The 144,179-nt window shown below is 45.6% G+C and overlaps 1 protein-coding gene across 1 annotated transcript; it reads right to left on the bottom strand.

Annotated features, from left to right (window-relative positions):
• Positions 1-41,654: 41,654 nt before the first annotated feature.
• On the bottom strand, positions 41,655-143,110 carry LOC122924308 (vomeronasal type-2 receptor 26-like). The gene is made up of 7 exons (XM_044275266.1): positions 143,100-143,110; positions 141,707-141,998; positions 101,076-101,386; positions 100,346-100,448; positions 82,551-82,556; positions 68,417-68,540; positions 41,655-42,562 (listed from the first exon to the last, which is right to left on the bottom strand). The coding sequence occupies exons 1-7, from the start codon at positions 143,108-143,110 to the stop codon at positions 41,655-41,657; spliced, it is 1,755 nt and encodes a 584-aa protein (XP_044131201.1).
• Positions 143,111-144,179: the final 1,069 nt, after the last annotated feature.

Below are 144,179 nucleotides of genomic sequence, written 5' to 3'. Positions count from 1 at the left end.
TAGCACTGTGGCAGAACCGCTTCCTATACAGCTCTGCTATATATGTCTTCGCCAGTACGCTCTAGCACTGTGGCAGAACTGCTTCCTATACAGCTCCGCTATATCTGTCTTCACCAGTACGCTCTAGCACTGTGGCAGAACCGCTTCCTATACAGCTCTGCTACATTTGTCTTTGCCAGTTCCCTCTAGCACTGTGGCAGAACCGCTTCCTATTCAGCTCTGCTATATCTGTCTTCTCCAGTTCCCTCTAGCACTGTGGCAGAACCGCTTCCTATTCAGCTCTGCTATATCTGTCTTCTCCAGTTCCCTCTAGCACTGTGGCAGAACCGCTTCCTATTCAGCTCTGCTATATCTGTCTTCTCCAGTTCCCTCTAGCACTGTGGCAGAACCGCTTCCTATTCAGCTCTGCTATATCTGTCTTCTCCAGTTCCCTCTAGCACTGTGGCAGAACCGCTTCCTATACAGCTCTGCTACATCTGTCTTCTCCAGTTCCCTCTAGCACTGTTCAGTCTACTCAAAACTTCTTTACATTTACGATAAGAGATGGATGATCTAACATGCGATTCAACGGATGCAATGTATCTGCTTGAATGCCCCCGCTGGAGGCAGAACAAAGAGATCCCTGAAAACAAGAGTATCCGAGCATATAGCCAAAATTAAAAAGGGATTTGATGCTCCTACAGTATCATCACATTTTAAGAACTTCCATAATAGTGATCCGTCCTTGTTAAAGTTTGTGGTCCTTGAGAAGGTTAAGAAACCATGGAGAGGTGGTCATCATATCGCCAAAATGTCACAAACTGCACCAAGGAGGATCTTTGAATTTAATACTATTATGTCACATGGTTTAAACGCTGAATTTGAACTGTTCGGCTTTCTATAATCACAAAGGGGTATGTGTCGGGCAGTAATGAGGCATCGAGTGTCAGGCTGTTTACCAGCACCTCGACCCCCCCCCCCTTTCTGTCCGACAACTACCTCCCACCACTACTACACGCATTTTCTCGGTATGTGATATATGGTAATCATTGCGCCATTTTCATCTGTAGCATCCATTATACTCTACAAGGATAGAATCCCCGTCTGTAGATCGTTGCTGACACTATTATCTTTATCTATTTACATACAGATTTTACTGTGTGGAACCATATACAGGTCTATATTAACTGTACCTTCATCATTTTTTTATCATTTTTTTATGATCCAGTTTATGACTAGAGATGTCGCGAACATAAAATTTTCCGTTTGCGAATTTTCGCAAATGTTAGCGAATGGGTGAACTGGGCGAACCGCCAAAGACTTCAATAGGCAGGCAAATTTTAAAACCCACAGGGACTCTTTCTGGCCACAATAGTGATGGAAAAGTTGTTTCAAGGGGACTAACACCTGGACTGTGGCATGCCGGAGGGGGACCCATGGCAAAACTCCCATGGAAAATTACAGAGTTGACGCAGAGTCAGGTTTTAATCCATAAAGGGCATAAATCACCTAACATTCCTAAATTGTTTGGAATAACGCGCTTTAAAACATCCAGTGTGTGTATACGATCAGGTATGATGTTGTATCGATCAGGTAGTGTAAGGGTTACGCCCGCTTCACAGTGACAGACCAAACTCCCCGTTTAACGCACCGCAAACAGTCCATTTGCACAAGGTTGGATACCAAGCTAGCCATGTCCCGTTCCTTGTCCTCACTGACGTCATTGAAGGTCTCTTCCTCCATCCAGTCACGTACAACACCAAGGGTCCCCGAAAGGTGACAACAAGCCCCCTGGGACGCCTGCTGTGGTTGGTCTTCCACCTCCTCAAAGTCACCTTCCTCCTCTGACTCCTCTTCTTCAGACTCCTCTCTCTGCTTTGCCGCAGGTCCAGCAATCGAAGACGACAAGGCTGCTTCTGGTGGTGATGGTGACCACAGCTTTTCCTCTTCATGCTCATCTACGGCCTGATCCAGCACTCTTCACAGGGAACACTCCAGAAAAAACGCATATGGGATGAGGTCGATGATGTTGCCTTGGGTTTGACTGACCAGGTTTGTCCCCTCCGCAAAAGGACGCATGAGCCTACAGCCAATGCGCATGAGCGTCCAGTAACGCGGCCAAAAAATACCCAGGTCTGTGGAGGCTGTCCTCTTTTTTTTATTAAAAAAAATCTGTTCTTAGCAGTTTAACCTCTGTTTTGTCCCCTATCAGGGGCCGGTGTGTGGAATAGATTTTAGGAACCGGGAGATGGAAAAAGATGCTTGGTCGGTCCTCTTACTTCCAATTTAGGGCACTGCGCGTACGCCTTTGCAATGTACTGTGCTACCAGATAAGAGTGGTATGTTAAGTAGTACTATTCCTATCAGTTTAATCCCTGTTACGTCCCCTATCAGGGGACGTGTATGGAATAGATTTTAGACAACCGCAAAGAGTTGTCAATAGTTGACACACTCATGACATACATTTTATTCCTCTCTGCGTCAATCTTGGTGTAGTGATGACTGTGCTCGTGCGCACGTTTGGGATATTGCAGGCGACGGTGGTTTTTCAAAGCCTATGGTCGTGCTGAGGTAGTTCAGTGACAGTTAAGTGACCCAGAAAACAATGATTCTGCAGTGTGGGCCCATTGTTGGCCTAGTAGGCTTTAATGATCACCTTAGATGATCACAAAGAAAATTAATGTTTTTTCTATGAAAAATTATCCAGCCGATCGCTTTTGGTCTGTTCACAATGAAGCAACGACCTTATCTGGGGTGTGCCAACATTGCTATTGCCAACACACTCTGTAAAGGGGGAATATTAATCACCAATATTTATGTAAATATCGATAATTAATATACATAAATAGGAGGAGCCGTCTATTGATGACTCCGCCTATTTATACCTTTATAATATAATACAATACCTTCACTATACTTTACACTAATCACTACGCTAGCTGCATGCGCCTAACTAACTCACTACTGCTAACAAGTACACGCTACACAAAGGGTACAAATATAACGGTGTTTATTAACACCTGACGCACACGATATACAGTAAATACACAGCACTACAAATATACAATCCTAAACTACACTACACGTTCCCAAATTCCACCCATAAACTATCTATACAGTTCACACATACAAGTATAGAAACAGTAACCCACCCGTCTGACTGATCACTGTCCCTACGGGGTACAAGGGGTTAACAGTGGCGCTGCAGGGGTGAGTGCAGGCCACAGACTCTATAGATTCAGCACTGAAAGGGTTACTTGCAAGTGAGTGCTGAGGTTAATCAAGGGTGGGTAAACCAGGGGGGGCTAACTGCAAGGAAAAACCAGGGGATGCAGGGGTTAGGAGATGCAGGGGTTAACCAGGGGATGCAGGGGTTTACCAAGGCAGGGACTGGGGTAACCACCAGGGGTTAATCAGGGCCACCAGGGTAAATCAGGGGTGGTATCAGGGTGCAGTAGGGAGTGGGATAGTGGTAGTGATCGTTGGTGGGATAGGGGATCAGGGGTTATAGTAGGGGGTCAGGGAATAAGGGGGTGATACTTATAGTATATTGCCCGTTTGCCCAGGGGCGGGGGGCCGCTCCGTCTTGAGCGCCGATCGCGCTCTCCTCCTTCTGGCGGGGCGACAGGGCTCCTATTCCTGAGCACAGGATGCGCTCTCCTAGGGGGGGTCCGGTCAGGCTCCTCTGAGCACCGGTTGCGCTCTCCTTCAGGAGGGGGGGTCCGGTAGGGGGTCTTTTTGCCGGAGCGCAGGACACGCTCTCCTACAAGGTGGGGGTCCCGATCCTCTCTCCCTGAGTGCCGCCGCCGCCGGATATTTATCCCCGGCGGCCCGCACTCCCGCGCCGCCCACCAGGGGGCACGCGCACGCGCCCATCATCCACGTGGGCCGGCGCAGTGATATGACGTCACTGCGCCGGCCCGCACATCGGGGACGCGCTGAAGGCCAACAGGCGGGAGAAGCCTTTGATCTCCCGCCTGTGGCACTCTGCATTCCGGCCAGCGAGATGTTAATTTCGCTGCCGGAATGCGCATAATAGAAGGAGGGGAGGCTTCTCCCCTTCTTCTATCATGCGTAATTATCTCCATTCTATTGAACCTGAGTCCTTTGTATTCATCAGGATGACCGGACCCTTGTCCGGTCATTCTAATACAATTAGCCAGATTGCATCGGTGTGAATGCTTGGGGCACATTCACACTGATGCACCTGGTTTCAGGTATGGGGAGGGGGGAGATACATAGCATATATATATCTATCAGGAGGATACCCATCATATATTATTATAGGACATATAAGGGGCATATTTATTCTAAGGGGGATTATAGATAGATGTACAAATCGGATTCCAAAAAAGTTGGGACACTAAACAAATTGTGAATAAAAACTGAATGCAATGATGTGGAGACGGCAAATGTCAGTATTTTATTTGTAATAGAACGTAGATGACAGATCAAACGTTTAATCCGAGTAAATGTATCATTTTAAAGGAAAATACGTTGATTTAAATTTTCACGGTGTCAACAAATCCCCAAAAAGTTGGGACAAGTAGCAATAAGAGGCTGGAAAAAGTCAAGTTGAGCATAACGAAGAGCTGGAAGACCAATTAACACTAATTAGGTCAATTGGCAACATGATTGGGTATAAAAAGAGCTTCTCAGAGCGGCAGTGTCTCTCAGAAGCCAAGATGGGTAGAGGATCACCAATTCCCACAATGTTGCGCAGAAAGATAGTGGAGCAATATCAGAAAGGTGTTACCCAGCGAAACATTGCAAAGACTTTGCATCTATCATCATCAACTGTGCATAACATCATCCGAAGATTCAGAGAATCTGGAACAATCTCTGTGCGTAAGGGTCAAGGCCGTAAAACCATACTGGATGCCCGTGATCTCCGGGCCCTTAAACGACACTGCACCACAAACAGGAATGCTACTGTAAAGGAAATCACAGAATGGGCTCAGGAATACTTCCAGAAACCATTGTCAGTGAACACAATCCACCGTGCCATCCGCCGTTGCCAGCTGAAACTCTACAGTGCAAAGAAGAAGCCATTTCTAAGCAAGATCCACAAGCTCAGGCGTTTTCACTGGGCCAGGGATCATTTAAAATGGAGTATGGCAAAATGGAAGACTGTTCTGTGGTCAGACGAGTAACGATTTAAAGTTCTTTTTGGAAATCTGGGACGCCATGTCATCCGGACCAAAGAGGACAAGGACAACCCAAGTTGTTATCAACGCTCAGTTCAGAAGCCTACATCTCTGATGGTATGGGGTTGCATGAGTGCGTGTGGCATGGGCAGCTTGCATGTCTGGAAAGGCACCATCAATGCAGAAAAATATATTCAGGTTCTAGCACAACATCTGCTCCCATCCAGACGTCATCTCTTTCAGGGAAGACCCTGCATTTTTCAACAAGATAATGCCAGACCACATTCTGCATCAATCACAACATCATGGCTGCGTAGGAGAAGGATCCGGGTACTGAAATGGCCAGTCTGCAGTCCAGATCTTTCACCTATAGAGAACATTTGGCGCATCACGAAGAGGAAGGTGCAACAAAGAAGGCCCAAGACGATGGAACAGTAAGAGGCCTGTATTAGACAAGAATGGGAGAGCATTCCTATTTCTAAACTTGAGAAACTGGTCTCCTCGGTCCCCAGACGTCTGTTGAGTGTTGTAAGAAGAAGGGAAGATGCCACACAGCGGTGAAAATGGCCTTGTCCCAACTTTTTGGGGATTTGTTGACACCATGAAATTCTGATTCAACATATTTTTCCCTTAAAATTGAAAATTTTCTCAGTTTAAATTTTTGTTCCGTGATTTATGTTCTATTCTGAATAAAATATTAGAAGTTGGCGCCTCCACATCATTGCATTCAGTTTTTATTCACGATTTGTATAGTATCCCAACTTTTTTGGAATCCGGTTTGTATATAAATCTATCTATATACAGGGAGTGCAGAATTATTAGGCATTATTGACCACATCATCCTCTTTATGCATGTTGTCTTACTCTAAGCTGTATAGGCTCGAAAGCCTACTACCAATTAAGCATATTAGGTGATGTGCATCTCTGTAATGAGAAGGGGTGTGGTCTAATGACATCAACACCCTATATCAGGTGTGCATAATTATTAGGCAACTTCCTTTCCTTTGGCAAAATGGGTCAAAAGAAGGACTTGACAGGCTCAGAAAAGTCAAAAATAGTGAGATATCTTGCAGAGGGATGCAGCACTCTTAAAATTGAAAAGCTTCTGAAGCGTGATCATCGAACAATCAAGCGTTTCATTCAAAATAGTCAACAGGGTTGCAAGAAGCGTTTGGAAAAACCAAGGCGCAAAATAACTGCCCATGAACTGAGAAAAGTCAAGCGTGCAGCTGCCAAGATGCCACTTGCCACCAGTTTGGCCATATTTCAGAGCTGCAACATCACTGGAGTGCCCAAAAGCACAAGGTGTGCAATACTCAGAGACATGGCCAAGGTAAGAAAGGCTGAAAGACGACCACCACTGAACAAGACACACAAGCTGAAACGTCAAGACTGGGCCAAGAAATATCTCAAGACTGATTTTTCTAAGGTTTTATGGACTGATGAAATGAGAGTGAGTCTTGATGGGCCAGATGGATGGGCCCGCGGCTGGATTGGTAAAGGGCAGAGAGCTCCAGTCCGACTCAGACGCCAGCAAGGTGGAGGTGGAGTACTGGTTTGGGCTGGTATCATCAAAGATGAGCTTGTGGGGCCTTTTCGGGTTGAGGATGGAGTCAAGCTCAACTCCCAGTCCTACTGCCAGTTTCTGGAAGACACCTTCTTCAAGCAGTGGTACAGGAAGAAGTCTGCATCCTTCAAGAAAAACATGATTTTCATGCAGGACAATGCTCCATCACACGCGTCCAAGTACTCCACAGCGTGGCTGGCAAGAAAGGGTATAAAAGAAGAAAATCTAATGACATGGCCTCCTTGTTCACCTGATCTGAACCCCATTGAGAACCTGTGGTCCATCATCAAATGTGAGATTTACAAGGAGGGAAAACAGTACACCTCTCTGAACAGTGTCTGGGAGGCTGTGGTTGCTGCTGCACGCAATGTTGATGGTGAACAGATCAAAACACTGACAGAATCCATGGATGGCAGGCTTTTGAGTGTCCTTGCAAAGAAAGGTGGCTATATTGGTCACTGATTTGTTTTTGTTTTGTTTTTGAATGTCAGAAATGTATATTTGTGAATGTTGAGATGTTATATTGGTTTCACTGGTAAAAATAAATAATTGAAATGGGTATATATTTGTTTTTTGTTAAGTTGCCTAATAATTATGCACAGTAATAGTCACCTGCACACACAGATATCCCCCTAAAATAGCTAAAACTAAAAACAACTTCCAAAAATATTCAGCTTTGATATTAATGAGTTTTGTGGGTTCATTGAGAACATGGTTGTTGTTCAATAATAAAATTAATCCTCAAAAATACAACTTGCCTAATAATTCTGCACTCCCTGTATAGAACAAGGGGCCACAGTCATATATAAATATATATATATATATATATATATATATACACACTAAGGGGGCACATATTTCCCACAGGGGCCACCATGAGCCCCTGGGGATCACCATGGGCAGATGTGCGCACATCATCCCATGATGCGGTGGTTAATGTATGCATATGTACCATACATGCCCGCACGTGTTTGCAGGCCTGCATGGATATATATGCATACGTCTCAACCCTTCCTCAACACACTCATAGAGGTGGTCGCTTCATTGTGATACGCAAGCCCCTTCACCACAACAAGGTAACGATCACAAAGGGGAATTGACACATATATTTGCCTTTCTTTTTGTTTTGTTTTTGCAGCCACAGTGCAGCACCAGAGGCCAGAAAAATTAGGCCTGTACACATGCCTGAAAAAATTGGTATTGTTGCAGCCGCTGCTGTAGCAGCGGCCAGAAAAATGTATCTTTTCCAGGCAGAAAGTGCACTAAAACATTGCGGCTTGAACCCTAGTTGGTGGCGGATAAGTCACGCAAGTCATCCGGCATTCAGAGATAAAATACAGCAGCGTGTGGACCATTTTTAGCCCAAGGCAGCTCATCTCATCACGCCTTTTCTAGTCAAATGTATCGCCCACTGTCAGTCCCTTCGGGATCCATGCCTCATTCATCTTAATAAAGGTAAGGTAATATAACCCTTTTTGACCTAGGTGACTTCTCTTCTCAGTGACAATACCTCCTGCTGCACTGAAGGTCCTTTCTGACAGGACACTTGAAGCTTGGCAGGCCAGAAGTTCTATTGCAAATTGTGATAGCTCAGGCCACAGGTCAAGCCTGCACACCCAGTAGTCAAGGGGTTCATCGCTCCTCATAGTGTCGATATCTGCAGTTAAGGCGAGGTAGTCTACCTGTCGGTCGAGTCGTTCTCTGAGGGTGGACCCCGAAGGGCTGTGGCGATGCGTAGGACTTAAAAAGCTGCCCATGTCCTCCATCAACAACACGTCTGTAAAGCGGAGGGGGATTACTTTCACCTCTTCCCCTGTTAGATTTCCGTTGTGCTGTGACATTACCCTTATATGCTGTGTAAAGCATACTTTTTAATTTATTTTGGAAATGCTGCATCCTTTCTGACTTCCGGTAATTCGGTAACATTTCAGGCACTTTCTGCTTATACCGGGGGTCTAGTAGCGTGGCCACCCAGTACAGGTCGTTCTCCTTCAGCCTTTTTATAGGAGGGTCCCTCAACAGGCACGACAGCATGAAAGACCCCATTTGCACAAGGTTGGATGCCGAGCTACTCATGTCCCGTTCCTCGTCCTCACTGATCTCACTGAAGGTATGTTCTTCCCCCCCAGCCACATGCAACACCACGGGTACCAGATAGGTGACAACAAGCACCCTGGGATGCCTGCTGTGGTTGGTCTTCCTCCTCATCCTTAAAGCCACATTCCTCTTCTGACTCCTCTTCCTCAGACTCCTTTTCCAGCGTTGCCGCAGGTCCAGCAAGCGATGCTGATAAGGCTGTTTCTGGTGGTGATGGTGACCACAACTCTTCCTCTTCACGCTCATCTACGGCCTGATCCAGCACTCTTCGCAGGGCATGCACCAGGAAGAAAACAAATGGGATGATGTCGCTGATGGTGCCTGCAGTGCGACTGACTAGGTTTGTCACCTCCTCAAAAGGACGCATGAGCCTACAGGCATTGCGCCTGAGCGTCCAGTAACGTGGCAAAAAAATTCCCAGCTCCGCAGAGGCTGTCCTAGCACCCCGGTCATACAAATACTCGTTGATGGCTTTTTCTTGTTGGAGCAGGCGGTCGAACATTAGGAGTGTTGAATTCCAACATGTCGGGCTGTCGCAAATCAAGTGCCTCACTGGCATGTTGTTTCGGCGCTGAATGTCTGAAAAGTGCGCCATGGCCGTGTAGGAACGCCTGAAATGGCCACACACCTTCCTGGCCTGCTTGAGGACGTCCTGTAAGCCTGGGTACTTATGCACAAAGCGTTGTACAATCAGATTCAACACATGTGCCATGCACGGCACATGTGTCAACTTGCCCAAATTTAATGCCGCCAACAAATTGCTTCCGTTGTCACACACCACTTTGCCGATCTCCAGTTGGTGCGGAGTCAGCCAGTGATCCACCTGTGTGTTCAGGGCAGACAGGAGTGCTGGTCCGGTGTGACTCTCTGCTTTCAGGCAAGTCAACGCCAAGATGGCGTGACACTGTCGTATCCGGGATGTGCAATAGCGCCTGGGGAGCTGGGGGGGTGCAGTTGATGTGGAGCAAGACGCAGCAGAAGAGGACTCAGCCGAGGAGGTTAGCGAAGAGAATGGAGTAGGAGGAGTAGAGGAGGTGGCAGCAGGCCTGCCTGCAAGTCGTGGCGGTGTCACCAACTCCTCTGCAGAGCCACGCATTCCATGCTTGGCAGCCGTCAGCAGGTTTACCCAATGCGCAGTGTAGGTGATATACCTGCCCTGACAGTGCTTTGCAGACCAGGTATCAGTGGTCAGATGGACCCTTGCCCCAACACTGTGTGCCAGACATGCCATGACTTCCTTTTGCACAATAGAGTACAGGTTGTGGATTGCCTTTTGTGAAAAGAAATTTCGGCCGGGTACCTTCCACTGCGGTGTCCCAATATCTACAATTTTTTTGAAGGCCTCAGACTCCACCAGCTTGTATGGTAAAAGTTGGCGGGCTAAGAGTTCCGACAAGCCAGCTGTCAGACGCCGGGCAAGGGGGTGACTCTGTGACATTGGCTTCTTACGCTCAAACATGTCCTTGACAGACACCTGACTGTGGGCAGATGAGATGGAACTGCTCAAGGTGAGAGGCGGAGTGGCGGGTGGTTGAGAGGGGGCAAGGAGGACAGCAGTGGTTGACGTGGCTGAAGATGCTGGACCAGAAGGAGGATGGTGGCTTTGAGCTTGTGTGCTGCTTCTACTCGTCATCATGTGTTGATCCCATAGGCGTTTGTGATGTGAGATCATGTGCCTTCGCAAAGCAGTTGTACCTAGGTGGGTGTTGGATTTCCCACGACTCAGTTTCTTTTGGCACAGGTTGCAAATGGCATCACTGTTGTCAGAGGCAGACACACAAAAAAAATGCCACACTGCTGAGCTTTGCAATGACGGCATTCTGGTGGTGGCAACAGCATGCGTTGATTGGCGTGCTGTCTGGCTGACCCCGGGTGCCGATACATGCTGTCTGACTGTGCCACTACCTCCTTGCGACGACCTCCCCCTGATTCCAACTCGTCTCCTCCTCCTTCTCTCTGTCTCCCCATCTGAACTTTCCCCCTCTTCTTCTTCTCTTCGAGCAGGCACCCACGTGACATCCACGGACACATCGTCATCATCAACCGCTTCACTTGTATCTGACACCTCAGCAAAGGAAGCAGCAGCGGGTACAACATCATCATCATCATCACACTGTACGTCCATGTGTGTAATGCTGCCTGACTGAGACATATCCCTGTTATCTACATCCCCTGGCAATAATGGTTGTGCTTCACTCATTTCTTCCAACTGATGTGTAAATAACTCCTCTGACAGATCAAGCAAAGCGGCTGTGGTGCTAGTGTTGGTGGTGGCGGCAGGTGGGCGAGTGGTAACTTTAGAGGTGCCCGAAGCTGAGCTGGAGGAGGATGGTGCGTCAAGGTTCTGAGCGGAAGCTGTAGAAGATTGGGTGTCCTGTGTTAGCCAGTCAACTATGTCCTCAGAACTTTTCGAGTTCAGGGTACGTGGCCTCTGAACACTGGGCATTAGTCTAGGGCCAAAGGGAATCACAGCACCACGACCATGACGGACTCTGCGGGGTGGCCTGCCTCTGCCTGTAATTTTTTTTAGATTAGTTTAGTTGTACTATGCGTGCAAGCTACTGTGACACCAGATATGAATGGCGCTGTGCACTGGCAGAAGTTGGCAGAGTAGACGCTGTAGGCCTGACACACACGCTTGCAGACAACTAACTGCTATTATATTACAGTCAAAATTGTTTTTGTTTTTTTATGTAATCTACTGTGACACCAGATATGAGTTGCACTGGTGACAGTATGCACTTGCAGGGCCTGAAACACACACGCTTGCAGGCAACTGACTGCTATTCTATTACAGTCAAAAAAGTTTTTGTTTTTTTATGTAATATTCTGTGACACCAGATATGAGTTGCACTGGTGACACTGTGCACTTGCAGGGCCTGAAACACACACGCTTGCAGGCAACTGACTGCTATTCTATTACAGTCAAAAAAGGTTTTGTTTTTTTAATGCAAGCTACTGTGACACCAGATATGAGTGGTGGCACTGGGCAAGTGGGCACAGTATACGCTGTGAGCCTGACACACACGCTGGCAGGCAACTGCAATTAGATTACTCAGGAAAAAAACAAAAGCAGACTGATGTTCTTACGTTTATTAAAATGAACCAGGCATGGATCCCACAGTACTTGTCTGTACCTTGTGCAGAATAGACATTTATACCGGCCTCAACCATCCATTCTTGTAATCAAGTGCACTTATTCTTAGTTTTATTTTGTTATATGTCCCAATATTTTGGGGGATACTCCAATTTTAAAATATAAAATAACTCAAATCAGTGTTGGCTACCTATTCCTCCTTCACCGCTTCTTCCACTTAAACCGCCACTTCAACCTACACCACCACATCCACCCATCCACCGCCTCCTCAACCTCCTACTCCTAGATCTAGATTTTTATTTATTTTTTATATTTTATGTTATTTTAAGTCATTAACCTATCCACATTTGTTTGCACAACAGTTGTCATGCTCTTAAGCACATTTTGATGCCTTTTGCAGCTCTCTAGCCCTTTCCAGGACTATTTTAGAGCCATTTTAGTGCCCAAAAGTTTGGGTCCCCAATGACTTCAATGGGGTTTGGGTTCAGGGTCAAGTTCGGGTCCCAAACTTTTTTTTACAAGTTCGGCCGAACCCGAACATCCAGATGTCCGCTAAACTCATTCTTCAGATACATAAATGAAAAAAGGAAACTAAAACAAGGAATTACCAAATTAAAAACAAAAGAAGGAAGGTATATGGAAGAAGATAAAGAACTAGCTGACTGCCTCAATGATTACTTCTGTTCAGTTTTTACAAAGGAAAATGAAGGAAAAGGACCTCAGTTAGGAAAGAAGACTAATGAATCTTTTGATGCATGTGTCTTTACAGAGGAAGAGGTTCTAAGTCAACTGTCTAAAATGAATACAAATAAGTCCCAGGGGCCTGATGGGATACACCCAAAGCTATTAAAGAGCTCAGCGGTGAACTAGCAAAACCATTAACAGATTTATTTAACCAATCACTGGCACCAGGCGTCGTCCCAGAAGATTGGAAATTAGAAAATGTTGTGCCCATTCACAAGAAAGGTAGTAGGGAGGAATCGGGCAACTATAGGCCAGTAAGCCTGACATCAATAGTGGGGAAATTACTGGAAACCATACTTAAGGAGAGGATTGTGGAACCACTAAAATCCCATGGATTGAAAGATGAAAAACAGCATGGGTTTACTACAGGGAGATCATGTCAAACTAATCTTATTGATTTTTTTTGATTGGGTGACTAAAATAATAGATGGCGGAGGTGCAGTAGACATCGCTTATCTGGACTTTAGTAAGGCTTTTGATACTGTCCCACATAGAAGGCTTATCAATAAATTGCAGTCTTTGGGCTTGGACTCCCATATTGTTGAATGGATTAGGCAGTGGCTGAGGGACAGACAACAGAGGTTGTAGTCAATGGAGTATATTCAGACCAAGGTCTTGTTACCAGTGGGGTACCTCAGGGATCTGTTCTGGGACCCAGATTGTTTAATATCTTTATCAGCGACATTGCAGAAGTCCTCGATGGTAAGGTGGGTCTTTTTGCTGATGACACAAAGATTAGTAACAGGGTTGATGTTCCTGGAGGGATACACCAAATGGAAAAGGACCTCGGAAAACTAGAGGAATGGTCAAAAATCTGACAACTAAAATGTAATGTTGATAAGTACAAGATAATGCACCTGGGACGTAAAAACCCAAGAGCAGAATATACAATCAGTGATACAGTCCTAACCTCAGTATCTGAGGAAAGAGATTTAGGGGTCATTATTTCAGAAGACTTAAAGGTAGGCAGACCATGTCCTAGAGCAGCAGGAGATGCCAGCAGAATGCTGGGGTGTATAGGGAGAGGAATTACCAGTAGACAGAGGGGGGCGCTCATGCCGCTCTACAGAGCACTAGTGAGACCTCATTTGGAGTATTCTGCTCAGTACTGGAGACCATATCTCCAGAAGGATATTGATACCTTGGAGAGAGTTCAGAGAAGAGCTACTAAACTGGTCCATGGATTGCAGGATAAAACTTACCAGGAAAAGTTAAAGGACCTTAACATGTAGAGCTTGGAAGAAAGACGAGACAGAGGGAAGATGAGAGAAACTGCTAAATACATAAAGGGAATCAACAAGGTAAAAGAGGAGAGAAGATTTACAAGAAGAAAAACTGCTACAAGAGGACATAGTATTAAATTAGAGGGGCAAAGGTTTACAAGTAATATCAGGAAGTATTACTTTACTGAGATAGTAGTGGATGCATGGAATAGCCTTCCTGCAGAAGTGGCAGCTGCAAATACAGTGGAGGAGTTTAAGCATGCATGGGATAGGCATAAGGCCATCCTTCATATAAGATAGGGCCGGGGCTATCCATAGTATTCAGTATACTGGGCAGACTAGATGGGCCACATGGGTCTTATCTGCCGACACATTCTATGTTTCTATGTTTCTATAAATGGTTTCTGCCGCAGACAAGAAAACTGGGTGCAGATTAAGTGAAATTTGGATATATATTGATTTTCACTTTTTCCCAATATATGGGATTGAACACTCAGACGGTATAGAAATGCAATGCGCTGCGATAAACGGTTTCTGCCGCAGACAAAAAACCTGGTGCTGTTTTCACTGATTCTTCCTATCTCTGCCCCTGATACACAGACGAATTGCACAGATGTCTGAAGTCACTGCAGACACCTTCTATTAGGATAGCCAATGAAGGGATTTCTTTTTTTGTAAATTAAAACAAAAATAAGCAAAGTCCTTGAAAGGACTTTTGGGTCTTTGAAACGTCTTGAGAAAGAAAGTAATTTGCGATCCCAATCTCCCTACACTGTGCGTCCCTTCCTAACAGCAGCTCTCCCTGACTCGCAATGAGCCGACCCCGCGTGACCGGTGCTATATACACTCACCTAAAGAATTATTAGGAACATCTGTTCTATTTCTCATTAATGCGATTATCTAGTCAACCAATCACATGGCAGTTGATTCAATGCATGTAGGGTTGTGGTCCTGGTCAAGACAATCTCCTGAACTCCAAACTGAATGTCAGAATGGGAAAGAAAGGTGATTTAAGCAATTTTGAGCGTGGCATGGTTGTTGGTGCCAGACGGGCCGGTCTGAGTATTTCACAATCTGCTCAGTTACTGGGATTACAACCATTTCTAGGGTTTACAAAGAATGGTGTGAAAAGGGAAAAACATCCAGTATGCGGCAGTCCTGTGGGCGAAAATGCCTTGTTGATGCTAGAGGTCAGAGGAGAATGGGCCGACTGATTCAAGCTGATAGAAGAGCAACGTTGACTGAAATAACCACTCGTTACAACCGAGGTATGCAGCAAAGCATTTGTGAAGCCACAACACGCACAACCTTGAGGTGGATGGGCTACAACAGCAGAAGACCCCACCAGGTACCACTCATATCAACTACAAATAGGAAAAAGAGGCCGAATTTGGCGTAAACAGAATGAGAACATGTATCCATCATGCCTTGTTACCACTGTGCAGGCTGGTGGTGGTGGTGTAATGGTGTGGGGGATGTTTTCTGGGCACACTTTAGGCCCCTTAGTGCCAATTGGCCATCGTTTAAATGCCACGGGCTACCTGAGCATTGTTTCTGACCATGTCCATCCCTTCATGACCACCATGTACCCATCCTCTGATGGCTACTTCCAGCAGGATAATGCACCATGTCACAAAGCTCCAATCATTTCAAATTGGTTTCTTGAACATGAAAAGGAGTTCACTGTACTAAAATGGCCCCCACAGTCACCAGATCTAAACCCAATAGAGCATCTTTGGGATGTGGTGGAATGGGAGCTTCGTGCCCTGGATGTGCATCCCTCAAATCTCTATCAACTGCAAGATGCTATCCTATCAATATGGGCCAACATTTCTAAAGAATGCTATCAGCACCTTGTTGAATCAATGCCACGTAGAATTAAGGCAGTTCTGAAGGCAAAAGGGGGTCCAACACCGTATTAGTATGGTGTTCCTAATAATTCTTTAGGTGAGTGTATGTTCCGGCCAATCCCTGTAATGCCAGGAGTAAACATGGCCGATGGCATTACAGTGATGGCGATACTTACCAGCATGTTTATTGGCTGCTTAGAAGGTGCCAAACGTGCGGGGAGGAGACTCGAGCATGGCGCTCAAGCACATGTGGTACTCGGCCGAGCATGCTCGCTCATCACTAGCGCTAACATCGACCTGTAAGGCTGATTTCATACTTGAGTTATTTGGTCAGTTTTGGCCCCGTGATTCTAAGAGAGACGCCTGTCATCTGCGTGTCATACTGACTCTCAGTATTATTTCACTACCACAGCAGACTCCCTATGTGTGTTACTGCAAGGCACAGTGTTCTACACCGCTATACAGGCACAGTGTTCTACACCGCTATACAGGCACAGTGTTCTACACCACTATACAGGCACAGTGTTCTACACCGCTATACAGGCACAGTGTTCTACACCGCTATACAGGCACAGTGTTCTACACCGCTATACAGGCACAGTGCTCTACACCGCTATACAGGCACAGTGCTCTACACCGCTATACAGGCGCAGTGTTCTACACCGCTATACAGGCACAGTGCTCTACACCGCTATACAGGCACAGTGTTCTACACCGCTATACAGGCACAGTGTTCTACACCACTATACAGGCACAGTGTTCTACACCGCTATACAGGCACAGTGCTCTACACCACTATACAGGCACAGTGCACTACACCGTTATACAGGCACAGTGTTCTACACCACTATACAGGCACAGTGTTCTACACCGCTATACAGGCACAGTGCTCTACACCGCTATACAGGCACAGTGTTCTACACCGCTATACAGGCACAGTGTTCTACACCGTTATACAGGCACAGTGTTCTACACCACTATACAGGCACAGTGTTCTACACCGCTATACAGGCACAGTGTTCTACACCACTATACAGGCACAGTGTTCTACACCACTATACAGGCACAGTGTTCTACACCGCTATACAGGCACAGTGCTCTACACCACTATACAGGCACAGTGCTCTACAATGCTATACAGGCACAGTGTTCTACACCGCTATACAGGCACAGTGTTCTACACCGCTATACAGGCACAGTGTTCTACACCGCTATACAGGCACAGTGTTCTACACCGCTATACAGGCACAGTGTTCTACACCGCTATACAGGCACAGTGTTCTACACCGCTATACAGGCACAGTGTTCTACACCGCTATACAGGCACAGTGTTCTACACCGCTATACAGGCACAGTGTTCTACACCGCTATACAGGCACAGTGTTCTACACCGCTATACAGGCACAGTGTTCTACACCGCTATACAGGCACAGTGTTCTACACCGCTATACAGGCACAGTGTTCTACACCGCTATACAGGCACAGTGTTCTACACCGCTATACAGGCACAGTGTTCTACACCGCTATACAGGCACAGTGTTCTACACCGCTATACAGGCACAGTGTTCTACACCGCTATACAGGCACAGTGCACTACACCGTTATACAGGCACAGTGCTCTACACCACTATACAGGCACAGTGTTCTACACCGCTATACAGGCACAGTGCTCTACACCGCTATACAGGCACAGTGTTCTACACCGCTATACAGGCACAGTGTTCTACACCGTTATACAGGCACAGTGTTCTACACCGCTATACAGGCACAGTGTTCTACACCGCTATACAGGCACAGTGTTCTACACCACTATACAGGCACAGTGTTCTACACCACTATACAGGCACAGTGTTCTACACCGCTATACAGGCACAGTGCTCTACACCACTATACAGGCACAGTGCTCTACAATGCTATACAGGCACAGTGTTCTACACCGCTATACAGGCACAGTGTTCTACACCGCTATACAGGCACAGTGTTCTACACCGCTATACAGGCACAGTGTTCTACACCGCTATACAGGCACAGTGTTCTACACCGCTATACAGGCACAGTGTTCTACACCGCTATACAGGCACAGTGTTCTACACCGCTATACAGGCACAGTGTTCTACACCGCTATACAGGCACAGTGTTCTACACCGCTATACAGGCACAGTGTTCTACACCGCTATACAGGCACAGTGTTCTACACCGCTATACAGGCACAGTGTTCTACACCGCTATACAGGCACAGTGTTCTACACCGCTATACAGGCACAGTGTTCTACACCGCTATACAGGCACAGTGTTCTACACCGCTATACAGGCACAGTGTTCTACACCGCTATACAGGCACAGTGTTCTACACCGCTATACAGGCACAGTGTTCTACACCGCTATACAGGCACAGTGTTCTACACCGCTATACAGGCACAGTGTTCTACACCGCTATACAGGCACAGTGTTCTACACCGCTATACAGGCACAGTGTTCTACACCGCTATACAGGCACAGTGTTCTACACCGCTATACAGGCACAGTGTTCTACACAGCTATACAGGCACAGTGTTCTACACCGCTATACAGGCACAGTGTTCTACACCGCTATACAGGCACAGTGTTCTACACCGCTATACAGGCACAGTGTTCTACACCGCTATACAGGCACAGTGTTCTACACCGCTATACAGGCACAGTTTTGCAATTTGCAGCAAAGATTGAACCAAATTTTTTTGTCAAATTTGCCAAACTGGCCGAACTGAATTTTTAAAACATTCGCTCATCTCTACTTATTACAATCACTGTATATTGTAGTATTACATAGTCTGGTGCACACGGCAGGATGAACAGATTTCTTCTCAATTCTCTCAGGGATTTTTGACATTTTCATAATTTAATAAAATAAGATCCTGAAATAAGGAGAAAAAGTGAATTATTAGAGAAGAGAATCTGGAATTATCCTGGTGACGTTCCTCTGCACCTGGAGCTCTGTGCTGATGGTCTCTATATAGTGCGGCCTGGAGAGCTGAGGATCTGCCGAGCTGTCACTGAAAGCATGAAATCCCATCTGTCTGTGTGCAAGGATCTATCTCTGGTGGATGCAGCAGCTTCTGTCTGTACCGTTATATTCTGGATCCTGTGTGCATCATGCTGTGGAGACAGAAGAGCGGAGCCATCATCATCATCATCACAATGTCACCTTACATACATTGACGCTGACCTCTCTTATTATAATAGTGGAGACATCATCATCATCGGAGGACTGTTCTCTGTCCTGTGGGTCGATCCTAGAAAACTAAGTTTTAAAAACTGTGAAGAAGGAATTTCCAGTCGTGTGTAAGTCTTTACTCTTCTTAATTCAGTCATCGCTATAAAGTCATCTACTTCTACGTAGTTGTAGATCTCCCAGGAGTGGTGAAGGCTGTGGTGTCTTCAGAAGGTATTTATGTATTTCTGATTCTTGTACATTTTTGCTGCTGGAACAGCCATATGTCTGACCAGGGCAGAGGGGAAGTATGTTAGAGCTCCTGGATGTTGGGGGTTCTGGTTCTGCCGGTCCGGCTCCCGATCCCTACAGAGGAAGCTGCGGCCAGCTGGACATTTCTTTGCAGTGGCTGCATGTAGTGAATGCAATACATTAGATTGTCTGATAGTGACCACAGTATAGATGAGAAGGGACCTGGACCGTGTGTGTGCTGCTGTCACAGGCCTCTTATCAGGAGCTATGCTGCATCACTGGCTTTTACTAGAGACGAGCCAATCGAAGCTGACGAAATGGAATTCAGTAAGAAGTTCAGGAAAAATGTGATTCAAACTGAATGTGAATTTCCTCGCACTTCGTGGTAATGAATCGCATTTTTCCTAAAATGTCTGCTGCACGTGTGAGGACATGGAGACAGGAACTGTGGTAAGGCGGGATCCCCCATAATGCCATGCATGCAGCCAATCAGCAGCCAGTCAGCCTGTGATGTCACAGCCCTATAAATAACGCCAGCCATCTTGGATTCTGCCATTTTCCAGCGCACTTAGTGCAGGGAGAGACGTCAGTAGGCGCTAGGGACAGTGCGAGGAAAAATATCATTGTGCTAAGAAAAAATTATTTACAAGTTCAGGGAAAGATCATTCAAGGTGCATGGAAAGGACAGGGAGGAATCATCCACAGCATTTATGTAGAACAGGGTTCAGTCGGGGAGGTGACAGCCTGGGGAACAGGAACAATCCTATTACACCTCGCTGCACTGACTGCGGAGCCACATTGCCAGTCATACAGCTCTGTAATTCCAGCAAACCGGTCTTGTTATTGGGGTACAAGTGCTGAGTGATACCGCCATTAACAGGGTTATTACAGGGACATATTTCTACGTCTTATTTGCCCTTGTGCGGTGCAGTTATATGTTCTAAAGCAATTTTTTGCCTTGTATTAGTGGAAAAAAAGGGCTTATTAGCCGTTGTGTGGTGAAGTGCGAAAATTACAGCCCTTTTTGTCGTGTATTTCTGGCGAAACACAAATATATTCGATATTCATTGTTACGTTTATCTTTTGAAAACCCGATCGTGTAAAAATAGAAAAAAAATTAGGGCCTAATTACCGTTCAGCGGTGCAGTTATATGTGGTGAAGTACTTTTCGTGGGCTGGACCGAATTACTCAGTGGTGACATTTTTTATGGTAAACAGGCTTTTTGGGGAAAATTGATGGGTGATAGTAGACTTTCTTCTGTATGAACCGAATCCATTATCCTTTCTTTGCTGAATTTTTTTTTTTATTTCAACCATGTTTTCTTTGGAAAATTGATGGGTGGCTGTGCACCTCCTTTGCGGTATGGGCTGAATTACGCGGTGCTGAAATTAAAAATTTTTAAGTAAACTCATCAGCTCTGTATCTCTTGTGAGGTCAATGTCTCCGACTATGCTCCTCTCGTGATTTACACCAAGTACATTATTTTCATGCAGAGATCCAAGAATTATGTTGGAGGCCTGTAGTGCACACAAGCCATGTGCGACCCCTCTCATCACTCGCATGCTGCTCTGCACCTGGTTTGCCTGGGCGAACGGAGTCACACAGGGGAGGAACTGCTCCGTGTCCTTCAGCGAGAAATCGATTCCTGGCTTTCTCTGCGACAACTGATAATCGGAACCATGGTGACCGACAACGGGAAGAACACGGTGTCGGCGCTGCGTCAAGGAGGGCTGAGCCATGTGTCCTGCATGGCACACGTGTTCCATCTGGTTGTCAAGCGGTTCCTGAAGTCTTCCACCCATCTGCAAGACATCCTAACAATGGCCAGGAAACTTTGCCTGCACTAAAGCCACTCGTACACCACGAAGCACAGCCTCCTCGAGCCGCAGCGGCAGAACGTCCTGGACAAGGAAACTTGCTCAACTGGAATGTAAGTGGAATTGGAAACTCAACACATTGCGTCCAAATGGACTCAATGAATCTTCTGGCTTTTCGTCTTCCCTATAGGCTTTCCCTGGTCAATTGCACGCTCCGTGTTTTTAATGGTTTTTATGAATTGTTGAATTATTATCTATTATTATGTAGTGTCGTCATTGCATGTCATTAACCCTCCTCCATGCTAGGTGTGCGCATTACTATAGTCCTGGACCTTTGTATCATTTATGGCGCAAAGAAAAAGTTCCGTTTTTTTATTCACAATCATGCGTATGACATTTTTCATCACTTTAGTAGGTTTTTAATTTATAATCATGCTTTCTATCATTTTATTAGGTTTTCAGTACACAATTATGTTTTTTTTTTTTTTTTTTTTAAATATGTAGTGATAATTCTATATATAATTATATTCATAATCATGTTCTTTATTAGGCTTTTAATACATAATCAGGGTCAGTAGATCTTTTTAATCTCACTAATATGTGTTTATCACTTATCATTATATTTAATGTGTGATTAATTCCTTATGATGACATCATCATTTCATCACATCACACATTTTATGTCATCATCACGATATTGCACAATAATTCTCCATTACTTTATTATTTCACCTCATCATCGTGGTGCTTTATGCTTCTCTTTTTTTATCATCCTCACTTGCACACACAATTGTTTTTTAGAGTTTAAGTGATTCACTCTGTTCACATAAGGTACATGCACACGGCCGTATGCGTTTTGGATGACGTTCCGTATGGCATCCTTTTTCTTGTGGATCCATTGTAATAATGCCTATAGGTGGGCCGAGGTAAATACAGTTCTGGTTACTCACGGTTACGTCGTCCCTGGGCGGCTCGCACAAGTGAAGAGGAGAATGGCACAAAGATTCTCTGGGGCACACTGTGGTGTAAGGGACACTGACCGGACGGTGGTTCGAGGTGCCCTTGGTGGTCTGTATTAACGTGCCAGTGGCAAGGTCCTTTGTAGTTGTGACGCCAGAACCTTTTGTATGAAGGTACAACCATTTACTGTAATGTTAATGGAGGAATTGGAGACTAAGACAAGAAGGATGAAATCCAGGGTAGAACTTTACTAAAGATAACTCCTGGTAAGAGTACATCCAAAGTATTAAACAGTCTCTAGATACAGCCCGGCATTAGGCACAATCTCCCAGACACATGGGGAAAGGGAAATGCAAGTCCTCAGTGAAGTACCGGCTCTTGTAATACATAAGAAGCTGCTGCTCAGACTGGGCTGGTGATAATGAAAGTCTTACACTGGTCACAACTCCGGCCTGATTCTTACCTTGGTTGAAGGGGCTTTTCTAAATCCTGGAACTTCTATCCGAGTGTTGTTCTGACAGTTGGCCTGACTGTCCTCAGAGTTTGAACTGGCGGTGTGGATGCCTGACGCAGTCTCCTACACCTGGTACAAAGGTGCCTAGTAAGCCTTCAGATAATGGCCGTCTTGCTAATCCTTTGTCTTGAATAAAACGTGATAATTCGGCTGAATGCAGTTTGGACATTGGTCACGTTGGAAGAGCGATCTATAGGAGTGTATTGCTGACCTCTAGGTAGAATACTTGCAGGTCTTAACCCTGGACTGTGGAGCCGACAGGTATTCAGCTACATCGCTGCTGCTTTCTGATTATGTACTGTCCCACTAGGTAAAGGTGGGTATCAGGCCTGTTAGGGTGTAGTTCAGCCTCCTAGACACTAGAGGGAGCTAGAGGGTCCTTAGTATATATAGCTTGGCCCAGACAGGGAAAGACAGTTCAGTCCAGGTGGCTAGTAGTGTAGTCTAGCCAGCCTGAAGTTCCTGGGTCTATGTTAGCTCAGAAGAGTCACCCCATGAGAAGAGTTTTCCTCCTGGGAGAAACCTGCAGTTCCCACAAGCCAAGCAGAGCCAGAGTTCCAGCTAAACAAGTAAGCTGAAGGGCAGAAGAGTCATAAGTATAGAGCAAGGATAAATACGGGAGGAAGATTATTTGCCAAGGATAAAAGCCAGCATTTGGGCGTCTGGGCCTTGGAATATAGCCAGCCAGAATAACTGAGAAGTAGTGCAGCCTGGTCTGGGAAGTGTTGATTGTCACCCTCTGAGCATCTTGCAAAGGACTATTGCCTGCCATCTATAAAGTGCCTGCTGATTGTTATGACTTCAATGTGGAACTGAAAACCCAACTGTACAAAGTTGAACTATTGTTCCAGTAAAGCAAAGTTTGGTTTACCATACAACCGGGTTCCTCAATTACTGCAGCTATAGGGGGGCGGAGCTAGCTGCAGAGCTAACCAGTAGCAGCTAGTGAGAGCTCTGCAGAAAGTGTTGGTTTTAAACCGTTTTCCGTGGCTAATCTGGGCTCAACTTTGCCTAAAGCACCTTTTTCCAGCTCTGGACACCGCCTGGAACAAAGCGGTATAAATATCTCGTGGATGCGAGGCGGCGAGGAGTTGCGGCCTAGTCAGCCCTGGTGAGCACCGGACTTTATTTGCACGCCCCTCCGGGCCTAAATCGCTGTGCCCCGCAGCCTTTGTGCCACCCATCGCCGGATTCAACATAGCCCCCCGGCCCACAGGCACTCAGCCTACCACAGGGAATACTTACAAGCAACGCAGTAGTCAGTGAGCATCGCTGGAAGAAGCGGACCTGACTCAGCCTGAGACCGGCGAAAGTAGTTCCGGCCGCACATAGTGTCTGGTCTGTGTTAGCAGACTCCTCTAGTTCTACCTGGACCATTCGGCCACAGGAGCGGTAAGTGCCCTGTGCACCCCCTGTACTAGCGACTACTAAATAGAAGATTGCTGGGGCTCCCTTACCTGCTCCATATTCACTATTGACGCCATGCAGACAGGACCTGGCAGCCGCATCACAAGACATATCGCTCCGCCGATCCTGTACTTCAACTGCCTGCACTACTCCTATCCAGGCTCTGCCAGGGCCTTCAATAGAATCCTCATTTACGGCCATTGTCTTTTGCAGCACTGCAAGGAACTCTCTTTATTATTGGCATAGATATTAAAGTGGTACTGCAGATAATTGATGTGAGACTGCCTGAAGGGGGAAGTGAAGAAATAATAGGAAAAAAAAAAAAAAAGCTATTTCCAGGAGCCCCTCTCGCTTAGATTCATCTCCCCTGGGGAACCTGCACTGGTGCTAAATGAATATGTGAAGAGCTAGTAGTTCCCTCGCAGCTCCTTATTATTAGCAAACCGGACCTGAAGATGGTCAAGATCGGAGGTCAAAAACCCACTGACCAAGCTAGTTCCAACAGATCGCAGAGTGGAAGTACTGGAAGACACCCAGGCCACAGTTTTGCAACACCAGAGTGAAATGGTCTCTAGTTTGTCTCTTGCCCAGAACCACATCAATGCCCTATACACTGCAATTGAAGATCAAGAGAACAGGGGCAGGAGAAACAATCTCCGCTTTAGAGGCATCCCGGAATCTGTTTCTGCATTGGAAGTTCCTGAAACGGTTGTCCAGATCTGTTTTAAACTCCTGGGCCCTGACTCTGCGCACGAGGTCCTAATTGAAAGAGCTCATAGAGCGCTGCGCCCCAAACCACAAGCCGGGGAACCCCCAAGAGATGTGATCTGCAAGTTTTTGCATTTTCCGGTGAAAGAAGCAATTCTGGCTGGATCTAGGAACTCTGACTCTGTGGACTGGGGGGGCAATCCCATTTCTATTTATCAAGACCTGGCTCAGACCACCCTGAAGAAACGAAAGCTGTTGAAACCACTTACTGACCTGCTGCGTCAGCGTAGGATCTTATACAGATGGACATTTCCATTTGGACTCTCCTTTCTTCATGATGGGCGTCGTGTCCACATCGCCTCCTATAGTGATCTGAGTAGAGCCTACGACCTTCTCCAGATACCACCGTTGCCTATAGAAAATTGGGACATGGCCCAAAACCTGTCAACCTTGCCAAACCTTCCTGCGGTGACTCAGTGGGAGCCTCTCCGCACCCCTAAATCCCAGAGATCTAGACAGGGAAATGTCGCTACTACCCCTAAACGCCTGTCGTTAACAGATAATTGATGCCCTTCTGATCCCTCTTCTTCTTCCTCTACTTCCCTTTACCTCTTCTTTCCCTTTAAATGAGATCTTTTAGGCCTCAGTCCTTGATATTATGGTATTTGTGTAACTTTAATTTTGCTCCCCAACGTATTTTGCTCTAACCCCTGAGTGGTGTACTAGGAGTTTGTTATTTTACTGCCCTTGTTGATACCTTTTCCCCACTCAGGGTACAAGGAAGATACAGTGGGGACTTACGTCCCATCTGTCTGAAGGCTATTATAGCCTTATCTCTGATTAATAGTTTGTGCCATATAAGATAACATATATACCATGTCCCTTTCCTCCCTTCCACTTCATCTTTCTTATCTATTCTCCCCCCCTGCATATGTCCACGAAGTTGATGACTTTATAATACTGACTGTCTTCTGGCTTGACACAATTCTTAAGACACTCCAATTTAACTCTCCGGTTCTATTAATTCCTTAGAGGGAACTACCTCCCTATGATATTCTTCCATATTTCCCTCCCCCCCTACGTCACATCATCCATACAGGGAACTATGGTTGTCATGTTCCCCCTTTCCAACTATCTAACTAACCATTTAAGATTGCTTTTTCTTGTTTTGTTCTTTATGTTTGATCTATGTTGTTATGACAGGTGCTCAAGGTTTTCTTTGATTGCTCTTTCCACGAGCGATCTTGACATGGTGTTGGTTGAGAGAACAGGCCCTTGGAACGACTTGAGATGGTGGTGCCGAATGCGCTTCTCTTGTGGTGGCACCCCCCTTCTCCTCCTATGGGCGGCTGGTACCCCCCTGGCTGGTATGTCATTTGAGTTGTGCTCCTCTCTTTTCTCCATATTCAAAAATGTCCGAACTTAAATTGGTATCCTACAATGTTAAAGGCTTAAGGTCTCCCGCTAAGAGAAGCCAAATCTTCTCCATGCTGCATAAAGAGAAATGTTCCGTGGTCTTCCTTCAGGAAACTCACTTTAAGCACGATAAATACCCTGACCTCTCTTTCTCCAAATTTCCTAGCTGGTACCATTGTGGAGCTGGGGGTGCCGCCTCAAGAGGAGTCAGCATTGGTTTCCGTAGAGGGCTCCCTTTCCAGTATATGTCCCATATGCAGGACCCAGATGGTCGATACCTTATCCTCAAGGGCAAAATAGGGCAGGCCCTATACACGTTTGTTAATATATATGCCCCCAATTCAGACCAGGTGAGTTGGCTCTCTAGTATCCTGTCCCTTGCAGATTCACAAAGGGAAGGATTCATGATCATTGCAGGAGATTTTAATCTGGCCTTTAACCCCCTTATTGATACTTCGTCAAAGAAGTCATCAACTTCTACAAAAGCCCTCAGACTACTGCATACTAAATTATTCAACATGGGTATGGTTGACGTGTGGCGATGTCTTAACCCTGACTCAGTAGATTTCTCTTTTTACTCCTCAGCCAACTCCTCGTACAGCAGGATTGATTATATTTTAGCCCCGAAAGAGAAACTCCAGCTCTGCTCCTCGGCCCGAATCGGTGATATTACACTGTCCGATCATTCTCCTGTCTATTGTTTTATACACCCTGAAGTTAAGAGCAGTAGGCACACAAACTGGAGATTGAATGAGTCACTGTTGGGTAACTCCAAACATAAGACACAAATATCATCCTTCCTTGAGGAATATTTTAGATTGAACAATACCCCTGATATATCCCCCCAGATCCTCTGGGATGCCCACAAGCCCTACATTAGAGGCAGGTTGATCAGCCTTTGTTCTTTTCTGAAGAGGGAGTCTGAGAAGCAGCTTAATGCATTACTGGCCAAAATCCATATATTGGAAAAAGCTCATAAGAGGTCCTTGCTTGACCACCAATTAGCAGAACTCTCTTCTCTTAGGACGCAACTAAAGAATTTGCTGAACGAGCGCTCTGCCAAGTTTTTCTTGTCGGCCCAGCAAAAAACTTTTGCTCATGGAAATAAAGCGTCAAAATTCATGATGCGTAGAATAAAACAGAGAAGAGACTCCCGTTATGTGCAAAGCATTAAATCTCCCCAAGGTACTCAGCTTTTCAAAGCTGAAGAAATTGCGGATCAGTTTAAACTGTTCTACGAGTCATTATACAACCTCCCTCCTACTGCTCTCCCGAACCCCTCTTTAGATAGAGAAGCCAATATCAAGTCCTTTCTGGACACCCTCAATCTCCCGTCACTAAATATTACACAGCAAGAATCCCTTTCCAAGCCATTTACCCCTCTTGAATTAACATTGGCCATCAAATCTACCCCTAAAGGGAAAAGCCCCGGTCCCGATGGTCTCCCTATATCATACTACTCGGCCTTTGGGGAATTGTTACTCCCTTTTATGCTTCCCATTTGCAATCGTACACTACTGGGTCATCCTCTCTCTTCAGACATGACGAAAGCCACAATCACAATCATCCCTAAAGAGGGCAAAGACCTCACATCATGTTCCAACTACCGTCCCATATCCTTACTCAACGTAGACCTCAAACTCATTGCAAAAATGCTTGCCACAAGACTGCAAAATTTGCTTCCCCAACTGATCCATCCTGATCAAGTGGGATTTGTCAAAGGCCGCGAAGGGAAGGATAATACCACAAAAATCCTCAATGCCCTGTTTTATGCCTCCCATAAAGCCATCCCTCTGGTCATGATTGGCACGGATGCCGAAAAGGCATTTGATAGAATAGACTGGACATACATCAGGATGATCCTCTCAAAATTCCATCTGCCTATACAATATATAAATGCGGTGTTTTCCATGTATGTGCATTCTTCGGCATCCGTGTCAGTCAATGGGCTTATGTCTTCTCAGTTCCCAATAAGAAATGGCACGAGGCAAGGCTGCCCTCTATCCCCTCTTATATTCGTCCTAGTAATGGAATCCCTCCTACAAGTTCTCCGGCAAGACAAGGAAATCAAGGGTCTGTTGGTCGGGCGTCATGAGTTTAAATTAGCAGCCTTTGCAGATGACCTACTGATTCTAACTACCAACCCCCATATTTCCATGCCCAGAATCTTATCAAAACTCTCCTTATTCGGCTCACTATCCAACTTCAAGGTCAACCCTTCGAAGTCCCAAATTCTCCACACGGGTTTATCTCCCCTAACTCTTGCATCCCTCCGGATAAACTCCCCATTTAATTGGCAAACCCAGCTATTAACGTACCTAGGAGTCAGGATCTCCCCTCACCTGTCTGACCTATTCAGCTTGAACTTTAAACCTCTTCTAGCTTCTATACAAACCCAAATAGACTCACTAGATTTTCCATACCTTTCTTGGTTTGGAAGGAAAAATATTTTAATGTCCCTAATCATCCCCAGGCTCACCTACTTAATGCAAGTACTCCCCATAGAAATCCCCAAGTCTTTCTTTGCTTCTCTAAATAAGCTTATAAGAAAATTTATTTGGAGTGGTAAACACCCACGCATTTCATTCCTTACATTAACCAAGCCCAAAGCTAGGGGCGGCATTGGTCTTCCCGACCCAGAGACATACATGAAAGCTATACAGCTTTCTAGGGTTGTCGACTGGATTAGATTTCCCTCTCATAAATCCTGGCTCACAATAGAAAATGCCTTCCTACCCTCCCCTATTAGGGCTCTTATACTAGCCGACAAACTAACCCCCTCTCTTGGTTCTATTTCAAATCCTCTTATCCGAAGCACATTAAAGGTTTGGAGAAGTTTCTCGTCTTCGTCGAAGGTTTTAAGTTTGCCCTCTCCCCTCCTCCGGATAGGAGATCTTGTGAATTTAGCTCCTAAGGACTTGAGGGATAGCAGCCCTTTAGCTTTACGTTCCCTCGATATTCCTATATCTCGGCTCCTGGATCCAAATGGGTGTTTACTCTCAGACTTAGAAATTGGTAATGTCTTAGGCACACAGATCCACAACCCTGTCCTTATGAGCTTCATTAAAACCGAATCTCTCCTCCTCGCAAAAAAGACCTCCTCCCCTGACACTATCTGTTGGTTCGAAGAATTGGTCAGTAATAAGAAATACCCTCCTAAAATCATTTCCACAATTTATAAGAACCTGTTGTCACCCCCCTCTGTTCCCAAACCTGCGATAATTGGTCTGTGGGAAAAAGACCTCCAAAGAACCCTGACACCCCTTGAGATAACCAAAGCTCTAATTGCCCCGCATAAGATTTCCAGGTGTGTACGTATACAGGAAAACAGTTATAAGGTCCTTATGAGGTGGTATAAGACTCCAGATAAGACTTGCTTATATAGCCCTACTGCCTCAGATAGGTGCTAGCGGTGCTGCAAAACTAAGGGTTCATTCCTACACATTTGGTGGTCTTGCGAGCTGATCAACCCGTGGTGGCTTACCTTGATCGGATTGTGTAATCGGATTTGTCAGACTTCCTTCCCTTGCTCACCGGACATGGCTCTATTGTCTTTGGGATTGGGGGGGGTCAACTCACGTAAGCACACCCTCTTTTCGCTTTTGATGGCTGCGGCCAGATTAATTTTACCAACTTTTTGGCTGTCTTCTGATGTTCCTAGTGTAGAACATTGGTCTAATAGAGTCGACCAGATTTACAGAATGGAGGAGATCTCCCATTGGGAATCCCGTACCAGACACACCTTCCTCCAGATCTGGTCCCCCTGGAAAGCATACAGGAACTTCCCTTAAATCCCCCTCCTCTGCCCCCTAGTCCCTGGCCCAATGGCTCAGTTCAATGTATTGGTGCACTGTCTCAATGCCGTATCTCTATACTAATAGCTCTCGTTCCTACACCGTGTCAATACTACTGTCAATACCACTGTCAATATTACTGTCAATAGCACTGTCAATGTTGCTGTCAATACTATTACCTCACCACCCTGTCACAAAGTTTGATCAACTTAATGTTTTGTTTACCTTTGTTTGTTACCTGCTTTTATGCGGCCTCCCAGGCCTTTCTCCATTTGTGCAAATGCATAATTTATTTTTTGCCTTTCAAATGTCAGTACCACATGTGTACAACTTTTTGTATTGTATACTAGTCAATGCGCTCTGTTACAATACTTGGCTATGAAAATATAAAAACAATAAAAATTGTTAATTAAAAAAAAAAAAAATTACTGCAGCTATAAATTGGTGTGCCACCGTTACAGGCACTAGCGTTACGATTCTTAAAGAGACCTTGCCCCAGGCACATTAAACACCTGCAACATCCAGGGCACCTCATCCACCATCAGGCCTGGTCCCTATATACAGAGTGTGCCCCAGAGGACTCCTGTGCCAGCCTCTCCTTCACTGCCCCATGCCTGCCCAGGGTTCTTCTACCAAACTGTGAGTAACCCTCGCTTGCCCATAAACCGTGACCTCACAATCGCAATACCCTGCAGGTCTGGCGTGCTGCAATTAAGCTTTATGAGTGAACTGATCTGTTCTAGAATCAACTCTGAACTGGACTGAACCAGACTGAACTGCCTAACTTGGGCCTGAGCTAAGCTATATATACACTGACACTGCCCCATCTTGTGGAGAAACTAGTGTAGTGCACCCTGACTAGGCCTGTGTAAAGGATCTTGCATGTAGAATCACATTGTGACAGGGGAGAATATGAAAGGAGATGAAGTACAAAATGTAGGCATATAACATGAAATTAAAACATAATAAAAACAAGTTTGCGGTGCCCACGGTCACGTAGTGGGACACTGCAGTAGGTTATATATATATCATTCACATGAAACAGACAGATGAAAACTGGACAGCCATGCTCTTATACCCTCACTATCCAAGCAAAATGGGGGAATGTTTTCCTCCTACAGAACGGGAGGCCAAATGACCTTATTACCAGAAAATAACAGATGCCAGCTGCCAGCGGGTCTGAAATGGAGGCCCCTATTGTGGCAGGTTCAGCACTATGAAGTGCCTTTTGCGCTGTGGCATTAGAAGAATTTTGATATCTCGACTTTTTAGTCTAACCAGACTGTCTATTAGGGCTGATTAACACAACCGTGTGAAACCCGGTGCCGTATTGCGAACCACATTTGAGGATCCGCAATACACCAGCACCGTTCCGTGGCCATTCTACATCACGGATGCGGACCCATTAATTTCAACATAAACTGGTAGATATATTTCTCTCCTCAGTATCTGTACTTTCACTTTAAGTTATTTAAGCACTTTATGATCTCTCTGAGTGGTATATCTGAGGTCTAACGAATAGTTCACTTGCTGAATTTGGTCACAATTTGCAGTAACTATCTGTAGATTGGTTGAGTATGATCTGGCATGGTTGTATGCAATTTGGATTGCAATATGGAATTTGACTTTAGACTGTGAACTTTGTAGTTTGCAATTGTATGATATTTGGAATTTGTTTTCAATTGGTGGAACACACATATAACTGGTTCAGTATACAGTTCTAATCACTATATTAACAGTAGGAACATATCATAACTGTTCTAAATACCTATTTTGGCCTCTCTGCTTCCATAAAACACAGCTCTTAGTGAAGTGAATGTCTGTTCAGCTCCACTCCTCTGGTGTAATGATTCTAGCAGCTCCCGCTAGGGGGATTTCCCACACAGGCTGTGTGTGAGGCTGGCTGTGATTGGTCAAGACTCCTGCCCAGCAACAACAGTTTAACTCTATGCTTTCTGTTGTTTCTGCTGTGTCATTGAGCTTACCTTACATTATATAATGAATCTTAAAGGCATATTATTTTTTCTGCTTCTGTGAACACAATATACATAACAGTTATATGACATCCAAAAACATGTCACAGTAAATAACTCTGCTTTTGTCTTTAACATATAAACATAGGAACGGTATTAAGGTTATTGGCAGGTCTAGCTGTATACACATATAAACTATACTAGCAACCTAGGACAGGTCTTAGATGGCCAGCTACACCCTCTCTGCTAACACAACAGCCAATTCATTCATCTCAATCTGATGGGGCAGTTTTTTCACCTGTCTGAGGGAAATCATGTGATGTCACAACACTGGGAGCTTCAGGTCCTGCAGTGCAGAGCGACTGTTCCCTCATGTTCAAGTGGATGAGGTGAGTATTTTTTTTGGGGAGGGCACTATTGGGAGCATTATAGACACTAAGGGGGGGAGTATAGTGGCTATTATTTATATTTGGGGCACTGCAGGGGTTGGTATGCGCCAAAAAACTCAGACATTCATGCATATTTTATGGCCGTTAACGTACGTGAAAAACTATTGCATAACAGCCAAAAATGGACAAGCAGCATGAATGCAGAATGGCCATGAAAAGCTCAAAGTGTGTTGTGTTTTACAGCCCTTTTTCACTGCTGTGTGAATGTAGCCTCATCTGGAGGCAACAAGTATTCCTCATCCAAACACTGGAGCTCTGGATGCACAGAAGGAACTAGTGGAGCTAAGGCAGCAATTGAATATCAAATGTGCTAGAACATATCAATACGCTAAATTTAAACAATATGCACATGGGGACAAGGGGAAACAAACTGATGTCCCACCTTTTGAAATAGCAAAGGGACACAATGTTTATTAAAAGTGTCAAGACCAGGGAGGGCCAATTGGTGTCAACCACAGCAGAAATTGCTCAGGCATTCCGTTCCTACTATAGAGAACTGTATAACTTACTACCCCAATCCTCCCCCCATAGACATGAAATCAGTACAAAAGCAGACCAATTTCTCAAGGCACTTACTATTATGCCTGGGCGCCGCTCCGTTCTCCCGCTGTGTCCCCCTGTATTTTCGCTGACTTGGTTATACTAGGAGGAGCCTGCAGGCTGTGAGCTTTGCGCTGCGATTGGACAGCGCCACAATACCTTTATTTTGGTGTGATAACTGTAACGCCCCGAAAGGAGGCATTACCACTCTTTTTGCCCCATCACTATCTTCTATGATTGATCTCATGTCATCTTATATATTTATTCCAAATCCTGCAAAATATGTATTTATTTAATTCCTATGCAACTGTTGTATTTGTGTACTGTGCCTGGTTCCCCAGCAGATGGCAGCAGCATGGCAGAGCTAGTTATCATAGAGTGGAACTTGTTCTGTTCTAGCTCTCTTTAGTCAGAGGGAGGAGCTTAGTTTAGTTAGTGAGAGTTAGTTGAAGTCCACCCCCTGCAGAGGGAGGTTGTGTGACAGGGAGCTTGTCCCCTGGACGAGGCCTCCTTGGGCCGGCAGAGTATCTCCAGCTCTGTCTGGACCCAGAGACTTAAGTGCAAGCTCCACAAGCCAGGAAGAAAGTTCCCTGAATAAAGAGACAGATAAAGAGACAGAAAAAGTTCAAGACAGATTCAGACTACAGAGAACTAAGCAAAGAGAGAAATTACAGTTTACAGAAACAAAACAAGAGAAAAGTTCCTGTTTAATCCAGTTAAGTGCAGCAGTGCTGAGAAAGTACAGATGTAGCCGAGCTGAACATTAAAGGGACACTGACAGGCCGAATAAGCATATTTAGCTATATACAGTATATAACTGCACAGGTCTTAATATTATATAATTAATATAATCTGACCCCTGTCCACCTTATGAAGACTGTAAAATGATGTTTTATAACCTGATAGAATTGCTCGTCTTTCTGCCCAAGGGGCGGCGTTTCAGCTTTACTTCTGCCCAGGCAGCCGCCCCCCAACCGCCGTTCTGAAGCGCCGCCCAGCTCATCAATATTCACTTCGCTGGGCGGCTTCTGCGCTGCTCAGAAAAGTGTCCGGCGCAGTTGAGAAAGAGCTCTGGATTAAACTACAGAGCAGAGCCATTGGAGAACTGTTGGATTATTTTTACAGCGGGCGCATACCGGAGAGAATCCGACGGCGGAGAGCTGACTCAGAACTAGTTCGCCTCTGGCGACAATGGAAACTACTCTTCCTACAAAGAGACCTACTCCTCAGGAGAACGCTTGATCCAGTCACCTGTGAACGCCTCCACCAGATAGTGCTGCCTCGAAAAGATGCCAAGATGTTGATGGACATGTACCATAACCGGTCTGGCCTCAAAGAAGCAGAGGGGACGCAGGCGCGATGTGATCCCGGCCAGTGAGGGTGCCGGGTACATGCGCTGAAGCTCAAATGGAGTCCGATACCCATAGCTTTGTATTGACCATGCGCCGGATCTCGGAACGTCGGGGACAGCAGAAGCCGCCCAGCGAAGTGAATATTGATGAGCTGGGCGGCGCTTCAGAACGGCGGTTGGGGGGCGGCTGCCTGGGCAGAAGTGAAGCTGAAACGCCGCCCCTTGGGCAGAAAGACGAGCAATTCTATCAGGTTATAAAACATCATTTTACAGTCTTCATAAGGTGGACTGGGGTTAGACTTATATGGTTTTAATACACAATAGAAGACATGTGCAGTCATACACAGCTGATTGTGCTTATTCGGCCGGTCAGTGTCCCTTTAAGCTAAAATCTGCTGAAGACCAAGATAAAGCCAGAAGACTGTTTTCTAAAGCAAGTTTATTCAAGTAAAGCTGATGTTCAACGTTACTATTAGAGATGAGCGAATTTCCGCTTATGAAAATCATTCACACTTCATTTGGTGGTAAAAGGTGAATTGCGCTATGGATTCTGTTACCACGGACAATAACGGAATCCTATGATGGAATGCATAATGGAATGCCTTTACAGGCTTTCTGTTATTCATTCCATCATAGTTTCTGCGGACCGGCCAATTGCAGCTCCGGATCATTCATGCAGCTGCAGGGGGGTGGAACTAGTCAGCACCAGTCTTCCCCGAGGTCAGGCAGGGGACACCGGTGTTTGGTGTCCCCTGCCAGCGCTGCGGTTAACTGGAGCAACGCTCCAACCAATGGCAGCACTACAGCTAAGGGCTGAACTTTCCTGCATGCAGCCATTCTAGCTGGTGACTGCATGCAGAGAGGTTCTGTGCCTTTTTGTGCTGATGTTGGCTTGCTGGGACTTGTGGTGCACCACCACTGTGATTTAACCCTTTCCTGAAAGAAGAAGAAAAGAAGAACATCTGGATATTTTTTTTTCATTTCCAGCAGTTCCAGATCCCTAAACCACCCTCCATCCCTGTCCCTTCCTGCGCCCCCGTCTTTTTTTACGGACGTCATTTGGTCCGTGAGCTTTTTTTGGTCTTTTTATTTTTTGAAATTTTCCAGCTCTGCACCACTTTTTCTGCGTGCGAGCTGTGACCGCCAAGTGTTGTTCAGTGCGTACCTGCCTGATCAGCACCTGGGGATTATTATTTGCGCTATTCTTTTTTTTCTGTTCAAAAAAAGGAAATTGTAGTTAGGGTTTTATATAAATATACAATCATGAAATTTGGCACACAGGTACATAAGGTGTCCGGGAAGGTTTTAGAACAGGTCTCAGCTCTCTAGGACGTACCGTTGCTGAGATATTCCCAAAAATTCATTAGCCAATAGAAGCTTGGTCACATGACCCTCATCAGCCAATAGAAGCTCACAGGTCCTCCAGCCTCCACATACAATTTTACTTTCCAGTTTCCATAACAACCCAGCCATTTATCTTCACTGCTGTAGGAGAGCTTTAAAGGAAATCTGTCACCAGGATAATCGCTATTGAAGTAAAGCCATAGCCTAACATCACTTAGTAACTAGTGATGAGCGGAAGGGGTCATATTCGATTTTGCGACATTTCGCAAATATTTTTTAGAATATTTGTCGAATATTCGAAAATTTGTGATTTTTTTTACTCGAAAAATCTGCAAAGTAATGATTGTGTAATATGCGAATTTTCGTAATTTGAATTCAAATTTTTATTGCAAATTTTTCAACTTTTTACAACTATTAGACAAAGAAGATTATAGCACTATATTATCTAAATTGCTCTATATTCGATTTTTTTTCGAATATTCGCTATATTGCTATAACTTTGTTTTTTCGAATATTTGTAATATTCTAAAACAAGAATATATAGCAATATAGCGAATATTCGAAAAAATGAATATAGAGCAAAATTCGCAAACACTACTACTCCTAAAGTCAAGTATATTGCAGCCTTCTTATTGGCCCACAAGCTGGAAGCAGGGAGGGATCATGTGTACTGATTAAAAAAATAAAAAAAAAAATAGAATATTCGAAATTATGAATATATATAACTATATTCAAAATATTCGCGAATTTTCAAAGTACCTATATTCGTGATAAAAATTCAAAATTCGAATATTTGTGATCACCACTATTAGTAACATAGTAACATAGTACATAAGGCCGAAAAAAGACATCTGTCCATCCAGTTCGGCCTGTCATCCTGCAAGTTGATCCAGAGGAAGGCAAAAAAAAACTGAGGTAGAAGCCAATTTTACCCACTTTAGGGGAATAAAAAATTCCTTCCCGACTCCAATCAGGCATCAGAATAACTCCCTGGATCAACGACCCCTCTCTAGTAGCTATAGCCTGTAATATTATTACGCTCCAGAAATATATCCAGGCCCTTTCCTTAACACTGATGAGATCCACCTGTTTAAATGCGTTGCGAGCCCTGTATTCACTGCTTGACAAAGGCTCCACTGAGAGAGCTGAAATGCTGCATTGCTGTTGGGCGCAATAAAATCCACCTTTTCATCACAAGACCGGAGTGCTGCCCTCATTTCATCCTTCTTATTCTACCGTTCCTGGTCCAGGGACTAATTGTGGGACTTGCACCTGGCATACCTATAGAGTGCTGCTGCCCTTATTGAAGAACACGGCAGCACTTCCAATTGGTGAAAAAATGTGATGTCCTTTCTTCACCCACGCAACGTTTCAGTCCGCTTACTGGGACCGTTCTCAAGCTACATATACAAAAACTCAGTGCATATATATATACCATATTTTTCTCTTTATAAGACGCACGGGGGAAATGGCCGTGCGTCTTATAAAGCAGATACTAGTTAGCACTAGTATGCATTAGGTGTTGGGAGCGAAGTGCCGCAAGCGCTTGTAGTACATAACCTCCCCTGTCTTCCTTGCTGGGGCCGGCGCTTCACTGTCCTGACCGCGTACAGCATCAGGACGTAATGCGCACTCTATGACCTGACGCTGCACGAAGTCAAGTGACAGAGCAGTGCAGGCAGGGAAGACAGGGGAGGGCAACTTCTGCCGGAGGGGAAGAGGAGCCGCGGTGCAGGAGAGGTAAGAGGAGGTTTTAATTTTAATCTGATCTGAGGACTGATGGGGTCTAACATTGAGGCTAATCTGAGGTCTGATGGGGGTCTGACACTGTGGGCTGATCTGAGGTGTGATGGGGTCTAACATTATAGGCTGATCTAAAGTCTGATGGGGTCTAACATTGAAGGCTGATCTGAGGTCTCATGGGGGTCTGACAATGTGGGCTGATCTAAAGTCTGATTTGGGTCTGACACTGTGGGCTGATCTCAGGACTGATGGGGTCTGACATTATAGGCTGATCTAAAGTCTGATTTGGGTCTGACAATGTGGGCTGATCTGAGGTCTGATGGAGGTCTAACATTGTAGGCTGATCTGAGGTCTGATGGGGTTATAACAAGGAGGGCTGATTTGATGTCCTGATATAGGGGCCTGACCTGATGTTGTGATATTTATGGGGGTCTGATCTGAGGATCGGACATGAGGTCTGATGAAAAAAAAAGTTTTTCTTATTTTCCTCCTCTAAAACCTGGGGTGCATCCCCACCAGAGAAAAAAAAGTAATTGAGAGAAAAAAAAAAAAAACACCCAAACTGTAACTTCAAGTGCCGTTTCTACAATTTAGGCGCCATGTTTCCCTAACCCTCACCACTAGAGCTAAAGTTTCCTAAACTTACAGGTCTTCAGGAGCAGGCATAAGAATTCTCTCATAAAGACATCCTTCGCTTCTACGCTTCTTATACTATCAAGTATATCTTCAAGGAGCAGGGAGATTCCTCAGCTATATTTAATGTCTTCCCTCTGAAGAGCCAAGGCAAACATTGTAAATGCTGACTTTGTCTGACCAATGTCCAAAAAGAAATAAAATAAAAACCGCACATTGGAAAAATGGTCAGACAGCGTTCTTTTCTCCCTTGCTGAGTAATGAAGTTTAGCCACCACGTCCGTTACTTGATTTATAATCTTAGCTCTTGACATAACTTATGGATCTGATCCACCCTTAATTCCATGGGGGCATTTTGGGGTAACAACAATAAACACATATCGGTGAATGTATTTTTTAAATAACTTTCACACAAGCCTTTTATTATGATGTTGCTTTGTAACACCCCAGAGGTGCATTACCACCTTTTACACCCCCTCGCTATCTCACATGGTTAACTCCAGGTCAACACATGCACTTATTTCCAGATCCTGCAAAATGTATATATTTATTTCTATGTAACTGTTGTGTTCATGTAATGTGCCTGGTTCACCAGCAGATGGCAGCGAGCTTGGCGGAGCTAGTTTACCTGAAATGGAGCCTTTCTTTCCATTCTAGACCGCTTTAGAGAGGGAGGAGTTTTAGTTAGTGAAAGTCAGATGAGAGTATCCCCTCTAAGGGGAAGGAATCAGGCCCTTGTCCCTGCTGGATGGGCCCTGCTAAAGCCATGAGAGCACCATCAGCTCTGCTGTACCTGGAGGCACATGCTACAAGTTTTAAGAGCCAGGGAGAGACAGTTCCTTTGGATAATGAAAGTTAGAGACAGACAGGAAGACAAAGTTAAGTTGCAGCATACGGCAAAGGAAGAGTTCAGCAGAGCCAGAGAGTTCAGCAGAGCGCTGCACATCGATCTGAAGAGATCATCAGCCAGCACCCCCATCTGTGCCCCAGAACCACGATCTGCACCCAGCACTTCCATCTGTGCCCAGCACCCCAATCTGTGCACCACCTGCAAGGTATTTAAGGAAAGGTTAGGGACAGGTTAGGTTAGGCAGGGATATTCAGGGAAGGTTAGTGGAAGTTTTTGATTGCATCACCTGCATATTGGGTGTCTGGGGTCCACAGCAGAGCAACTTTTTTGGGGGGCGCAAGCTGACTGTGGCCAGCTCTCTTAGCGTCCGGCCACTGTTAGCGCATCGCACACCCCACCGCTGATCAGCTTTGGCCGGCTGATGAGAGAGTTAGAATTTTTATTTGCATTTTTTTTAATTTTTTGCCCTTTTTTTTTGTCTGTTAGGTTTAGGGTAAGTTCGTGTACACCCGTGCCCCCACACACATGCACACCAAAAATAGTTTAACACGCACACACACACACACACACCCCTATGGCCCGCCGGATGTTCTCGGCCGAGGAAGCATACGCCCAGCTTGCCTCCGAGTCCGAGAGCCCCATGTTGCTTTCATTTATACACTGAGCAGACGGCAGATCTCCCTTCCCTGGTCTGCGCTGGTTCAACTCTACTTCTCCAGCTCTGCTGAGTGAGGGAGCGTCTGCCAAGTGCAGGGACAGGGAGAAGTGCACACAGCCCAGGCACTGTTATCAGCTGCTGGGGAGGACCTGGCTCTAATCATTTACTTACAGTCCCTGGCTGTCAGTAATGTGACCTTGCAGGCTGCCTGCTTCTGCGTCCTCCGTCCTTCAACACATAGACGGACCATGCCTAGCAACCCTATTTTAAGCAGAGGTAAAAGTAGGCAGTACAGGGAACAAAACTGTGGAATTAAGGGGAAATTGAATACACAGTGAAAAGTTGAAATAGGGCCACCAAGGAGATATTAATCACCACAATCCAATACTCCAAAAAAATAATAATATGACAGTTATACTTTATGTTTATTACCCTGATTCTGCAGTTTACAGAAACACCACATATGTGGTCGTAAACTGCTGTATGACCAAACAGCAGGGCACAGAAGGAAAGGAACGCCGTATGGTGTCTGGAAGGCAGATTTTGATGCCCTTTCTTTTTTGACACCAGGTCCCATTTAAAGACCCCCTGATGCACCCTTAGAGTAAAAACTCCATAAAAGTTACCACATCTAAGAACCTACACCCGTCAAGGAATTCATAACTGATTTTACAAACTTTATTAAGCCTTTAGGTGTTCCTCAACAGTTTATGGCAAATGGAGATGTAATTTCAGAATTTCTATTTTTGGTAATCTTGCCCCAAAAAAATGTAATATAGATAAACCAAAAATCATATGTACCCTAAAAATAGTCCCAACAAAACTGCCACCTTATCCCATAGTTTCCAAAATGCTGTCACTTTTATGGAGTTTCTACTCTAGGGGTGCATCAGGGGGGCTTCAAATGGGACATTGTGTAAATAAACTAGTCCAGCAAAATCTGCCTTCCAAAAACCACACGGCGCACCTTTCCCTCTATGCCCTGCCGTGTGCCTGTACAGTAGTTTATGGCCACATATGGGGTGTTTCTGCAAACTACAGAATCGGGGCAATAAATATAGCATTTTGTTTGGCTGTTAACCTTTGCTTTGTAACTGGAAAAAATTGATTAAAAGGGAAAATTTGCCCAAAAATCTAAATTCAGAAATTGTATCTCCATTTGTTATTAACTTTTGTGGAACACCTAAATGGTTAACGATGTTTGTAAAATCAGTCTTGAATACCTTGAGGGATGTAGTTTCTAGAATGGGGTCATTTTTGGGTGGTTTCTATTATGTAAGCCTCACAAAGTGACTTCAGACCTGAACTGGTCCCTAAAAATTAGTTTTTTTGAAAATTTCTGAAAAATTTCAAGATTTGCTTCTAAACTTCTAAGCTTTGTAACGTCCCCAAAAACTAAAATGGCATTCCCAAAATGATCCAAACATGAAGTAGACATATGGGGAATGTAAAGTAATAACTATTTTTGAGGTATTACTATGTATTATAGAAGTAGAGAAATGAAACTTGGAAATTTTGATAAATTTGGTATGATATTTTTTTTACTTCATTTTACCAGTATCATGAAGTACAATATGTGGCGAAAAAATAATCTCAGAATGGCCTGGATAAGTCAAATCATTTTAAAGTTATCACCACATAAAGTGACATTGGTCAGATTTGCAAAAAATGGCCTGGTCCTTAAGGTGAAAATGAGCCCGGTCCTGAAGGGGTTAAAGGACATTATTAGGCCACCCTACACCACTCTGACATTCCTACACATGGGTACCACCATATCACTAAAAGGGGGCCCTGTGCCCTCGTTGCTGCAATGCATCTGGTGTCACAACAAACACTTATACCATCTTAAAGGGACCCCTTGTGGACCGCGGTTGCCGCAGCTTCTCCTAGATCTGTTCTCAAGGTCTGCTGTTTTTATCCTGAATGACCTTATGACATCGCTCTGCCCTGCACGTTATACACTGTATATGTATGTAGAGTCTTGTGATAAAATAATTAATCTTTTTTATATTTATTTGTATATTTAAAAATTCCTTACCGAGACAAAGAAAGACAATTACAAAGCCCCCGTAACCTCAAGGGACTGATATTTTTGGTCCGATGTCTTTGACACCATGTCAGATGTATGAATTCATCAGCTATAGCCAGGAGCAGTAATGCCTGTGTATCTCCTACATATCAGCAGGTAGACATGGGGAGGTCCTCTCCTACTCCTCCTAATAAATGCACTGCTGAGACAATGTAATGATTGGAATCTAATTATATGTTATCATTTCTTTCTAGTATAAGATGATATCTACAAGTTGTTATTTCAGAGTTAATCACTATTATCGGGGTTACCATTTTGCCGTTAGTTCATTCTTTTCCCCAGCAGGTCAGCTTTTCTGTTCATTTCAGATTTAAACAAAATAATAAAACATTTTGGGAAAAACACACAACCTAAAAGTCCAGCACTGGAAGCCATTACTGCAAATATCTCCACAGCCACCATGTTCTTTCCTCTGGTGCTCAGATAAGCCGGGATCATGGAGATCCAGACGCTGCAGAACACCAGCATGCTGAAGGTGATGTACTTGGCCTCATTAAAACTGTCCGGTAATGTCCTCACCATGAAAGCCAGAACAAGGCTCACAGCTGCCAGGAGCCCCAGATAACCCAACATGGAGTAGAACCAGATATCTGAGCCTTCATTACACTGAATGATGATTTTTCCAGGATAAGAGTCAGTGTCCAGGTCCTGGAATGGAGGAGAAATAGACAACCAGATAACACAGATTACAGCTTGAAAGGATGAACACAATGACACTATGGTATATGGTAGTTTCACACTGAGCCATTTTCTCCAAGGGCTTCCAGGCTTGGTGGACTTAAAAGCAACACAAACCATCACAGTCTTGGCGAGAAGTGAAGAGACGGCTACTGAGAAGAAGATTCCAAAACTGGTTTCACGTAATCTACAAGTCACATCATTGGGACGACCCAGAAACAAGAAGACAGAGAGGAAGCTGAGGATGATGGAGACCAGGAGGAGGTAACTCAGGTTCCGGTTATTGGCTTTAACAATAGGAGTGTCTCGATAGAAAATAAATATTCCAAATATGAAGCCGGTCACAAGACATCCGAAGACCGAGACACAGGAGAAGACAGAAGCAATGGTGTCGTTCTGGTAAGAGATGAATTCCACTACTTTGGGCCGGCATCGGTCTCTCTTCTCATTAGGCCATTCATCACTTTGGCATTTAATGCAGCTGTCAGAATCTGTAGGAAAATGTCATAACATCTTATATCTATCTCCCCATCTCATACACAGTAGTAGCGATGGTAAACAGCACGGTTTATTACATCATCCACATAATATGCCTGCGATGGTTGTTTAGTGACTCTTATTAACGTTATATTAGAAAACCAAAATTACTCAAATAGCAAATACAACTAGAAGGTGTCGTTTCTGAAGAAACCACAGGATGTTGGATTAAAAACGCTAGAGATATAAGCAAAGTCTGTTTAACCTGGTTTATAAAAAGTTGAACCCAAGTCACCCAATGACTGACTGTGCCAAATTTGAGGACCCTGCCATTAACAGTCGGCAGTAATTTACATTTTCCCATATAAAATAAATGGCTGAAATGTGATTGGCCTCTGGCTTTAAAACTGTGAGAATGGAAGCATTTGAAAGTCTTAGATTGAAGTCAATAGGTGAAATCTGATTGGCTGTTTTAGGCTCCGCCCACCGCAGTCACCCAGTGAGTAATTGTGCTAAATTTGGGACACTTGCCATTTAAACTGTGATAATAGCAGCAGTTTACCTTGTTTTCATGTCTCATAAGCAAATACTTATCTATGGTACAACTCACATAATAAGTAAATTAGAAAGGCAGGGGGCACACCAAATAATACACGGAGTGGTGAAAAGAGCATGAGACAATAACACCAGACCCAAGAGAGAGTCACAAGAACCACCCCATAAAGGCACATCCGACAATGAATCAGTATAAAAAATATATATATAAAGTTTATTGGACACACCAACAGACACACATTTTAAAAATTGTATACAATTAGAACAAAGTGCGGTATGCAATAAAATATATGTAACCGACACACACAGGTCCACTGGATTGCCACAAAATGGGCATATACACTATAAACCAGCATATGAAAATCCAATACAAAACATGAAGCAAATATGAAGTAAGGTAAGACCACTAGAAATGCAAACAGACCATGATGAGGTCTAATTTAGAGAGCCAAAACCTACGTAAGCCGCTGGTGCAGTGGACCTGGAAGAGTGAGTAACGCCCAACGCATATCGACGGAGGGATCCGGCTTCCTCAGGGGTAATGAGCTGTATGTTGGGGTATCACATTATAAAGGGTGGTAAATAAAAGAAAGTGAATTCACCTGTGCAGCCTGTTTTTCAAATTCTTTTTTATTTATTATGGGGTGGTTCTTGTGACTCTCTCTTGGGTCAGGTGTTATTGTCACATCTCACATATTAATTATTGTAATCATTCCATTCTGTATAATGTGGGCATCGTAGGGAGTCCAGACATCCCACCCCTGACAGCCAACATTCCCACATAACAAGTATCTCACCTTCTGCGACACCTAGACCGGTCATATGTGGTATCAAAACCATCAGCCTGATCATATATGCATTATTAAAATATGTCGGGGCCCGAATATCCATTAGTGTGGACGGGAAGACATGTTTTTATTAATATTTCATGTCTGCCAGCTGAGTAAGAGAGGTGGAGCGTGCACAGGTAATGAGGACCTTCCCAGAAGGCACTTTTATTACATTGAAGCTACAACTTTTATTTGTTTTGCCTTGTGCCCTGAATGAGTCCAGTTACCTCCATTCTTAAGTGCGGTTTGTGTTACCGCGTATCTGCTGAAAGTGTGGCCTGTGCTACACGTGTTACAAAGTAAAAGTAAGAATCCCGTGAAAGCGTTATGACCAATAATGCTGTGCAGCCAGCCAATCAGCAGATAGCCATCCCCTGTAATGTCATAGCCCTATAAAAGCCTCAACCAGCACGGTCACCGCCATCTCACTGTGCGTAGCATAGCGAGAGAAGTGGCAGGCACTAGGGACTAGTGTTGATCACGAATATTCGAATTGCAAATTTTTATCGTGAATATCGGCACTTCAAGAATTTGCAAATATTTTGAATATAGTGATACATATTCGTAATTTCAAATATTCCAGATTTTTTTTAATCAGTACACATGATCCCTCCCTGCTTCTAGCTTGTGGGCCAATGAGAAAGCTGCAATATCTTTGAATTTAGAAGTAGTGTTGATTGCAAATTTTCGTAATGCAAATTTTCATATTGCAAATTTTTCAATTGCTGATTTCTGCAATCAAGAAAATAATGACTGGAGATAACAAATTCTCGAATATGTGAATATATGCCGAATATTTGCCCAAATATTTGCAAAATATCACAAATTCGAATATTGCCCCTGCCGCTGATCACTACTAGGGACGGTGTTTTAGAAAGCTTTCAATTGTAAATTATTGGATAGGGACAGTGTAGGGAGATCGTAGGGAGTGTTTGTAGACAATGTAGGCAATGAATAGGGAGAGCATAATAAGACTGCAGGGACAGAGCCGGCTCAGAGTAATCGCCCTGTGCGTCTTGTTCATCTGCTGTGCCATCCATTCTTAATCTGTTCTGTTACACGTAGACTGACTTTGCATCACACTCATTGTCAACAAGCAGTCTAATATATAGGCACATTTATCTAGTTCACCTGCTGCGCCATTCATACTTAGCTACATAGTTACATTACTGATTCAGTTACTGTGCACTGTAGATAACAGACAGTTGCCTAGGCCCTCAAAAGGAGCGGGCAGTGGCAAAAATCTTGCTGAAGCTGGCACAAGCAGCAGCAGAAGAAGGGTTGGTGGTAGCAGCTGCTGCAGCAACTAGCCACAGCTGCCACTGTCATCGAGCGGTTGTGTATTGAGCAACAATCTAGATGTACTGGAATGGTTGACTCGCTCTTCAACATCTTCTCAGATGACAACAGATACACACAGCAAGGAATCTGTGGGTTCCTCTGAAACCACACTTAGTTGGCATGGCCCAGAAACTGACTCTGTGTCCTCACCTGTCCTGCAACTGCCTCTTTTTTTTTGCTGCTCCTTCTGCTCGGGAAGTAAGACATGCTGCCGGCTCATCTCTGCTATTCAGCGAGGCTGAGCTTAGTGAAGACAATCAGCAGCTACAGGCCAGCACAGACTTGGAGAAGAGATCCCCTGTGTCCTTCCTTAGGTGTACAACTACCGATAATGACAGTCAGGTGGGAGCATGTGTTGTGAGAGATCAAGGGAATGGCCATGAGACTGGTGAGGGGAACATGAGTGACAAATAGACAAGTTTGGATGATGATGTAGCCACACATAGAACCCAGATGAACAGGAGGTATCATCATCATCAGGAAGTGAGGGTGACAGGGTGCCGTGAGACAGCAGCATGGTGGCAGTGTTGATGAGCTAGCAGGGTGGAAGCAGTGGGAGATCTGGAGCCAAACGCGCCTGGGGTAGACCACCTCAACCTTTAGAAGAAGTGAGCTGTCATTTCTTTCCTTTGTCTATTGCTTCTGATGCTCCTTCCCCTCTTCCTACTCCTTATCACGTGTTTCACCAGCAATTGATCACTGAGGCTATCGCACAGAGACAAGAGTATGTATGCACTCATCCAATGGCACAGAATCTGAATGTGCACCTGGCTAAGATACTGATACTACAGTCCCTCCCTTTCCATATTGTGGACTCTTAACATTTCAGAGAACTAATAGTTTGTGCCCACCCAAGGTGGAGAGTCCCAAGCCATCATTACTTCTCTTTAAAAGCTGTACTAGCCCTGTACAGTTATGTTGAGCAGAAGATGAGCAAGGCCTTGAGCCTGTTGAATTCTGATACAGTCCATGCCAGCACTGACATGTAGAGCTGTAGCAATGGTCAAGGACACTATATAAGTCCTTTACAGCCCACTGGGTAGATGAGCTAGAGGGTGACGGCAAAGACAACACAGATAACCCGACAGACCGTCGCAGTATGCAGTGGAGATGGAGGAAAGGATTCCCTCCGATTTCCTTGTGCAAAAGGCCAGATGCATTCTGAGTTGTTTGTTTAGTGACAACCATATTGCCACCATTCGGCAGAGGGATGACTACTGGCATGCCGCAATGTTAGACCCATGCTACCAGTCGAAATGGGGACATTTTTTACACTTTCTGAAAGAGATGAAAAACTCAACTACTATCGAGACATCCTTTTGTTGTCAGTTGGCCGCTGCCTATGTGCGTCATCACCAATGATAAAGAAGGCCTAACTAGGGGAACCCTCTGAGCTCCCGTCCACAGCCATGACTGTTGGAGGGGGTGGAGGTGCAGGAGCAGTACCAGCTCCATCAGTAGCAACTTAACTCTTGATCTCAAACTGACTATGTGATAGAAGCCATTAAAGTCCTGCATGCAGGATTTATTTTTCATCTGAATAAAACGTTTTTATGGGGCAAAGGGTCCAAATTCATGCAAATTGAGCATGAGGCCTCTATCACACGGTCAGTATTTTGCATCAGGATTTGATCATGATTTGGAGGCCAAAAGCAGGAGTGGGTACAAAACACAGAAGACATTCAAATATTGCCATCACATGTCATCTGTTTTGGACCCATTCCAGATTTTGCCAATTGATCAAATGCTCACCAAATACTGATGGTTTAAAGGCAGATGCTCAAAATAAAGAGTGGTGTGAACACAGCCTTACTGCTGACATCCTCCTCATTGCCATGTGGCCACTACTTGAATCTTGGGCAAGTGCACGGTTAAGTGCACTTCGAGTTCACACTTCAGTTATTTGTTCAGTTATTTCCATGAGTTCAGGTGCTGAGCCTACTCTCTGATTAGGTATCATGAATAGATCTGCACCTGCTCTGTGAGTTTGACCCCCACCTGCTTTGGGTTTACAATAACTGACCAAATAACTGAAGTGTGAACCAGGCCTAATAGTGATGCACAGTTATTCTACAGCTAACAGAAGGGATTCAAAAGCATGCATCTGCACAGCCACAACATGTTTTTTGTTGTTGTTTGTTTGTTTAGCTGGGGGTCAGCTTGGAATGTTGGTGGCTTGCACAATGATGTATACGTCTATATATGTGACCTTTCTGTCATTCAGATGCACAGTAACTATTTTGCTTCCAGAAAGGACTAGCTATGCATGTTGCTGCACTGCACAATGATGTACACCGAGATATACTCTTCCTATAGTTTAACTGCAGGCCAGGATAGACCTGATTTAATGCACTTCATGATGAACTAATTCACAACTATTCTAATTTTTGAAAACTTTGCTCATCACTAATTAGCACCCTGGCTGCACATCACCTTCTGGCCACATATCCTGTATAGTGCCACGCTAACATCCACCAGCCATATGCTGAAAAATTCTCACACTGCCAAGTATAGCATTTACCTACACCCCTACGTGATGCCTGTATGCTGCTGCTTTTATGAACCTATATCCTGCTAGTAAGTTCCTCACAGGTAGTCTCCTGACTAGCAGATGGTGTACCCCTCCTGTGTTTGGCTGTACATCTCCTTATGCTTCCATCCTGCTGTCTAACGGGCACGGGCGGACTGACCGGTCGGGCACTTCGAACATGGTCCGAGGGCTAGGCCGGGATTGGGGCCCACCGCAGAATAACATAATGTGTTATGCCCAGCGCCCCGACTCCGAATGTTATGCTGGCCTGGTAATGGCAGCGGGGCCCGGTGCACTCACTGTATTCTATTACACCGGGCCCCTCTCACTGTAATACTAATATTCATATGCGAACAAGAGAAATCCTCTGCGATCCTCTCCGTACTCACAAACTCAGTAGCAGGCAGGGCGGACGGCAGCGTAACTCACTGACGTCACGTGCTTGCTCCGCCTGCTTCATTCATAAAGTGGGAGAAGCAGGCGCGTGACGTCAGTGAGTTGCGCTGCCGCCCGGCCTGCCTGCTACGGGAGTTTGTGAGTACAGAGAGAGAGAGGATCGCAGAGGATTTCTCTTGTTTAATGCCTATGGCCTACATTAATGCCTCAATATTACAGTGAGCGGGGACCGGTGTAATAGAATACAGTGACTGCACCGGGCCCCGTTGCCATTGCAACACCAGATGCTGGCGCCCAGACCCTGTATTGGGGATCATTCACTCACAGGGACACTGTTATGGGGGGATCTGTGGATGACACATATATAGCATAAGGTGCTATATATGTTTCACCAACAGATCCCCTCCCCACAACAGTGTCATCCACAGATCCCCCATAACAGTGCCATCCACAGAGCCCCCATAACAGTGCCATCCACAGAGCCCCCATAACAGTGCCATCCACAGAGCCCCCATAACAGTGCCATCCACAGAGCCCCCATAACAGTGCCATCCACAGAGCCCCCATAACAGTGCCATCCACAGAGCCCTCATAACAGTGCCATCCACAGAGCCCCTATAACAGTGCCATCCACAGAGCCCCCATAACAGTTCCATCCACAGAGCCCCCATAACAGTGCCATCCACAGAGCCCCCATAACAGTGCCATCCACAGAGCCCCCATAACAGTGCCATCCACAGAGCCCTCATAACAGTGCCATCCACAGAGCCCCCATAACAGTGCCATCCACAGAGCCCCCATAACAGTGCCATCCACAGAGCCCCCATAACAGTGCCATCCACAGAGCCCACATAACAGTGCCATCCACAGAGCCCACATAACAGTGCCATCCACAGACCACCATTAGTTCAAAACCCACCAAAAGCACAACTTTTGGTTCAAAATATTTTTTAATTTGGCTATTCCCCACCCCTCTTGTAATTGTTCCGCTACTTGTGGGCAAGCGGGAATGAGTTGAGTCACTTCGGTGGGCAATGCCGTCCTGCAGCACGTGATCCCTCAAGACCTGCCGCTGTAGGTCACGGGTCTCGCGGGATCACGCGCCACAGGATGGGATTGCGCACCGAAGTGACTGAACTCATGCCCACGTAGCCCGCAAGTAGCGGATCAGTGGAACAAGTACAAGGTTGGTGGGGGGTTGATCTGTGGGGTTGCCCAGACGGCTAGGCCCTTCACAGTAGTTATTAACCCCTTTCAGCAGTCCCCCAACACTCAACTAAGGATGACCACTTTAAGAAGGCATCTGGCCTCCCATCACCAAGCCCAGTGGGAGCAACACTGTCAGAACCCACAAAGCCACACTCCCGGTGCTCCACGTCCTGCCTCTTCTCCTTCTCCTCCCATTTGTCCTCCACTCCACCTTCCAACATGCCGTCGTCGCGTTCATCTGGCAGAAGGCAGGCTTCCGTGGCCCAAATGTTCAAGCGTAAAAAGTTGATGATGCCGGATAACCCTCTTGCTCAACGGCTGACCTCTGGCTTGTCGGAACTGCTAGCCCGCCAACTACTGCCATATAAACTGGTGGACACGGAGGCTGTTAAAAAATGTGTGGCTATTGGCCCACCGTAATGAAAGGTCCACGGAAGGAAATATTTCTCCCAGAAGGGCATCCCTGAAATATATGGCCATGTTCAACGGCAAGTGAATATATCTCTGGCACACAGTGTTGGTACCAAGATACATCTGACCATAGACACAAGGTCTAGCAAACATGGACAGGGAAGGTACATAACTTTTACTGCTCACTGGGTGAACCTTCTGACGGCTGTCAAGCATGTAACCTGTGGCTCCCGTGTGGATTTGGTGTTACCGCCACGGATTGCATGCAGGCCTGCCTTTTCTTCTCCTCCGCCTACTCCAGCCTCCCTCTCCTCCTCGGCTGACTCCTCCGTTTCCATTGCTACCGCCTCTTCCGCTGCGCCCCCAAGCTCCCCAGAAGCTATTCAAAGTTCCAGGTGAGATGTTGCCATGTTGTGCTGCGGCTGGAAGCCAAGAGCCACACAGGTTCTGTACTCCTTTCAGCTCTGCGGTCACAGGCCGATCAGTGGCTAACCCCGCTCAATTTGACAGTTGGTAAAGTGGTGTGCGACAACAGTGGCAATCTGCTGAGCACCCTGAAACAGGGCAAAATGACACACATGCCATGCATGGCACACATCCTGAACGTAGTCATGCAGCGATTCGTTGCCAAATACCCCGGGGTCCAGGAAGTCTTGAGCCAGACCAGGAAAATCTCTGGCCATTTTAGAAGATCTTACACGGCCATGGCTCGCCTTGCTGACGTTCAGTGGCGACACCACTTGTCCGTCAGACGTCTGATTTGTGAGAGCCCGACGTGCTGGAACTTCACCTTGTATATGCTTGATAGGCTGCTCCGGCAGCAATGTGCCATTAACGACTACCTGTACGAACTCTGCAGCAGGACAGGTTCTGGCAAGCTTCTTTTCACCGCACCAGTGGTTGCTCATGCGCGATGCATGCAGACTTCTGCGGCCATTTGATGAGATCACCTAACTGGTCAGTCACAGCCAGAAGCATAAAAGCCTTTTCTGTCAGGTGAATGCCTCATTTTTGGGGCCTGTACTGGCAGACAGTAAAATTTGTATCCAGTGACTACCTAATGTACCTCCAGCCACATCATCACCAGTTCCTTTCTGTCAGGTGAATGCCAAATTTTTGGGGCCTGTACTGGCTGACAGTAAAATTTGTATCCAGTGACTACCTAATATACCTCCAGCCACATCATCACCAGTTCCTTTCTGTCAGGTGAATGCCACATTTTTGGGGCCTGTACTGGCCTACAGTAAAATTTGCATCCAGTAACCGCCTAATGTACCTCCAGCCACATCATCACAAGTTATTTTCTGTCATCTCAATCCCTAATTTTTGGGGCCTGTACTGGCTGACAGTAAAGTTTGTATCCAGCGACTGCCCAATGTACCTCCGCCGCGAATGCACAGTTCGCAAACATTTGATCGTGAACGCGCATTCACGAAACGTCCCGCTGATGTTCGTCCATCACTATTCATCTCTATTTCACCTACAGAGTGCAGTTCACACAAGGGAAATAAGGCTTCAACAGTTGGCAAGTCCACCAGCTTCCTAGGCTGTAACCATGTAGGTTAGGTTTCCAGGCATAACTCCCTCAGACTGACAGTCTGGGATCTCTTTTATTTCCCCCAGTGATGATGTCAGCAAGCCTCACCTGGGATCATCTCTGGCTAGCGAAAAAACGTGTACTGGAGGGGTTGTGGACTGGGAGGTCCTAGTACAAAACCTACCTACCAGTCCAAAAAAAATCCAGCCCAGAACAGAACCTAAACAAACCTGTCTCGGCAAACTACACTTTGCTGAAACCACTGCAGCTTTCTGGATTTCAGTTATCTCACTCAGCTGAGATATCTGGGTGAGATACAAACGTTGTCCTGCACTTTACCGTACACATTACCACAATATACAGTACAGACCAAAAGTTTGGACACACCTTCTCATTCAAAGAGTTTTCTTTTTTTTCATGACTATGAAAATTGTAGATTCACACTGAAGCCATCAAAACTATGAATTATCACATGTGGAATGGTGGCCACCCGACGGTTTAGGGAGGGTGGGCAGGGACTGGTGGTCCCCCCCCTTGTTATTCCCACCTTTTTCATTAGTTCCCCCCTGGCCCCGTTTTCAGAGTTAGTAAAGGGTTAATGCAGGGATCCGGTTCTGTGGGAGGAGGCGGGCGTCAAGCAGGGCATATAAGCCACTGTCCCGCCTCTTCTCTCCCTCTTTGAGCGGAAGCGCTTTGTCCTCCCTCCCTCCCTTGTAAGTTAGCAGTTTGGTTCTTTGTTTCAAATGGTGAGTTTGTATGTGGTTGCCGTTGCGCTCTTTAAGTAGGCAAGGTGCATTGCTGAATTTGTAAGTCACAGCTGGCGGCGAGTTATTACATCAGAAAGGTGTTGGAGGAAAATGGGCGGATCTGCCCGCTGGGAGACCAGCGGCTGGCAGAGCGCACGGTGCAAGGTTTATGGTTTTGCCGTTTGAATAATTAAGCTGTGGCCGATTACCACCCAACAACAATAAAAGGGTTAAAAGATGAACAGTGTCAGTGTCTTTATTAAGGATGTTTTATGGGTTTGGTATGTGGGGCCAGAAGAAGGATAGAGTTAACCCCCTTTCCCATTCCTAATGGTACCAACAGTCTTATACACATAACAAAAAAGTGTGAAACAACAGAAAATATGTCATATTCTAGGTTCTTCAAAGTAGCCACCTTTTGCTTTGATTACTGCTTTGCACACTCTTGGCATTCTCTTGATGAGCTTCAAGAGGTAGTCACCTGAAATGGTCTTCCAACAGTCTTCAAGGAGTTCCCAGAGATGCTTAGCACTTGTTGGCCCTTTTGCCTTCACTCTGCGGTCCAGCTCACCCCAAACCATCTCGATTGGGTTCAGGTCCGGTGATTGTGGAGGCCAGGTCATCTGGCGCAGCACCCCATCACTCTCCTTCATGGTCAAATAGCCCTTACACAGCCTGGAGGTGTGTTTGGGGTCATTGTCCTGTTGAAAAATAAATGATGGTCCAACTAAATGCAAACCGGATGGAATAGCATGCCTCTGCAAGATGCTGTGGTAGCCATGCTGGTTCAGTATGCCTTCAATTTTGAATAAACCCCCAACAGTGTCACCAGCAAAGCACCCGCACACCATCACACCTCCTCCTCCATGCTTCACAGTGGGAACCAGGCATGTAGAGTCCATCCGTTCACCTTTTCTGCGTCGCACAAAGACACGGTGGTTGGAACCAAAGATCTCAAATTTGGACTCATCAGACCAAAGCACAGATTTCCACTGGTCTAATGTCCATTCCTTGTGTTCTTTAGCCCAAACAAGTCTCTTCTGCTTGTTGCCTGTCCTTAGCAGTGGTTTCCTAGCAGATATTCTACCATGAAGGCCTGATTCACACAGTCTTCTCTTAACAGTTGTTCTAGAGATGTGTCTGCTGCTAGAACTCTGTGTGGCATTGACCTGGTCTCTAATATGAGCTGCTGTTAACCTGTGATTTCTGAGGCTGGTGACTCGGATGAACTTATCTTCCGCAGTAGAGGTGACTCTTGGTCTTCCTTTCCTGGGGTGGTCCGCATGTGAGACAGTTTCTTTGTAGCGCTTGATGGTTTTTGTAACTGCACTTGGGGACACTTTCAAAGTTTTCCCAATTTTTCAGACTGACTGATCGTCATTTCTTAAAGTAATGATGGCCACTTGTTTTACTTTACTTAGCTGCTTTTTTCTTGCCATAATACAAATTCTAACAGTCTTATCAGTAGGACTATCAGCTGTGTATCCACCTGACTTCTCCACAACGCAACTGATGGTCCCAACCCCATTTATGAGACAAGAAATTCCACTTATTAAACCTGACAGGGCACACCTGTGAAGTGAAGACCATTTCAGGTGACTACCTCTTGAAGCTCATCAAGAGAATGCCAAGAGTGTGCAAAGCAGTAATCAAAGCAAAAGGTGGCTACTTTAAAGAACCTAGAATATGACATATTTTCAGATGTTTCACACTTTTTTGTTATGTATATAATTCCACATGTGATAATTCATAGTTTTGATGCCTTCAGTGTGAATCTACAATTGTCATAGTCATGAAAATAAAGAAAACTCTTTGAATGAGAAGGTGTGTCCAAACTTTTGGTCTGTACTGTATATATACATATATATATATATATATATATATATATATATATGGATTCATGTTAATGCTGCAGCAGGTGAGTCTGACACACAGTAATTATTTGTATATTAGAACAGATTAGGTATGAATGCTGCAGCAAATGAACAAGATAAAGGCAGAGATACATTAGACTGCCTGGTGACAATGAGTCTGATGCACAGTAAGTCTATGTATAACACAACAGATAAAGTATGAATGGCGCAGCAGGTGAACAAGATGCACAAGTCCAATAAATTCAGCCTGCACTGTCCCTGCACTCTCCCTGTCCAATATTCTTTTTTATACGACTCTCGCTATGCTCATCTCACAGTGAAATGACGAATATCCCATTGATTGAGGCTTTTTTTAGGGCTGTGACATCACAGGCAATGGCTATCTGCTGATTGGCTAGCTGCACGGCATTATGGGTAATATTGCATTCCAAAGCTTCTTACGTTCACTATGTAACACGTATAGCAGCCATTTTAGAAAAAATCTGATTTGTTACCACAAAGTGCGAGACAATTCAGCTTTGTGGCGAATCAAAGTTTTCCTAAACTACTGCGACTCATACTACCATATGCTGGTTATATTGTATATCTCTCCTTCTGAACATAGGATGAAGTCATGAATAATGAATGCAGTCATAGTGGTTTATAAGTTGTATCTGTGGTATGTAGAACCTCTAGAACATCATCAATAGAGATAAGCGAATAAAAAAAAAATTTGATTTGGCTGGTTTGTCAAATTTTTTGAAAAATTTTGCTTTAATCCGAATGTATTTGCGGCAAATCACATAAAAAAACTGTTATTTCCTGGCTGCAGAGAGCCTGTATAGTGATGTAGAACACTGTGCCTGTATAGCGGTGTAGAACACTGTGCCTGTATAGCGGTGTAGAACACTGTGCCTGTATAGTGATGTAGAGCACTGTGCCTGTATAGCGGTGTAGAACACTGTGCCTGTATAGCGGTGTAGAACACTGTGCCTGTATAGTGATGTAGAACACTGTGCCTGTATAGCGGTGTAGAGCACTGTGCCTGTATAGCGGTGTAGAACACTGTGCCTGTATAGTGGTGTAGAACACTGAGCCTGTATAGTGATGTAGAACACTGTGCCTGTATAGTGGTGTAGAACACTGTGCCTGTATAGTGGTGTAGAACACTGTGCCTGTATAGTGGTGTAGAACACTGTGCCTGTATAGTGGTGTAGAACACTGTGCCTGTATAGCGGTGTAGAACACTGTGCCTGTATAGCTGGTGTAGAACACTGTGCCTGTATAGTGGTGTAGAACACTGTAGCCTGTATAGTGGTGTAGAACACTGTGCCTGTATAGTGGTGTAGAACACTGTGCCTTGTATAGAGGTGTAGAACACTGTGCCTGTATAGTGGTGTAGAACACTGTGCCTGTATAGTGGTGTAGAAACACTGTGCCTGTATAGTGGTGTAGAACACTGTGCCTGTATAGTGTGTAGAACACTGTGCCTGTATAGTGGTGTAGAACACTGTGCTGTATAGAGGTGTAGAACACTGTGCCTGTATAGTGGTGTAGAGCACTGTGCCTGTATAGTGGTGTAGAACACTGTGCCTGTATAGTGGTGTAGAACACTGTGCCTGTATAGTGGTGTAGAACACTGTGCCTGTATAGCGGTGTAGAACACTGTGCCTGTATAGCGGTGTAGAACACTGTGCCTGTAGTAGTGGTGTAGAACACTGTGCCTGTATAGCGGTGTAGAACACTGTGCCTGTATAGCGGTGTAGAACACTGTGCCTGTATAGTGGTGTAGAACACTGTGCCTGTATAGCGGTGTAGAACACTGTGCCTGTATAGGCGGTGTAGAACACTGTGCCTGTATAGCGGTGTAGAACACTGTGCCTGTATAGCGGTGTAGAACACTGTGCCTGTATAGCGGTGTAGAACACTGTGCCTGTATAGCGGTGTAGAACACTGTGCCTGTATAGCGGTGTAGAACACTGTGCCTGTATAGCGGTGTAGAACACTGTGCCTGTATAGCGGTGTAGAAACACTGTGCCTGTATAGCGGTGTAGAACACTGTGCCTGTATAGCGGTGTAGAACACTGTGCCTGTATAGCGGTGTAGAACACTGTGCCTGTATAGCGGTGTAGAACACTGTGCCTGTATAGCGGTGTAGAACACTGTGCCTGTATAGCAGGGTGTACACTGTGCTGTAGCGGGTGTAGAACCACTGTGCCTGTATAGCGGTGTAGAACACTGTGCCTGTATAGCGGTGTAGAACACTGTGCCTGTATAGGCGGTGTAGAACACTGTGCCTGTATAGCGGTGTAGAACACTGTGCCTGTATAGCGGTGTAGAACACTGTGCCTGTATAGCGGGTGTAGAACACTGTGCCTGTATAGCGGTGTAGAACACTGTGCCTGTATAGCGGTGTAGAACACTGTGCCTGTATAGCGGTGTAGAACACTGTGCCTGTATAGCAGGTGTAGAACACTGTGCCTGTATAGCTGGTGTAGAACACTGTGCCTGTATAGCGGTGTAGAACACTGTGCCTGTATAGCGGTGTAGAACACTGTGCCTGTATAGCTGATGTAGAACACTGTGCCTGTATAGCGGTGTAGAACACTGTGCCTGTATAGCGGTGTAGAACACTGTGCCTGTATAGTGGTGTAGAACACTGTGCCTGTATAGCAGGTGTAGAACACTGTGCCTGTATAGCGGTGTAGAACACTGTGCCTGTAGAGCGGTGTAGAACACTGTGCCTGTATAGCGGTGTAGAACACTGTGCCTGTATAGCGGTGTAGAACACTGTGCCTGTATAGCGGTGTAGAACACTGTGCCTGTATAGCGGTGTAGAACACTGTGCCTGTATAGCGAGTGTAGAACCTGTGCCTGTATAGCGGTGTAGAACACTGTGCCTGTATGGGTGTAGAACACTGTGCTGTATAGTGGTGTAGAACACTGTGCCTGTATAGCGGTGTAGAACACTGTGCCTGTATAGCGGTGTAGAACACTGTGCCTGTATAGCGGTGTAGAACACTGTGCCTGTATAGCGGTGTAGAACACTGTGCCTGTATAGCGGTGTAGAACACTGTGCCTGTATAGCGGTGTAGAACACTGTGCCTGTATAGCGGTGTAGAACACTGTGCCTGTATAGCGGTGTAGAACACTGTGCCTGTATAGCGGTGTAGAACACTGTGCCTGTATAGCGGTGTAGAACACTGTGCCTGTATAGCGGTGTAGAACACTGTGCCTGTATAGCGGTGTAGAACACTGTGCCTGTATAGCGGTGTAGAACACTGTGCCTGTATAGCGGTGTAGAACACTGTGCCTGTATAGCGGTGTAGAACACTGTGCCTGTATAGCGGTGTAGAACACTGTGCCTGTATAGCGGTGTAGAACACTGTGCCTGTATAGCTGTAGAACACTGTGCCTGTATAGCGGTGTAGAACACTGTGCCTGTATAGCGGTGTAGAAACTGTGCCTGTATAGCGGTGTAGAACACTGTGCCTGTATAGCGGTGTAGAACACTGTGCCTGTATAGCGGTGTAGAACACTGTGCCTGTATAGCGGTGTAGAACACTGTGCCTGTATAGCGGTGTAGAACACTGTGCCTGTATAGCGGTGTAGAACACTGTGCCTGTATAGCGGTGTAGAACACTGTGCCTGTATAGTGTAGAACACTGTGCCTGTATAGCGGTGTAGAACACTGTGCCTGTATAGCGGTGTAGAACACTGTGCCTGTATAGGGTGTAGAACACTGTGCCTGTATAGCGGTGTAGAACACTGTGCCTGTATAGCGGTGTAGAACACTGTGCCTGTATAGCGGTGTAGAACACTGTGCCTGTATAGCGGTGTAGAACACTGTGCCTGTATAGCGGTGTAGAACACTGTGCCTGTATAGCGGTGTAGAACACTGTGCCTGTATAGCGGTGTAGAACACTGTGCCTGTATAGCGTGTAGAACACTGTGCCTGTATAGCGGTGTAGAACACTGTGCCTGTATAGCGGTGTAGAACACTGTGCCTGTATAGCGGTGTAGAACACTGTGCCTGTATAGCGGTGTAGAACACTGTGCCTGTATAGCGGTGTAGAACACTGTGCCTGTATAGCGGTGTAGAACACTGTGCCTGTATAGCGGTGTAGAACACTGTGCCTGTATAGCGGTGTAGAACACTGTGCCTGTATAGCGGTGTAGAACACTGTGCCTGTATCGTGTAGAACACTGTGCCTGTATAGCGGTGTAGAACACTGTGCCTGTATAGCGGTGTAGAACACTGTGCCTGTATAGCGGTGTAGAACACTGTGCCTGTATAGCGGTGTAGAACACTGTGCCTGTATAGCGGTGTAGAACACTGTGCCTGTATAGCGGTAGAACACTGTGCCTGTATAGCGGTGTAGAACACTGTGCCTGTATAGCGGTGTAGAACACTGTGCCTGTATAGTGGTAGAACACTGTGCCTGTATAGCGGTGTAGAACACTGTGCCTGTATAGTGTAGAACACTGTGCCTGTATAGCGGTGTAGAACACTGTGCCTGTATAGCGGTGTAGAACACTGTGCCTGTATAGCGGTGTAGAACACTGTGCCTGTATAGCGGTGTAGAACACTGTGCCTGTATAGCGGTGTAGAACACTGTGCCTGTATAGCGGTGTAGAACACTGTGCCTGTATAGTGGTGTAGAACACTGTGCCTGTATAGCGGTGTAGAACACTGTGCCTGTATGGTGTAGAACTGTGCCTGTATAGCGGTGTAGAACACTGTGCCTGTATAGCGGTGTAGAACTGTGCCTGTATCGTGTAGAACACTGTGCCTGTATAGCGGTGTAGAACACTGTGCCTGTATAGCGGTGTAGAACACTGTGCCTGTATAGCGGTGTAGAACACTGTGCCTGTATAGCGGTGTAGAACACTGTGCCTGTATAGCGGTGTAGAACACTGTGCCTGTATAGCGGTGTAGAACACTGTGCCTGTATAGCGGTGTAGAACACTGTGCCTGTCTAGCGGTGTAGAACACTGTGCCTGTATAGTGGTGTAGAACACTGTGCCTGTATAGCGGTGTAGAACACTGTGCCTGTATAGCGGTGTAGAAACTGTGCCCTGTATAGCGGTGTAGAACACTGTGCCTGTATAGGGTGGTAGAACACTGTGCCTGTATAGGGTGTAGAACACTGTGCCTGTATAGGGTGTAGAACACTGTGCCTGTATAGAGGTGTAGAACACTGTGCCTGTATAGGGTGTAGAACACTGTGCCTGTATAGTGGTGTAGAACACTGTGCCTGTATAGTGGTGTAGAACACTGTGCCTGTATAGTGGTGTAGAACACTGTGCCCTGTATAGCGGTGTAGAACACTGTGCCTGTATAGCGGTGTAGAACACTGTGCCTGTATAGCGGTGTAGAACACTGTGCCTGTATAGTGGTGTAGAACACTGTGCCTGTATAGCGGTGTAGAACACTGTGCCTGTATAGGGTGTAGAAACACTGTGCCTGTATAGGGTGTAGAACACTGTGCCTGTATAGTGGTAGTAGAACACTGTGCCTGTATAGGTGTAGAACCACTGTGCCTGTATAGTGTGTAGAACACTGTGCCTGTATAGTGGTGTAGAACACTGTGCCTGTATAGCTGTGTAGAAACACTGTGCCTGTATAGCGGTGTAGAACACTGTGCCTGTATAGCGGTGTAGAACCACTGTGCCTGTATAGCGGTGTAGAACACTGCTGCCTGTATAGTGGTAGTAGAACACTGTTGCCTGTATAGTGGTAGTAGAAAACTTGGTCCCTAGTATAGATGGGTAGAAACACTGTCCCTGTATAGCGGGTTAGAAACACTGGTGCCGTATAGCGGTGGAGAACACTGTGTGCCTGTATAGTGGTGTAGAACACTGTGCCTGTATAGCGGGTGTAGAACACTGTGCCTGTATAGTGTGTACTCCCTGTATAGGGTTGTAGAACACTGTGCCTGTCATAGAGGTTAGAGAACACTGTGCCTGTATCGTGTGTAGAACACTGTGCCTGTATAGGGGTAGTAGAACACTGTGCCTGTATAGCTGGTGTAGTAACACTGTCCCTGGTATAGTGGTGTGAACACTGATGCCCTGTATAGAGAGTGGAGAACACTGTGCCTGTATAGCTGGTGTAGAACACACTTGTGCACTGTATAGCGGGTGTAGAACACTGTGCCTGTTAGTGGTGTAGAACACTGTGCCTGTATAGCGGTGTAGAAACACTGTGCCTGTATACGTGGGTGTGAGAACACTTTGCCCTGTATAGCTGGTGTAGAGCACTGTGCCGTATTATAGTGGTGGGAGAACACTGTGCCTGTATAGTGGTGTAGAACACTGTGCCTGTATAGGTGTAGAACACTGTGCCTGTATAGCGGTGTAGAACACTGTGCCTGTATACGGTGTAGAACACTGTGCCTGTATAGGGTGTAGAACACTGTGCCTGTATAGCGGTGTAGAACACTGTGCCTGTATAGCGGTGTAGCACTGTGCCTGTATAGCGGTGTAGAACACTGTGCCTGTATAGCGGTGTAGAACACTGTGCCTGTATAGCGGTGTAGAACACTGTGCCTGTATAGCGGTGTAGAACACTGTGCCTGTATAGTGGTGTAGAACACTGTGCCTGTATAGCGGTGTAGAACACTGTGCCTGTATAGCGGTGTAGAACACTGTGCCTGTATAGCGGTGTAGAACACTGTGCCTGTATAGCGGTGTAGAACACTGTGCCTGTATAGCGGTGTAGAACACTGTGCCTGTATAGCGGTGTAGAACACTGTGCCTGTATAGGGTGTAGACACTGTGCCTGTATAGCGGTGTAGAACACTGTGTGATAGGTGTAGAACACTGTATAGCGTCGTTGCTGAACATGTGCCGTTAGCGGTGTAGAACACTGTGCCTGTATAGCGGTGTAGACACTGTCCGTATAGCGTGTAGAACACTGTGCCTGTATAGGTGCCTGTATAGTTGAACCTGTGCCTGTATAGCGGTGTAGAACACTGTGCCTGTATAGTGGTTAGAACACTGTGCCTGTATAGCGGTGTTAGAACACTGTGCCTGTATAGCAGTGTAGAACACTGTGCCTGTATAGTGGTGTAGAACACTGTGCCAGTATAGCTGTGTAGAACACTGTGCCTGTATAAGGGTGTTAGACCACACCTGTGCCTGTTATAGCAGGTGTAGAACACTGTGCCAGTATAGCGGTGTGAACACTGTGCCTGTATAGACGGTGTAGAACCCTGTGCATGTATATTGTTGTAGAACACTGTGCCTGTATATTGGGAGAACACTTACCTGGATAGAGGTGTAGAACACGTGCCTGTAGTGATGTAGAACATGTGCCTGTTATAGTTGTGTAGAACACTGTGCCTGTTAGGGTGTAGAACACTGTGCCTGTATAGGGTGTAGAACACTGTGCCTGTCATCGCTAGTGTAGAACACTGTGCCTGTAATAGCTAGGTGTAGTACACTGTGCCTGTATCGCTGGTGTAGAACACTGTGCCTGTATAGCGGTGTAGAACACTGTGCCTGTATAGGGTGTAGAACACTGTGCCTGTATAGCGGTGTAGAACACTGTGCCTGTATAGTGGTGTAGAACACTGTGCCTGTATAGAGGTGTAGAACACTGTGCCTGTATAGCGGTGTAGAACACTGTGCCTGTATAGCGGTGTAGAACACTGTGCCTGTATAGCGGTGTAGAACACTGTGCCTGTATAGCGGTGTAGAACACTGTGCCTGTATAGTGGTGTAGAACACTGTCCTGTATAGCGGTGTAGAACACTGTGCCTGTATAGTGGTGTAGAACACTGTGCCTGTATAGCGGTGTAGAACACTGTGCCTGTATAGGTGTGTAGAACACTGTGCCTGTATAGCGGTGTAGAACACTGTGCCTGTAGCGGTGTAGAACACTGTGCCTGTATAGTGGTGTAGAACACTGTGCCTGTATAGCGGTGTAGAACACTGTGCCTGTATAGTGGTGTAGAACACTGTGCCTGTATAGCGGTGTAGAACACTGTGCCTGTATAGTGGTGAGAACACTGTGCCTGTATAGGGTGTTAGAACACTGTGCCTGTATAGGGGTGTAGAACACTGTGCCTGTATAGCGGTGTAGAACACTGTGCCTGTATAGCGGTGTAGAACACTGTGCCTGTATAGTGGTGTAGAACACTGTGCCTGTATAGCGGTGTAGAACACTGTGCCTGTATAGTGGTGTAGAACACTGTGCCTGTATAGTGGTGTAGAACACTGTGCCTGTATAGTGGTGTAGAACACTGTGCCTGTATAGTGGTGTAGAACACTGTGCCTGTATAGCGGTGTAGAACACTGTGCCTGTATAGTGGTGTAGAACACTGTGCCTGTATAGTCGGTGTAGAACACTGTGCCTGTATAGTGGTGTAGAACACTGTGCCTGTATAGTGGTGTAGAACACTGTGCCTGTATAGTGGTGTAGAACACTGTGCCTGTATAGTGGTGTAGAACACTGTGCCTGTATAGTGGTGTAGAACACTGTGCCTGTATAGTGGTGTAGAACACTGTGCCTGTATAGTGGTGTAGAACACTGTGCCTGTATAGCGGTGTAGAACACTGTGCCTGTATAGTGGTGTAGAACACTGTGCCTGTATAGGGTGTAGAACACTGTGCCTGTATAGCGGTGTAGAACACTGTGCCTGTATAGTGGTGTAGAACACTGTGCCTGTATAGTGGTGTAGAACACTGTGCCTGTATAGCGGTGTAGAACACTGTGCCTGTATAGTGGTGTAGAACACTGTGCCTGTATAGCGGTGTAGAACACTGTGCCTGTATAGCGGTGTAGAACACTGTGCCTGTATAGCGGTGTAGAACACTGTGCCTGTATAGCGGTGTAGAGCACTGTGCCTGTATAGCGGTGTAGAACACTGTGCCTGTATAGTGGTGTAGAACACTGTGCCTGTATAGCGGTGTAGAACACTGTGCCTGTATAGCGGTGTAGAACACTGTGCCTGTATAGCGGTGTAGAACACTGTCCCTGTATAGTGGTGTAGAACACTGTGCCTGTATAGCGGTGTAGAACACTGTGCCTGTATAGCGGTGTAGAACACTGTGCCTGTATAGCGGTGTAGAACACTGTGCCTGTATAGCGGTGTAGAACACTGTGCCTGTATAGCGGTGCAGAACACTGTGCCTGTATAGCGGTGTAGAACACTGTGCCTGTATAGTGGTGTAGAACACTGTGCCTGTATAGCAGTGTAGTACACTGTGCCTGTAGAGCGGTGTAGAACACTGTGCCTGTATAGCGGTGTAGAACACTGTGCCTGTATAGCGGTGTAGAACACTGTGCCTGTATAGCGGTGTAGAACACTGTGCCTGTATAGCGGTGTAGAACACTGTGCCTGTATAGCGGTGTAGAACACGGTGCCTGTATAGCGGTGTAGAACACTGTGCCTTGCAGTAACACACATAGGGAGTCTGCTGTGGTAGTGAAATAATACTGTGAGTCCGTATGACAGGCAGATGACAGGCGTCGCTCTTAGAATCACTGCACACTGCACTTATTGGGGCAGTCACGGGGCCAAAACTGACCAAATAACTCAAGTATGACCTCAGCCTTACAGGTCGATGTTAGCGCCAAGAAGAAGCGCACTCCTCTTACACCGTCGGCAGCTGATTCCACATAGATGTCTACAGAACCTGTTCTATTAACCCCTTATACAAGTAGAGCCCCCAACAGAGTGGAGAGGGGGTCAGCAGTAAGGTTGTGTTGACGTCACTGATTATTTTGCCCCTGTCTGTTGACAATCCGCCTTCACTCGGTCACATTTATTTTTTACGTTTTTTTCATAGTTCTACACCCCAAAAACAGAAATATAACAATCAAAATTCACTGCAGGACGACTAATAGGACGTACTGTACGTATGTACCCTATTAATACACCCTGTAAGTGGCTGTAGTACAGATAACTGCACCGCTGAATGGCAAATATGTTTTTCTTTTGCCACTAATTCACAAAAAAATGGGCTGTAGTTTTCGCACTTCACCACACGACGGCAAATAAGCCTCTTTTTTCCCACTAATACAAGCCAAAAAATGCTTTAGAACATATAACTGCACCGCACAAGGGCAAATAAGACGTAGAAATATGTCCCTGTAATAACCCTGTTAATGGCGGTATCACACAGCACTTGTACCCCAATAACAAGACCGGTTTGCTGGAATTACAGAGCTGTATGATGGCAATGTGGCTCCGCCGTCAGTGCAGCAAGGTGTAATAGGATTGTTCCTGTTCCCCGGGCTGTAACCTCCCCGACTGAACCCTGTTCTACAGAAATGCTGTGGATGATTCCTCCCTGTCCTTTCCCTACACCTTGAATGATCTTTCCCTGAACTTGTAAATCATTGTTTAACGCACAATGAAGTCTTTCCTCGCACTGTCCCTAGCGCCTGCTGATGTTTCTCCCTGCACTAAGTACACTGGAAAATGGCTGAATGCAAGATGACTAAGGCTATTTATAGGGCTGTGACATCACAGGGCTGGCTGGGTGCTGATTGGCTGCATGCATGGCATTATGGGTGATGCCGCCTTCCCAGAGTTCCTTGCTCCATGTCCTAACATGCGCAGCAGCCATTTTAGGAAAAAATGCAATTTGTTACCATGAAGCGTGAGGAAATTTGGATTCAGTGCGGATCAAATTTTTCCAGAAATTCGGATTAAACTCCACTTTGTCAACTTCAATTCGCTCATCTCTAGTCACCATGGTTCTGATTTGGAGTTGTCACGAAGAAAGCCAGGATTGGATTCCTTGATGAAGGAAGTGGAGCAGTTCCTCCTCTGTGTGACTCTGTTCTCCCAGGAAAACTCTGTGCAGAACAACGTGACACCTCCGTGCCCTGCACCTGTGGTATGCTGGAGTGGTACTGTGAATTGTCCCTGCAGTGGAGGCTGAGGACAAGGTCGAGGATAAGGAGGAAGAGGCGGACATTGTCACAGGACCAACAGCGTGAGAACGTGGAGGCGGAAGTGTCGTCACCTGGCCAAGTTGCTGGTGTGGCTGTGCAGGAAACGCATTCACCCAGTTGGCCCTAAAGGACATGTACTGTCCCTGACCGTAGTTACAGCTCCACACGTCAGCGCTTCCGTGCACTTTGGCAGACACCAACAGGCTCAAGGACCTGCCCACCTTCAGTTTTACATGTGTGTGCAGGGCTGGTACTGCCTTTTTGGCAAATAAATGAAGGCTTGGGACTCTCCACCTCAGCTCGGCACAAGCCATCAGTTCTCTGAAAGTTGCAGAGTCCAACACTTGGAAAGAGAGGGACTGCAGTACCAGCAACTTGGCCAGGAGCACGTTCAGCTTCTGCGCCATTGTATGACTGCACGCATACTGCTGTCTCTTGGCAATCGCTTCGGTGATCAATTGCTTAAGAAATGACTGACAAGGAGTAGGAGGAGGAGAATGATCATCTGAACCAGCAGATGATGGGAAGGACAGACAGCTTCCTTCGGCTGAGGTGGTGGAGCCTTGACTGCCTGAAATAGGTTGTGTGCCACTTGTTGATGCTGCGTTTTCTGCGGCAGGCTGGATTACCACATTGGAGCCATAATCTCTCAGGCCAGTTTATGGTGATGCTGCATATATACATATATCCTGAGCCATGAGTCTGACCGCTCACAACACCAGCTCTCACGCCACTCTCCTCATCACTACTTGCCCGCCTACCAGAGGAAGCAGTGGATGTCTCCTTCGAATCTTGGCTGGGCAGTAGCTGATGACTGTCCTCTAGTAGCTCTTCCTCATTGTATAGTGGAGCTGAGCCCACAGCATATAGTACTTCTCTGGCTGAGGAAACAGAAAAGGACAGAGGCAGGTTGAGGACAGTTGAGGGCACAGGGCCTGCTCCCCGGTCATGACAACTAAGGGTTGTGTCTGACGAACCCACCGACTCTCGCTCGGGGTCTCTGATGTCACTTGCAACGAAGCTAAAGATCAATTCAACCATTCAAGAACCGCTGGGCTGGTGTCACGACACGACCCTAGCTGACACTGATAGCTAAGGCCTCTCGAAGTGACCCCTGCTGCCACGCCCCATTACTGTGCTGCGAACTGTGCCTGCACCAGAAACATTTAGGCCTCTGCCACTCCTCTGTGCAGGGTCTGGCACTTCTCTGTCTGACATACTGTTAGATCTAATAAGTCAATAAAAAGGAAATAAAAACACCTCTAATTTTCTCACTTCACCACACAACGGCTAATAAGCCCTTTTTCTTTTTTCCCACTTGTAACGGATCTCCTGGCACCCCCCGACTGGGTACCTCAATTGATGGATGCTCCTAGTGCTTCCTGAGGGCTCCAAGCACAGCACTCTACACCATAACCACCACAGGAACAAGGAACAGGAGCAGCTCTTACAAGAGCTAGGGGTTATAGCCAGGAGAGTATACAGCGTATAGCAATCCCCATACACATGAGACGAGGCTCTATGGTGAATGTAAAACAGGAACTCTTTAATGGGTTATTTTTCAGCCTTTTATGCAGGTCTCCTAGCAAGGGACACTCCCCCTGAGGACCTTGTAGAAGACTGTGACAGTTTATATATTAGCCAATCACATGCATTTACAGTATTGAAACCTTCCAAGCAATTGTACACAAAACCCCCTTCCCTCTGTCTTTGACGCAATCAACAAAATACAATTACCAAAACACAATAGGCTCTGCCTGTGACACAATTACCAAACATAATGGGCTAACTTAATCACTCACAGGCAGAAAACACACATTTTTCCCCAAAACACAGAAAACACCTCAAAACCCCACACATCCCCATAAATTATACATCACCCAGATCTGAGCAGGGGTTCCCGAATTCCATGGAAGTCACATTTGGCCGACTGCAAGCATGGCATTCCTGCCCAAAACAGTTCCACAGATTTAGCCTGTGCGGCCGGTCTGTCTTCTCCTTCAAAGTTAGTATATGGGCCATTATCCTGAGGCAAGAGGCGGGCAAACAGGCCCCTCCAAAACCCAGTGGCAAAGTTATTTTCACCACACCACTAATACAAGGCAAAAAAATGCTTTAGAACATATAACTGCTTGGCACAAGGGCAAATAAGACTCCAATAACAAGACTGCCTTTGATCATCTCTGGCCCCTTTTCCCCACCTTGACCCATAACAAACAACACAGACAACTGTATCATTTTATTGCTGGATGGTGATCGGCCACAGCTTCTTTATTAAAGCGGCAAACATTAATAAGCCATAATATCAGAGCAGTATGCCAAACGCTGGACTCCCAGCGGGCAAGTTAAACCGTAATCATCAGAGCGATATGCCCACCGCTGGACTCCCAGCAGGCAAGTTAAACCGTAATCATCAGAGCAGTATGCCCACAGCTGGACTCCCAGCGGGCAAGCACGCCATCTGCTCCCACCATATCTCCGCTGTACTCAAATGCCGCCAGCTGTGACTTCATAAATTCAACCAGAATTTGCAGCTCTCCAAAGCCAAAATCATCGGAGCGATATCCAAACTGCTGGACTCCCAGTGGGGGATCTGAAGAAATAGAAAAACAACACAGAATAACCAAGTATCCATGACTGATCATAACCGCGCACCTCGACCCGCCTCTCAATGATAACCGCAAAAAGGGAGGGAGGGAGGGACAATCTTTGCTTCCACGTGCAAGAGGAAGTGCTGGAGCAGGGGGAGGGGTATATGTACCTTCAGGATTCCTGCACCGCCCCCATCCTGTCTAAGGAGATTCCACCAGAGAATGAACCCCTTAATGGCCGTCCTAATCCACCACTACTTAAACCTTAAATAACGGGGCCAGCTCCCAGAATGTCCTAAAGGGGGAATGGGGGGGAGGAGGACCATCAGTCCCTAAGCACCCTCCCTATACAGTCGGGCGCTTGCCAGAACTGTTTGCTGGAATTACAGAGCTGTATAATGGTGATTTGGATCTCCAGTCAGTGCAGCAAGGTGTAATAGGATTGTTCCTATTCCCCAGGTTTTATCCTCCCCTACTGAACCCTGTTCTGCTTCAATACTCTGGAATGATTCATCCCTATCCTTTCCCTACACTTCTAATGCTCTTTTCCTGAAATTCTATTGAGCAAAATATAAGTTTTCATGTCTTTCCTAGCACTGTCCCTATCGCCTGCTGACGCCTCTCCCTGCACTAAGTACACTGGAAAATGGCAGAATATAAGATGGCTGCCCTATTTATAGGGCTGTGACATCACAGGGCTGGCTGCTGATTGGCTGCATGCATGGCATTATGGGTGATCCCACGTTCCCAGAGTTCCTTGCTCCATGTCCTAACACGTGCAGTAGACATTTTAGGAAGAAATGCAATTTGTTACCAGAAAGCGTGAGGAAATTTGGATTCGGTGTGAATTGAATAATTCCTAAAATTCGGATCGAATTCCACTTCATCAGCTTTGATTCGCTCATCTCTGATCGTCACCACTGGTAACACAGTACTACAACTCACACTCCCACATACCGGTTATATTGGATATCTCTCCTTCTGAACATGGGACGCAGTCATAGCAGCAGGTGTGAATTGTTGGTCTCGCCATTTTCCGGCTTCCAGGTAAACACGGGTCTGAGCAGCGGGATACCGGGACCTGATGGAAAAGAGAAAATGTGATAATAGTGATGAGGAGACCTAGAAGGGTGGACTACAGAAAGTGACGTCACCATCATAAGAAGTAAATGAAGACAGCACCAGCGGTTCTCCAAATATTACATAGAAGAGTGACGTCATTAGGTCCGATTTCTTCTAGCTTTAGGTTACAGACATATATGAAGCATAGCGACATCTCCACTTAAAGGGGATCACTTTCTCGATGTGGAATACCCCTTTGATATAAGCCTTTATCAAGCCATGCAAATCCAGACTAAACACAATGGTATCAAACACCAACCAGCATACATTAACCCTTTGTTTCCCGCCATACTATTTGCGTTGTGGCTGTAAGCTCTTACATGTAACCCGACGTATGAAAGTGTCAGGTCACATTGAGATCTGTCAGCACTCCATGGGGTTGTAGATCTCTGTGGCTATGCTGTCATTAGACATCTCCGGTCACAGTAAGTATCCCAGAGCCCAGGCAGGTGTACAGAGATCCATCGCAGTGTGAAGTAAAAAAGACGGCAGGGGCGTGCTCTTCTGGATGTCAGAGTGCCCCCTGTTGGTATATAATTTAATTGTGAGCCTGCAGGCTGCCCTGACTGTGGCAGGAAGGGGTAAATTCACTTTAAATAATTAAAATATTAATAACAATTTAAAAAATAATAAAAAAATTGAATAAAGAATAGTATAAATATAGAGAACAGTAATAGTATAGCAGACATTGTTTGTGTTAAAAATACAAATGTACATATAGTTTTTTTCTTTTTGATTTCTTCAAATTTTTAAAGTATAGGTACTTGTTTTATATATATTTATCATGTATGGGGAGGGGGGTTGTACGTAAAATATGCAAAAACTTTTTTTAATTTAATTTAAAATTGAAAAAAAAAAAAAACGTAAAGTCACCTTGAAGGAGCTTCTAATGTTTTGCTCTGTACAACACTTTGTCATGCCCTGCTCAGGTTATGTGCGGAGGTCTGCCAGGTTAGCAGCACTTGTGTAGCCTTTTGTTTTGGACTTGAGCTGTATCAACCTCCCTTTAGGTGCACTGGGTGGGGTCGTTGGTATGAGTTTAAATTACGCCCACTCCCAGTGTTCTGTGTGGGTTATAGCTTCTGTCTTGCAGTGGAAGGAAGGAAGGAAGGATTTGCTGTTCCTGCTCAAGTAACAAGATAAGTTGGTTTGGTTGTGGTTGTCTGTCTAGGCTGTTAGAGAGATGCCTGCCCCCTCCAGGTCCTGAGGGAGCAGTCTGCCTATTTCCCCCTTTCACCATCTTAGGGATTTTACGGAATCATCAGCCCAGGCATTGGGACACGTTCATTCCCACCTTCTGGGTCTGAACGTGGGTATAGTAGTCAAGGGAGAGCTGGTAGGCATTTGTCAGGAGGTGACCTTTATCCCCAGCTTCTTGCCTAGACACTTGTTTGGTGGTATTCTGTATATCTTGTATCCTGTCCAGTGTGACACACTTGTTCTGGTGGTACGGTGCCATAGAATCAGCAATAGAAAAATTGGCTGCCAAAATCCAAAATGCGCTCCAGTCCTCTGAAGTCTTGTGGTGGGCCCAGCCAGTAGATAAATTATACAAAAAGTGTCCTTTTCCACAGTAAAAAAAATATGGTAATGGTTTTAGAAATATTTTGTCTTGAAATCTTTTCTAACAAATGATCAAAAAAAATATTTTTCATAATTTGGAGTTTTTATTTAAATATATATATATATATATATATATATATACATACAGGTCCTTCTAAAAAAAATTAGCATATTGTGATAAAGTTGATTATTTTCTGTAATGTACTGATAAACATTAGACTTTTATATATTTTAGATTCATTAAACACAACTGAAGTAGTTCAAGCCTTTTATTGTTTTAATATTGATGATTTTGGCATACAGCTCATGAAAACCCAAATTTCCTATCTCAAAAAATTAGCATATCATGAAAAGGTATTAACCTAATCATCTGAATCAACTAATTAACTCTAAACATCTGCAAAAGATTCCTGAGGCTTTTAAAAACTCCCAGCCTGGTTCATTACTCAAAACCGCAATCATGGGTCAGACTGCCGACCTGACTGCTGTCCAGAAGGCCATCATTGACACTCTCAAGCAAGAGGGTAAGACACAGAAAGACATGTCTGAAGGAATAGGCTGTTCCCAGAGTGCTGTATCAAGGCCCCTCAGTGGGAAGTCTGTGGGAAGGAAAAAGTGTGGCAGAAAACGCTGCACAACGAGAAGAGGTGACCGGACCCTGAGGAAGATTGTGGAGAAGGACCGATTCCAGACCTTGGGGGACCTGCGGAAGCAGTGGACTGAGTCTGGAGTAGAAACATCCAGAGCCACCGTGTACAGGCGTGTGCAGGAAATGGGCTACAGGTGCCGCATTCCCCAGGTCAAGCCACTTTTGAACCAGAAACAGCGGCAGAAGCGCCTGACCTGGGCTACAGAGAAGCAGCACTGGACTGTTGCTCAGTGGTCCAAAGTACTTTTTTCGGATGAAAGCAAATTTTGCATGTCATTCGGAAATCAAGGTGCCAGAGTCTGGAGGAAGACTGGGGAGAGGGAAATGCCAAAATGCCTGAAGTCCAGTGTCAAGTACCCACAGTCAGTGATGGTCTGGGGTGCCATGTCAGCTGCTGGTGTTGGTCCACTGTGTTTTATCAAGGGCAGGGTCAATGCAGCTAGCTATCAGGAGATTTTGGAGCACTTCATGCTTCCATCTGCTGAAAAGCTTTATGGAGATGAAGATTTCATTTTTCAGCACGACCTGGCACCTGCTCACAGTGCCAACACCACTGGTAACTGGTTTACTGACCATGGTATTACTGTGCTCAATTGGCCTGCCAACTCTCCTGACCTGAACCCCATAGAGAATCTGTGGGATATTGGGAAGAGAAAGTTGAGAGACGCAAGACCCAACACTCTGGATGAGATTAAGGCCGCTATCGCAGCCTCCTGGGCCTCCATAACACCTCAGCAGTGCCACAGGCTGATTGCCTCCATGCCACGCCGCATTGAAGCCTCCTGGGCCTCCATAACACCTCAGCAGTGCCACAGGCTGATTGCCTCCATGCCACGCCGCATTGAAGCCTCCTGGGCCTCCATAACACCTCAGCAGTGCCACAGGCTGATTGCCTCCATGCCACGCCGCATTGAAGCCTCCTGGGCCTCCATAACACCTCAGCAGTGCCACAGGCTGATGGCCTCCATGCCACGCCGCAGTGAAGCATCCTGGGCCTCCATAACACCTCAGCAGTGCCACAGGCTGATTGCCGCCATGCCACGCCGCATTGAAGCAGTCATTTCTGCAAAAGGATTCCCGACCAAGTATTGAGTGCAGAACTGAACATAATTATTTGAAGGTTGACTTTTTTTTGTATTAAAAACACTTTTCTTTTATTGGTCGGATGAAATATGCTAATTTTTTTAGATAGGAATATGGGTTTTCATGAGCTGTAGCCAAAATCATCAATATTAAAACAATAAAAGCCTTGAACTACTTCAGTTGTGTGTAATGAATCTAAAATATATGAAAGTCTAATGTTTATCAGCACATTACAGAAAATAATGAACTTTATCACAATATGCTAATTTTTTTAGAAGGACCTGTATATGTATTTAATATTATATCTGTCATCTAATGACACATAACAACCGTTAAAGGGGCGGTCACTGTGAAAGTCACCGTTAAAAACAAAAACAAAAAAAACAAACAAAAAAAAAAAACTGTCGCTCCCAGGCTATGGAGATACTAAAATAATTTTTGGGGCTCCTAAAATGATAATATAGTGTAAAATCTAAATACATTTTAAAATGTAGACATATTAGGTATCGCCGCATCTGTAAGAATCTGCCCTATAAAAATAACATTTGACCAAACCCCTCGGATGAACAGCATTAAAAATATAAAATAAAAACGGTGACAAAACATCCATTTTTTGGCAAAATTTCCATTTGAATCATTTTTTTCCGGTAATCAGGCAAGGGTTAACAGCCAAACAAAACTAAATATTTACAATGGGTAAATTATACACTGTGAAAGTAGCTGTTAAAGGGGCGGTCACTGTTAAAGTCACTGTTAAAGGGGCGGTCACTGTGAATGTCACTGTTAAAGGGGCGGCCACTATGAAGGTCACTGTTAAAGGGGTGGTCAATGCTAAAGGTGCAGTCACTGTTAAAGGGCTGGGCATTGTGAAGGTCACTGTTAAAGGGGTGGGCACTGTGGAGGTCAATGTTAAAGGGGCGAGTACTGTAGAGGTAAAAATTATTAAATGGGCAGGCACTGTGGATGTCACTGTTATTAAATGGGCGGGCACTGTGGAGGTCACTGTTATTAAAGGGGCGGGTGCTGTGAAGGTCCCTGTTAATGGGGAGGGCCATGTGAAAGTCACTGTTAAAAGGCAGTCACTTTGAAAGTCATTGGTAAATGGGCGGTCACTGTGAAAATCACTGGTAAAGGGGCGGTCACTGTGAAAGTCACTGTTAAAGGGGCAGTCACTGTGAAAGTCACTGTTAAAGAGGTGGTCACTGTGAAAGTCACTGTTAAAGGGGTGGTCACTATGAAAGTCACTGTTAAAGGGGCGGTCACTGTGAAAGTCACTGTTAAAGCGGCGGCCACTATGACGGTCACTGTTAAAGGGGTGGTCAATGCTAAAGGGGCGGTCCCTGTTAAAGGGGTTGGCACTGTGGAGGTCACTGTTAAAGGGGCAGGCACTGTTAAAGAAGCGGGCACTAGGAATCTCATTGTTAAAGGGGCGGGCACTGTGGAGGTCAATGTTAAAGGGGTGGGCACTGTAGAGGTCACTGTTATGGGGGAAACTGTCAATATCTTTTTGCGACACATGGAAACATAAAATGAAATAGATGAATTTTACCCGTGCATAGCCGGGTCCTTCTGCTGGTATGTATATATATATATATATATATATATATATATAAAGTATACTGTCCTCTGTAATATATATACTGTCCTCTGTAGTATATATACAGTATACTGTCCTTTGTAGTACATATACACAGTATACTGTCCTCTGTAGTATATATATACAGTACAGACCAAAAGTTTGGACACACCTTCTCATTCAAAGAGTTTTCTTTATTTTCATGACTATGAAAATTGTAGATTCACACTGAAGGCATCAAAACTATGAATTATCACATGTGGAATTATATACATAACAAAAAAGTATCAAACAAAAAAATATGTCATATTCTAGGTTTGTCAAAGTAGCCACCTTTTGCTTTGATTACTGCTTTGCACACTCTTGGCATTCTCTTGATGAGCTTCAAGAGGTAGTCACCTGAAATGGTCTTCACTTCACAGGTGTGCCCTGTCAGGTTTACTAAGTGGGATTTCTTGCCTTATAAATGGGGTTGGGACCATCAGTTGCGTTGTGGAGAAGTCAGGTGGATACACAGCTGATAGTCCTACTGAATAGACTGTTAGAATTTGTATTATGGCAAGAAAAAAGCAGCTAAGTAAAGTAAAACGAGTGGCCATCATTACTTTAGGAAATGAAGGTCAGTCAGTCTGAAAAATTGGGAAAACTTTGAAAGTGTCCCCAAGTGCAGTCACAAAAACCATCAAGCGCTACAAAGAAACTGGCTCACATGCGGACCGCCCCAGGAAAGGAAGACCAAGAGTCACCTCTGCTGCGGAGGATAAGTTCATCCGAGTCACCAGCCTCAGAAATCGCAGGTTAACAGCAGCTCAGATTAGAGACCAGGTCAATGCCACCCAGAGTTCTAGCAGCAGACACATCTCTAGAACAACTGTTAAGAGGAGACTGTGTGAATCAAGCCTTTATGGCAGAATATCTGCTAGGAAACCACTGCTAAGGAAAGAACACAAGGAATGGACATTAGACCAGTGGAAATCTGTGCTTTGGTCTGATGAGTCCAAATTTGAGATCTTTGGTTCCAACCACCGTGCCTTTGTGCGACGCAGACAAATTGAACGGATGGACTCTACATGCCTGGTTCCCACCGTGAAGCATGGAGGAGGAGGTGTGATGGTGTAGGTGTGCTGTGCTGGTGACACTGTTGGGGATTTATTCAAAATTGAAGGCATACTGAACCAGCATGGCTACCACAGCATCTTGCAGCGGCATGCTATTCCATCCGGTTTGCGTTTAGTTGGACCATCATTTATTTTTCAACAGGACAATGACCCAAACACACCTTCGGGCTGTGTAAGGGCTATTTGACCATGAAGGAGAGTGATGGGGTGCTGCGCCAGATGACCTGGCCTCCACAGTCACCGGACCTGAACCCAATCGAGATGGTTTGGGGTGAGCTGGACTGCAGTGTGAAGGCAAAAGGGCCAACAAGTGCTAAGCATCTCTGGGAACTCCTTCAAGACTGTTGGAAGACCATTTCAGGTGACTACCTCTTGAAGCTCATCAAGAGAATGCCAAGAATGCAAAGCAGTAATCAAAGCAAAAGGTGGCTACTTTGAAGAACCTAGAATATGACATATTTTCAGTTGTTTCACACTTTTTTGTTATGTATATAATTCCACATGTGATAATTCATAGTTTTGATGCCTTCAGTGTGAATCTACAATTTTCATAGTCATGAAAATAAAGAAAAATCTTTGAATGAGAAGGTGTGTCCAAATGTTTGGTCTGTACTGTATATATGCAGTATACTGTCCTCTGCAATATATATATATACAGTACAGACCAAAAGTTTGGACATTCAACAAGAAGAAATGGGAGTGAGACAAAACATTTTTTGAGCATTCAATTAATTGAAAACAAAGATTAAACTGAAACAGGCTGTTTTTCAGCTGATCCATAGTTTAGGACCACATGCCTTTAAAAGGCTAAATCTGTGCAAAGATGTGGATTCATTGTCATTCTCTGTCAGGTAGTCACACCATGTTATGGCAAAGGCAAAAAAAACTCTCCCTTTTTGAACGTGGTTGGGTTGTTAACTGCATAAGCAGGGTCTCTCACAGCGCGCCATCGCTGCTGAGGGGGGACGCAGTAAGACAGTCATTTGGAATTTTTTAAATGATCCTGACGGTTATGGAACAAAAAAGTAAAGTGGAAGACCCAAAACAATTTCACCAGCAATGAGCCGGAGGATCCAATTGGCTGTCCGTCAAGACATTGGACGATCCTTAACCCAAATTAAGGCCCTTACTGGTGCTGACTGCAGCCCCATAACCATCAGACGGCATCTGAGACTGAAGGGCTTTAAAAACAAAAAACGTCTTCGAAGACCTCGTCTCCTTGAACACCACAGAACTGCTCGTTTGGACTTTGCAAGAGAGCACCAAACATGGGACATTCAAAGGTGGAAGAAAGTTTTATACTTTGATGAGAAAAAAATGTAACCTTGATGGTCCTGATGGTTTCCAACATTACTGGCATGACAAGCAGATCCCACCTGAGATGTCTTCTACGCACCACAGTGGAGGGGGCGCCATAATGGTCTGGGGTGCTTTTTCCTTCAGTGGAACAATGGAGCTTTAGGAAGTGCAGGGGCGTCAAATGGCCGCTGGCTATGTCCAGATGTTGCAGAGAGCATTCCTCATGACTGAGGGCCCTCGTCTGTGTGGTAACGACTGGGGTTTTCAACAGGACAACGCTACAGTACCACTATGTCATAGATCCACTCTGTGGACTTTTAATGCTGTTCCCACGCCCCCCCCCCCCCCCACTTCATGATTTGTCCACTATTTTGGCTTTCGGCCTGGCTGACTTCATCATTTATTTGACCTTTCTTCTGATCTGTCAGAAGGAAGGAAAAATGAGGCGCCCAACGGATCCTGTCTGTGTAGCAGCTGTAAGGCCTGTGTGGTAGCATCAGAATTGGCTTATGATTTTGTAGTATCACCAAAAGACCAAAGACACACAGGTATTACACTGACATATTTTATTGAATTACATCAATTACAAACAACATATAAATAATGAATCAGTATGTAGCAGCAATGCGGTCAGTGCTGCGAAACAGCAGGTTCCCAGCAGGTACACAAGGATGATGGATCCCCCCCGGGAGTAACCTATATGTCCAACAGTATAATACATAGAAGGACATAAAGAACCCCCCCCCCCCCCCCCCCAAAAAAAAAGGAAATGCACTCCAGCTAGTAATAAAGGTAAAAGCGCCACAAATACATAAACCCAGTAGGCAAGAGAATTAACAAGGAAAACCACTTGCAAATAATCTAACCTAAGTGTAGCCTAATGGCAGAGTATACCTGATACAGTGATGTAAATGGGAGATCGAATCCGGATCTGCAGGGAGCGCACCCCGACGCGCGTTTCACTCCGCTTTCTCAAGGGGCGTGCCTAACCTGCCCAATTGATCCTCCTAAATACCCCATCTAATTAGTAAATATGCACACTGATGTCACATGATAGTGTATCCGGATCAGCAAGTGCCATAACATCCGCCCGTACCACCTCACAAAGATGGACGGCAATATCTCGCGTGATCATGGAGTGATCACATGGTAATGCTGGTCACATGATAGACCTTGATCACCTGACTGCTACTCGGCACCAAATATTCAGCACTGTAGCTATGGAAACAAGTGATGTCACAATGACAACACCAAAAAACCTGCCCTTAGCAATGAACGGACCAGAATAGAGTCCACCGCTCAATCGAAGGTAAGATGATAATATAAAGATATATAGGGCTACACCCCCAGGATACACAAATAATGGTGGGAGGACCTGTCGGCAAATATAAGTAAAATCATGAACCCTAAACCATGGTAACATAAATAAGCATAAAAAAACATAAAAAAGGAGAGTCGTACATTTGACACAATAAAGTGCATGTGCATATATCCATATGGAACATGATTTTGAACATATCAAGTGCAATCAAGCGATTATAAAAAGTCTACAAAAAACTATTATATGTATCCATCAGCGATCCCACTCATGAAAACAATATACATTAAAATAATGAAAGTAATGAAATGTGTAATTGGTGCAAAGTGCGCATGAAGATACGACAGAAGTGCAAGTGCCCGGGGAAAGTGACCATGCAGTGCAAAAAGTGACCAAAAAAATTTGGGACACAATTGTTCATATTATATAACCCACAATTTGTATAGAAAAAAATTCATATTCATATTATATACATCCAAAATACATATTCCATAAATTATCAACACCACATGATTAAATGCCGACCCCCCCCCCCCCCTCCAAAACCACATTCAATAACCCCAAGGTCCTGGTTTCCAACCCGATCCATCTATTAACAGAAAGTCCATCCAGTTCACTTCATTGCATACCAGCAACCATGATTAATCGAAATACCAACTAAACGGGGCATCTACTGTAGGTCTTAGCTGTGTGTCTCCTTCCACTTGTTAGTAAATCCAGTGATAAATCTGATTGGTAGTGAATCCTGACGTGTTGATTTCTCATGAAGGAGATCACATCTCTTTGGCAATCGTGCTCTCTTGTAGGCCGTCTCGATACAACGCTTGCCATATTCCCTGTGGACAAATCTTCTTTGGAGGTCCTCAGCCCATACTTGTGGTATTCAAGAAAAATCCTGTTGCCTCTAGACCATACTGATGATTAATGGATGTAAAAAGAGATTCCACGTCGCATGTGGCAATAAGCATATCAGGTTCCAGATGAATATCCTCTATCTTCCTTAAAACATCCATGGTGTCCTTCAAATATGAGGGTAACTCCTCCACCAAAGGTTGCAAAAAGTAATCAATATATTTACAGATTGTAGCATTCAGACCATTGACTCCCGAGACGATAGGTCTACCAGATGGGTTCAGCAAATCCTTTTGTACCGAATTGTTCTACTGCTATTTGTTCCTCCAATAAAGATGTTAGAGAAGCTAATGCTTCCTGTTCAGATTGTGTATTCAAATTTGGGTCCATCTTCTGATGAAAGATGTTTTTGAAAATGAGACATCTAGCAAAAAGATGCAAATCCTTCACTGCAGTTGTTGTCCGCCATCTTGGTGTCTTTTTCCCCTTGGTTGTTTGGCATCCCCCATCTTGCATTTGTTGTCTCTCTTTGGGTATCTCCATGTTTCCTTCCCTCCTCACTCATGGAGGTCCGTGAGGACATCGATATAGAACGTGATCTCCCCTCCTGCGTCTTATACTTCCATCGATAAATTCTATTACTCTCCATGTCCTGTAAATCACGTTGGAATTTTCTGGTTTTAACAACTTTAATTAGTTTTTCCCAGACCAGGACGGCCTCATCAATTTCTCCCTTGAACCCATCCAATTCAACAGTAGTCAGTTTCTGGGAGAGTTGTTCCTCTAACATAGTGATCTCTAATTCGAGTTGTGTCATGGTCTTATCATTTGACTCAATAATAAGACGCATGAGGGTGAGGGTGGGGGGGGGGGGGTCGGCATTTAATCATGTGGTGTTGATAATTTATGGAATATGTATTTTGGATGTATATAATATGAATATGAATTTTGGTCTATACAAATTTTGGGTTATATAATATGAACCATTGTGTAAAAAAAAATGTTTTTGTCACTTTTTGCACTGCATGGTCACTTTCACCGGGCACTTGCACTTCTGTCGTATCTTCATGCGCACTTTGCACCAATTACACATTTCATTACTTTCATTATTTTAATGTATATTGTTTTCATGAGTGGGATCGCTGATGGATACATATAATAGTTTTTTATAGACTTTTTATAATGGTTTGATTGCACTTGATATGTTCAAAATCATGTTCCATTGGATATATGCGCACGCACTTTATTGTGTCAAATGTACGACTCTCCTTTTTTATGTTTTTTAATGCTTATTTATGGTACCATGGATTAGGGTTCATGATTTTAGTTATATTTGCTGACAGGTCCTCCCACCATGATTTGTGTATCCTGGGGGTGTAGCCCTATATGTCTGTATATTATCATCTTACCTTCGATTGAGCGGTGGACTCTATTCTGGTCCGTTCATTGCTAAGGGGAGGTTTTTTGGTGTTGTCATTGTGACATCACCTGTTTCCATAGCTACAGTGCTGAATATTTGGTGCTGAGTAGCAGTCAGGTGATCAAGGTCTATCGTGTGACCAGCATTACCATGTGATCACTCCATGATCACGCGAGATATTGCCGTCCATCTTTGTGAGGTGGTACGGGCGGATGTTACGGCACTTGCTGATCCGGATACACTATCATGTGACGTCAGTGTGCATATTTACTAATTAGATGGGGTATTTAAGAGGATCAATTGGGCAGGTTAGGCACACCCCTTGAGAAAGCGGAGCAAAACGCGCGTCGGGGTGCGCTCCCTGCAGATCCGGATTCGATCTCCCATTTACATCACTGTATCAGGTATACTCTGCCATTAGGCTACACTTAGGTTAGATTATTTGCAAGTGGTTTTCCTTGTTAATTCTCTTGCCTTCTGGGTTTATGTATTTGTGGCTTTATTACTAGCTGGAGTGCATTTCCTTTTTTTTTGGGGGGGGGGGGTTCTTTATGTCCTTCTATGTATTATGCTGTTGGACATATAGGCTACTTCCGGGGGGGATCCATCATCCTTGTGTACCTGCTGGGGAGCTGCTGTTTCGCAGCACTGACCGCATTGCTGCTACATACTGATTCATTATTTATATGTTGTTTATAATTGATGTAATTCAATAAAATATGTCATTGTAATACATGTAGAACACAGGCACAGTGCTCTACACCGCTATACAGGCACAGTGTTCTACACCGCTATACAGGCACAGTGTTCTACACCGCTATACAGGCACAGTGTTCTACACCGCTATACAGGCACAGTGTTCTACACCGCTATACAGGCACAGTGTTCTACACCGCTATACAGGCACAGTGTTCTACACCGCTATACAGGCACAGTGTTCTACACCGCTATACAGGCACAGTGTTCTACACCGCTATACAGGCACAGTGTTCTACACCGCTATACAGGCACAGTGTTCTACACCGCTATACAGGCACAGTGTTCTACACCGCTATACAGGCACAGTGTTCTACACCGCTATACAGGCACAGTGTTCTACACCGCTATACAGGCACAGTGTTCTACACCGCTATACAGGCACAGTGTTCTACACCGCTATACAGGCACAGTGTTCTACACCGCTATACAGGCACAGTGTTCTACACCGCTATACAGGCACAGTGTTCTACACCGCTATACAGGCACAGTGTTCTACACCGCTATACAGGCACAGTGTTCTACACCGCTATACAGGCACAGTGTTCTACACCGCTATACAGGCACAGTGTTCTACACCGCTATACAGGCACAGTGTTCTACACCGCTATACAGGCACAGTGTTCTACACCGCTATACAGGCACAGTGTTCTACACCGCTATACAGGCACAGTGTTCTACACCGCTATACAGGCACAGTGTTTTACACCGCTATACAGGCACAGTGTTTTACACCGCTATACAGGCACAGTGTTCTACACCGCTATACAGGCACAGTGTTCTACACCGCTATACAGGCACAGTGCTCTACACCGCTATACAGGCACAGTGTTCTACACCACTATAGAGGCACAGTGTTCTACACCGCTATACAGGCACAGTGTTCTACACCGCTATACAGGCACAGTGTTCTACACCGCTATACAGGCACAGTGTTCTACACCGCTATACAGGCACAGTGTTTTACACCGCTATACAGGCACAGTGTTTTACACCGCTATACAGGCACAGTGTTCTACACCGCTATACAGGCACAGTGTTCTACACCACTATACAGGCACAGTGCTCTACACTGCTATACAGGCACAATGTTCTACACCGCTATACAGGCACAGTGTTGTACACCGATATACAGGCACAGTGTTCTATACCGCTATACAGGCACAGTGTTCTACACCGCTATACAGGCACAGTGTTCTACACCGCTATACAGGCACAGTGTTCTACACCACCATACAGGCACAGTGTTCTACACCACCATACAGGCACAGTGCTCTACACCGCTATACAGGCACAGTGTTCTACACCACTATACAGGCACAGTGTTCTACACCGCTATACAGGCACAGTGTTCTACACCACTATACAGGCACAGTGTTCTACACCGCTATACAGGCACAGTGCTCTACACCGCTATACAGGCACAGTGCTCTACACCACTATACAGGCACAGTGTTCTATACCACCATACAGGCACAGTGTTCTACACCGCTATACAGGCACAGTGTTCTACACCACTATACAGGCACAGTGTTCTACACCGCTATACAGGCACAGTGTTCTACACCGCTATACAGGCACAGTGTTCTACACCGCTATACAGGCACAGTGTTCTACACCACTATACAGGCACAGTGTTCTACACCGCTATACAGGCACAGTGTTCTACACCGTTATACAGACACAGTGCTCTACACCACTATACAGGCACAGTGTTCTACACCACTATACAGGCACAGTGCTCTACACCACTATACAGGCACAGTGCTCTACACCGCTATACAGGCACAGTGTTCTACACCACTATACAGGCACAGTGTTCTACACCACTATACAGGCACAGTGTTCTACACCACTATACAGGCACAGTGTTCTACACCGCTATACAGGCACAGTGTTCTACACCGCTATACAGGCACAGTGTTCTACACCTCTATACAGGCACAGTGCTCTACACCACTATACAGGCACAGTGCTCTACACCGCTATACAGGCACAGTGTTCTATACCACTATACAGGCACAGTGTTCTACACCGCTATACAGGCACAGTGTTCTACACCCCTATACAGTCACAGTGTTCTACACCGCTATACAGGCACAGTGCTCTACACCGCTATACAGGCACAGTGCTCTACACCGCTATACAGGCACAGTGCTCTACCCCGCTATACAGGCACAGTGTTCTACACCGCTATACAGGCACAGTGTTCTACACCACTATACAGGCACAGTGTTCTACACCACTATACAGGCACAGTGCTCTACATCACTATACAGGCACAGTGTTCTACACCGCTATACAGGCACAGTGTTCTACATCACTATACAGGCACAGTGTTCTACACCGCTATACAGGATCTCTGCAGCCAGAAAATAGCAGTTTTTCAACAAAATTTGCTGGGAATATATTCATATTGAAGCAAATTTTTGCAGAAAAATTTGCCAAACCAGTGAATCAAATCTTTGAAAAATTTGCTCATCTCTAGTGAAGATATTAATTGTTACAGAGTCTCTTTTAAATGTTCTTATATTTTTCTCCTATATTTCTTCTTCTTTTTTATATATTCTTCTTTTTATACTGTCAGCTAATGGTTTTATATTCGGGTGATCTTTCCACGGCCTCAGTTTTTCAAACAGTTCCCTAATATCTCTATTTATTTTAAACAATCTTTGTCTTCTTTCATCAATATTAAAACTCATCGCTTTTCTAGAGAACTCGTGAAACATATATTCCCATTATTCTAGAATTTCACTGTTCCCTATGTCACCTGACAGTACTTTCTCCATCTTAAGTTCCTTCGGGATTATATCCCATTCACTGTATTTTTCCAGGGATGTAATCTCCCGCAGGTCCTTCATCTCTAGAATCAACAAATATTCTAGCTGTTGTAATGTGCTTCTAATAAACCGGAAATGGTGGTTATTCTCTTCTTGTCTGTTTCTCTGAAAACTCCTGTGGGATCCAAAGAGCATTTAAACTCTGTATCCGCTTTTTCCTGTCCTACCACAATTCTGCCATATTGATATATATGGATAATACACTTGCCTTATTTGCAGTCAGGTGCCTTTTGTGAGTTGCGGTGTTACTAATAGTGTAAATAAGTGCTTATACTATTCACTGGCGATACTGCCCCTAAATAATGTGCGCTGCAATATCGCAGCAGTACCGCAATACCTGCTGCCAAGGACAATCAACCAAAACACTTCAATATAAAATACCGCGCACCACCTTCCCCTCTACTGAGAACAAAAAGGGATGTGAGGCGGCACAATACTTTCTATATAAAAAAGTTGAGATGCCAAAAACACAAATAGAGTATATAGGGGAATGTATAATGTCCATTTTACAGAAGAACTATTTTAAATATAAAGATAATTTTTATCTTCAGATGTGGGGGACCACGATGGGGACGAGGTTCGCACCATGGTTAGGGTGGTGGGAACACATAGCCATACACCCGCATTGCGAGCTCCGGGAAGGTAAGGTCCTATGCCGGCGTTTTATTGATGACGTGCTTTTTATATGGGAGGGGAAGAAACACTTCACACCAAATTATAGTGTTAAGGAGATAATGTCACCGCCGGCTCTGGGAGAGATCTTAGAAGTTCAAATAGACGGAAGACTCAGGAGTCTATTTGACAGATCTCTATTGTTTTCATTGTTGCTGACAGGTCTCCACCCCTTTGCAGGTGTTGCTCATTATCAGTCAGCTGGATCTTTATATGTTCCGCCTCTCACTTGTTTCCCTGCGGCTGATAGCTCTTCTGTGTAGTGCTCTGCTTGTGTGGTGGTTCTCCAGTTCCAGTTACATCTCAAGCTAAGTCCTTTCCCTTTTCTTGGTTTTTCTGTCCTGACTAGGCCTCAGGGAGACACTAGCTCCTTCAGTTTGGAAGGAGCCAGTTGCCTCTTTCCCTGTTCCCTAAGCTAAGGGTTTGGTGCAATGTTTCAGCAATCTCAGGTTCCTGTGCATGTGCATTTCTACCATTAACATTTGCACATGTTGTTAGCAGCTTAGGGAGAGTATCAGAGAATGCTAGGAGGTGACCTCTTTATACCCTAGGTTTGGGGCCTATTCTGTTGTTGTTTAGTTGTGGTTCCCTTTGGTTGTCTTTCCTTCCCCGTACTGCCCGTGACATTATCAGCCGCCGAATACAGTTACAGTTTCCCCTGCTCTGTGTTGTCATGGATCCTGTCTCTGCACTGGTGGATCGCATGCAGGGGTTGTCGCTGGAGGTCCTATTGCTCTGAATTCAGGAGGTGAGCAACTGATTCTGAGTGGAATGACCCTGCCCTCCGGAGTCAGTTCTGTCAGGGGATTTCTGAGAGACTAAAAGATGCCCTAGCACTCCATGAAAATCCTGTTTCATTAGAAGCTGCCATGTCTGTTTCGGTACGAATTGATAGACGTCTGAGGGAAAGATGCAAAACTCAGTTCTCTTGAGACATATTATCTGAAGGGAGGTCGGTCCCTTCTGACATTCAGGGTACTGAGACACCTGAGCCCATGTTTGGAGATGAACCTTTGCAATTGGGACGGGTCTCTCCAGACCCTGGTGATAAGAACTTTAGGGCTAAAAAGAGACTTAGATTTTTTGTGGTAAAGAGGGTCATTTTGTTAATGTTCCATATTGATGTGGAGGTATTTTTGTACAGTGAGGCAGGGGTTAACCTTGTGGATTAGCAGTTTGTCCTGATGCATGGTTTTAAATCTAATGCACTGGAGATCTCAGTGTTCGCTATTGATTCTGCTCCTCTTTCTCAAAAATCTTTGACTCACATGGTGCAGGATATCCATTTAAGGGTGGGGGATTTTCATGTTGAGGGTATTTCTTGTTTTATAATAAAGGGTCTGCCGGCTCCTCTCGTACTAGGGTTGCCATGGTTGACCAAACATAACCCTGCCATTGATTGTCAAGCGAGACAGATCAAGGGCTGGAGTGATTACTGTATGGACAACTGTCTCTTCACATCTCTTGCTGGGATATCCACTAAGATGTTACCCCCGTTTCTCTCAGATTTTTCTGATGTGTTCACTGAGAGTGTGGATCAGCAGTTGCCCCCTCATAGAGAATATGTCAATCTGATTCCTGGAGCTAAGTTGCCAAAGTCTAGGTTGCATAACCTTTCTGCACCCGAAAGAGTTGCTATGCAAAAGTATATTACTGAGAGTTTGGCAAGGGGACACATCAGACCATCACCTATGGCGGCCTGGTTATTTTTTGTAAAGAAAAAACATGGGACATTGAGACTGTGTCCAGATTTCCGAGAGTTGAATCACATCACTATCCATGATCCTTATCCCCTTCCCCTGATCCCAGATTTGTTCAACCAGATTGTTGGAGCTAAGGTGTTTTCTAAATTAGACCTAAGAGGGGCATATAATCTGGTAAGAATCGGAGAGGGGGATAAATGGAAGACAGCTTTTAATACTCATGTGGGTCATTTTGATAACTTGGTCATGCCTTTTGGTTTGACCAATGCCCCGGCAGTATTTCAACATTTCATCAATGATATTTTTCATCATTTGGTGGGAAGGTTTGTTGTCGTATACCTGGATGAAATATTGATTTACTCGCCCGACATGGAGAGTCATCAGAATCATTTGAGACAAGTCTTGCTGATCCTCCAGGAGAATAAGTTGTATGCCAAGCTAGAAAAATGTGTGTTTGCTGTTTAAGATATTCCTTTTCTGGGTTACCTGCTTTCCACTTCGGGCTTTCGCATGGATCCCGAAAAAGTCTGTGCGGTCTTGGAATGGGATCTGCCCGAGAATCAGAAAGTGCTTATAAGGTTTTTGGGGTTTACCAATTACTACAGAAAATGTATCTTGAATTATTCCACTGTTGTCAAACCTCTTACTGACATGACTAAGAAAGGGGTGGATTTCTCTGTCTGGTCGGAGGAGGCGTTACATGGCATCATTGGTTTGAAGGAGCGATTCATCCCATTACTGTATTTACCTATCATAAAAATCTGGCCTACCTGGAGTCGGCTAAACGTTCAAACCCAAGGTAGGCCAGATGGTCTTTGTTTTTTACCAGATTTAATTTCATTGTCACTTTTTGCCCTGGGGTCAAGAATGTCAAGGTGAATGCCGTGTCGCGTAGCTTCCTGGAGAGGGTGATACTGAGGATCCTGGTCCGATTTTGGCTGATGGGGGGTTGTATCCGCCCTCTATCCTGAATTGGAGGCGGAGGTGTCGGAAGTTCAGGGAGAGGCACCTGATTCCTGTCCCCCCAGGGAGGTTGTTTGTTCCTTCTGAGCTTCGTCACAAGGTGTTTAAGGAACATCATGATACTGTCCTTGCTGGACACCCTGGGAGCAGATCCACTGTTGATCTTATTTCTCGGAGATTCTGTTGGCCGGGTTTACGTAAGAGTGTTGAGGGCTATGTGGCAGCTTGTGAGACCTGTGCACATGCCAAGGTGACTCATACTCGGCCCTCAGGATCTCTTCTTCCTTTGTCCATCCTATCCCATCCCTGGACACACTTGTCCATGGACTTTATCACCGATTTGCCCAGTTCTTCCGGGATGACAGTGATTTTGGTGGTGGTCGACCGCTTCAGTAAGATGGCACACTTTATTCCATTTTCTGGTTTTCCCAATGCCAAAACTCTGACTCGGACATTTGTTGATAACATTGTGAAATTACACGGTAGTCCCTCAGATGTGTTGTCTGATAGAGGGACTCAATTTGTGTTCAGATTCTGGAAGGCTTTCTGTACTCACCTGGGGATTTGTTTGTCCTTCTCTTCGGCTTTTCACCCTTAGTCGAACAGACAAACTGAGCATACTAACCAGAATCTGGAGACATATTTGAGGTGTTTTGTTGCTGAGAATCAGGAGGAGTGGTCCTCATTTTTGTCTTTGACTGAATTTGCTTTGAATAACCGTAGTCAGGAGTCCACTGATAAATCACAATTTTTTGGTGCATATGGGCTTCACCGTCAGTTTGGTACGTTCTCTGGGAATAGTTCCTCTGGTATACCTGATGAGGAGAGATTTGCTTTTTCCTTGTCATCTATCTGGCAGAAAATCGAAATCAATTTAAAAAAAGATTGGCGATAGGTATAATTGTATGGCTGACAAGAAACGTGTGTCTGGTCCGGACCTAAATGTGGGTGATTTGTTGTGGTTGTCCACTAAGAACATTAAGTTGAAGGTGCCACCCTGGAAGTTAGGTCCAAGAATTATTGGTCCATACAAGATCTCTGCCATTATTAATCCGGTTTCTTTTTGCCTTAAACTTCCGCAGGCTTGGAAGATCCATAATGTCTTTCATAAATCTTTGTTAAAGAGTTATGTGGAACCTGCTGTACCATCTTCCTTGCCACCTCCACCTGTCTTGGTTGACGGGAATCTGGAGTTTTAAATTTGCACAGTTGTTGACTCTCGTGTCCTTCGGGGTTCCCTTCAATACCTCGTTCATTGGAAGGGTTATGGTCCGGAGGAGAGACTGTGGGTGTGACTGATGTGAATGCCAGTCAGCTTCTGAAGGCCATTTACAGAGCCCACCCTGATAAAGTTGGTCCTGGGTGCCCGGAGGTCACCCGTAGAAGGGGGAACTGTAACCACCGGCTCTGGGAGAGATCTTAGAAGTTCAAATAGACGAAGACTCAGGAGTCTATCTGACAGATCTCTCTTGTTTTAATTGTTGCTGACAGGTTTTCACCCCTTTGCAGATGCTGCTCATTATCAGTCAGATGGCTCTTTATATGTTCCGCCTCTCACTTGTTTCCCTGCGGCTGATAGCTCTTCTGTGGAGTGCTCTGCTTGTGTGATGGTTCTCCAGTTCCAGTTACATCTCAAACTAAGTCCTTTCCCTTTTCTTGGAGTTTCTGTCCTGACTAGGCCTCAGGGAGACACTAGCTCCTTCAGTTTGTAAGGAGCTGGTTGCCTCTTTCCCTGTTCCCTAAGCTGAGGGTTTGGTGCAGTGTTTCAGCAGTCTCAGGTTCCTGTTCATGTGCATTTCTACCATTGAGATTTGCAAATGTTGTTAGCAGCTTAGGGGGAGTATCAGGGAATGCTAGGAGGTGTCCTCTTTATTCCCTAGGTTTGGGGTCTAGTCTGTTGTTATTTAGTTGTGGTTCCCTTTGGTTGTCTTTCCTTCCCCGTATTTCCCATGACAGATACATTTTTTGGACCTTACTATTCATATTGAAAAATAAACAATCTATACAAAAACCTTCAATAAACCTACGGATGCTAACAGACTTATTTCCAAGGAAAGCTGCCATTTGCCTCAGTCCAATGCCAATTTTTGAGCATTATGAGAAATTGTAGTAAGACAGAGGAATATGAGAAGGAGGTGGAACACATGCAAAAAAGGTTTGAATCAAAGTGGTATAACCAAGAGGTATTAATAAAACAAAAAATGGAAATAAGACAACTAAGTAGACAAATTCTATTACAATATCAGAAAAATAAGAAAGTATTTAAACTGGAGGAAAAAAGAGAAGAAGAAATTCCATCTATTATTAGACCATATAATGGCCAGACAAAACAGTTAAAAAAAATAGTGTGTAAATATTGGAGTATTTTAAAAGAGGAAAGGGTAATTAGAGAACAAATCCCAGATGCCCCAAGATTTGTATACCGAAAGGCAAGAAATATAGGAAATCTGGTGTCTTCTACAGGAAAATGTGCAGAAATAGGGAATAAAAAGGTGAAAAATATAGGTTTACCAAAAGTTTTTTTTTCCATGTAAAAAATCCCAAATAAATAAAAAGCTATTTCAGATACAGAGGGAAGAATGGGTATACACATATGATATTAGAGATCACATAACATGTTATAGTCGGGGGTAATATATGCGATTATATGCCCCTATAATAAGAGCTACATTGGACGTACAAAGAGACAATTAAAGAAGAAAATCTGAGAACATACACTGTCTGTACCAAAAAAAAGTCGCCACCCAAAAAAAGCCTTTAGCTTTGATTACGGCACACATTCACTATGACATTGTTTCGATAAGCTTCTGCAATGTCACAAGATTTATTTCCATCCAGTGTGTCATAAATTTTTCACCAAGATCTTGTTTTGATGATGGTAGAGTCTGACTGCTGCGCAAAGCCTTCTCCAGCACATCCCGAAGATTCTCAATGGGGTTATGGTCTGGACTCTGTGGTGGCCAATCCATGTGTGACAATGATGTCTCCTGCTCCCTGAACCACTCTTTCACAATTGGAGCCTGATGATTCCTGGCATCGTCATCTTGGAATATGCCCGTGCCATCAGTGAAGAAAAAAATCGATTGATGGAATAACCTGGTCATTCAGTATGTTTAGGTAGTCAGCTGACCTCATTCTTGGAGCACATACTGTTGCTGAACCTAGACCTGACCAACTGCAGCAACCCCAGATCATAGCACTGCCCCCACAGGCTTGTACAGTAGGCTCTAGGCATGATGGGTACGTCACTTCATCTGCCTCTCTTCTTACCCTGATGCGCCCATCACTCTGGAACAGGGTAAATCTTGACTAATCAGACCACATGACCTTCTTCCATTGCTCCAGAGTCCAATATTTATGCTCCCTAGCAAATTGAAGCCTTTTTTTCTTGTTTGCCTCAGTGATAAGTGGTTTTCTTACGGCTACACAGCTGTTCAGTCCCAATCCATTGAGTTCCCTTCGCATTGTGCATGTGGAAATGCTCTTACTTTCACTATTAAACATAGCCCTGAGTTCTACTGTTGTTTTTCTTCAATTTTATTTCACCAAACGTTTAAGTGATTGCCAATCACGATGTAATGGGGCGCAAAAGGCGCACTCATTCTCCCATCAGCCACAGACCTGCTTCTTAGCTTCGGGAGCCAGGATCTGTGTTCAGCCTTGTTCCCAGGGCGGCTTTTGCTAGCTGGGAAGCTCCCTGCTCCTAGGTCTGCCTTGAGTGCTGAGCTGATCACTCTGTGCTCGACTTGTTTGTCTGTCGGTCATGTGACACTGGCCACGTCACATGACCCTCACTCCCCACTATAAATACAGGCAACCTGCTGGCTATAGGTTGCCTGTGATTTGGGTCCCTTAGGCTGTGTATTATTATTAATATTTAGCTTACCTTTGGATTTGACCCTTGATCTGCTTCCTGACACCTCTTCTGCCTGCTCCCTGAACCTTGATGCTACCTCTCGGATTTTGACCTTGGCTTGCTTTTGGATTTTGTCTTTGCCTCTTCTTTTGTACTGACATGACCTCCTGGACTGAACCCGGCTAGTTGACCTGCCTCGCCCTTCCCTTTTTGGTGGTACCTTGCTTGTTCCACCTCTCTGTCCGCTCTAGTGCTACCTCTCATTGTCTGTCCGCTTCCCTGCTGTCTCTATCTCTCTGCTTGCACTTACTCAGGTCAGGGACTGTTGTCCAGTTGCGCCCCGTCACCTAGGGTGGGTGGTGCAAGTAGGTAGGGACAGGGGACCGGGTGGCAGCTCAGGGGGTGCACCTCTGCTCTATCTTATACCAGCAACACTACCCCGTGACACACAATCATTCAGGATTTTTTTCCCGCCACATTTCTTCATCGAATACGATGGGTCCCCACTATCCTTCCAGTTTTTAATAATGCGTTGGACAGTTCTTAACCCAATTTTAGTAGTTTCTGCAATCTCCTTAGATGTTTTCTCTGCTTGATGCATGCAATGATTTGACCCTTCTCAAACAGACTAATATCTTTTCCATGACCATGAGGTGTGTCTTTCGACATGGTTGTTTAAGAAATCAGAAGCAACTCATTGCACCAGTTGGGGTTTAATAACAGCTAAAAGATAATCGCCCTTGCAGTAATTTTCCAATAGGAGGCTCAGAACTATTTGCTTAGTTAAATCAAGGTAGCGACTTTTTTTTAGGACAGGCAGTGTATATACAACATCCAGAAAAAGTTTGAGGGGCCCCCATTAGCAAGGTACTATACATATAGACATGAAGGGAAGTTTGTAGGGTCATTATTTTATGGAATAGAGATAGTTTAACCAGATGAACGGGGGAGGGGGATTATATTAAAAGCATGTCAAGAACGGAAACAACATGGATATTTAGTAGGGGTACTTTGGTACCAAAGGGCTTGAATGTGGGAATAGAATTGTTTGCTTTTGATTAAAATGTATGTGTGATGTGCACGATAGGAGAGTAAGAAGTAAGGTGTGGGAGACAAAGAGTTAAAGCAGGTTAATCCGGGAGATATAAAAGGGTGATATCGAGTAGAGCCAGACTGATTCCCTGACGAAGGACGACGCATTGTCTAAAACGCGTTGGTATTTTGGCACTTGTAGTAATCCATAGCTCGAACAGTAACGTCACTAGTGGTGCTCCATGCGAGCGCGAACTTTCAAACTCAATAGCACGGAGCAGCGCTACCGGCCGGGGCATGTTTTAGAGAAAAGAGATACCGAACCCGATTTAACCCTGAAACTTAGCCTGCAATAGGAACTGAATAGAGATCGCACAGGAGGATTCAATAAGCAAGGTAATCTTGTTTTATATAGTGATACATGATTGTGGTTTCTTCCTAGCAGAGTTAACAGGAATAGTAGAGGGGAAGGTAGTGCACAGTATTTTATATTGCAGTTTACAGAGAAAGGAAAAGTTCCTATTTAATCCAGTTAGTATAGCAGAGCCAGAGAGTACAGATGTAGCAGGGCCAAAAGTGTTTGCCTGCCTGATTAAAGCCAAAGTCTGCTGAGAACCAAGATAAAGTTGGAAGATTGTTTGCCTGATGCAAGTTTACTCAACTATAGCTGTTGTTCAACATTATACCAAGTCTGGACTCCAATTTATTTCTTCCTCTTACCTTCCCGCTGTTCAACTATCCTTTTCACTGCAATGGACGGCCACGCTTGGGGATCCAGGATATCCAGGTAGGATCCCCGTGACAAGTACTATATTACTAAGGGCTACCCCTACACCACTCTGGCATTCCTACCCTGGGTATCCCCGACACCACCTACTTAGGGGGACTCCGTCCCTCATTGCTGAAATGCAACTGGCGTCACAACATAAACACTTTTATAAAATCTTAGGCCTCCTGCACATGACCGTATGGCTTTTTCAGTGTTTTGCAGTCTGTTTTTTACGGATCCATTTTTTGTTTCGTTGTGTTTCCGTTTCCATTCTGTTTTTTCCATATGGCATATACGGTATACAGTTATTACATAGAAGAAATTGGGCTGGACATAACCGGAACGGATACAGAAGACAAACAGAGTACATTCCGTATGTGTTCCATTTTTTTGTGGACCCATTGACTTGAATGGAGCCATGGAACGTGATTTGCGGGCAATAATAGGACTTGCTCTATATTTCAACAGAACGTAAAAATGGAAAAACGTAAACGGAATGCATATGGAGTATATTCGTTTTTTTTTGCTGAAACTTTGAAATGAATGGTTCCATATACGGAATGCAAAAAGCGGTCCGTAAACAGAAAAAAAAAGTTTGTGTTCAGGAGGCCTTAAAGGGAGCCCCTGCGGACAGACCTGCCCACTGCACCTGTTTGCTGCTATTGTATTGGTTTGCACCAGTACTGTGCCTGGCTCACCAGCAGGTGGCAGTGTATCTGGCAGAGAATATCTTTAAATAGAATGGAACTGCCCATTACATTATCCCCCTTTTTGGACATAAGCGGGCAAGTGTCACGTTTCGGAGTGCAAGGGAAACCCACACCAAATGTAGGAGGCAAAGGGGAGATGGGAAAAGGTAAAGGAGCAGGTCACCTCCTGGAGAAACCCTAATCAAAATCCTGACAGACTGCCAATATGAACTGACCCCAGAGGTAGGTGAGTTCATACACCGGAAATTAAAGTCCTAATTCACCCTGTAGGACCCTGGTACTAATGTCAGGACAAGAGACAGCCTGTTCCTTCAAAAGGTAGGACGAACAGGAGTCTCCCTCAGGCCTTAACACAAAAGACAAAATAACCCAAACAACAAACAAAAGGGTAAAAGACACTTCAAATAGCAATGAAAACCTTTAAAGACGACCTATAAGGGCCACATATATTGATTAAATCACAACCTATAACACTATGTGCATCACCAAAGAAGAAGCGACCGTATGTAGGCAAAAAATGCATACTTTATTGGAACAACTCGAAAAAACACATATAATGGAGTCTTACATCGTTGGGCGGAGTAAAACAAATATAAAATAAGGACTGTGGGGGAGGGGACCAATAAATATTAATGCATATATGGGGAGCAACAAATGTAATCAAACAAATGAATGCACAAGTATAGATGTTGCCCCAAGTTAGTCACAGAAAATGAGGAGAACAGATACTACAGCAGGTTTCCACACACAAGCAAAAGCCTAGTAAAGTACATAGCAATAGTGCCTCAGGTAGAGCAGGAACCATCTATAATAGCTTATTCGGCTGTAAACAAACATACTAACGGTCACATCACCCAGCCAGTGTCTCTCACTTACCCTACGCATTTCACCGGATGGCTTCTTCAGGGGAAGTCAAATAGCAGTGGAAGCACAGGAACTCTGCAGAGATCCAGACACCAGCAATCCAAAACAAGACTGAAGCTATAAACCGCACCAGATGGTGTGAGAATCCACAATAAATAGGGAAGGGTAAGTTGTGAGTTGGAAAGGGAGCAGAGCTTGGGCATTGAGGGGAGTGTTCCCACCTCCAGCAACAAGATTCTTCAAGGGGAAGCAGCTTGTAAATCACCACGACCCCTTGCAGTTTATGAACAGAGTATTACTAGGGGGTCAACAGCCAAAGGCACCCTACTTTACGGTACCAGAACTGCTAGAAAGTCAAGTAACCAGACTGAAGCCAGAGATTAGCACAGCAGCAGAGAGAGAAAGCAAAGTAATCATATCTACCTGCCAGTTTACCCTTAGACTGCTGGAGCCAAGAGAAGGATCAAGTATTGTTTGGATGACACAAGTTTATTGCAAGTTTATTTCAAGTTTATTCAAGTAAAACTATTAAACTTTACCAAGTCTGGTGTAATGCAAGGCACCAACAAACAGACCAGTGATGAAAGCAAAAAGGTGTTTATTCACCAGAAACATAAACGTCCAGGACACTTGCTGGCAACAAGGAATAATAACAAAAAAACAGGCAAGGAGATTCCAGGAATAGTCCCAACCAGTGCTGAATGATGCTGTGCACTTGGCAGTCGAGTCACTCCAGATCTTGGGTCCGCTGTAAGGACAAAGTTCCTGGCAGTCTTCAGTCACCAGGAGTTGTGACCTATACCTGGTTGAGGGAAAATAACAGTGGGCACTGATCACCCTGAGAGACCTCCTTTTAAATGCCTGCTGACCAATCCCAGGGTGCCAAGTGTCCACTACCATAGGTGAACAAATTGCCCTGCACCTGAGTACAAGGCCTAAGGCAATCACAAGTTGATTAGCCCATGGCTGGCTCCCTAATCCACTTTGCTCTTGTGAGTCAGTATAATATGCGCCACTGGTCGACGAAGTGCATAAGAAGCGCGTACTCGCGACTGTGTATCCCTTTGCGAACCTGCCCTCGTGCGTACGCACGGACGCATGATTGACTCAGTGCGAGTATGCGAGCGCGTGGACCCAGATGCGGAAACGGAAGTCACAGGAGACACCGGAGACAACCCTGGCCGCGGCGTCTTGTCACTCGCCTGGCCACTCTGTCCCCAGGACCCCGACGGTCCTCCCCTCCGATGTCCATGCGAACGCATCTCCGCACTGGCTCGCAAAGGGGTCAGCGCTGGTGCATCAGAGACACGCATAACCTGTCCCGCAACTCCACGAGGACCCCTCTTGGTTCCCCTGGAGTGCAAAGCAGGTGAGGATCTTACATTACCCCCCCCTCGAGGAGGCGGCTCTGAAGACTCCAAGCAAGCTTTCCCCGGATTATCCCGGTGAAAGGCTGCCACCAACTCATCCGCATGCACCTGGCGAGCAGGTATCCAACATCTCTCCTCTGGACCAAAACCCTTCCAGTCCACCAAGTTTGAAGAGACCTTTGGACAAAACGAGAGTCCAAAATTCTGTTCACTTCGAACTCCGGTACCCCTTGGACCTCCAGCGGGGATGGGGTCTGAATGAAGGGAGCGGAGTCGGCTGCCGATTTGAGAAGTGAAACATGAAAGGTGTTCACTCCTCGGATCGACGGTGGAAGAGCAACCTTGTACGTAACTCGGTTGATCTTTTGTGTCATTGGGTATGGGCCAATGAATCGAGGACCTAACTTGGAAGATGGCTGACGCAGCGGAATGTTCCGGGTGGAGACCCACACCTGATCTCCCACCTTAAACTTTTGCTCTACGGTGCGATGACGATCAGCAAATTTCTTCTGTTGCGCCACCGCACTGCGGAGATTCCGCTGGGCCGCTGACCAAATGGGACGCCTATCCTCGAACCACTGATCCACCACCGGTGAGTCAGTGGAGGGTCCGGCCAAAGAAGAGAGTCTTGGATCCCTGCCCCCCACGCACCTGAACGGAGACATCTTAGTGGAAGCATGCTCAGAGTTATTATAAGTCACCTCCGCAAAGGGTAGATACGCTGCCCATTCCTCCTGGCAGTCTGACACGAAGCACCGGAGATATTGCTCCAGGGTCTGGTTAGTCCTTTCCGTCTGACCATTGGTCTCTGGGTGAAAACCAGAAGAAAAAGACAAATTAATACCCAATCGGGAGCAGAAAGAACGCCAGAAGCGGGAGATGAATTGCACTCCTCTGTCTGAAACAATGTCATCCGGCGCTCCGTGTAATCGAAAGACATGATTCAAGAACAGATCTGCCAATTCTCTGGCCGAGGGCAATCCAGGGAGTGGGATAAAATGGGCCATTTTACTAAAACGGTCCACCACTACTCAGATTACCGTACTTCCAGAGGACCTTGGCAAATCTGTGATGAAATCCATGGAAATGTGAGTCCATGGAGCCTGGGGAATAGGCAGTGGGAGTAAAGTCCCAGAAGGGGCAGACCGAGACGGTTTACATCTGGCGCAAACAGTACATGCCTGGATATAGGCCTTAACATCCACGGACATGTTGGGCCACCACACGTGACGTTTAACAAGGGCAAGTGTTTTTTTAACACCCAAATGCCCGGCAGACTTTGAGTCATGAAGCTGTCGGATGACCTCCAATCGAAGGTTAATGGGTACGAACCATCGACCCTCGGGTTTGTCAGGTGGACTCTCTGCCTGTGAGGGCTCAAGAAGAGAGGACAAGTCCTCCATTACTTCTGCGGCCCCCAGGGCAGCAAGAAAACATTTAGTTGGGAGAATGGTTTCTGGCTCAGAGTCCAGGACGGAAGCAGCCTCAGGGAAGCAGCGGGACAGGGCATCTGCCTTCACGTTTTTGGAACCTGGTTTATAAGTGAGGCGGAAATTGAAGCGGGTGAAAAACAATGCCCACCTGGCTTGTCGGGAGTTGAGTCTTTTGGCACTCTCTAGATACTCCAAATTTTTGTGGTCAGTGTAAACCGTGATGGGATGTTCTGCACCCTCTAGCCAATGTCTCCACTCTTGAAAAGCCAATCTTACTCCCAGAAGCTCTCTATTGCCGATATCATAATTACACTCGGCTGGAGAGAGCTTCCGAGAGAAGAAGGCACAGGGATGTAACCTCTCGGGGTCCCCAGAATACTGTGAGAGAACTGCCCCTACACCGACCTCTGAGGCATCGACCTCGAGAACAAAAGGTCTGGAGGTGTCTGGATGAGTAAGAATTGGTGCCGTGCAAAAGGCCTGTTTCAGCGTCTCAAAGGCTCTGACTGCCTCTCTCGTCCACTTAGAAGGATTAGCTCCCTTCTTAGTGAGGTTGGTGAGAGGTACTACTATCGCAGAAAAATTCTTAATAAACTTGCGGTAGAAGTTGGCAAAGCCTAGGAAACGCTGCAACCTCTTAAGATCCTTAGGTTGAGGCCAATCCAAGACAGCAGAAAGTTTGGATGGGTCCATAGCCAATCCCTTTTCTGAGATAATGTACCCCAGGAAAGGCAACTCCTTCACCTCAAACAGACACTTCTCAAGTTTGGCATAGAGGCGGTTCTCCCTCAGCTTCTGGAAAACCTGACACACGTGTCTCCGATGAGAGACCAGATCCGCGGAGTAGATTAGTATGTCATCTAGATAGACAACAACACATCTATCCAAGAAATCTCTGAGAACATCGTTGATGAACTCCTGGAAGACCGCGGGAGCATTACAGAGACCGAAAGGCATCACGAGATACTCGTAATGCCCGTCTCTGGTATTAAATGCGGTCTTCCATTCGTCACCCTCTCTAATGCGAACTAAATTATAAGCACCCCTTAAATCGAGTTTGGTGAAGACTCGGGCCCCTGCCACCTGAGAAAACAGATCATCAATCAGAGGCAGTGGATACCGATTCTTCACCGTAATCCGATTAAGGGCACGATAATCGATGCAAGGTCTCAAGCCTCCATCCTTCTTCTCCACAAAGAAGAATCCAGCTCCAGCAGGGGAAGTGGATGGACGAATGAAATTCTTCTCAAGGTTCTCTTTAATATACTCCCGCTGAGCCTGAACCTCAGGCCCAGTGAGATTATAAAGATGCCCTTGTGGTGGCATGGTGCCTGGCAACAGGTCTATAGGACAATCATATGACCTGTGGGGAGGTAATACATCAGCCCCCTGAGGACTGAACACATCTCGGAAATTATGATACTGCTGTGGTAAAGTACTTAATACTTCCATGGAGGCTAGTGACAGGTCGGGACGAATGCACTTAGTAAGGCATTCCGTACTCCACTGACAGATAAGACCCGAGCGCCAGTCCACTACTGGATTATGGAGCCTTAACCAAGGGAGACCCAAAATCACGGGAGTGGATGGCATGTCAAGGACAAAAAGGCTTAAGGTCTCCCGATGATCAGCCCCCACCGTTACCTGTATTCCCGGAGTCATCCACACTGCACGACCATCTTGAAGAGGGGAACCATCAATCGCGGTCACTGACATGGTGGTTTTCGGCTGGATCAACGGGATGCCAAGTCGACGAACCAAGGTTGAGTCCACAAAATTCCCAGCGGCCCCAGAATCGATTAGTGCTGACAACTCATGGACCTTGTCTTGCCACCGTAAGGATATGGATACCATCACCCGGCTTGGAGGAGGGATAATAGCACCTAGGGGGTTCTCCTCTATGCCCCCTAGGTTCATTCGTTTCCCGCCGGCAGGAGGGGACAGGTTTTAACGAGGTGTCCAGACTTCCCGCAAAATAGGCACAGGCCTTTCTGTTGGCGACGAGCTCGTTCTGCCTGTGTGAGATGGGAGGATCCAACCTCCATTGGCTCTTCGGCCGATTTTAGAGGCCCTGGATGTGGTCGAGAGGATGAAAACCGAGACGACCGTTCCACTCGCCTCTCACGGATTCGCCTGTCGGCATCGATTGCCTGAGAGATAGCCATTTCCAACGAGAAGGGGGTAGGCAAGGCCAAAAGAAGATCCCGGACCGCATCCGAAAGTCCCAAACGGAAGCGATGGCGTAGGGCTGCGTCGCCCCAGGTGGTGAAAGCTGCCCATCGCCTGAATTCTGCAGCGTATTCTTCAGCTGGGCGGCGGCCTTGTTGAATATGCTCAAGATTGGTCTCTGCGGTGCGAGTACGATCCGGGTCATCGTAAATCACAGCCATAGCCTCGAAGAAGGCATCCACTGACGAAAAAGCTGTATGGTCTTGAGGCAAGTTAAATGCCCAATGTTGGGGGTCTCCACGTAGCAGTGACATTACAATCCCAATTCTCTGCCTGAGAGTGCCAGAAGCCATCGGTCGTAACTGGAAATAAAGGAGACAGGAGTCCCTGAAGTTTAAGAACTCCTGTCGCTCTCCTGTGAAGGGGTCAGGCAGAGGGATCTTAGGTTCTGTTTGATGCCTTGCGATAGTGACGGGTAGTGCTGAGGCTCCCTGGATAAGCTGCTGAACCTCCTCCATCACAGTTGTCAGTTGCTCTTGGATTTGCGCTGCAGCGACTGCTGGTATATTTGGGCGTCGTTGGAACAGCAGGTTAACGGCTCCCGTTAATTCATTCAGCTGCTGCTGGATCTTGTCCATGGCAACTGTTAGTTTGGCCCACTGTTCTGTAATGCAAGGCACCAACAAACAGACCAGTGATGAAAGCAAAAAGGTGTTTATTCACCAGAAACATAAACGTCCAGGACACTTGCTGGTAACAAGGAATAATAACAAAAAAACAGGCAAGGAGATTCCAGGAATAGTCCCAACCAGTGCTGAATGATGCTGTGCACTTGGCAGTCGAGTCACTCCAGATCTTGGGTCCGCTGTAAGGACAAAGTTCCTGGCAGTCTTCAGTCACCAGGAGTTGTGACCTATACCTGGTTGAGGGAAAATAACAGTGGGCACTGATCACCCTGAGAGACCTCCTTTTAAATGCCTGCTGACCAATCCCAGGGTGCCAAGTGTCCGCTACCATAGGTGAACAAATTGCCCTGCACCTGAGTACAAGGCCTAAGGCAATCACAAGTTGATTAACCCATGGCTGGCTCCCTAATCCACTTTGCTCTTGTGAGTCAGTATAATATGCGCCACTGGTCGACGAAGTGCATAAGAAGCGCGTACTCGCGACCGTGTATCCCTTTGCGAACCTGCCCTCGTGCGTACGCACGGACGCATGATTGACTCAGTGCGAGTATGCGAGCGCGTGGACCCAGATGCGGAAACGGAAGTCGCAGGAGACACCGGAGACAACCCTGGCCGCGACGTCTTGTCACTCGCCTGGCCACTCTGTCCCCGGGACCCCGACGGTCCTCCCCTCCGATGTCCACGTGAACGCATCTCCGCACTAGCTCGCAAAGGGGTCAGCGCTGGTGCATCAGAGACACGCATAACCTGTCCCGCAACTCCACGAGGACCCCTCTTGGTTCCCCTGGAGTGCAAAGCAGGTGAGGATCTTACATCTGGACTCTTACTCCACCAACTACAACTCCTTTGTTGCTATGGAGCCTATCCCCAGGGAGCAACAGTATCCAGGTAGGAGCACAGTGACACAAACTATTAGGGCCACAACATACCACTCGTGAACACTGGGACCCGATCGTCCCCAGGGGGGCGGCACGCGGGCAAAAGCTGCACCCACTATTCTGCTATCCATACAATGATGAGGGTGGACAGTCCATAATCACATACATAATAGAACACTTCTTACCTCCTTTGTCTGTTTCCATGTTATTGACTGGGTGTTTATGCGAAGCTGTTCTCCACCGACGGCCCATGGTGTAAAATTTCCTATTTCCAACTTACGGACATCCCTATGGGTGGTCGTATTTATAATTATCCAGTTTATTATCTTATATGGATGTACAGCTTCCCTCTCTTCATTAAAGTAATATGAAGGTTTCATTGGATCCAGTGGATTCTTCATCCATTGTATGTAGCGCTGTAACCTCCGTGTGTAATGTCTGACTCTGGTTATTGAGTTTTCTCCATATTGGTCTCCTATAAATGAGAACATTTCATGTAGAGCTTTTGCCAGGATTTCTACTGCATAATACAGTCGTGGAGAGACCCCTGACGAGAGGTAATTCCTCATACTTGGCTGAGTATATGTTTTAGTCTGATTATACTCTATATCAGTATAATTATATGTAATGAAGGAATCTTTATCTCCAGTTCCTGCTATTACATCTAATAATGTCCACATAGGCTCATCGTGGTATATATTAGGGAGTTTCCTGTAATTTCTCAGCAAATCTTCCTCTCCTGGAAATGTCTGTGATGAAAATTCAACTGCTAGACTTCCATTCAGTTCTGGGTACTGATATTCTATAACGAAGTTACTGGAAGCCCAGGATGGTGGAAGGATAAAGATTTTATCTATAGATACAGATGGATGAAAAATTAGTAAGTCACCTCCATTGAAAGATAAGCTCCCACACATTATAATGATATTGATTTGTGGATTCTTCATAACTTGTAAAATCCGCTCATTGTTCTTGACATTCTGCTCTGTAAGTTTTATGGTGAAGGCGGCACAGATCCCGTGCTCTCTCATGTACTTTGTCAGTATTTGCAGTTCATTCTCTCCGGTATCATCATCCGACACTAAAATCCCAACCCAGGTCCAGCCAAAGTGCTCCAACAGTTTGGTGATGACCATATTGTGGATGTGGTGATTCTGGACAGATCTGAAGACATGTGGATAGAGGAATCTATCGGATAATGAGTGTTCGGTGGCTCCATAGCTGATCTGCAGGACACAGGAGAAAATAATTTCATGTAGAACTTTTTATTTTCAATTATTTAGTAGGAAAGTCAAGAGAAAACTCCCAATAAGACCTGGACTGAACGACTACATAAATGTGAGGTACAGAAAACTTCTCTCTTTGAGATTCAGAAATGATTTTCTCATATCGTCACATGGTATACCCTAATGTCAGACTTGACGTTCTGAGCCCCGAGAGTCCACTGGTTATGATGTAATAAATACAAGAATATAATATTTCATATAACAATATACACTCCTCAACACCAAGAAGGATAAGCAATAGACTGAGATGTCAGCTAGGCTGAGATGTCAGAAGTGATCACCGTTGTGTGTCCCGGTTGCTTGGATGAACTGGAATGATGGCAAGAGGTCAGAATTTAATTAGAAAAATGGCACATAATGATCCATTCTGTAATGTAAGTGAAATTGGACATCACATCCCAAGCCTAGGGCGGAAAACAGTGTCTACAGAAACCAATAGGAGTGTGCACGACACTGGGCTATCAGCCAGACATTCAGCTACAGGTGTTACACTGACTTCACAACTCGCCCCCTGGAATCGTCAGAGAACCAGGGGATCACAAGTACTGCATTCTTGCTTGACCAAGTGGGTAAAGAAACCCAAAACCATAGACCATATAGAGTACAATTTCTCTGCATCTCCATTAGGTAGTAGGCTTTAGGCCCAGAAGGGTTAAAACAAAAACTAATGTATACCCAACCACCTAGTAGAAACAACAACACCAATATAAAAATACTACCCAGTAAAGTCAAGCATATCACTCAAACAGGATGTTCTGCAGACATCTTTTTTTTAGGAGCCTTGGCACTGGAGGCTTTCTTCCAGGGCTCCATGTGCGGCAAAGATGGCAAAGTCTCTTGGTCTTGCAACGGCAGCCATAAAGGGACCTTCAGTGGTTCCATATCCAATTGACTCCAGGTGGCTGTATCCAGTTCTACAGGCGTACGGTAGATTTGACACGGTGGGTAATGTGTCTACTGCCCTGAATTCTGGTAGGCATTTGATTCAAATATTCTTCCTCCTGCTACGGTTCTTCTGGTCTTCTATAACAGCTAGTGCCCTACTAATATTATTAGCTTGATAGGCCACCTGTGAGGTCAAGACCCCTGATAAAGAGGTCACTCCAGCTTGTACGGTCTCCAAACTCTACACCAGCTGAACAATCTGTTGTACCTCTGTCTCAATGTCAGCTAGCTCAGACAACACAGGTTTCATAGCCGGTAACAATGTCTTTTATAGATATTCCGTTGAGATAGGCGCATTCGCTGTGCCTTGTTCACCATTAGAGATGTCCCGAACATACGGCGGGCGAACATATGCGATGTTCGGTCCGCCCCCTATTCATCATCATTGAATAAACTTTGACCCTGTACCTCACAGTCAGCAGACACATTCCAGCCAATCAGCAGCAGACCCTCCCACCCAGACCCTCCCACCTCCTGGACAGCATCCATTTTAGATTCATTCGGAAGCTGCATTCTTAGTGAGAGGAGGGACAGTGCTGCTGCTGCTGCTGATTTAATAGGGAAATCGAAAGTTATGCCAGTGTATTCAGTGTCCACTACAGTCCTGAAGGACTCATCTGATCTCTGCTGTAAGGACAGCGTCCTGACCACACCCCAAAAAGCCCTTTTTAGGGATAGAACATCAGTCTGCTTTTTTTTTTTTCCTCTGTAATATAATTGCAGTTGCCTGCCAGCGTGTGTGTCAGGCTCACAGGGTATACTGTGCCCACTTGCCCAGTGCCACCACTGGAATAAATTATAGCAGTCAGTTGCCTGCACGCGTGTGTGCTTCAGGCCCTGCAAGTGCACAGTGTCACCAGCGCAACTCATATCTGGTGTCACAGTAGATTATATTTTAAAAAAACAACTATTTTGACTGTAATAGATTGAATAGCAGTTATTTGTCTGCAAGCGTGTGTGTCAGGCCTACAGCGTCTACTCTGCCAACTTCTGCCAGTGCACAGTGCCACTCATATCTGGTGTCACAGTAGCTTGCACGCAAAGTACAACTAAACAAATAAAAAAAGATGGCAGGCAGAGGCAGGCCACCCCGCAGGGGCCGTCGTGGTCGTGGTGCTGTGATTCCCTTTGGCCCTAGAATAATGCCCAGTGTTCAGAGGCCACGTACCCTGAACTCGAAAAGTTCTGAGGACATAGTTGACTGGCTAACACAGGACACCCAATCTTCTACAGCTTCCGCTCGGAACCTTGACGCACCAACCTCCTCCAGCTTAGCTTCGGGCACCTCTCAATTTACCACTCACCCGCCTGCCGCCACCACCAACACTACCACCACAGCTGCTTCACTTGATCTGTCGGAGGAGTTATTTACACATCAGTTGTAAGAAATGAGTGATGCACAACCATTATTGCAAGAGAATGTAGATAACAGGGATATGTCTCAGTCAGGCAGCATTACACACATGGACGTACAGTGTGATGATGATGATGTACCCGCTGCTGCCACCTTTGCTGAGTTGTCTCAGCCATCCTTTCCTCTAAAATGAAATGGAACATGGTCAAGATCACATATTCACAAAGCCACTTTAGAGGCCTAGAAGTGGTTTTCAACCTCACATTGTTCTATCCCCTTTCCTTCCCCTCTACTGACAGTGAAGGACATAACTGACACAGCCCCCCTCCCCATAAAAACTTTGACTTCCCAAGGGCTCAAGTCCTCCCTAACTTCTATTATTTCCCTGGCTCTTCTCTCTGGCGAGTGGATGGATCCACAAGCCACAAATACTTTACTAAACCCCCGTCCGTGCGATATTTTTTCTATTGCATATCTCAGAGCCGATCTGAAACAACATATTAGAATAGAATAAAGCGAAGGAGAGAAGAGAAAGGCAGCGCCAATTGTGTAGTACAGTATATAATGATACCAGTAATGAAAAAGTAATGCGCTTACCAGATTCTGTTGTGAAGAGTCACAACGCCTTTGACGAGCCTGGCTGGTAAATGGACCAGCGGCCAAGGGTGCCTTGCTGCAGCCTAAGTTCCAGGGCGCATTTAAGAATTAAATGCGAAAACGAAGTAGGATAAACCAAAAAGAAGGAAAAACTGGAACTGCAAATAGTATTTGCTTTTGGGCGCTGTTCGGCTGAATATATAACGCAGGAGGTGAATAAAAAGAAAAAAGTTATTTATTTGTCTACGCGTTTCGAGGGAATTGGACCCTCTTCCTCAGGACAATCAATGATACAGTAAAGGACAGTATGCATTTATTTATACACTTGTTTTTGGCACCCAAACTTGATTTAGGGGGCGGGGCTATGGGCGGAGTTAATATACACATATAAGCATATAGACAAACATAAGTAAAAAAGATCAGTCTAATATAGATAAAAACAAACTTAAAACCACTTCATATGGGCATACGGTAGTCAGTGGAGTGAAAAATATGCACCAGTGATGAATATAAATAGAGAGAAGCAGGGGGAGGTAATGCTTAAGGACGGGACGCTAAGCCACGCCCACTTTTGTGACGTCACACTCTAGAGGAGGTTTTTGCTAAGTAATAGAGGTGATAGAAGCGCTAAGGGGGCGGGGCTATGGGCGGGGCTACGGGCGGGGTTGATATGCATATAAATAAACAGGAGGTGCGGTAATCGGTACTATACGAATGAAGAAACTGAGAGACAATCAGTACAAACGTCCAGTGGTAGCATCACCTCCCCCTGCTGCTCTTTATTTACATCCACTACTTGTGCATATCCCTCACTCCAGTGACCACTGGACGTTTGTACTGATTGTCTCTCAGTTTCTTCATTCGTATAGTACCGATTACCGCACCTCCTGTTTATTTATTTATATGCATATCAACCCCGCCCGTAGCCCCGCCCATAGCCCCGCCATCTTAGCGCTTCTATCACCTCTATTACTTAGCAAAAACCTCCTCTAGAATGTGACGTCACAAAAGTGGGCGTGGCTTAGCGTCCCGTCCTTAAGCATTACCTCCCCCTGCTTCTCTCTATTTATATTCATCACTGGTGCATATTTTTCACTCCAGTGACTACCGTATGCCCATATGAAGTGGTTTTAAGTTTGTTTTTTATCTATATTAGACTGATCTTTTTTACTTATGTTTGTCTATATGCTTATATGTGTATATTAACTCCGCCCATAGCCCCGCCCCCTAAATCAAGTTTGGGCGCCAAAAACAAGTGTATAAATAAATGCATACTGTCCTTTACTGTATCATTGATTGTCCTGAGGAAGAGGGTCCAATTCCCTCGAAACGCGTAGACAAATAAATAACTTTTTTCTTTTTATTCACCTCCTGCGTTATATATTCAGCCGAACAGCGCCCAAAAGCAAATACTATTTGCAGTTCCAGTTTTTCCTTCTTTTTGGTTTAACATATTAGAATAGGTGACTTGACTCTTCAATAGTTTGGTTTGAATCGCTCATTTCTCATCATTCTACCCCTAAGAAACTAATTTCGCTGATTTATAGCAAGCTGTGGTCACCGCCCATGTTAGCCAAACCGTCCTTTGTGAGGTATTGGGAAAAGGACCTCAATGTTGTTGTTCCGTTCTACTTCCTCCCCAGACTCCTAGGTTCCCCCCATGGGATCTCCCGCTGTGTCCGAATTCAGGAAAACAGCTACAAGATTCTCACCAGATGGTATAATACGCCTGATAAGACATCACTATACTCTGAATCTGCTTCGGACACATGCTGGAGGTGCCTTGGGAAGAAAGGGACTTTTTTTCACATTTGGTGGACTTGCCCCCTCATCCTTAAGTGGTGGAACGAGAATTTCGCTATTGCTAATAAGATCTGGGACACCTCTATACCACCGTCCCCACAGCTGGCCCTTTTATCCCTCTTTTTAGATGAGCCTAAGGTAAAACCGCCGTTTGTCTTTACTCAAATGTTAATGGCCGCCCGCCTCCTGCTCCCTAAGTATTGGCTACAACCCCAAGTTCCAACCATGGAACAGTGGATCCAAAAAATGGACCAACTCCATAGGTTTGAAGAACTTTCATCTTGGGAAATGCGCTCTCACGGGGTCTTTCTCAAAAAATGGCTCCCCTGGTCAAAATTCAGAACCCCCCAAAGCATGTTGGACTCTCAATCACTTTCCATTGACTCCTAATCAGCCTCCAAGGCGTAGAGCGCCAGTTCGTGCCACGTGTCCAGCTTGGACACCCAATAGTTGTAAGGCACAGAGGGATCACTGAGGATGCTGACATGGTCTGCTACGTACTCCTTCTGCATCTTCCAAAATGTTTCCCTCCTTGCGACACTAGGCTGCGCATCAGGTTAAGCTTGCTGGCTGGGTGTCATGAAACTGTCCCAGGCCTTGGAGAGTGTTGCCCTGCCTCTGTTGGAACTGCTGTGTGTTCCCCTTGTCTCCCCTCCTCGTTTGGCCAAGGAACTATGTACTCTGCAGCCAGCATTGTCAGCTGGAAATTTTTGTAGAAATTCTTCCACAAGGACCTTCTGGTATTGCACCATTTTTCTGGTCCTCTCCACCACTGGAATGAGAGATGAGAAGTTCTTTTTGTAGCAGGAGTTGAGAAGGGTGAACAACCAGTAATCAGTGTTGGCCAAAATGCGTATAACGTGAGGGTCACTGGAAAGGCAGCCTAACATAAAGTCAGCCATGTGTGCCAGAGTTCCAACAGACAAGACTTTGCTGTCCTCATCAGGAGGATGACTCTCAATCTCCTCATCCTCTTCCTCCTCTTCTACCCATCCACGCTAAACAGATGGAATAAAACTTCCATGGGTACTACCCTCTGTAGCGGAGGCAACTGTCCTGCTCCTCCTCCACATCATCCAATTTGCACTGAGAAGATGAACTGAGGGTGGTCTGGCTATCACCCTGTGTACTGTCTTCCCCCATTTCCACCTCTTCCACATGCAAAGCATCCACCTTAATTGTGAGCAGCGAGCGTTTAAGTAGACGCAGAAGTGGGATGGTTACGCTGATAATAGCGTTATCGCCGCTCACCATCTGTGTTGATTCCTCAAAGTTACGTAAAACCTCACAGAGGTCAGACATCCATGCCCACTCATCGCTTGTGAAAAGTTGAAGCTGACTGGAAAGGCAACGTCCATGTTGCAGCTGGTATTCCACTACTGCCCTCTGCTGCTCACAAAGCCTGGCCAACATGTGGAACGTGGAGTTCCAGCGCGTGCTCACGTTGCACAACAGTCGGTGAGCTGGCAAGGTCACGCTGCTGCAGCGTTGCCAGACTGGCAGAAGCTGTCGATGACTTGCGGAAATGGGCACACAAGCGACGCACCTTCACCAGTAGCTCAGGCAAATTAGGGTAGGTGTTGAGAAAACGTTAAACCACTAGGTTGAACACATGGGCTAGGCATGGGTATGTATGTGAGCTTGCCGAGCTTCAAAGCCGCCATCAAGTTACGACCATTATCAGACACAACCATGCCTGGTTGTAGGTTGAGTGGCGAGAGCCACAGCTCAGTATGGTGTCTTATCCCCTGCCACAGCTCTGCGGCGGTGTGCTGTTTGTCACCTAAGCAGATCAGTTTAAGCAAGGCCTGTTGCCGCTTCTCCACTGCAGTGCTACACTGCTTTCAGCTACTGACTGATGGCTGACTGGTGCTGCAAGATGATAAATCAGAGGTGGAAGTGGAGGAGGCGGCAGAGGAGGAGAAGGGGGGGTTGCAGCCACTAACGTACATGTCGGCGGAAACCCTGATGGAAGTAGGGCCCGCAATCTTTGGCGTCGGTAGCACCTGTGCCATCCCAGGGTACGACTCGCTCCTGTACTCCACAACATTCACCCAGTGTGCCGTCAGGGAAATGTAGCATCCCTGGCCACCAGCACTTGTCCATGTGTCAGTCGTTAAGTAGACCTTCCCAATGACTGCATTGGTCAGGGCACGGGTGATATTACGGGACACATGCTGGTGTAAGGCTGGGACTGCACACAGAGAAAAATATTGGCGGCTTGGGACAAAGGGACAGCCGCCACCATCATGCTGTGGAAAGCCTCAGTGTCCACAAGCCTAAATGGTAATATTTCCAGGGCCAGCAATTTATAAAGGTTCGCATTTAGTGCTATGGTCTGTGGGTGGGTGGTTGGGTATTTGTGCTTGTGTTCAAAGGCCTGGGGTATGGACATTTTTATGCTGCGTTGGGACACAGAAGTGGATGTGCTAGCTGATGGTGCTTGTGAAGGTCCAGGTGCAGGGCGAGAGGCATCCAGGTGCAGGGGATTGGCCAGCACGTCACACAGGAGAAGAGGAGGCAGTGGTGTGACCCGCAGACACAGGTTGTGGACCCAGGCGTTCAGCCCACCTATTAGGATGCTTTGATGACATGTGGCAGATCATGCTGGTGGTGGTGAGGTTGCTAGTGTTCACTCCCCTGCTAATTCTGGTACTGCACAGGTTGCAAATGACAATTCTTTTATCGTCCGCACTTTCGTCAAAAAAGCGCCAGACTGCAGAACACCTAACCCTTGGCAAGGGAGATTGCTGCAATGGGGTACTTCAGGGATCAGTTGCGAGCCTGTTTAGTGTGGCCTGCCTTCTCCCTTTTGCCACCCCACTGCCTCTTCCAGCCTGTTGCAGTGCTGCAGATCCCTCCTCCTCTGTACTGCTGTCCTCGCTCGGCTTGCCATCTTCCCAGGTTGGGTCAGTGACTTCATCGTCCAGCACCTTCTCTTCCACTTCCTCACTCTGGTCATCCTCCTGACTTGTTGACCTAACAACAACCTCACTTATTAACAACTGTGTCTCATGCGAATCATTAACCTCTTGAGACACTAATTGCAGTTCCCCACCATCAATTTGTTCTGACTGTGGATGCTCCAGATTTTAGGAATTATGGCACAAGATCTCCTCATGTCCCTCTTCAAGTTTGCTTGGCGAGAGGCCCAAATTAAGGAATGGCGATGAAAACAGCTCCTCGGAATATCTGAGTGTGGGATCACTTGTTTTCCAAGACTCTCCATAGTGGGTGGAAGGAGTATCAGTGTGAGGATTCTGTTGACCAGACTCTTGGCAACTGAGACTGGAATTTGTGGAAGACATGGTGGTGCTTAACCACCTGGTCGCACTGGTCTGACTTTGAGAGTGATGTCCTGCGCCGCCCTGCAAACTGGGACATAAAGCTAGGTATTGCGGATGAGTGTGTTTCTTGTGCTCTGGCAGCAGGCACAGTTTCACCGCGCCCAGGGCCACAGCCACTGCGTGTACCATCAGCATCACGGCCACTTCCCCGTCCTTTAGTGCTCTCCTTGCGCATATTAAATGGTATATATGCTTGCAAGTATGTCACATGTACAGTAGCACAGGTTTTGTAAGTGTGTGCAGAAACAAAGTGCACAGAATGTAACAGATATTTTTAGGATGCTCAAACGTTATACAGGAGGAATAGCGCAAGTAATGTCGCTGTCACCACCGGCTAATACAAAATTACACTGAATGAATGTCACTGAGATTTAGGATTGTCAAACGTTAGTCAGGAGATGTAGCGCAGGTAATGTAACTGTCCGCAGAGGACACCGTCTATGGAAAAAATACACTGGATGTCACCGATATTTTTAGGATGCGCAAATGTTATACAGGAGATGTAGCACAGATAATGTAACTGTCCGCAGCAGACACTGTCTACGGAAAAAAAAAAAAACTTGATGTCACAGATATTTTTAGGCTGCGCACACGTTAGTCAGGAGATGTAGCGCAGATAATGTTGCTGCCTGTAGGTTGCGCTAAAAATATATATTGCTGCCACACACAATAGTCCTTAAAAGGACTTTTGGGTCTATAACAAGTATAAAAGCTAAAATTGTCATATTTCACTCCGTAAACTATCTCTCCCTTCTCTCCAGCTCTCCTTGACTAAGACTGAGCCGAACAAGTGTCATCGGGTGCTGTATAACATAGCTACGGCAGTACAGTGAATGGCAGTACTTATCTGCACGTTTATTGGCTGTGTAGCAGCCAAAAAACGTGCCGGGAGGAGACCCGAGCATCGCACTCGAGCACACGCAGTATTCGGTCAAACACCGCGATGTGCAGAGCATAGCGATGCTCGAGCCGAACTAATGTTTGGCCCAGCATGCTCGCCCAACACTAGATAGCATTCATTTTTCTCTGAATATATGATCTTGACCCTGTTCCATTTCATTTTAGAGGTAAGAATGGCTGAGAAATTGCCGTGTGATGATTATTCGGTGCGCCGTGCGTGTCGGTGTGGGCGGCCCAGTGATGGGCTTTGCAGGCTGCGTGTGGAGCACCGTGTGCTGATTGTTCGGCGGCATGCGCAGTTTAATTTTTGGCACACATGCACGGACATGCCGCCCTGAGCATACACACAGGGCTTTTATTATTAAATATATATATATACTAGCAGAAGGCTTCACACGGGTATATTTCATTTTATATTTCCGTGTGTCGTATAAAGATATCGACAGTTTCCCCCATAACAGTGACCTCTACAGTCCCCACCCCTTTAACAGTGACCTTCACAGTAACCGCCCCTTTAACATTGACTTTCACAGTGCCCACCCCTTTAACAGTGACCTCCACAGTGCCCGCCCCTTTAGCATTGGACCACACCAATTCAATGTGCACGACAAAAAATAGTATAAAAATATATTCTTTATTAATACATAAGAAAAGTAGACATAGACAATGGCGGATAAAATGCACAGGACAGAACGGGACCTCATACCTTAAACACAACATTAGATATACTACTATCCTCTCCTAATGAATGCTAGGACACATGATTGAACCACCACTAATAAGACAAACGCCCAAACCTTGGATATACCAAATGCCCACAGCATACTACATTAAAGTGCAACATCACGATATGGCAACAAGAGGATAAAGATGGTAAGTAATAAGGTATACTAACCAGGCAGGATCCCAAAAACCCCGACGCACGTATCGCGTTAGCTTCCTCAGGGGTATTTGGACATAGTGACAGACAGGGCTTTTTATATAGATGTTAATACAACTAAATTAAAAACCCTTGAGATGTACCTGATGACGTGTGGCCACACATGAGGATGTGAGTGGCGTGCGTTCCACGTTGGAACGCACATCCTCACTTCCTTTAGGAATAGGACCGCCCATACTACAACTATCATACTTGTTCTTACTCACATTAATGATCTAATTAAAACACTAAATCTTCCGCATTATTAAGATGGAGGGGGTAGAATAAGTAATCAATTTGGTGTTGGAAAAAGAAGTTGTGAACTTTGCGTGCCGAAAAACCGGAAGTGAGTTGTGTTCCACAGTGGAATGCAAGGAAAGATCATAGGAGGCGGAAGTTCCATATAACAGTTATGAGGAAAACGTGACCCTAAGCGTTCCACCCTGGAGCACATACGTGAGAAACTCAATACATATAGTTATATGAGACAACTTCATTACTTACTAATTTAACTAAAATCAATCATAATAATTTCCATACATATAGTAGTGATACAAATAGTATAAACTTCCAATAAGACTACAAATATATGAATATTCAAATATATCATATATCAACCAACACATATAAATGTTCAATATAAAAAGACACAAAATGTGATATAATGCTGTGGTACAATAATAATAAATCACTAAAAGAATTCATCAATATAACAATAGAAAAAAATATATATATACAACAACATGATTGAAAAAAGTGCAAGTGCATATAGCAGCATAGGCCGATGGGAAGTTGGCCAAAATAAATAAATAAATAAACCCCACAATTATACATTATGTAGACTGTCATTTCCATTTGTAGATAAGAGTTGTATATTGCGTAATGGACGGTCCAAGCGCCTAAAAAAACAGAAAAGTAAAATCAGAACAACATTTCAGAAAAGACCAACACTTAAAGAGGACCTTTCATCTGGAAAAAAATTGTGAACTAAGTGTCATGATCTGTACAGCGGCGCCCAGGGGTCTCACTGCACTTACCATTATCCCTGGGCGCCGCTCCGTTCTCCTGCTATGCTCTCCGGTATGTTCGGTCACTTGGTTATAGTAGGAGGAGACTGCCCTTGTTCTCCTGGGCATCTTCTTCTCCCAGGCTGTGAGCTCTGCGCTGCGATTGGACGGCGCTACAGCCTGGGAGAAGAAGACGCCCAGGAGAACAAGGGCAGTCTCCTCCTACTATAACCAAGTCCCAAGTCTCCACCTACTATAACCAAGTGACCGAACATACCGGAGGGCATAGCAGGAGAACGGAGCGGCGCCCAGGGATAATGGTAAGTGCAGTGAGACCCCTGGGCGCCGCTGTACAGATCATGACACTTAGTTCATCAATTTCAAACTTTTTTTTTTAACCAGACATCCTCTTTTTTTGTTCATGGTAATGCAAACGGATCTGTTCTGAACGGATCTAAGCGTTTGCATTATAGGTGCGGATCCGTCTGTGCAGATACCAGACGGCTCCGCACCTAAACGCAGGTGTGAAAGTAGCCTTACCCTCCTTACTCTGTTTTGGAGCCACTATTGTGACTCTTCATGCTGTTTCCACCCTTACCAGTCTGTTATGGGGTCACTTATTTTTTTGTTCTTGTGTTGCCACACTCACCACTCTGTTCCGCAGCCACTATTGGGACTCTTCATGCTGTTTCCAACCTTACCAGTCTGTTATGGGGTCACTTATTTTTCCGTTCTTGTGTTGCCACTTCACCACTCTGTTCCGGGACCATACTACTATAGTTGTCTCATGTTTTTATAGAGGTGTTCAGTAGAGTTAAGCGGACACCTGGATGTTCGGGTTCGAGAAGTTCGGCCGAACTTCCCGAAAATGTTCGGGTTCGGGATCCGAACCCGATCCGAACTTCATCCCGAACCCGAACCCCATTGAAGTCAATGGGGACCCGAACTTTTCGGCACTAAAAAGGCTGTAAAACAGCCCAGGAAAGGGCTAGAGGGCTGCAAAAGGCAGCAACATGTAGGCAAATCCCCTGCAAACAAATGTGGATAGGGAAATGAATTAAAATAAAAATTAAATAAATAAAAATTAACCAAAATCAATTGGAGAGAGGTCCCATAGCAGAGAATCAGGCTTCACGTCACCCACCACTGGAACAGTCCATTTTCATAAATTTAGGCCCAGCACCCAGGCAGAGGAGAGAGGTCCTGTAACAGACAATCTGGCTTCATGTCAGCAGAGAATCAGTCTTCATATCATAGCAGAGAATCAGGCTTCACGTCACCCACCACTGCAACAGTTCATTGTCATATATTTAGGCCCAGCACCCAGGCAGAGGAGGGAGGTCCCGTAACAGAGAATCTGTCTTCATGTCACCAGAGAATCAGTCTTCATGTCATAGCAGAGAATCAGGCTTCACGTCACCCACCACTGTAACAGTCCATTGTCATAAATTTAGGCCCTGGCACCCAGGCAGAGGAGAGAGGTCCCGTAACAGACAATCTGGCTTCATGTCAGCAGAGAATCAGTCTCCATGTCATAGCAGAGAATCAGGCTTCACGTCACCCACCACTGTAACAGTCCATTTTCATAAATTTAGGCCCAGCACCCAGGCAGAGGAGAGAGGTCCCGTAACAGACAATCTGGCTTCATGTCAGCAGAGAATCAGTCTTCATATCATAGCAGAGAATCAGGCTTCACGTCAGCCACCACTGCAACAGTTCATTGTCATATATTTAGGCCCAGCACCCAGGCAGAGGAGAGAGGTCCCTTAACAGAGAATCTGGCTTCATGTCAGCAGAGAATCAGTGTGCATGTCATAGCAGAGAATCAGGCTTCACGTCAGCCACCACTGCAACAGTCCATTGTCATAAATTTAGGCCCTGGCACCCAGGCAGAGGAGAGAGGTCCCGTAACAGACAATCTGGCTTCATGTCAGCAGAGAATCAGTCTGCATGTCATAGCAGAGAATCAGGCTTCACGTCACCCACCACTGTAACAGTCCATTTTCATAAATTTAGGCCCAGCACCCAGGCAGAGGAGAGAGGTTCCGTAACACAGAATCTGGCTTCATGTCACCAGAGAATCAGTCTTCATGTCATAGCAGAGAATCAGGCTTCACGTCACCCACCACTGTAACAGTCCATTGTCATAAATTTAGGCCCTGGCACCCAGGCAGAGGAGAGAGGTCCCTTAACAGAGAATCTGGCTTCATGTCAGCAGAGAATCAGTCTGCATGTCATAGCAGAGAATCAGGCTTCACGTCACCCACCACTGTAACAGTCCATTTTCATAAATTTAGGCCCAGCACCCAGGCAAAGGAGAGAGGTTCCGTAACACAGAATCTGGCTTCATGTCACCAGAGAATCAGTCTTCATGTCATAGCAGAGAATCAGGCTTCACGTCAGCCTCCACTGCAACAGTCCATTTTCATAAATTTAGGCCCAGCACCCAGGCAGAGGAGAGAGGTTCCGTAACACAGAATCTGGCTTCATGTCACCAGAGAATCAGTCTTCATGTCATAGCAGAGAATCAGGCTTCACGTCAGCCACCACTGCAACAGTCCAATTTCATAAATTTAGGCCCAGCACCCAGGCAGAGGAGAGAGGTCCCGTAACAGACAATCTGGCTTCATGTCAGCAGAGAATTAGTCTGCATGTCATAGCAGAGAATCAGGCTTCACGTCAGCCACCACTGCAACAGTCCATTTTCATAAATTTAGGCCCAGCACCCAGGCAGAGGAGAGAGGTCCCTTAACAGACAATCTGGCTTCATGTCAGCAGAGAATAAGTCTTCATGTCATAGCAGAGAATCAGGCTTCACGTCAGCCACCAATGCAACAGTCCATTGTCATATATTTAGGCCCAGCACCCAGGCAGAGGAGAGAGGTCCCTTAACAGAGAATCTGGCTTCATGTTAGCAGAGAATCAGTCTGCATGTCATAGCAGAGAATCAGGCTTCACGTCACCCACCACTGTAACAGTCCATTGTCATAAATTTAGGCCCAGCACCCAGACAGAGGAGAGAGGTCCCGTAAAAGAGAATCTGGCTTCATGTCACCAGAGAATCAGTCTTCATATCATAGCAGAGAATCAGGCTTCACGTCAGCCACCACTGCAACAGTCCATTTTCATAAATTTAGGCCCAGCATCCAGGCAGAGGAGAGAGGTTCCGTAACACAGAATCTAGCTTCATGTCACCAGAGAATCAGTCTTCATGTCATAGCAGAGAATCAGGCTTCACGTCACCCACCACTGTAACAGTCCATTGTCATAAATTTAGGCCCTGGCACCCAGGCAGAGGAGAGAGGTCCCGTAACAGAGAATCTGGCTTCATGTCAGCAGAGAATCAGTCTTCATATCATAGCAGAGAATCAGGCTTCACGTCAGCCACCACTGCAACAGTCCATTGTCATATATTTAGGCCCAGCACCCAGGCAGAGGAGAGAGGTCCCTTAACAGAGAATCTGGCTTCATGTCATCAGAGAATCAGTCTGCATGTCATAGCAGAGAATCAGGCTTCACGTCCCCCACCACTGTAACCGTCCATTTTCATAAATTTAGGCCCAGCACCCAGGCAGAGGAGAGAAGTTCCGTAACACAGAATCTGGCTTCATGTCACCAGAGAATCAGTCTTCATGTCATAGCAGAGAATCAGGCTTCACGTCACCCACCACTGTAACAGTCCATTGTCATAAATTTAGGCCCTGGCACCCAGGCAGAGGAGAGAGGTCCCTTAACAGAGAATCTGGCTTCATGTCAGCAGAGAATCAGTCTGCATGTCATAGCAGAGAATCAGGCTTCACGTCACCCACCACTGTAACAGTCCATTTTCATAAATTTAGGCCCAGCACCCAGGCAAAGGAGAGAGGTTCCGTAACACAGAATCTGGCTTCATGTCACCAGAGAATCAGTCTTCATGTCATAGCAGAGAATCAGGCTTCACGTCACCCAACACTGGAACAGTCCAATTTCATAAATTTAGGCCCAGCACCCAGGCAGAGGAGAGAGGTCCCGTAACAGACAATCTGGCTTCATGTCAGCAGAGAATTAGTCTGCATGTCATAGCAGAGAATCAGGCTTCACGTCAGCCACCACTGCAACAGTCCATTTTCATAAATTTAGGCCCAGCACCCAGGCAGAGGAGAGAGGTTCCGTAACACAGAATCTGGCTTCATGTCACCAGAGAATCAGTCTTCATGTCATAGCAGAGAATCAGGCTTCACGTCACCCACCACTGTAACAGTCAATTTTCATAAATTTAGGCCCAGCACCCAGGCAGAGGAGAGAGGTCCCATAACAGACAATCTGGCTTCATGTCGGCAGAGAATCAGTCTGCATGTCATAGCAGAGAATCAGGCTTCACGTCACCCAACATTGGAACAGTCCATTGGCATATATTTAGGCCCCGGCACCCAGACAGAGGAGAGGTTCATTCAACTTTGGTTAGCCTCGCAATATAATGGCTAAATGAAAATAAAAATAGGATTGAATGAGGAAGTGCCCTGGAGTCCAATAATATATGGTTAAGGGGAGGTAGTTAATGTCTAATCTGGACAAGGGATGGACAGGTCCTGTGGGATCCATGCCTGGTTCATTTTTATGAACGTCAGCTTGTCCACATTGGCTGTAGACAGGCGGCTGCGTTTGTCTGTAATGACGCCCCCTGCTGTGCTGAATACATGTTCAGACAAAACGCTGGCCGCCGGGCAGGCCAGCACCTCCAAGGCATAAAAGGCTAGCTCTGGCCACGTAGACAATTTAGAGACCCAGAAGTTGAATGGGGCCGAACCATCAGTCAGTACGTGGAGGGGTGTGCACACGTACTGTTCCACCATGTTAGTGAAATGTTGCCTCCTGCTAACACGTTGCGTATCAGGTGGTGGTGCAGTTAGCTGTGGCGTGTTGACAAAAGTTTTCCACATCTCTGCCATGCTAACCCTGCCCTCAGAGGAGCTGGCCGTGACACAGCTGCCTTGGCGACCTCTTGCTCCTCCTCTGCCTTGGCCTTGGGCTTCCACTTGTTCCCCTGTGACTTTTGTGAATGCTCTCAGTAGCGCGTCTACCAACGTGCGCTTGTACTCGCGCATCTTCCTATCACGCTCCAGTGCAGGAAGTAAGGTGGGCACATTGTCTTTGTACCGTGGATCCAGCAGGGTGGCAACCCAGTAGTCCGCACACGTTAAAATGTGGGCAACTCTGCTGTCGTTGCGCAGGTACTGCAGCATGTAGTCGCTCATGTGTGCCAGGCTGCCCAGGGGTAAGGACAAGCTGTCCTCTGTGGGAGACGTATCGTCATCGTCCTGCCTTTCCCCCCAGCCACGCACCAATGATGGGCCCGAGCTGCGTTGGGTGCCACCCCGCTGTGACCATGCTTTATCCTCATCCTCCTCCATCTCCTCCTCATCCTCGTCCTCCTCGTCCTCCAGTAGTGGGCCCTGGCTGGCCACATTTGCACCTGACCTCTGCTGTTGAAATAAACCTCCCTCTGAGTCACTTCGAAGAGACTGGCCTGAAAGTGCTAAAAATGACCCCTCTTCCTCCTCCTCCTCCTCCTCCTGGGCCACCTCCTCTTCCATCATCGCCCTAAGTGTTTTCTCAAGGAGACATAGAAGTGGTATTGTAACGCTGATAACGGCGTCATCGCCGCTGGCCATGTTGGTGGAGTACTCGAAACAGCGCAACAGGGCACACAGGTCTCGCATGGAGGCCCAGTCATTGGTGGTGAAGTGGTGCTGTTCCGTAGTGCGACTGACCCGTGCGTGCTGCAGCTGAAACTCCACTATGGCCTGCTGCTGCTCGCACAGTCTGTCCAGCATGTGCAAGGTGGAGTTCTACCTGGTGGGCACGTCGCATATGAGGCGGTGAGCGGGAAGGCCGAAGTTACGCTGTAGCGCAGACAGGCGAGCAGCGGCAGGATGTGAACGCCGGAAGCGCGCACAGACTGCCCGCACTTTATGCAGCAGCTCTGACATGTCGGGGTAGTTGTTAATGAACTTCTGCACCACCAAATTCAGCACATGCGCCAAGCAAGGGATGTGCGTCAAACCGGCTAGTCCCAGAGCTGCAACGAGATTTTGCCCATTATCGCACACCACCAGGCCGGGCTTGAGGCTCACCGGCAGCAACCACTCGTCGGTCTGTTGTTCTATACCCCGCCACAACTCCTGTGCGGTGTGGGGCCTGTCCCCCAAACATATGAGTTTCAGAATGGCCTGCTGACGTTTACCCCGGGCTGTGCTGAAGTTGGTGGTGAAGGTGTGTGGCTGACTGGATGAGCAGGTGGAAGAAGAGGAGGAGGAAGCTGAGTAGGAGGAGGTGGCAACAGGAGGCAAAGAATGTTGCCCTGCGATCCTTGGCGGCGGAAGGACGTGCGCCAAACAGCTCTCCGCCTGGGGCCCAGCTGCCACTACATTTACCCAGTGTGCAGTTAGGGAGATATAGCGTCCCTGGCCGTGCTTACTGGTCCACGTATCTGTGGTTAGGTGGACCTTGCCACAGATGGCGTTGCGCAGTGCACACTTGATTTTATTGGATACTTGGTTGTGCAGGGAAGGCACGGCTCTCTTGGAGAAGTAGTGGCGGCTGGGAACAACATACTGTGGGACAGCAAGCGACATGAGCTGTTTGAAGCTGTCTGTGTCCACCAGCCTAAATGACAGCATTTCATAGGCCAGTAGTTTAGAAATGCTGGCATTCAGGGCCAGGGATCGAGGGTGGCTAGGTGGGAATTTACGCTTTCTCTCAAATGTTTGCGAGATGGAGAGCTGAACGCTGCCGTGTGACATTCTTGAGACGCTTGGTGACGGAGGTGGTGTTGTTGGTGGTATATCCCCTGTTTGCTGGGCGGCAGGTGCCAACGTTCCTCCAGAGGCGGAGGAAGAGGCCGAGGCGGCAGCAGCAGAAGAGGCCGAGGCGGCGGCAGCAGCAGAAGAGACCGAGGCGGCAGCAGCAGAAGAGGTAGCAGGGGGAGCCTGAGTGACTTCATTGTTTTTAAGGTGTTTACTCCACTGCAGTTCATGCTTTGCATGCAGGTGCCTGGTCATGCAGGTTGTGCTAAGGTTCAGAACGTTAATGCCTCGCTTCAGGCTCTGATGGCACAGCGTGCAAACCACTCGGGTCTTGTCGTCAGCACATTGTTTGAAGAAGTGCCATGCCAGGGAACTCCTTGAAGCTGCCTTTGGGGTGCTCGGTCCAAGATGGTGGCGGTCAGTAGCAGGCGGAGTCTCTTGGCGGCGGGTGTTCTGCTTTTGCCCACTGCTCCCTTTTTTGCTACGCTGTTGGCTCGGTCTCACCACTGCCTCTTCCTCCGAACTGTAAAAGTCAGTGGCACGACCTTCATTCCATGTGGGGTCTAGGACCTCATCGTCCCCTGCATCGTCTTCCACCCAGTCTTGATCCCTGACCTCCTGTTCAGTCTGCACACTGCAGAAAGACGCAGCAGTTGGCACCTGTGTTTCGTCATCATCAGAGACGTGCTGAGGTGGTATTCCCATGTCCTCATCATCAGGAAACATAAGTGGTTGTGCGTCAGTGCATTCTATGTCTTCCACCGCTGGGGAAGGGCTAGGTGGATGCCCTTGGTAAACCCTGCCAGCAGAGTCTTCAAACAGCATAAGAGACTGCTGCATAAGTTGAGGCTGAGACAGTTTCCCTGGTATGCATGGGGGTGATGTGACAGACTGATGGGCTTGGTTTTCAGGCGCCATCTGTGCGCTTTCTGCAGAAGACTGGGTGGGAGATAATGTGAACGTGCTGGATCCACTGTCGGCCACCCAATTGACTAATGCCTGTACCTGCTCAGGCCTTACCATCCTTAGAACGGCATTGGGCCCCACCATATATCGCTGTAAATTCTGGCGGCTACTGGGACCTGAGGTAGTTGGTACACTAGGACGTGTGGATGTGGCAGAATGGCCACGTCCTCTCCCAGCACCAGAGGGTCCACTAACACCACCACGACCATGTCCACGTCCGCGTCCCTTACTAGATGTTTTCCTTATTGTTATCGTTCACCACAACAACAAAAATATTATTTGGCCCAATGTATTGTATTCAAATTCAGCTGGATATAAATTTGAGGCCTAGTATTTAGGCGCTGGGTGACCGGTATGGATTTACTGACAGAATTAGACTTGGAAATGCACAGTAGCGTGTGTGTGAAGTTATTCTGAATGTCCCTATGTGCACCTTCAATATGATCTACCCTTTTAGGGATAGATTTCAAATAGCTCTGATACAGCAGAAACCACTAAATTTTGAAATTGCTAAATTGGGAATTGTATTTCAACCCAGAACAAAAAATGTGCTTTGACGGACACTAAATAACTTGACCAGCCACAACAGTACAGCGGTAACGAGAGATTTAGCGGGATATAAATTTGAGGCCTAGTATTTAGGCGCTGGGTGACAGGTATGGGTTTAGTGACAGAATTAGACTGGGATATGGCCAAAAAATAACCACACTATTGCTGGTTAAATGCACTTGGTGTGACAGCTTGACCAACCACACTACTGAGGGTTAAATGCACTTGGTGACAGGCGCAGCTTGCCCCTGATGTAGTATATGGCCAAAAAATAAACAGACTATTGCTGGTTAAATGCACTTGGTGTGACAGCTTCACCCTGATGTAGGAATTAGCCAAAAAACAACCACACCATTAAGGGTTGAATGCACTTGGTCGCAGCTTGTGCTGGCGCACCACAAGTCACAAAATGGCCGCCGATCACCCCAGTAAAAAGTGACTGACAAACGGTCTGGGCAGCCTAAAAACAGTGAGCAATTGAATTTCAGCAGCTCAATGATGCACAGCTGCAGATCGATTAATCAAGTCCTTTGGAGGAGCTAATCTGCCTAATCTCGCCCTACTGTCACAGCCGCAACCTCTCCCTACGCTAATCAGAGCAGAGTGACGGGCGGCGCTATGTGACTCCAGCTTATATAGAGGCTGGGTCACATGGTGCTCTGGCCAATCACAGCCATGCCAATAGTAGGCATGGCTGTGACGGCCTCTTGGGGCAAGTAGTATGACGCTTGTTGATTGGCTGCTTTACAGCCTTTCAAAAAGCGCCAAGAAAGCGACGAACACCGAACCCGAACCCAGAGTTTTACAAAAATGTCCAGGTTCGGGTCCGTGTCACGGACACCCCAAAATTCGGTACGAACCCGAACTATACAGTTCGGGTTCGCTCATCCCTAGTGTTCAGGTCTCACATAACTTAACATAAATTTCTCGCTCCAGTCCAAATTATCTATCTGTTTTAATAAATCTATGGTTTGTAAATTACTGTCCAACCAATTACCCAAGTTCTCCATAAGTGACTCTATACTGGAAATAATGGGACTCAAAGAAAGGGAAAGATCACTATATGAATCCTCAATTTGTTTAGAGATGAGCGAATCATAGTTGACAAAGTGGAATTTGTTACGAATTTCAGGAAAAATTTGATTTGCTCCGAATGTGAATTTCCTCGCGCTTCGTGGTAACGAATAAAATTTTTCCTAAAATGGCTGCTGCACGTGTGAGGACATAGAGCAAGGAACTCTGGGAACGCGGGATCACCCAAACTGACATGCATGCAGCCAATCAGTAGCCAGCCAGCCCTGTGATGTCAGCCCTATAAATAGCCTCAGCAATCTTAGGTTCAGCATTTACCAGTGTACTTAGTGCAGGGAGAGACGTCAGCAGGCTCTAGGGACAGTGTTATTAAAGACTTCATTGTGCTAAAAGAATGATTTACAAGTTCAGGGAAAGACTGACTGGGGATCCAAATTGTCTATTATACAACTCTTTAATTCCAGAAAATGGTTCTTGTAATTGGGGTGCAAGTGCTGTTTGATACAACCATTAACTGGGCGTCACAGTCCCTCCCATGACAGAGGTTAGAAAATCTGAGAGACTGGCAGCATGTGAAGTTATCTGACAGTCTCTCTGTTTTTACCTTGCAGTGTGGTTGTCAGTATTGGCCACACCTCTTTTCAGGTGCAGCCAGGGCCGTCTTTAATATTGATTGGACCCTGGGTAAATATTTACTTGGGCCCCCTGGATCCCACCTTCCCACACCTTAGCAGACAATCACGCCCTCCACCACAACACACACACAAAAAATCCACACACCTGGTAGAGTCCAGTGAATGACTGTAAATACTTCCAGTTCTGAAGACTCCAGCGGCTCAGGATCAGCGCTCTGGGCAGCTGGGCTCAGGCTGGAAGTGGGCACCGCTCTGCAGGAAGGACACCGGGGCTCGGCTCACCCTAGTGTTACAGTGCACCCCAGCACCCCACAGTATGCAGTATAGCACCCTATAGTATACAGCACCACACAGTATGCAGTATAGCACCCTATAGTATACAGCAACCCACAGTATGCAGTATAGCACCCTATAGTATACAGCACCACACAGTATGCAGTATAGCACCCTATAGTATACAGCAACCCACAGTATGCAGTATAGCACCCTATAGTATACAGCACCACACAGTATGCAGTTTAGCACCCCACACTATACAGTACCCCACAGTATATAGTAGAGCAGTATAGCAGCCCACAGTATACAGCACCTCACGGTATACAACACCTCACTGTATACAGCACCCCAAACTATACACGATACAGCCCCCACACTATACAGTACAGCAGTATAGCACTCCACACTATACCGCACCCACAGTATACAGCCCCCCACACTATACAGTACAGCAGTATAGCACTCCCCCCCACTATGCAGCCCCCCCCCACTATACAGGCCCCCCACAGTATACAGCCCACCACACAGTATACAGCCCACCACACAGTATACAGGCCCCCACACAGTATACAGGCCACCACACAATATACAGCCCATTACACAATATACAGCCCACCACACAATATACAGCCCACCACACAGTATACAGCCCACCACACAGTATACAGCACCCCACTATACAGTAGTTTACAGTATATTAACATAACAGCCCCTGTCACCTTTTTCTGATGTAATCTTTACACAAAAAAGCTCCACAGTTAACTTCTGCAACACTCAGTAGGACCTGTGATGACCTCATAGCCATGTGACCAGTAATTGCTAGGTTACTGGTCACATGGTAATGATGTCATTAAGGTCCTAGATCAAAACTCATTAAGGTCCTAGAATTAAGATCATTAACACAGTATGATTATGATGCCTGTGTAGCCGACAGCCTGACACCCGGGGCAGTAGCTAGCAGGGCTCAAGAGGCAGCTGCCTTGGGCCCCCCAGGAGCAACTGGGCCCAGGGCAGCTGCACCTTTTGCCCCTTGGTAAAGAAGGCCCTGGGTGCAGCTTGTGGTCATTACTGTGGCTCTATTTAGTCCTGACTCACACTGCTTACCATGCGGTTGATATTTCCAGTTTGTAGTCGGTAGAGCAATTGTGTTGTTTCTTTGTACTTCCTGCCCATCCATTCTTCTATTAGATAAGTGCATTTTGCGTTGTAGTTTGTTGTTCAACAGTGTGTCTAGTTTTCTAGGCCTCAGGGAGATGCTGATTCATTCATCTTAGAAGGAGCCAGTAGTCTCATTCCCTGCCCCTACTCCTAGGGATTTCCAGTGTCTCCAGGGCCTAGGTTCGGGTGTATAAGTATTTCCACCTTCAGGGTCTACTCATACTGGCAGGAGTCAGGGCGAGGTCTAGGGAATTCTAGGAGGTCACCATTCCTATTCCTTAGCCTCGAGGTTTAGTTCAGGGTCACTTTCTTCTGTGGCCATTCTGATGTTAATCCCCTCCCCTTTATTCGCGACATTATCAACCTCCAAAAAAAGTCATTTTGTTTGTCTTAGTGCAGCGATGGATACTATTGCTGCACTGGTTGGACAACTGTAGGGACTGTCTTTGGAGGTAGCTGACCTCTTCACGACCGTCTCACAGATCCAGAGACCACAGGCGGCGTGTTCCGGCAGCGTGTACCAGGCCTGTCCTATACCTAAGGTCGCTCTCCCGGATAGATTTTTCGGTGGAAGTGCCAACTTTATTCAATTCAGGGAGTCGTACAAATTATACTTTAAACTATGTCCTAACTCTTATGGTGATGAGAGTCAAAGAGTGGGTATTATCATTTCGTTACTTAAAGGTGATGCTCAGTCTTGGGCTTTTTAGTTGCCGACCAGATCTTAGTCCCTCCGGTCGGTAGATTAATTTTTTAGAGCTATAGGTCTTATCTAAGATGACCCGGATCGAGTCTCCCTGGCCGAGACTAAGTTGCATGGCTTACGGTAGAGAGAGCGTTCTGCAGAGACCTAGTGCTCAGAATTTAGGAGATGGGCTACAGATACTGAGTGGAATGACCCAGTTGATGGCCAGTTCTTGGACTGACAACAAGTGCATTAGACAAAAATATTTCAGTGTTTGCTATTGATTCCGCCCCACTCTCACAGAAGTGTTTGTCACAAATGGTGCAGGACATTTGCCTAAAGGTTGGCGATTCTCATCAATAATCCATTTAGTGTTTTGTGCTGGAGGGTCTGCCTGCTCTTCTGGTGCTAGGTTTACCATGGTTAACCAAACATAACCCTACCATCGATTGGCAAGCAAGACAGTTTCTTGATTGGAGTGATTTTTGCATAGACTGTCTTAGCATGTCGCTTTCTGTTGTAACCACTAAAATGGTACCTTTGTTTATTTTGGATTTTGCTCATGTATTCTCTGAAAGCGGAGACCAGAAGTTGCCTCCACATTGGGAGTATGATTGCCCCGTCAACCTTATTCCGGGAGCTAAGTTGCCCAAGTCTTGGTTATATAATCTTTCTGAACCCGAAAGAGTAGCCATGCGAGAGTATATCACCGAGAGTTTGGCTAAGGGTCATATTAGACCATCCAAATCTCCAGTGGCTGCAGGATTCTTCTTTGTCAAGAAAAAAGGATGGACCTCTTAGGCCATGTTTGGACTTCCATGAGCTTAATCACATTACTGTCTGTGATTCCTATCCCCTTCCTTTGATCCCAGATTTGCTCAACCAGATTGTCAGTGCTAAAGTGTTCTCTAAGTTGGATCTGAAGGGTGCATATAATCTGGTAAGGATCAAGGAGGGGGACGAATGGAAGATGGCCTTTAATACCCCTGAAGGTCATTTTGAGAATTTGGTTATGCATTTTGGGTTGACCAATGCTCCTGCTGTTCAACATTTCATCAATGACATCTTTCATCATCTGGGAGGTTTGTGGTTAGGATTAGGGTGGTGTATCTGCTGGTGTATCTGGATGATATTCAAATTTATTCTCCTGACATGGAGACATATCAGGATAACGCGAGACAAGTTTTACAGATCCTAAGGGAGAATAAATTGTATGTTAAGATGGAGAAGTGTGCATTTGCTGTTCTGGAAGTGCAATTCCTGGATCACCTACTCTCTGCTTCGGGTTTTAGTATGGATCTGGAAAAAGTCCATGCTGTGTTGGACTCGGATTTACCCGAAAATCTGAAAGCGCTCCTGCAATATTTGGGGTTCACCAACTACTACTGTAAATTTATCTTGAACTCGACTGTCGTTAAACCATTAACAGACATGACTATAACATTTGACATGGTCCGGTATTAGCTGATGGAGTATTTGTATCCGCCATTTATCTCAAACTTGAGGCAGAGGTGTTGGAGGCCCAGGGAGATGCACACGATTCCTATCCTCCAGGGAAGTTGTTTGTTCCTTCGGAACTACGGCACAAGGTGTTTGAGGAACATCACAGTACTGTTCTTACAGGACACCCACCCTGTGAGCAGATCCAAGGTTGATCTCATTTACCAGAGATTCTGGTGGCCAGGGTTGCGTAAATTTGTTGAGGGCTATGTGTCAGCTTGTGAGACTTGTGCCAAGGTGCCACATACTCGGCCTTCAGGATCTCTATTTCCCTTGACTATCCTGTCCCGATCCTGGACTCATTTATCTATGGACTTTACTACAGATTTGCCTAATTCCTCAGGGAAAACTGTGATTCTGGTGGTTGTTGATCGCTTCAGCAAGATGTTGCACTTTATAGCATTATCAACTCTACCTATTGCTAAAACTCTTGCACAAGTGTTTGTCAACAACATTGTGAAACTACATGGTATCCCCTCTCATGTGGTGTCTGATAGGGGGACTCAGTTTGTTTCCAAATTCTGGAAGGCCTTCTGTACTCTCCCGGGGGTACAATTTTTCTTCTCTTTGGCCTTTCATCCTCAGTCAAGCGGACAGACTGAACGCACTAACCATAATCTGAAAACTTATTTTAGATGTTTTGTCTCGGAGAATCAGGCGGACTGGTCTTCATTTTTGTCTTTGGCCGAGTTTGCCATAAATAACTGTAGACAGGAGTCCACTGATAAGTCAACGTTTTTTGGGGCATATGGGTTCCATCCGCAGTTTGGCACATTTTCTGGTACTGAGATTTTCCTCTTCTTTGTCATCTATTTGGTGGAAAATTTAAAATAATAAAAAAAAAAATGGGCAAAAAGTATAAAAGTACTATGACCGACAAGAGACATATGAGTGGTCCGGACCTGAGAGTGGGTGATTCTGTGTGGCTATCCACAAGAAACATTCACTTGAAGTTACCTTCTTGGAAGTTGAGGCCAAGGTTTATTGGTCGGTCCATATAAGATCTCTGCCATTATTAATCCAGTAGCCTTTCGTCTTGAACTTCTGCAAGCTTTAAAAATTCATAATGTTTTTCACAAATCACTGCTGAAAAGATATGTTAAACCAGCTGAACCATCCTCCTTACCTCCTGCTCCTGTATTGGTGGATGGTAATCTTAAATTTCATATTGCCAGGATATTGTACTCACAAATTCTCTGTAGATCTCTTCAGTATCTCGTGCACTGGAAAGGTTACGGTCCAGAGAAAAGAATGTGGGTTCCAGCAACCGATGTTAATACCAGTCGCTTTGTGAAGGCCTTTCACAGGGCTCATCCTGATAAGGTTGGTCCTGGGTGTCCGGAGGTCACCCGTAGGGGGGAGGGTACTCTCAATGTCCCTCCCATGACAGAGGTTAGAAGATCTCAGAGACTGGCAGCACTTGAGGTTATCTGACAGTTTCTCTGTTTTCACCCTGCAGTGTGTTTGTCAGTATTGACCACACCTCTTGTCAGGTGCAGCTTGTGATTATTACTATGGCTCTATTTAGTCCTGACTCACACTGCTTATCTTGCGGTTGATATTTCCTGTTTAGAGTTGGTAGAGCTTGTGTGTTGTTCCATTAGATCTCCTGCTCATCCATTCTTCTATTAGATAAGTGCATTTTGCATTGTAGTTTGTTGTTCAACAGTGTGTGTAGGTTTTTAGGTCTCAGGGAGACGCTGGTTCATTCATCTGGGACAGAACCAGTAGTCTCATTGCCTGCCACTACTCCTAGGCATTTTCAGGGTCTCCAAGGCCTAGGTTCTGGTGTATGAGTATTTCCACCTTCAGGGTCTACTCATACTGGCAGGAGACCTCGCTCTAGGGATTTCTAGGAGGTCACCATTCCTCTTCCTTAGCCTTGAGGCCTAGTCCCTGGTCTATTTCCTTCTGTGTGTATTTTGGTGTTTCCTCCTCCCTATTTCCCGTGACACAGGGTTTATTACAAGGAAATATTTCTATGTCTCATTAGCCCTTGTGCGGTGCAGTTACATGTTCTAAAGCATTTTTTTGCTTGTATTTTTTGGGAAAAAAAGGGCTTGTTAGCCGTTGTGTTGTGAAGTGGGAAAATTACAGCCCTTTTTGTCGTGTATTAGTGGCAAAATACAAATCTTTGACTTCGTCGCAACTGACATCAGACACCCCCAGCCAAGAGTCAGTGGGTTCGTCAGACACAACCCTTAGTTGGCATGGCCCGGGAGCAGGCCCTGTTCCCTCACCTGTCCTCAACTTGCCTCTGTCCTTTTCTGTTCCCTCACCACGAGATGTATTATATGCTGTAGACTCAGCTCCACTTTTCAGCGAGGAAGAGTTACTAGAGGATAGTCAGCAGCTACTACCCAGCCAAGATGTGGAGGAGACATCCGCTGCTTCCTCCGCCAGGCGGGCAAGTAGTGATGAAGAGAGTTGATTGGGAGCTGGTGTTGCGAGCGGTCAGGCTCCTGACCCAGAAATGGTTGAGGAGGACATCAGTGAAGTCCAGACACTACTCGATGATGATGATGTAGCTGATCGCAACTTGGGAGCAGGGTGACAAAGGGGCTTCATCATCATCGTGAGAAGAGGGTGGCAGCTTGCCTGTGATCCAGTGGCGGAGCCAGCAAGTCGCTAGCAGTGGTAGACCAGCCACTTTGTGGGAGCCTACCTACCCAGGAAGTAGCGGTCCAGGGGCTCAAGGAGGCAGCTGCGGTAGCACTCAGTCAGTGCGTAGTGTTGGGGGTAAAATCACCTACTAGGCGGTGTGGCAGTTTTTTTTTAAGCCACCAGAGGAGGTGAACGTGACTGTATGTAGAATCTGTGGGTAGAGGGTGAAGCGTGGCCAGGGTGCCTATGTTGGCACTAGAGATGGCCTTGAGGTTCGCCCGGCGGTCGTTTTGCGGCAAACTTTGCGTGTTCGCGATTCGCCGAACATGCAAACATATGAAGAAATTTGCGCCCGCCATATTCTTTTACATTGTGAAGAACTTTGACCCATCCATCAGGTGGTACAGGACAGCCAATTGAGACGTTTCAGCACATGGACATACCCCCTACCTTATAAATAAACCTGATCTGGCCGCAGTTTTACATTCAGTGTTTTGCCAGTGTAGGGAGAGGTTGCTGTGTGGAGCAGGGACAGGCTGTTAGGGACACTAAACGCTCGCTAATAGGGCCACAAAAGTCATTTTAGGCACTAGTATAGGTGTGCTATCGATATGTGTGATACACAGAGGGTGTGATATACTTATAATATACTTTTATAATGAGTCAAAAACACATAGATCTATAGAGTGATCACCTGGAAGTCAGGGGCCTAGGGGCTAGGGGCTTACTAGGGCCATTTTTATATAGGGTAAGGTTCCGGACGGGGTCCTCTTATCAGGGCGGGTGGTCTGTGGTTAGGCTATCGGGGCCAGAATAGCACCCCCCTGTAGGGCAATATCAGGGACAGTTCTTTGCCCACCCTGTTCTTCAATACCACATCATCATCTAGCCCAGGGATAGATATTTTTTTGCTTTCCCTCTGGGATTCATGGATTTGCACTGGAACCCTAGGATTGTGGTAGGACATATGGTTTCTGATTTGGTGCCGCCGAGCACCTGATTTAGTGCCGCCGAGCACTTGTTATTGCCGACCACATCTATGCTTTTTGCTTAACTTTAATAATTTAATTTATTTCCATTTTGAGGTATATCTTTTCCATTCACACATCCACAAAATGGGTCCGCATCCGTTCCGCAATTTTGCGGAACGGGTGCCGACGCATTCATTTTCAATGGGGCCGGAATGTGCTGTCTGCATCCACATTTGCGGATCCACATCCGCATTTGCGGATCCGCACTTCCGCATCTGTGCTTCCGTTTCCGCAAAAAAATAGAACATGTCCTATTCTTGTCCGCAATTGCAGACAAGATTAGGCATTTTTCTATTATAGTGCTGGTGATATGCGGTCCACAAATTGCGGAATGCACATTGCCGGTGTCAGTGTTTTGCGGATCCGCAAAACACTTACGGACGTGTGAATGGACCCTCATAGTAAAATTATTAAAGGTTACGTTTTATATACATGTATATTCTAATGGATCGCCTTCCTTGTACAATGTTATAATATACTTTCTATGTTAGACGGTATATATAGTGCATTTGTATTGTGCGGCAGTTGTGTGCGGTTCTGCTGCGATACTGCAGGTATATAGAGGGACAAGCGTTATTGGAAGAAATAATTTCTACTGGTGTGATATACCAGTTGTCCCCCCAAAAAACTGATTGAAGCGGGGTGTTATATAACAATATACTTTCTTTATAGTGCATTTAGGTACTGTATAGTCCATTTTCGCATGTGCGTATGCGAAAATTATATTGCCGATATTTTGCATTGAATTTTTTGTTAAACTTCCCGAGCGGTTTTCAGGAGACCGCAAGAGCTTCCAGACCTTTAAAGAAAGCTGCAAATTATATTTCAGGCTACGACCTCTTTCTTCTGGCCTGCCTAGGGCCACAGCGAGTGGGATTTATTATTTCTCTGTTACAAGGTGACCCACAAGAGTGGGCATTTTCATTACCCCCCGACTCGTTGTGTCTTGGGTCCATTAAAGCTTTCTTTTAGGCCCTAGGTGCTCTGTATGATGAACCAGACAGAGCCTCCGTAGCAGAGACACAGTTAAAGGCTTTGGTACAGGGCGACCGACCAGTAGAGGAGTACTGTACTCAATTTAGGAAATGGTGTGTTCCCTCCGACTGGAATGAACCTGCCCTCAAGTGTCAGTTCAGGTCAGGCTTGTCCGATAGACTTAAAGATATGCTTATAGGTTACCCCCTTCCCGAGACTTTAGAGCACACCATGACACTTGCTGTAAGATTAGACAGAGGCATTAGGGAGAGACAGCTGAAGGTTTTGCTTTCTTCCCAGGTGACGTCTAAATCTAAGGTCAGTCTCGTGGGTATCCAATCTGAACCTGATGCCGAAGAACCCATGCAAATTGGTTTGACGAGAAGGGAACAACGACGCCATAAGGGGACATGTTTCTATTGTGGCGGTTCTGACCATTGGATCCGACAATGTCCCAAGAAGCCTCCTCCCAGTAAATCACTAACACCTGGGACATCTAATGACAAAATACTCTCGGATATTGTTAAAGGTAAATACTTGGTGCCTGTTACTGTTTCAGCAGGGCTCAATAAGGGTTCAGAAAAATGCTTTTATTGATTCTGGATCAGCTGCTAGCTTTATTGATCTCAACTTTGCCCGCCAGGTGGGAATTCCTATCCTGACCCTTCCTGATTCTGTATACATTGTTGCTATTGATTCTACCCCATTATTAGGAGGTACCGTGAGGTTTTCTATTCCCGAGATTACGCTAACGGTGGGGGGGGTGGGGGGGGGTGCCATACTGAAAGTTGTGCCCTATTAATTTTGGAGAATTTACCTGTTGATGTGGTGCTAGGTATGCCATGGCTCCAATTACACAACACTGTGATTTATTGGACCAGAGGTGAACTAGTCAAATGGGGCCCTATATGTGATTCATGTTTGTCTATTGTCCATGTGGGAGTCTCAGCAGAATCCAAAATATTACCTCCATTCATAGAGGATTATGTGGATGTATTCTCCTCATCTGACCCCATAGACCTTATGACTGCGCTATTGAATTGGTGGAAGGTGCCAGGTTTCCCAAGGGGTGTAGATATAATCTATCTGGTCCAGAATGTGATTCCATGAGAGAATATGTCAAGGAAAGTTTGCTTAAAGGACATATTAGGCCCTCTGTATCTCCTATGGGGGCAGGGTTATTTTTTGTCAAGAAAAAGGACGGAGGGCTTAGGCCTTGTATTGACTATCGGGAATTCGCTCTTCCTTTGATTCCCGATCTGATCAATCAAGTTCTAGGAGCTTCATGGTTCTCCAAACTTGACCTGAGGGGAGCTTACAACCTAGTTCGTATTAAAGAAGGGGACGGATGGAAAACTGCTTTTGATGCTCCGGAGGGGCATTTCAAATACCTGGCCATGCCTTTTGGGCTTAGTAATGCTCCTGCAGTTTTTCAAAAATTCATAAACGACATCTTCAGGGAACTTATTGGCAAATTTATGATTGTATATCTCAATGACATTTTGATTTTTTCTTCGAGTTAGGAATCTCATGTTGTGCATACCAGACAAGTTCTGGAGATTCTCTGAAATAATCAACTGTCTGTTAGATTGGGTAAGACCATCATCCCTGAAAGCCTTACAATGCTTTTTAGGATTTTCCAACTATTATCGTAAATTTATCAACATTTTTTCTGTAGTTGCCAAACCTTTGACCGGCTTCACTAAGAAGGGGGCGGATCTGGAGGATTGGTCTGTAGAGGCTATTAAGGCCTTTGAGACCCTTAAAAGGTATTTTACGAACGCCACAGTTTTGGTTCAGCCTGATCAAGACAGACCTTTCATTGTAGAGGTTGACGCTACTGAGGATGGGGTGGGGGAGGTGCTTTCGCAGGGACCCTCTAATCTCACCAATTTAAGACCTTGTGCTTTCTTTTCACGGAAATTCTCTCCCACTGAGAGGAATTATGACATTGGTAATCGAGAATTGTTAGCCATCAAATGGGCGTTTGAGGAATGGAGACATTTTTTGGAGGGGGCTAAACATTGTATCACTGTGCTCGCTGACCATAAAAATGTATTGTTCCTTGAATCTGCTAAACGCCTGAATCCACGACAAGCCAAATGGGCTTTGTTCTTCACTCGTTTAACTTCTTGATTACTTTTAGACCAGGAAGTAAGAACGTAAAGGCTGATGCCTTGTCTCGAAGTTTCTGTGCATTTCAACCCTCTGACATTCCTCCTGAACCCATCATGCCAGCTAACATTATTGTGGCAGCTTTGTCCGAGGAACTGGCTTCCCTCATTGAAGCACAACAACATCTAGCACCGCCACAAACACCTACTGATAAGTTATTTGTTTCTGAGCAGTTTTGTCTCCGTTTGCTGAGTGAGTGTCACAACTCAGTCTTGTGTGGACATCCTGGTATTGAGGGCACCAAGGAACTCGTGTCCAGGTCTTATTTGTGGCCCACACTATCCAGGAATGTCAAATCTTATGTCTCTGCATGTGAGGTATGTGCCAGGTCCAAAACGCCCAAATCACGTCCTGCTGGTGAACTACGACCACTACCCATTCCGAGTAAACCCTGGTCACATATTTCGATGGATTTCATCACTGACTTACCTCCCTCGGATGGGAAGTCGGTGGTTTGGGTAGTGGTCGACAGATTCAGTAAGATGGTACACTTTGTTCCGTTAGCCAAACTTCCTGATGCCAAGACTCTGGCTTCTGTGTTTATTGAACAGGTGGTACGTTTACATGGTATTCCTGAAAATATTGTGTCCTACAGAGGTGTTCAGTTTGTCTCCAAGTTCTGGAGAGCGTTTTGTCAGAGATGTGATATATCTTTGTCATTCTCTTCAGCCTTTCATCCTGAGTCGAATGGACAAACCAAACGCCTTAATCAAGCCGTTGAGCAGTTTTTAAGATCTTGCATCTCTCATAACTAGCAACTATGGGTGAAATATCTCCCTTTGGCAGAGTTTGCCATCAACAACAGGGGTTTCTCAGTTTTTTTTCTGCAATTTTGGTTTTCACCCGAGATTTAGTTCTGTTTCATCTGTTCCATCACCTAATCCTGAGGCTGACAGTGTAACTTCTGAACTGTGAACAGTTTGGTCTCGGGTTCAACTGCGGTAAGCCTGAGAGCCGAGCTGATCACTCGATGCTCGGCTGGATTCAGGAGAATAAGTCATGTGACACTGGCCACGTCACATGACTCCTCTTCTCCACTATTTAACAGGCAGCCTGCTGGCCACAGGTTGCCTGTGAATTCAGTCTCTTCCTGAACTTGTTCTGTGTGACATGCGGCTTGATTCCCGACTCCGCTTCGTGACTTTGTCCCTGCTTGCTCCCTGCATTTATTGGCTTCTCCTGGTCTGACCTTTGGCGTGGACTTGACTTTTTGATTATCCTTTTGTACTTTAGCGACATCCTGGTTCTGACTCGGCTTGCTGACATATCTGTTGTTTATCTTGTATGTCCCTCCGCACTTACCCAGGCTAGGGAATGTCGTCCAGTTGTACCTAGTTGCCTAGGACGAGTGGTGCAAATAGGCAGGGACAGGGGTGTGGGTGGAGCCAGTGGTCACTACCCTCTACCCCTCTTTGTGACAGCCACTTGGTAGTCTCCTCATGCTGATGCCACATCCAGACTCTGTCATTGTGCCACTATGTGGCCTTCTGATGCTGCTGCCTACACCAGACTCTGTCATTGGGCCACTCTGTGTTCTCCTCCTGCAGCTGCCACCTCCAGACTCTGTCATTGTGTCACTATGTGTTCTACTCATGCTGATTCCACATCCAGACTCCCCTGGAATGAATGAGTCCCCCATGGTCAACCTCTCAATCCCTCTTAATAGAACTATTGCTGTGCTTACAACCCTACAGAATGCTTCTCTGGAAAATAAGCCTCAGAGGCCTTGGTGTTAGGGTACTATTTTTCTTTATGGAGGACACCAAGTATGCATGAGGATTAGTGTATGCCAGTCAACGATCCTCTCGGTTTCTGGGAACAATTTATGAAAATGAGCACGTTTTACATCTGCTTACATCAGATAGGCTTAGGAAAGCTAGTTTAACCACCTCAGCCCCCCTAGCTTAAACACCCTTAATGACCAGACCACTTTTTACAATTCTGCACTACACTACTTTCACCGTTTATTGCTCAGTCATGCAACTTACCAACCAAATGAATTTTACCTCCTTTTCTTCTCACTAATAGAGCTTTCATTTGGTGGTATTTCATTGCTGCTGACATTTTTACTTTTTTTGTTATTAATCAAAATTTAACAATATTTTTGCAAAAAAATTACATTTTTCACTTTCAGTTGAATTTTTTTTAAAAAAAACAACATCTATATATAAATTTTTCGATAAATTTATTGTTATACATGTCTTTGATAAAAAAAAAAAAGGTTTGGGTAAAAAAAAATGGTTTGGGTAAAAGTTATAGCGTTTACAAACTATGGTACAAAAATGTGAATTTCCGCTTTTTGAAGCAGCTCTGACTTTCTGAGCACCTGTCATGTTTCCTGAGGTTCTACAATGCCCAGACAGTAGAAAAACACCACAAATAACCCCATTTCGGAAAGTAGACACCCTAAGGTATTCGCTGATGGGCATAGTGAGTTCATAGAACTTTTTATTTTTTGTCACAAGTTAGCGGAAAATGATGATTTTTTTTTTCTTACAAAGTCTCATATTCCACTAACTTGTGACAAAAAATTAAAACTTCCATGAACTCACTATGCCCATCACAAAATACCTTGGAGTGTCTTCTTTCCAAAATGGGGTCACTTGTGGGGTAGTTATAATGCCCTGGCATTTTAGGGGCCCTAATGTGTGCAAAGTAGTTTGAAATCACAATGTGTAAAAAATGCCCTGTGAAATCCAAAAGGTGCTCTTTGGAATTTGTGCCCCTTTGCCCACCTTGGCTGCAAAAAAGTGTCACACATGTGGTATCGCCGTACTCAGGAGAAGTTGGGCAATGTGTTTTGGGGTGTCATTTTACATGTGCCCATGCTGGGTGAGATAAATATCTCAGTCAAATGCCAACTTTGTATAAAAAAAAATGGGAAAAGTTGTATTTTGCCGAGACTTTTCTCTCACCCAGCATGGGTATATGTAAAATGACACCCCAAAACACATTGCTCAATTTCTCCTGAGTACGGCAATACCACATGTGTGACACTTTTTTGCAGCCTAGGTGGGCAAAGGGGCCCACATTCCAAAGAGCACGTTTAGGATTTCACAGGGGATTTTTTACACATTTTGATTTCAAACTACTTCTCACACATTAGGGCCCCTAAAATGCCAGGGCAGTATAACTACCCCACAAGTGACCCCATTATGGAAAGAAGACACCCCCTAGGCTGCAAAAAAGTGTCACACATGTGGTATCGCCGTACTCAGGAGAAGTTGGGGAATGTGTTTTAGGGTGTCATTTTACATATACCCATGTTGGGTGAGAGAAATATCTCGGCAAAAGACAACTTTTCCCATTTTTTTATACAAAGTTGGCATTTGACCAATATATTTATCTCACCCAGCATGGGTATATGTAAAATGACACCCCAAAACAGATTGCCCAACTTCTCCTGAGTATGGCGATACCACATGTGTAACACTTTTTTTGCAGCCTAAATGCGCAAAGGGGCCCACATTCCTTTTAGGAGGGCATTTTTAGACATTTGGATCCCAGACTTCTTCTCACGCTTTAGGGCCCCTAAAATGCCAGGGCAGTATAAATACCCCACATGTGACCCCATTTTGGAAAGAAGACACCCCAAGGTATTCAATGAGGGGCATGGCGAGTTCATAGAATTATTTTTTTTTGGCACAAGTTGATTTTTATTTTTTTTCTCAAGTCTCCCTTTCCGCTAACTTGGGACAAAAATGTAAATCTTTCATGGACTCAATATGCCCCTCAGTGAATACCTTGGGGTGTCTTCTTTCCAAAATGGGGTAATTTATGGGGTGTTTGTACCGCCCTGGCATTTGAGGGTCTCCGCAATCATTACATGTATGGCCAGCATTAGGAGTTTCTGCTATTCTCCTTATATTGAGCATACAGGTAATGAGATTTTTTTTTTCTGTTCAGCCTCTTTTTGAACAGAACGTTAACTTTTTTGCTTAGTGGTGTTTTTTTTTTTTTTACCTTTATAGGACAAACCTCTTCTTCCCCATGGGACAATGTGCAAAGCGCAAATCGCCCAGAGATGTGGCAAAGTACATTATGCACTTTGTCCCAGGTGAAAGGAGAGGTTTGCAGCAGCTCTGTGTGAATAGGCCCTAATACAGGATACAGGAGGTTCTCGATGATCTCTTCCTGAAATTTGAGGAAGGATCCAGTTCTCCCAGCCTTACTGTAGAGAACAAAACTATTATATACAGCCAATTGAATTAAATATACAGACACCTTCTTATACCAGCATCTGGTGCGTCGGGAAACTAAATAAGGAGCCAACATCTGGTCATTGAAGTCCACCCCTCCCATGAGCGAATTATAGTCGTGGACACAGAGGGGCTTTTCAATGACACTGGTTGCTCGTTCAATTTGTATTGTCGTGTCTGCGTGAATGGAGGAGAGCATGTAAACGTCATGCTTGTCTCTCCATTTCACCGCTAGCAGGTCTTCATTATACAAGGCAGCCCTCTCCCCCCTTGCAAGACGGGTGGTAACGAGCCGTTGGGGGAAGCCCGTGCGACTAGGTCACGCGGTGCCACAGCAGCCAATCTGTTCTAGGAACAAATGCCTGAAGAGGGGCACACTTGTGTAGAAATTGTCCACATAAAGATGGTACCCCTTGCCAAATAAGGGTGACACCAAGTCCCAGACTGTCTTTCCACTGCTCCCTAGGTAGTCAGGGCAACCAACCGGCTCCAGGGTCTGATCTTTACCCTCATAGATCCGAAATTTGTGGGTATAGCCTGTGGCCCTTTCACAGAGCTTATACAATTTGACCCCATACCGGGCGCGCTTGCTTGGGATGTATTGTTTGAAGCCAAGGCGCCCGGTAAAATGTATAAGGGACTTGTCTACGCATATATTTTGCTCAGGGGTATACAAATCTGCAAATTTGTTGTTGAAGTTGTCTATAGGGGCCGAATTTTGTGGAGCCGGTCAAAAGCTGGGTGGCCTCTGGGACGGGATGTGGTGTTGTCGCTAAAGTGCAGGAAACGCAGGATGGCCTCAAATCGTGCCCTGGACATGGCAGCAGAGAACATGGGCATGTGATGAATTGGGTTTGTGGACCAATATGACCGCAATTCATGCTTTTTGGTTAGACCCATGTTGAAGAGAAGGCCCAGAAATTTTTTTAATTCGGAAACTTAGACGGGTTTCCACCGGAAAGGCTGGGCATAATACAAAACGGATTCCAAAAAAGTTGGGACAAAATACAACTCGTGAATAAAAACTGAATGCAATGATGTGGAGATGCCAACTTCTAATATTTTATTCAGAATAGAACATAAATCACGGAACAAAAGTTTAAACTGAGAAAATGTACCATTTTAAGGGAAAAATATGTTGAATCAGAATTTCATGGTGTCAACAAATCCCCAAAAAGTTGGGACAAGGCCATTTTCACCACTGTGTGGCATCTCCCCTTCTTCTTACAAAACTCAACAGACGTCTGGGGACCGAGGAGACCAGTTTCTCAAGTTTAGAAATAGGAATGCTCTCGCATTCTTGTCTAATACAGGCCTCTAACTGTTCAATCGTCTTGGGCCTTCTTTGTTGCACCTTCCTCTTTATGATGCGCCAAATGTTCTCTATAGGTGAAAGATCTGGACTGCAGACCGGCCATTTCAGTACCCGGATCCTTCTCCTACGCAGCCATGATGTTGTGATTGATGCAGAATGTGGTCTGGCATTATCTTGTTGAAAAATGCAGGGTCTTCCCTGAAAGAGATGACGTCTGGATGGGAGCATATGTTGTTCTAGAACCTGAATATATTTTTCTGCATTGATAGTGCCTTTCCAGACATGCAAGCTGCCCATGCCACACGCACTCATGCAACCCCATACTATCAGAGATGCAGGCTTCTGAACTGAGCGTTGATAACAACTTGGGTTGTCCTTGTCCTCTTTGGTCCGGATGACATGGCGTCCCAGATTTCCAAAAAGAACTTTGAATCGTGACTCGTCTGACCACAGAACAGTCTTCCATTTTGCCACACTCCATTTTAAATGATCCCTGGCCCAGTGAAAACGCCTGAGCTTGTAGATCTTGCTTAGAAATGGCTTCTTGTTTGCACTGTAGAGTTTCAGCTGGCAACGGCGGATGGCACGGTGGATTGTGTTCACTGACAATGGTTTCTGGAAGTATTCCTGAGCCCATTCTGTGATTTCCTTTACAGTAGTATTCCTGTTTGTGGTGCAGTGTCGTTTAAGGGCCTGGAGATCACGGGCATCCAGTATGGTTTTACGGCCTTGACCCTTACGCACAGAGATTGTTCCAGATTCTCAGAATCTTCGGATGATGTTATGCACAGTTGATGATGATAGATGCAAAGTCTTTGCAATTTTTCGCTGGGTAACACCTTTCTGATATTGCTCCATTATCTTTCTGCGCAACATTGTGGGAATTGGTGATCCTCTACCCATCTTGGCTTCTGAGAGACACTGCCACTCTGAGAAGCTCTTTTTATACCCAATCATGTTGCCAATTGACCTAATTAGTGTTAATTGGTCTTCCAGCTCTTCGTTATGCTCAAATTTACTTTTTCCAGCCTCTTATTGCTACTTGTCCCAACTTTTTGGGGATTTGTTGACACCGTGAAAATTTGAATCAACGTATTTTTCCTTTAAAATGATACATTTACTCGAATTAAACGTTTGATCTGTTATCTACGTTCTATTACAAATAAAATATTGACATTTGCCATCTCCACATCATTGCATCCAGTTTTTATTCACAATTTGTTTAGTGTCCTAAACTTTTTGGGAATCCGGTTTGTAGCTTCCCGGGTTGGCAGCTATAAATTGAGTGGCATACCGATTTGTTTCTGCCACGGCTATGTCCAAGAGCTCCGCAGTCAAGAACAGCTCTAAAAATCCCAGTGCCGAACCGATCTGACTGTCTCAACCCGAACTCCAGACTGGGTGGTGAAAGGGGGAACTAATGGTGCGGCTGAAGTTGGGGACTGCCAATCAGGGTTTGCCAGCACCTCAGGGACTCTAGGGGGTCTACGGGCCTTTCTGTGCGGTGGCTGTGACGGTGTAACTATTGCACGTGCCACCGTACCAGCTTCAACTGCCCTTCTGGTGCTCGCCACTTCACCATGTTGTACGGCAGTGCTGGTACTAGGTCCAGGGTGGGCTGCGCTTCTGGTGTATGCCTCACCAATCCGACAGCGCCAGCCCCACTCTGCTGCCCTTGAAGCGGATCCTGCGCAACCTGCGGTCTAGCGACACAGGGCCGGGTACACCTGGTGGTATCAGGGACCTCAACCTCCTCGTCCGAACTTTGGGTCAGACTGCCACTGCTTTCTACAGGTTCATATTCTGACCCGCTGGATTTGTCAGATGAGGGTTCCCATTCCTCATCCGACTGGGTCAGAAGCCTGTAGGCCTCTTCAGAAGAATACCCCTTGTTTGACATTTGGACTACTAAATTTAGGGGGTATTCCCTGAGACTACCTAAGAAAAAAAAGCAAGCCTGTCTTACAAATGGGAGGCTAGCGAAGTACCGGAAGCCGCTGCATTTGATAAAAAATATCAAAACTGATTTTTTTTATCGCCGCAGCGCTTGTAAAGTGATTGTGCAGTGATAAAAAAATAATAAAAATTTTGTCACTGTGGCGGGGTGGGCGTGGGTGAACGCACGTGTGGACGACCGATCAGGCCTGATCGGGCAAACACTGCGTTTTGGGTGGAGGGCGAACTAAGGTGACACTAATACTATTATAGATCTGACTGTGCTCAGTTTTGATCACTTACAGATACTATAAAAGTACCAATGCTGATTAGCGATACGCTAATCAGCGAATCAGTGACTGTGGTGCGGTGGGCTGGGCGCTAACCGATTGCTAACTACCTAACCAAGGGGCCTAAACTATCCTAAAACCTGACAGTCAATACCAGTGGAAAAAAAAAGTGACAGTTTACACTGATCACTTTTTTCCCTTTCACTAGGTGATTGACAGGGGCGATCAAGGGGTTAATTGGGGTGATGGGGGGGTGAACTGGGGGCTAAGTGTGGTGTTTGGTGTACTCACTGTGATGTCTGATCCTCTGCTGAGACCAACCGACCAAAAGGACCAGCAGAGGAGCAGGGAAGCCATTTAACACCTTATATTTACTAATATAAGGTGTTAAATGGCCTGTGATTCTTTCTTTTTTAAATCATCAGCCTGCCAGCAATGATCATTGGCTGGCAGGCTGATGATGTAACCCCCCTCTAACTTTTGCCGGCCCGCGATGCGCATGCGCGGGCCGGCTGTGAGCGTCATCTCGCGTCACGGGAGATAACGCATATATGTGTGACTCTACGTGACTCTGCCTCAGACTGCCGCCTCCGGACCGCGATCCTGCGGTCCAGAGGTGGTTAAATATCTTTGCCAGAAATTCGGAAAGTGGAACGTTTCCTGGCCTAGAATAGTTTACACACGTTATATACCTACTAAGTGTTCTTCATAATGAGAAAGAATCTCCCAAAGCATATATTTGGCCCAGAAACCCAGCATAGTATACTAGTCTCTATCTCGCTCTTTCTCTCTAATATTTAATATACATCTTCCGAAGGTTGAACATGATGAATGTGTTTTTTCTCAACCATATTGCTCTTATATATGGATGAGTGAACGTCTGTTTTAAAGTTAGCATTCAGGTTACCGCCGAAGTGCGTTATGGATCCCGTGACCACGGTCATAACACAATTGCGTTTTGGTTCATGGTCACGGGATCGATAATACAATTCAGCGGTAACCCAAACCCGAACTTCTAAGACAGAGGTTCGCTCCTCCCTCCTCTTACAGTATAATTTGTTAGTTACAAAAAGACATTGGGAAAATGCATCAAAACTGGTGGAATCGAAGTTTTGAGTAACTATCGATGGCAGCAAATCAGATTCCACCTGTGATTCTTCAGAGGCCTTTTGTAAAATAATATCATCAGTGTGATCGGTTGCTATGAATGACAAGTCCCCTTTTCTTAAGTTTTCATTCATGCATATCTCTAAATATTATCCAAATAGTATCCATTACCTGAGGATGTCCATATATTCCAAGGATCTGTGCTGCAGGAATAGTGGTGGATGAGTGGTGATCTCCAATGATACCAGCCAGCTGGCCATGGCCTGTACAAGAGTAATTAGGTATCAGCGTATCCGGGCCAGACAGAAGATGTAATACATGCTTTACAGCCAATCTCCGATCTAAGCATGAATCATATATGTGGTATCCCAGGGTAATATTGGGTAAAATGTCAGGATCCCGGTTAATATTATCAATTGCAAAGAAAAAAATCAGAGAATGTATGAAACCCTTAAAATCCTGTCTGAAAAAAAGTTGAGAAACTGAAAGTAGACGGGAAGGTAAGAGACTCTTGTTGTTTTCATATTACCTTTACCTTCTACATTACCGTGAAAAAGTTATTACCTGATTCCTAATAGCTTTATGTTATGTAACATGTAAATGAAGCCCCTATCAAACCTCTCTGGACAGATATCCTCTCTCACAGATAATCAATCAGTTGTCAGCAGGCTTGGACTGGCCCACAGGGGTACAGGGGAATCCCCCAGTGGGCCCCTGAGCAAGGTGGGCCCCTAGTCTCCCACCCCCTGCACAAGTGGCACATAACACATTAGATTTACTGCACTACACTACGTATATTCAATGTACAACACCTCAACCAGCCTATGTTCATATAAAAAATTTGTTAGATTATTTATTATATTTGAATGTATCTGTACGGTGGGCCCATAAAATAAATTTTACTGGTGGGCCCTAGGTACCCCAGTCCGACACTGGTTGTCAGTAGACATGAGCATATCGATTCTAAAAGATTCAGATTTATTACAAGTTTCACAAAAATTCTCTTTCCAAATCAATTCAAAGTTTTGAACATTTGATTTAAACAAATTGTGCAAAATATGCTGCCCACAATTTTAAATTTAAAATCAGTGCGGTAGTGAGGGAACTAGGGCAGGAAAGAGGAAGATGAAAGACCACATCAACTCAGAAGGGGCCAGCAGGTTTGCCCATAAAGCCTGGCAGTCAGCCTGACCGTCAATCAGGAGGGAGGATATTGGCTGGTCTACCAGACACTGTTGTGTTTGTCTCTCACACAAGAGACAAACATAGGAATGCATCAATTACCCATGATGTGTGGAAGCGCCGAATGTCTGGGCAGAGCAGTACCTCGACGCGCGTTTCGCCAGGAAAAGGCTTCGTGAGGAGCTCCTTGTGTGATTACGTATCAGTGATTGTCACAGTATACCTACCATTGCCGGGCCTTTGTTCTGATCATATTTTTGCACAGATGTGACCAGACCTCTTGCTCAATTCAGGGGAAACAAGACAACATTGTAGGCTGGATGGCTTAGTCATTGTCACAGCAGATGATATTGAGGCTACCAGGCATCATTTGACACCATACCTTTCAGCCATAGCTAAGCTCATTTCTCCTGCTACTCCTCCTTGAGGCCCAAGAGAAGCCTTTCTTTGGCATAATCTGTGTCTTCATTGCCACCTCCTAGTGGGGTTCCTTCTTTTCAGCTAAAAAGAAACAACTCGTCTGGCGCCATGGAAGATACTCCAGATAATCTTCCTGTTGATGAGTTACGTAAGAACAGTCAGAATTTGGAATGCTATGAGGAGGAGATTCAAGTGGATGTTGGGTACCTGATGACTCAGATACATAGCTGTACTTGTGATGGTAGTTGTGACACTGTAGTCATGGTGGTGGCAGTAAGGGCTCAGGCACTCAGGGGAAATACAGAGGGGGCAATTGTGAGGGAGGGAAAGGAGCCTACAACATAGCACGGGATAATCACTATGGTGATTATTGTGTGTTGGACTCAATCTTGAAGTTTTGCCATGCTGTCTTGGAACTGATGAGCCTGGGCGAGAGAAGCTACACAGTGGATTGGTTACTAATCTGCATCAATATGAAAATTTCCCACAGGATTTCTCTCCTCCAAAAACAACTGGGTAACGTGGTTAGTAACAGTGGCAGAAACATTGTGGCTGCATAATATTTGGAGGAAATAACACATGAGTTTAATCAAAACGCTTTAGAAAAGTATTGTGGCTTGCAGAAGTTGCAGACCATGTACTGGGAAAGTATCTGTAAATCACCCTCCTTCATTTGCATCACTTGATCCCTGGCAATCCCACCTTGCATATGCTGAAAGGTCTATAGGAACAGCATAAAGAGATCAAAGTTTACATCATTCATGAGACCTTCACAGCTGAAAGAATGTGCTATTTTGAGTTTGGCGGTTCAAGAGGGAAACGTGTCACGTACTTATGTACTTTTGAAAATAGGGACAACTGTGACATCAACAATGTAACCTCCCTGATATTTATATTAGAGCAATTGCCTACACTAATGCAACAAGGGATGGCGGAAGAAGAACAGCTTAAACATCTTGCCACCACTCTGCAGCTTTCCCACCTGGACTGTGCTCTTCCTCTTGCTCATAGCCTGTTCACTGATCTCATGGACCTCTGGGTA

This window comes from Bufo gargarizans, chromosome 1 (assembly GCF_014858855.1).
Source record: "Bufo gargarizans isolate SCDJY-AF-19 chromosome 1, ASM1485885v1, whole genome shotgun sequence".
NCBI lineage: Eukaryota > Metazoa > Chordata > Amphibia > Anura > Bufonidae > Bufo > Bufo gargarizans.
The sequence above is the reverse complement of the archived record's forward strand: the minus strand, read 5'-3'. Positions and strand labels throughout refer to the sequence as shown.

Coding starts and splice junctions, on each gene's coding strand:
- LOC122924308 (XM_044275266.1), bottom strand. Junction 101,387..141,706: donor GAATATATGGACATCCTCAG/GTAATGGATACT, acceptor TGTGTCCTGCAG/ATCAGCTATGGAGCCACCGA. Junction 42,563..68,416: donor AGAGATATCCAATATAACCG/GTATGTGGGAGT, acceptor ATTTTCCTACAG/ATTCTGACAGCTGCATTAAA.